At 27.8% G+C, this 144,179-nt stretch overlaps 1 protein-coding gene and 2 non-coding genes across 3 annotated transcripts; 2 read left to right on the top strand and 1 right to left on the bottom strand.

Moving 5' to 3' along the window:
- Nucleotides 1–27,491: 27,491 nt before the first annotated feature.
- On the top strand, nt 27,492–99,634 carry LOC123305938 (NK1 transcription factor-related protein 1). Its single transcript, XM_044887777.1, has 3 exons — nt 27,492–28,257; nt 96,236–96,420; nt 99,096–99,634. Exons 1-3 carry the CDS (start codon nt 27,606–27,608, stop codon nt 99,495–99,497), a joined length of 1,239 nt encoding a protein of 412 aa, XP_044743712.1. The 5' UTR covers nt 27,492–27,605; the 3' UTR covers nt 99,498–99,634.
- Nucleotides 99,635–118,747: 19,113 nt separating this feature from the next.
- Trnar-ucu lies at nt 118,748–118,820 on the bottom strand. The gene has a single exon. It is a non-coding gene; the product is annotated as a tRNA-Arg (tRNA).
- A 23,925-nt stretch (nt 118,821–142,745) lies between these two features.
- Nucleotides 142,746–142,829, top strand: Trnal-uaa. The gene has a single exon. It is a non-coding gene; the product is annotated as a tRNA-Leu (tRNA).
- The last annotated feature ends 1,350 nt before the right edge of the window (nt 142,830–144,179 follow it).

Genomic DNA, 144,179 nt, shown 5'->3' with positions numbered 1-144,179 from the left:
ATACTTTTATTTCTGGAAAACACAGCTAATTTTCCCAATTTTCATTGCTCACACCCAGGTACTTTTTCTTATTATAATGTAACTGGATGTAAACAATGAAAATTGGGAAAATTAAAAATTTTGTAAAATGAAAGTATCCAGCATGACTTCAAGGGTTTTATTTTGTAGCTCAAGCAAATTAGGAGAGCGTGGGGGAAATACGATCGATCACTTAAGGGTAAATAGGAATTATTCTTATGCTATTGCAAAAAATAAAATTCTGATTAAGGCTCTTGTCTCCGCACAGTATTTTAAAAATATTTGGGACTATACTTATACTATAGTTTGGACTTTACCTACTCTAATGTACAATGCGGAGATATTCTCGTAAAAAATAAACTATATTCTCGTAATAAAATTTCTCTTCTCTCTTCAACTATCTATATTCTAACTACAGTCGTTTCTGTTAAACATTAAAATTCATTTAGTTTGAGTAATTATATCTCAGTAATTAAACGGTGAATAATTTTGTTTCTTTTTTTTTTTTTAAACTTAGAACAAATACATCAATGTTCAGCTAGTTTTCTGAAAAAATCTTAAATCTAGTTTTTTTTTTCTAGAATTAAACAACTTGTTAAAAGCACAACCTCTAAAATGTTCTCCATCTCGAGTAAGAGAAGGTCAATCGACTTCAAATTTTCCTGGTAATTGTATTATAAAATCCTTAAGAAGTATGAAAGAAATTAGAATTTTCTGTAACAGCGACACTACTGCCTTAATAGCATTTATAAAAATCTGTGCAGTGTTACAACAACATTGTCTCTTTTCTTAACTGACGAAATAAGTTCGGTTCTTTATAGTGGTGGAAGCGCACTGCAATTAATTTGCTGATCTAGTCATTCCATAGGACTTCGTGCCGTGTTTTTGAAGATTTAAACTTGCCAATGATTTCCATATTAATTGCTTGACATCGTTTGTAATTTTTTCGTATAGTAATTGTGTTATAATATGCAACTTTTTAATGAATTTTGTTTATCTTTGGGGGACCATTGATACATCAACATTTTCCTTATATTTTTTTAAATTAAGAATTCAAAAATTGGCACAAATCGAACAAACTTCCTTTACATATGAGTTGCTCAGAGCTATTCAAAAAACCCGGCCATATCATTTGTATCTAAATGGAATAATCCAAATCGAAAAGAACTCGACTTGAATACAACGAATCATTATTATTATTATTATTATTATATCTAAAGGTAATTTAACAAAGATAACATCATTATAAAAACAATTGTAGTTAATACGAAACTAATGAGAAAGAAAACATGAAAAGAATTTAAGCATTGTTAGTAAAGAAGTATATAAGGAGGTACCTACTACCTACAACCTACTATAACTACATACATATAAAATCCCTTCTCTATGTATTATAAATGTGAAAGTTAGGATGTTTTTTTGTTTGTTACGCTTTCATGCAAAAACTACCGAATGGATATGAATGAAACTGTACAAAAATATAGATCATACATCAGAATAACACATGAGCTATAATTTTTAACAATATATTTTTAAAAAAATAAATTAAATTTAATCTGAAAATTTACTGCTCCATCAATGATCATCATTTTGAACCATAAAATAAAGATTTCTGTAAAAAAGTAAATGTAAAACAATTCATGGCTATCTTTTCTGATATACTCATTCAAGACACTTTTTAACCGACTTACAAAAACGGAGGATGTTATCAATTCGACTGTATTTTTTTTAATGCTTGTTACCTCATAACTTTCGACTGGGTGAACCGATTTTGATGATTCTTTATCTGTTTGAAAGTGGTGCTTTCCGTGTGATCCCATTTCATTTTGTTCCAGTTCTGACAACGGCATCAATGCGAAAAACGTAAAAGTCTCAAATTTGCATTAAGTACGCACAACAGGAGGACGAATAACTCAATATCGCCAACCGATTTCGATGATTCTTTTTTTAGTGACAAATTAGTTAAAGTACTTCAGATTCACTAAAAATCACAAAATAAAAAAAACTTTTAACAAAAAGAATACCGACTTCAAAAGAAAATCTTTTCCAAAATAAATTAATATGCACTAAAAAGTAAAAAAATAACGATAATATAATGGAGTTAAAATTATTGTTATTTTTGGAGTCGTTGTCAGCCAAGCTAATGTAGCAAACTGTTCTGTCAGAGTTGTTTCCTTGGCTGACACCGACTCCAAAAAGATTTTCTTTTTGTTAAAAGTTTTTTTTTTGCACTAAAAATATTGACAACTGTGTATAAATTTTGTCCGTCTAAAACAATTTCTTCGAGTGTTATGGAAGCGGGATAAGTGAGATCAATCAAGTAAGATAAAGGCTATAAAGTGTTTTTCTTTTACGCCTAGGGAAGCGGATGGGTATCAACCTAGTTAATATATAATACAACGAAACGCATTTATATTTATAAAGAAACAAGAACAACAACAATATTATATATTTATAACAATACAATACTTGTTTGTTTTATAATATGTTTGTTGCTATAGTAGAAGAAACTACCTTAACAAAATGTATTGTAAAATAAAGAAGCATGTATATGGGCTATATGTGTGTGAGAATGAGATAAGAATATGTGAAACTGAGTTTTTATAAGAGAAAATCATTGGTATTTATATGTATAAAGTGTGTACATTTGTAAATGTGTTATGTAAAAGTAATGGTTATACATAAACAGACAAGGTCTAAAGACAGTGTTGATTACGCAATATAATAGGACTGTGGTGTCACACACACATAACTGATTATATACATGTTGTGTGTAATATTATAATGTTCTTACTTAACTTGCACCTCATGGGTAAACAGTAATGTTTACGAAAAGAAGTTACAAACAAAAATTGTTTTATATTATAAGGAACATTTTTTTTACTTTTAAACTTTTGTTCTATCTCTAATGGTTTACAAGATGGATCCAACACGCGCTAAGCACGCCATAAAACTTTTTAGCTTGATATCTCTTTTCGTTTTTGAGTTATCGTGTTCACAGACGGACAGACAGACAGATGGGAAAACAGAAATGAACTGTTGTAAAACTTCCAATCGAGAAAACTACTATTACGGCACACCAAATAGCGCGTGTCATACCAGGTAATTTTAATTTACTTTTTCAAGAATTATTTCTAATTGTACTAAAACTAAGCTTGCTCAAAACGATAGGAAAGTATCAAATTGGTTACATAATACAAAAGTTATAAAATACACTTTGTAAAATACAATTCAAATGTATATTTCAATTCATTCATCGTTATAACGAGCTTTGCAAATTGGTCGTTTATGTTACAAAATATCATTTTGGAATTTAAAATGTTGTTAAATAAGTATTGGAGACAGATGGTCGTCAAATTTAGACTAGGGATTTATATATATTTATAAATCCTTCAACACATTCTAACAAAAGTTTGGTATCAAATTTTATTTTATAGTAAATATCCATTTCTAATCACAATGAGTTAAGCTTCAGTATTGAGGTAATCGACTAAGCTCTGTAGTGCCTCCACATTAATATTTAGGGTCTTTGTCTAGAATTCCAAAGTATTAATCCAGCGATTCATATTTTAGTTCGGGTAATAAGTAACTTATTTTTTTCTAAATTCGGAGAACGATATCTTACTTAGTGATTTCAATTTTATTATAATTAGCTATCTAAAATATGTACAAAATATCAAAATAATAATAAATTATCTTTGAAAATAGTTGGAATATCTGCATTCATATTCATAATTACCGCTTATTGATTCAAAAAAAATGATCGCGATTTGCCGCAAGACATTTAAATAAAAAGATTTAAGAAAAATTCCATTACAGTGAATGATTCCATTACTGTGAAAAATAGCGCCCATTAAAAACTTTCTAGAGATTCATAATTAGTAATTTTAACAATAGTAGTAACCAATTAAATAATTAGTAGGAAAATAGACTCAAAATTATTTATTGTAAAGTTGCCAAAAAAGAAGCTATGTTTTCGAATAGAAACACATCTGAAATGTTTTGCAAAAAAATAAGGAAAATCAGAAGGTTTTTTGAAAAAATTGCATGATATAAACCCCAAGACTCCGCTGTTTACCCACCGCCTGTGTTTACCTCAATTTTTTCTAAATCGTGGATAAAACTACACCATTATGGTTCTACAGCTATTTTGGAAATTAAATAATCGCATATTTATTCGAAATATAACTCTTTTAAGCTTTTCAACCCGTAATTGATGCCTATGCAGATATATTAAATGCACATCGTTGATTGAACTTTATTTACACATCCAATAAATAATTACACACTAACAACTCTCATTGAATTGTAAAATAATTAATTAAATAAAAATAATATTTTTAAAGTTAATTATTATTTATAAAAATAAATCATAAACATTGTGTACCTACACACAAATACTATTAAAAAAAACAAACATTGATTATGATTTGATAATTATGTAAAATCAGTTAATAAGTCAACATTGTAAATTTTAGCTGCGTGCGTGATCAAACCTATTACATACAATAACGTATGTTAAAATTACCTATAAACATGAAAATTTTTGCTAAAAACTTTTATTTTTTTGTATTTGTAGTTAATCAGATTGTAATGAGTTCAGTCATATTTTTATTTCTAATTTATTTTATTGTGAAAAAAATATATGGTGTAAATCTACCACATAACCTCTATATAAAGACTCAAAAGAGAGCTATTTAAAATTATTTTTTAACTTCCCGCTAAGAAAATAGGGAAGTTATTGTTTTCACCCCGTTTTGCCAAAATCGAGTTTTCATCAGATCTCGACGTTTTAAGGTGTCAGGAAGCTTCCCTGTCTACTTCCGTGAGGGTGTCTGTATGGCTGTATGTATGTATGAGTGTGTGTGTGTGTGTGTGTGTGTGTGTGGATGTATGTAAACCTCTCATAACTTTTCAACAGCTTGTCCAATTTGATCGCGGTTGGTGCCATTCGAAAGAGCTTGACCAAACTTAGATTTTGAGGCCTATTTGGACCGATTCGAGAAATCTCAAAAAAACTGCAAAAAAATTTATTTTTAAGTGGTTTTTTTTTTAATAACTTTTAAACGGCAGTATCGATCAATTCCAAAAACTAATCAGCTCTCTACATCAAAAAACCACGTCGATCACCACCAGTCCGGTCAAAATTGGTTGATTCGTTCGTGAGTTATCGTTGACGAAAGAAAACCCAAAAGAGCGTTTTTTCGGAATAACCTCAAAATTTTTTGTTCTATCAATTGAAACTTAAAGATTCTTCATGAAGCTTCAAAAACTGCGTCGAATGTCATCAACCGCGTGAAAATCGGTTTATTCATTCTAAAGTTATCGCTATTTGAAAATTTAAAAATAGTGTTTTATCAAACGTCTATGAAATTTTTGAGCTAGAAGCTCAAAAGCATCGAATATCGTCATTTTTGAGCTCAGAGAACTACCGATCGATTTCAAAAACTAATCAGCTCTCAACGTGTAAAAACTACATCTAACTTGTGTAGAAACATTGAAATACTTAGCGGGAAGTTACAGGGATGACCTGCAGGGTCAACCGTTTTCCAAATTTTTTAAAATTATGATTATTAAGGTAATTTCAGTATGGTATTTGCAGTTCCTATGCTAAAGATTAGGTAAAATTTTTTTCGAGCGAATTTAACGAGAAATTAAATTTAAGAACTTAATAGGGCTAACTATAGTCTATCTCAAAGTTTCAGAAATTTTGACAGTTTAAAACACGAGATAATTACACCTATGTAGTCAATTTTGACAAGTTGATGCAAAATTCATATTTCGAAAGCAAAAATTAATATCAAAACATTTTTTAATTTTTTTTATAAAATCATTCCTTGCAACTTCCGTACAGTTTTTTTTATTCTGTTGAGATAATTTTTTTATATCGTAAGAAATACCTGGGAGGAAAGAGAGTTTTACATGCTTCGAATTGGGAAATCGCGAACTGTGCAGGTAATTATATCACCATCTAAACTACCAAAAATTCTGCAACTTCGTGATTTCACAGCTATTATTATTCTAGTCTGTGAAAAAAGGTCAAATCTATCGACAAGGTCATTCATGCTTGGAATACCCTAAATAAATAGAGTAATTATAATTGCGACTGTAAAAAAAAATCGAAAAATATTATTTGCCAACAATTTAAATAATATAATTGATCAAAGGCATACTCTCAACTTGGAAATCCATGCAAAGTTAAAGGCGTAAATTTAAAATATTTATTTAGGTCTCACGTGTTAATGAATGTGATTTTCGTATTTTATAAGATAGAACTATTTAGGAAAATAATTTCCATTGAAATCGATAGTATAAATTTTTTCATAATTTTTGATTTCTATATTATCCATAAAAATAAATTGTCTCCAATTTTAACAAAACCATTTTTCTTGATTCATTCTGATCTAACTCGATCAATTTCGTTGGTGGAAAATCAATTTGATGTATTCTTTTTGAACTGTCAACTTCATTGTAAATATAAATTTCCAGTTTCGATAATTTTAGAAAATACTGAAGAACGTCACGTTTTTTCTAGAATTATCACGATGGGTGGCAGATTTTCAACTGTAAAAATTTTTGTTTAAGTGTTAATTCTTACAAGTTCTTAAGGGCTTGTCCTCAAAAGAGAGAAGTTTGGTAGACTCGTCAAAAGGAAGTCACTCACAAAGTTTCAAGTATGTATTCATCATTTAATAAAACCGTGGAGTCCCACGGTCTAAGAGTAATCGACGAAAAAATAGTAGCTAGCTGTCGACCATAGCATTGACTCTTATACCATATATAGAGGTTAAAGAATAATAAGTATTATTGATACCCATTGTCGAGTTTAACATGTATGTTAAAATATAATGAATGCTTTGTTAATGTTTTAACATGTTCTTGCAATTAATCTTACTCAATTTTTTTATTTATATTTATTTTATTATCGTAAATTGAATGACTTTTCTTATGCACAAATGCATTTCAAATGAGTTTTATCTGACTAGATTCGCTTTATGAACTCTTGTGGTTTTATCATAGTTTACCCTACTTTGTTATGAATGCACGAATAATGGTAAGAAAAATTAATCGCACTATTTTTTCTATTATGACATTTCGTATACCAGACTATTATGTTTTAAATTTTTTGATTTGTTCTGAAATTTTATAAAAATATCATGCCGAAACATTTTTCTTAATGTTCTTTATCAGTCGTATTACATTTTATATTTAGTTTTTTCACAAATCTAATATATCCAAAAATATCTTCTTTTGAAACGAATAAAAAGTTACGTAGGTATACAATATTACATCTTCACACTTAGAACGGTTGCGTTAACTAAAAATGGATACGTACTAGTAAAGCAATCGAATGTCTGTCTAGCAATCAAAATTACAGTCTTGAATTATAAAACTTAATCAAATTATAATTTTAAATTTTAAATTTAAAGAAAATCAGGTCTGATCGATTCTTTTATGGGCACCGTAGCTTCTTAACGAATGAATCGATATGGATTTTTTGTTTGTTTGAAAGATCGTCTCCTCTTTGCTGGTGGTTTCGGGTACTGAACCCTGAACTCGCACTTGAAACATTGCTAGGTACAGTCTTTGCTAAAAACTCTTCTAATTTATAAAAAAATAATGCAAGCACTGACATTCGACTCTTTCTATATTGTATTTACACCATTAACTCAGTCGTCAATAATTGTCATCATTAGTGAGATATATTTCCCAATATAAATCAGTTGAATCGTTTGTCTTAGATCAGGTATCTTTTAATTCTTACTTAAATTCTCGAAGATTGTTCCCTACTTTTGTTTGTCAGTATACCATTGCAAACTTTTATATAGAAAAATCATATTTTTTGAAAAGATTATCATTATTTAATATAATGATAAAGATCAGAAGACGAAACGGATGAATTGTATCAACCACAACTGAGAGAAAACATACTATAAAAATACAACAGTCAAAAGAAACAACACACACATATCAGAAAAAGAAGCCCAAACAGTCAGAACAGTAAAATCAAAAAAAACAGTAAAAAGAATTTTTGTATTGTTTAATAAAAATTTACATTTTTTAATGATTAGTTAGTTAGTTTTGTTTTGTTGAATCAAAATATAATCTTTTGGAAAAATAAACAATAAAAAACTAAAAAAAAACTACGAAATTTAACTTGTTAAAAGTAATGCAAAAAATAAAATGTTAAAAAAAAAAGTTTAACAATTTCGTTTGGCCAATTTAAAATAAAAATTTCTTTTATAATAAGATGATGATTTTTCGTTTATTTTATGTACAAAGTCTCTTACAACATGTAACAGGAACGTCTGGCAGAAAATGCCATGAATTAATAAGTGTGTTTATACGAAATTTTTTTAAAAGGGAAAGGCAATAGTACTTTTATTGACTGTTTGGAGTGATAATTAATTATATATTTTCCAATACTTTTTAAATTTTGTTGCCTAGTAACAAGGGACCTTTTTTAATTGGGATGAGGCTTGCCCTCCGACAACAATTTCGGATGATATCTCAGAAACTGTATATCTTGTGAGCAGAATTGCCCTAGAAAATAATTTTATGAAAAAATTTTTGCGATTTTTTCTACAATTTCTGTAAAGAAAAATATTACAATTCGAAAAAATCAAAAATCTATTTAGTTCCGAAATTTGCATAAGTTTTTTGTGTTTTTTGGGTCCTTATTATCCTAAATTATTCATAGTTATTCATACGAAAGTCTGGCTTATTTTGTAAATGAACGGCAAGTTTACGATATATCGGCTCAAGTAATTGCTAACGCATTCTCTCCTTCGATAGCGTAAAAAAACCAATTATTGTATTTTTAGTTAAAATTACTCTACAAAACTATTTTCATGCAAAAAGAGATGAGCAAACATTCCCAGATTTTTTAGAATTTTCTTCAGACCTTGGGAAACTTCAAAAAATGGGGAAAATCACAAAACAAAAATTTCTGCAGAAATTTGAGTAAACCTGGTATTGAGGATAATTAGAATCCAAACAAATACGAAAACGAGTTTGTTTAACAAATGGGTGATTAGTTTTTGAGATACCCACAAAATAAGTTCGTAAATGAGCAACAAAGGTCAATTGGATCTTGAGTCTGTAGGACTCATCTTGTAAACCGTTATAGATAGAACAAAAGTTTAAATGTTCCAAAAAATTTTCCTTATAAAAAAATAAACGACTTTTGTTTGAAACATTTTTTCGTAAACGTCACTGTTTATCCTTGACAAAACTTTGGTGTCCATTTTCTCCAAAACTTTAAATGATAGAAAGTTGTAAATTGGCAGGTAGCTTTAACTAGTGGTCTTCTTAAACTTGAAAAACGAAAAAAATTCTAGAAAATACTTTCGAAATCATCAAAAACCAAATAAATGGCGACCGGAAGGCCGTCACAATTGTGTTGCTTTTTTAAAAATTTATAATTTATAAAAAAAAATAATACAAACACTGAAATTCCACACATTCTATACAATGTATTTCAACAATTAACTCAGTTAATTGTTTGTTTTCACTTGCTTTTTAGATAGATTGATTAAATTTTTGTATCACATTATACGTACAATAACACACAAAGTATGTATTTGTATTGAATGATAGTTATCAATTGTAAAATATCTTTTCATAAGAATATCATTATAAAAATCAATACAATATCAATAATAATATTTTATTAATAATAAATAAATAAATAATATTGTACTCAATAATAATAATAATCGTTATTCTATAACAATCGTTGTCAATTGATTAATGATGACGTATTTATCGATGATTTTATCGCTAAAATCTATTTATATGTATGTACTACGATAGGTAGGTATATGTATACATATCAAAACCATATCGATAATCTGTTGTAAATATAAAACCATTATTGTTAAACGGTTTCTATTAATACATATCAAATAGACTTTGCTTTTATAATAGTACTACCAGATACCCGCCCGCTTTGATGGGCAACAAGATTTCCACGTTATAGTCCTCACTTATCCTCCCTCTTGTTCACAATTTTATGGATTCTAACTTTTTTGAAAATGAAGTTTCGCCCATGATACTCGCTGACATTGTAACTTTCTATAAGTGCAATCATTAAATTAATCTGATTTTTATACTTTTTGGATAAAAATTACCCCGTCCACCGAGTTTCAAAGGGGTACGCCTTAAAAAAATTGCAAAAAATCGAGAAATCTTTTTATATCTACAAATTCGATAAAACTCAGGGTACAAGGTAATTTTGACCCAAAAAGTACAAAAATCGTGTGCATTTGATGACTGGTCGAATAGTTTTTGAGATACGGACTAAAATCGATACAAATATTGCGATATCTAAGAAAATCTGCATCCAAACATTAAATTAACCTGATTTTTATACTTTTTGGATCAAAATTACTCCATCCATCAAGTTTCATCCATTTAATATAAAAAATGATGTCAATCAAATGCACCTCTCTGAGCCTTCTTCAGCGATTTATTCGTTTGAGGTAGTTTTCTATTACTTTTCTCAAGTTCTGGGGCGCTATTCTCGCCTATATTTTTGCGGATGTTAGCATTTAGGTGATTCAACGTTGCAGGTTTGTTTATATAGATTCGACTCTTAAAAAAAAAGCCACAAAACACGCTACGATGATACTCATACCTTACCCTATCTCCAAAGCTTACAAGTTGAACCTTGAACTTTTGCACAATAATGCGAACTGTTCGCTTACTAGGACTAATAAATAAATTCTTACTTTTCTGAAATACAGTTTAATAAATTTGGTGGAAGCGTAGATAATTGCATAAATGATATACTAATTTATATCCCATATAATTTATTTGCATTTCCACCATTTATTAGATTTCTTTACAGTATCTTTTTGCTGGGCCTGTATCATTTGTTGCCACTGTTTCTTTTACATTCCACAATAAATTTATGTTATTACTTAACTTAACAAGGTTAATTTCGCTTTTATAATAAATTTAACTTTTCCCTAGTGAAAAGAATAAACTTGAAAATTTCAACCGTTCAAAATAATTCTTGCAATTGGCGTTATCTCAGTTTACAAGACCCAAGTGGCTATGTTGGTCATTTACGAACTCAAACTCACTTTTTACGTCTTGATACGCTATAAAAATTTCAGCTTGAAATCTCTTTTCGTTTTTCAGTTATCTCATGTTCACTTCAACAATGATACCATAGCCCACGGATACATCGATTCTCTCACATGCTGTATCAACATTATTTACTTTAGTATGGTAATAAATTTGTTATCATGATTATAAAAAATTATAAAATATCTATTAAATATTATATAGGTAAACAATATTTTTAATTTTAATATACTTATGTAGAAAAAAGTAAGTAATTAATAAGTTTTTATTTATTTTTTATATCAAGATTAATAACTAATTAAAACATTTTAATAATGTGAGAATTATTATTAAATTTTTATTTCTATAATAATTTTTGAAGTATTTATTTATTTTATTTATATTAATAAAAATAATTACCTAATAGTATTTTTATATTATAGACGGATTTGTCAATCGTTCAAGAAATTAAATTCGTACAAGGATTCTATCAAAAGTGATTGAACTTTTTAGTTGACCTTTTACAAAGGCTAAAACCTTGTTCAAAGTGTTAGAGATTTCAAAATAGTTACCTATATAATTCTTTGCTCTTAAAAAATCACATTTTCTCCGACCATAGTTTATATGATTTTGTACATGAATTCTAAAATTTCAAAACGACTTGTTAAAAATTAACCTGAGAAAAATCAGCATGCTTTTTTCTATAGTTTTGGAGAAAATAACCACCAAAGTGTTTTTGAAGTTGCGTCCTGACGGGTAAATAGTGATGTTTAAGAAGGATGATTCAAATAAAAGTTGTTAATTTTTTTATAAGGAATAAATTTTATATTTAAATTTTTGTTCTATATCTAACGGCTTACAAACGGATACTTTTTCATTTGATTGAATGAGCAAATAAATTTTAGTTTAAAATTCACATATCTTGGTCAATTTTGAAACTAGCGAACTAGAAACTTGGTTAAAGTTGAAAAAAATAAACGAAATAGTTCACAAATGCTGCAGCTAGAACTTTAAATTTAATTTTTTTTTTTATTTGATACATATAGTTTTTTGTTATTTGTAAGAAAGTGAATAAAACCCCCAACTACCCCCAAAAAAAGGGAATTAAGTACGCCCCTGAGAGGTTGACTTTTTTGACAAAAAGTCAACCTCTGACAAAGTGAAAGTGTTTATAACCTAATAAACAACTGTGGAAAATTTCAAAGATGCATTAATTTTTTTCTTTTAAATATTTAATAGATACTTCCAAAAAAAATATTCCCCTATTTTTTTTTGTCTTAAGGGTTAGTTAAAGTTTAAAATATGTCATCTAAGCTAGCGAAACCCTTTTTTAATCATTCATTTAATCAAAAATTTAATGTTAAAGTTTAAATTTTTGCAAGGTAATATAACAATCTTTTATGAATGGTTTTGAATTCAAAGAGTGTATATAGTCTTAGATCTGCCAGCCTGTAAATGGATGCGATATGATGAATAAGAGAAAAGACTGCCAATGAGTTCTCCTGTGTCTGTCATAGAAATATGCCATAATCATATGATACATAGAGATATTGTGTCTGTTACTACATATGTTTTGTGAAAAGATATACAGTTTTGTATTATTTTTTCTGAAAGTGTAAAAGTGTTTAATATGCAGATTTGTATATTCTTCAAGATGTGGACGCAATTTGACAAGAACACAGGAGAACTCACTGTCAGTCTTCTCTCTCATTCATCATATCATTTTGGACCTTTGAATTCTCCAGTTCGCAGATTACATCATGATTCATGGCGTACGATTCCACAATGTTTTAATGTCACAAAACATTTTATTATATCAATCTTTTTTTTTTTTTTTGGTCCCTACAATCGATTCGACGTGTTTTTGATACATCGTAAAATTTACTGGAAGTGTCTCTTGTACTAATAATATTATATACAATCTCTTAGTAGGATAACATTCAAAATATTATATCAGGATATTACACTCCAATATAATAAAGATATCTTGTGATTTGAATCACAGTTTTATCGACTTACCTATAATATAGATACCTATTAACTAAAAAGGATTGTATAATGTGTTATGAAGAACAACGATGTATGTATTGTAGGTATAGAACGCTAATAGTAATCATCTCACATATGTATAGAACGTTAACGTTATATTAACTAACATCAATACACACATAATATAATACAATACACAAAATGAATTGTTTACATAAGTTATTATACCAGATAACTGGTGTTAAGTGCTTCTGTATTATTAACAGCAACACAAAATGAAGATTAATTACATTTTAACTTATACAAAGTTCTTTAAATACTATGTATTATATATAAGTATTCATATACGTATATTATCACATATTATATGTGTATGGATGTGTGCGTATGTATGTACAATGTGTCCAATTGAGTTGATGTCTGCTACTAAATCCGGCTTGAACTTTTTATACCATGTATATGAAATATACTAAGTTTAGTCCCAAGATTGTAACGCTTAAAAATTTTACCTAATTAGTCCATTTCGAGTAGTCCACGATTACTCAAAAACGAAAAGAGATATCAAGCTGAAATTTTATAGCGTACTGAGGACGTAAAAAGTGAGGTCAAGTTCGTAAATGAGCAACATAGATCAATTGGGTCTTGGGTCCATAGGACCCATCTTGTAAACCGTTGGAAATAGAACAAAAGTTAAAAGTAAAAAATGTTCCTTATAAAAAAATAAACAATTTTTGTTCGAAACATTTTTTTAGTAAACATCGCTGTTTACCTGTGAGACCGCAAATTATGCGCAAATTGTATAGTATGTATTATATGGGTATATCAGTTATATATGTGTGACATGTATGTATCTGTAATGTGACAGAGTATTCATCAGTGTTTGTGCTCAATAAAACATGATAAAAAGGTACGAGTAACTTTCTTTTTATTATAATTCCGTTAAATATACATAATTTTACTCGATTACATCCAAATTTTATCCAATTTTAATAAACCAAGTATGTAATCCTACTAAATTTGGGCCATACTTTTCAAATTTGTAATCAAAATCAATCTAGCTCTAATAGGTTTCAAGAATGTGGAAACCTGACCCGAAATTAAGCACATAAGTGATAACCAGTGAAAAACTGGGATTGCAGCTGAAAAGAATGACCCGAAATTAAGGGGTTCAAAAAAATTCCACTAAGATCGGATCAAATTTGCCTGTCTTATCAAAAAATCGAATTTTTTAACTTCATGGCGTCATCCAAATCAAAAAAATTTAATTTTGCTCTATCATATCCAAATTTTAATCAATTTTGATAAACCAAGTATGCAAGCCTACTAAATTTGGGTCATACTTTTCAAATTTGTGATCAGAATTAACCGAACTCTCATAGGTTTCAAGAATGTGGAGTCCATGTCCCGAAATTAAGCATATAAGTGAATACTACCGAAAAATTGGCATCACAGCTGAAAAGAATGGCCCAAAGTTAGTGGGTTTCAAAAAAAATTCCAATAAGATCAGATTAAATTTGCCTGTGTTATCAAAAAAAATCGAATTTTTTAACTTCATGACATTATCAGAATCCAAAAAATTTAATTTCGCTCTGTCACAGCCAAATTTTAGCCAATTTTGATAAACCAAGTATGTATGTCTACTCAATTTGGGTCATACTTTTCAAATTTGTGATCAAGATTAACCTAGCTCTAATAGGTTTCCAGAATGTGAAATACTGGTTCCGAAAGTCAGCACATAAGTGATAACTAGCAAAAAACTGGCATCACAGCTAAAAAATTCCAATATAATTGGATCAAATTTGCCTGTCTTATCAAAGAAATCGAATTTTTTAAAATTGACATGTAAATTATTGGGCTTTTACAAACTTTCTTGACAAACTTTTTGTTTAACGTATAAAACATACGTTTTATTCTGCGCCCATATTTCTTATGCGCCTGTGGTGGGTGCTCCTTTGCCACGGTCTAGTTACGGACCAGTTTGTAGTTACATTGCATAGAGTGGAAAATTAATCTTATACCCAAAAACAATGATGGGGCTTAATTTAGGGTCTGTATAATTCAAGTGATATTCAATTGATTACGCAAGCATTTTTTAGCATTAAATAATAAATTTAACATAAAGTAATTTTTTTAATTACAGCCAAAGTTTAAACAATAAAAGCATTTAATGAGTGCATTTTATAACAAATTATTGATTTGGACACACTGTACAGAAGACTAAAAAACACAAAATGGAATCACTACATACTACTGTCTCTCTGATTCCAACTTTAACACACAAAAACACTAAAAAAAAGTGTATACGAACACTAGAATACTATTGTTATAGTATTAGTTTGTACAAATACTACAGTGTTTTTAATGTTTGAGACCACACAATGTGTTACCATATACACATACTTACGACACACAAGACACAAACACAGACACAACTTTAGACCGGTATCTAGCCAGCAAAAAGAGATATGAAATTTGTACGCATAGCTCTTTAGTGAGATATGACCTTTTTGCTCCTTTGAATTGAATTTAAGTCACTTTTTTTTTAAGAACAGTCGAGGGTCTAATTTACATAGAACAAGTGAAAACAAACAGTAAAGAAAGATATCCATACTTAGATAGTAACACTTACGTTACCGATATTCCCATAGAATACATAATATGTAATTTGCGTCTCATTTGCGCTCTCACGGGTAAACTGTGATGTTTACGAAAAAATGTTTCAAACAAAAGTTGATTATTTTTTTATAAGGAACATTTTTTTATAAGGAACTTTTTTACATTTAAACTTTTGTTCTATGTCTAACGGTTTATAAGATGTGAGACAAGATCTAATTTACCTATGTTGCTCATTTACGAACTTAACCTGACTTTTTATGTCTTGAGCATGCTATAATAATTTCAGCTTGATATGTTTTTTAGTTTATGAATTATCGTGTTGACAGACAGACGTTGTTGAATACTCTGTTACAGACAGACAGACGGACAGACAGACAGACGGACAGACGGACAGACAGACAGACGGACAGACGGACAGGCGGACAGGCGGACAGACAGGCGGACAGGCGGCAGACAACTGCTAATGGACTAATTAGGTGATTTTATGAACATTTATACAAAAATTTGCATAAAATCAAGTCCAGATTTCATCACTTTTGACACTTGCAAAGCTTTTCTCTTTTACCTATTGTTTCAAACAAAAACTTGTTGTAAAAAATTCAAACAACTGACTTTTATAGTGTCTCGATCCGTGTCTCAGCTTTTTTTTCGATCTGAATACCGGTCTAATATTCACTGCTTGGCTATATTGTCTGTTGTAGATTTTGAAAAACAAAAAATTCGTCCGCAGCACATATCACTACACCGTGTTTTAACACACATCGTATATACACTACGTTGAAAACAAAAAAAGAACAATTCCTGAAAAAAAGAAGATATTTTAACCAATATTCATGCTCAATTTAAGTTTTTAACTTGAAGTTGTCTGTAAATTATTATTGAATGGAATCATTAACAACTACCTACCTACTGCCGTTGATGATGACGACGTCTGAAAATCGTGTCCTGTTCAAATTGAACAACTTAAGATATTACCTTTTGCGAGAATGTAGACGTTAAATTAGTATTGTTTAATATTTGGTTTGTGCGTCTATAGTTAGAGTGAAATAAATATAAAAATGTGAATAACTTCATGTGAATAACCCAAAATTTCGTTGGGAAGTATGTTTTAATTTTAAGTCAGGTGTTAAGGATACATTAGTGTAGGTATTACTTAACTTGTTACTGAGTCGTATTAAAAATACGTGTTCTGATTACTAAGATACGACAGTTAATAGGGAATATCGATGAATTTATCTTCGCATTTCTTAATAAAATATGACAAGTGAAATTTACAAAATTTAAAAAACCCCCGGCAAATATGTTTTATTCTTTGTAAACCAATTTTTGGAAACTTTGCTATAAAATGTTCTCAATCGAGTCGGTTTGAGCGTTTAGGGGCTACGATGCCACTGAGAAACACACAGACGCACAGATAAACACTTTAAACTTGTAACACTCCTCTTCAATCAACATCAAAGTGATGGTCAAGGACACCCGATGAGATGAAAAGGATACTTAGAGAGCTATCATTTTTTGGAACAAATTTTGTGAAATATTTTAATTGAAATTGAAATATTTGAGTTGACTATGTTCTTTTGAATTATTGTTTTAAATTACGTGATTATTTTACCATTTCACTTTTCGAAATGAATTGAATCAGGTTTATTTGACTATTCATTTCCATAGTAATTATTTATATGTCATGCCTTTTCCAAACTGAATCGATTTTGAAGATAATCGGCAATTTTTTACTTTTTTCGGGTATGAGCTCCTAAGCTCACATTTTAAACTTGCTAAAAACACTTTTCGCTAAATTACCTTTCAAATGAAACCAAAAAAATTAAAAACGGTTCATCCGCTCAGGCACTATGATGCCACAGACAGACAAACACACAGACAATCACACAGACACACACACACAGCGGTCAAACTTATAACACCCTTTTTTTAAGTTCGGGGATGAAAAAAAAAAGAGAGAAACCTTTACATTTAAACTTTTTCCAAGTTCAATAAAACACAGGGAAGTAAATTTTTTACTAAAAATTCAAGAAAAATCCACCTATATAGAAGAAAATAATTTCTAAATATTTACTGTAAATTCTGTTTCTTCATTATAAGCACATATAATCTTTTTCAACCCAATTCTTCTACAAAATCGTAATATTATTGGACAGTAAACATTTCAAGTAAGTTAAACTTGAAGGGTGTTTCACATTTCACATTTTATTTCCCCATTTAATCATCCCCTTGTTATTCCGTACGTAATCTTCATTGCCATATCTTTGTGCACATTTAATACAAGGGGTTGAAATATATATTATGTATTTTCACGGATATAAATTACAGTCATAAACTTCACATGGTTTTCTCTCTTGATATAGTCATAAAGTCAATTTGATAATGATTTTTGCTCCAAAAAAATTTTTATCAACAGAAATTAAGTGTAATTAAATATTAAATTACTGTTTTTACTAATTCATTGTTTATTTTAAGCTAATTGGGGCTAAATGCAAAATAATATCGAAGAATGTGAATTTTTGTATTTCTTATTCAGAGTTTATTCTTCTTCTATTTCACTTTCTCTGATTACTGATGGGACGAATGTTGAATTTTGTACATTCGTGAATGCGAATGAGAATGTGAATGATATTGATATATCAATAACATTCCAATATTCGCGAATTTTATTGATGAATTAGCATTACTAAGTAAATAATTTTATCTTCAGCTATATTAGAAACAAAATAGGTTATGATTTCAAGTATATCGGAGTCAAACAAATAAAAAACTTTTTTTTCTAAATATAAATATCACTTTTGACCAAAACTTAATAGCAAATATGGGAAATTTGGATTTTTCGGAACTTCTTGCACTATTTCTGCCACTTCCTTGTACATAGTAGTATCGAAATGTTCGAATTTGAGAGTTCAATAGAAATATTCAAATTAAAGATAACCTTGATCCTCAAAGAAATTATTTTTTGCCTTTTAGTTCAGCTAATTACAAAAGCGTGATTTTTAGTATTTTTAAATTATTATTTATTTTGTGTTTTTTAGTTTTTTAGACAATTATTTATTTATAAAAAATTCAGTATAAATATGGTGGAAGCGCAAATAAATGTATATATTTTCAAATATGAAAATCATTAATTCTGAAAATTCTGATCAAGATAATCATATAAATTATTTAAATTCTTGTATTGCTATCGGTTCTTGATAAGTGTGCCAACTTTCGAGTTAATCCGACGTTTTGAAGGGGGTCAAAATTATGTTCAAAATTACTGTTAGATGCTAACATACTAACATATTAACATACGTATGAAGCTAGTAAAAGCGTGTTAAAAAGACGCAAAAGGTAATATAAGCTTAGTTTTATTTTTATTAATCTATTATACTTGATTTATCTTAAATATATGCATTTAATATGAAAAATAATGACTACAAAATGGCCGTCCCTGACCTTTTGCAGCAGTTTACTTGTTGGAAGTAATTTGATATTTCGCAAGTTTCAGAGAATTGTTTCGGCTAAAACTTTGTGAATGTTAGCTATTAGTTACTCCATCGTTACAAGTTTGTTTACATAGATAGACACGGCTCTTAAGAAAGAAAGCCCTACAAAATGAAATCCAGTGGCGTATTCTTGGCTAAACAATGATACATTGTGAAAATCTTCCCATTAAAGTCTATACACTGCAGTTCTTACAGAATTGTTATTTCTGTAGAACAAGTGAACAATTTTAGCGTTGAGCGTTGTTAAACCTTAGTTATTCGATTCATATCATAAATGGAATGTTTAAGAGGAAACGGAAATTGGATCACCCTTTATTTATTCTTGAAATTTAATCATAAAATAAAATAAGACTTCTATAAATTCATTACACTCGGCACACTTTTACCCATTCAAAATTTTGTTAGGCATAATGATTTGGTTAATTAATACTTAGCGTTTTTTTATGTGACAAAATTTGTTTGTCCAGAAACAATTTTCTGCATCATTCTTGAGTCCAAATGTAACAAATACCAATATTTTATGTTCACTTGTATTTAAGTTTTACAATACATTTTTTTGGCATCCCTGTATTTCCCGTATTTCCTCTACTAATTAACTTTATTCAATTAAATAAATTTTAAATAAAAAAAAACCAAAATTAATTAATTTTAACTGTATAAATAAATATTTTATTTCAAATGTCATCTTATCATAAATATTAGTTCGTTGCTTATGTTGTAAATAATTGTGTATGTAATGATAAGACATATAATAAAAACCTAATTTAAATTGTATTTTCGTAATAAATTAATAAATTTTTTTTTAAATTAATAATTTTTAATACTTTATTGTAAATTATTGTATTCATCCCGTAAATCAAAAATTAAAGTGTAAAATAGCTACTATAGAATATTTGCAGATAGCTTCAACTAGTGGTCTTGTGAAACATTGACGAAAAAAGAATAAAAATTTTAGAGAATACTTTCAAAAATTTTCGTAATTTTCGAAAAGCAAATAAATATGGCCATAAATGTGTCGGTTTTTTAAACTATTCTAATTAATAAAAAAAAAAAAAAAAAAAAATAATGCAAATACTGATGTTCAACACTTTCTATACAGAATATTTCAATAATTAACTCAAAAATTTTTTGTTTTCACTTGTTATTGGTTTTATAAATACGTAGAGAGTTTCCAAAGTCAAACTTTTGCAACGTATTGGTATTATTTTTTCTAAATTATTGAAATTAATCAGTATAGTTATAAAAAGTGAAATTTACAAAATTTAAAAAACCTCCGACAAATGCGATTTAATTCTTGTAAACCGATTTTTGAAAGCTATAAAATGTTCACAATCAAGTCGGTTCTATCGTTTAGGGTCTACGATGCCACTGAGAAACACACAGACGCACAGATAAGCACTTTTAATATTAATTTACTTTAAACTTATAATACTTCGTCTTAAATCGATATCAATGTGATGGTCAAGGACATCAGATGGGATGAAAAGGATAACTTAGAGAACTCATTTTTTGGGACCAATTTTTGGAAATATTTTAATTAAAATTGAAATACTTGAGTTGATTTTGTTCTTTTGAATTACCTAATTATTTTACCATTTCAATTTTCGAACTGAATTGAACCAGGTTTATTTGACCGAATCCATCTCCACAATAATTATTTATACGTTAAAATTATATATCATGCCTTTTGCAAACTGAATTGATTTTGAAAATCATCTCGCACTTGAAACATAGCTAAGAACACTCTTCGTTAAATTATCTTTCATATGAAACCAAAAAAATTATAATCGGTTCACTCGTTTAGGCGCAACGTTGCCACAGACAGACAAACACACAAACACACACACACACACATAGCGGTCGAACTTATAACACCCCTTTTTTTAGTTCGGGGATGAAAAATGGAAACATTTATCCTAAGCATAAATGCAAAGAAAATAGATTTTACTACAACTCGTAACTTGATCAAGTTTTTTTTGTAGATGTTTCATTATATAATTAAATAATAATTGGGTTTAACCCCGTTTCTCTGACATATACGCCTATAACAGAGGCCACCCACATCATTATTTGTTAATTTTTATTTATTTAATCACAAAATATTTACAATTACATTTTGATGTGGGTGGAGTCGGTTACTTCGTTCTTATTCAAGCGACGACAATGTTATCAATTCTGCACTCCCATTAATTATAAATTGTTGACACTGCCCCTGCCTGGATTCGAACCCGCAACCTATGGCTAAATGGACAAACAGTCAAAAGCAAACGGCCTTAGACCGCTCGGCCACTTAGGCTCAATTTCATTTTATTTCATTGTCATTCAAATATTTACGATTTAACATTTCTTATTTAATCAGCAAATAGTTGGTCTTATTAACAAGAGTCACGCCAACCTCTATTGCTTTTGTATGTATGTTGTATTTTCTGTTTTAATTGTGAATAACATCATGTAATATGAAGATAGATAAAACATTAATATTTTAATAATAATAACATTAATTAATTAAAATTTTTATTTAATTATAATTTTTTTTTTTTTTTATACAAAAAAAAAGGTCAGATATTTTGTTTTAGTAATTTTTATGGAACCTAATTAAAAAATTTAATTTTTTTTAATGTTTAATATTCTAGTTTGAACTGATTGTTTGTCTTATATTTATAGTGTCTACGTCAGTGGAAAATTTGCAAAATTTCATCCCGCCAAAAACATTTAACTACAGCTAAAATGTCTTTTTGTGGACTTGCACATATATAAATTTTTTTAAATTTATCAAAGACGCTTTAGTCTCACATGGCCTACAAAATACAAAGTAATTGTTATGGTGATATAAAATTCAATTCAAGCTTATGGGATGGTTTCTACATATATTCAAATAATTAGTCTATTTAATAGATTTGAAGCATTCCACGCTTGATAACATTGAATTTTACATTATCCTATAATATATTTTGTACTTTTTAGTCGAATTCTTCAAATTTGGATTTGTATTTATAAATTATTTCTAAGGCCTGTTTTTTCCTGTCTACGTTATTTTTTCCTTATTCTTTTATCTAAATCCATCAGTTATCTCTCATTTTCAAGCTTATCGAGCTGGTTATTAACGAAAATTGACTTACAATCTGAAATTTTATCACTTTTCAATAGGAAAAATAGACTAAAGAAATAATATTAACATTTAATTTTGTTCATTATGAAATTTTTATATCATATATGTAACAAAATTGCCTACAAATAAAAATTAAGTAAAATACTGTGTATATTTGTCACTGTTTTTAGCCAAGGGTACCGCATTGCGGAATTTCGGACGGGTCGAGCTAGATTTTGAAATTAGTGTTCTCCATTAGAATAATAGCAACAGACAAATTTTGGGACGCGGAATGCCAGTAGATAACATTTCATTCGGAGATAATTATATATTAAACAATAATAAACGAAAATTTTCGATTTATGTTTTTAATTATATGAGAAAGTCCATTAACAGAGTGAAATTTTATAAACATAATTATAAGAATAAACTTCCCAATAAATCAATCAATAATTTTTTTTTTATTAAAATTCAAAATAAAATTATTATTGACCCAATAATAATTCACAGACGTCATTGTATTCCACGCACAAGTTTTTACTAAGCAGTATAAAAAGTAATCGTCGTTAATGAGTATGGAAGAGATTCGTTATGGTTTTTGAGTCAGCAATATCCTTGAAAATTACGGAAACGTTAATATATAATATGAGTTTCGAGTCTATATCAGTACTTTAATTGAATAGGGTATTAGAAGTTTTCCCGAATATCTATATGATTCAAATATCACGAATACACGTTCTACTTTTCGAGTTATTTAAATGAACAACTTGTAGTAATTGCCAACTCATTTGGTCATGACATCTGGTGGTTAAAATTCTAACTATAATAGAATTGCATATACTGTAAATACATAGGAATTCATTCTATAATTATTGATAAAAACTATTTATTATTATCAAATTAAAATGAAAATAGTTCGTCAGACTGCTCAAACTAATTCTACAAATGGTTCTCTTCGAGAAAAATATCATTCTTATCTACTGATGAGTGGGTAAAGTATTGAATATTTTTATACCGCTCATTTGATGCCGCTAGAAAATTTTGAAAATTGCTATTGGTCAAATAGGCCAATTATTGGAGTTCATTGCTCAGGTGATAAGCCTGAAAAGTATACTCAGTGATTTTCGTGAACGCTGATCACGCTTCCGTAGTCAGAATTTCAGTATACTACACCCTCCTGCGGTAATTTGCCGTCTGCTGGTCCAAACTAGCAACATTATGTAAATATTCGACAAATGGATCAAAAAGGTATACTCGGAGGTTTTGGGGTCGCTCCATGACAGAAATATTCTCTATATATTCAACAAAATGAGCCAAAAAGTATATTCTGGACCTTTTCGGGATCAGCGACCTCAAAAACTCTCGACTATACTTTTTTGCCCTATTTTGTTAAATATTTTAAAAATTTTTTGGTAAACAAAATAAGTTAACCCGGATTTTCCATTTTCTGCAACTTTTTCACAATTTTTTTTATTATATTCTTTAAAGATTTAAGTAAATAGCAACTCACTGGCTTTCATATACTCAAAAACGACTATTATCGATTCTCTATTGAACTAAAATGTCTGTATTAATAATTAATATTTTTGAATCAATATATCATTTTAATCAGAGCTGAATATTATTGATTGTAATTAAATAAATTAATAACAAAAATTGAAATATATGCATAATTATTAATTAATAATGGAATTAAATGGAAATTTCTCTTAAAATGTAATTAATTTAATTGACAATAAATCAATAAATTATTATTGAAAATTATTTTATAATAATGTCAAAAATAATTATTATTATTTATAATGTTAATTTTAATATTAATCGTATTAATTTTATTAGTTATTACTTACCTACAAATATATATTTTTATGAAATATATATTTTATTCTTATAAATATTTAATTATTAGAGGTTTAGTAGAAAACGACGTATGATTTTAAAATCAATTTTAAGAAAATTGGAAAGTTGACAATTTGAAATTTTTTCATCATTTTAAGCGAAGAATTGTCTCTAACTGAAAAATTAAAGACGTTTAAAACTTCTAAAATAACACAGACGGAGATTCTTTAAAGGTGAGGTCATTATTGAATGTCGCTATAGAGATTTCTAACTTCTTCCTGTCAATTTTTTCTTTAACTTTCAAATAATCCCGTAAGTTTAGATAGAAAAATGACTTTCTGTGAAAATTTTTAAATCCACCCTAAAATGTTTTTCGGATCATTCTGATCAATAGCTCTGACAGTCACTAAAATTTTTAACGGGTAGTTTTCAAGCTACGGCCTATATAGCTACCATGTAGCTCAAAAAACTATCCCTTAAAAATTTTGTGGCTGTGAAAGCTTTTGATCAGAATGATTCAAAGAACATTTTAGGGTAGATTAAAAAAAGGGTATGTTAAAAGTTTCACAGAGAGTCATTTTTCTTTCTTATCTGCGGGGACCGCGCCGAATATTAGGTATTCTTTTAATTGATAAATGGTAAGTAATCAATTGGTCTAAATTGGAACTACTAAAAAGCGGTACGGTACACTTCCTGTTTAATAGTACAAAGCTTTTTCGCCATTTGGCGGGATTTATGTGATTTTAATTTGAATATTTTTAGAATTTTTTTAAGTACAAGTAGTGCCATCTGGAAGTCGAAATTGTAACAACTGAATTCGGGTCTTCTTCTGATTTTAATTAGTAAGAATTGTTATCACCAGTTGGCTGTAATTTTATTTTAATTTTCCGGATAAAAATTCGGTTACTTTAATAGCAGGCATTCAAAGCTGGTTAACGCAAGCTGGTAACACATTACGTGGCGTACTTCATCCCTACTTAAACTCCATAAGGAAATAACTATCCGAAATTCAGTCTTCTTAAAATTAACTCGTTGCCAATTTTCGTACCAATTTTCAAATATTATTTCTCTCACAAGTTTATTTTTTTTGACATTTCAATGCGAAAATCAACTCCGAGAATGTTTATATTTGCATGAAGAACATCTATAATAATTGAAAACTCCACTGCAAAAAAAAATACAGAAACTAATTGGAAATTCCACCAATAGATTCCATTCACTTAAAAACTGAAGTAATAAAGTCATTCCTGTAGAGAGTATAGGTACTTATATGCAAAAATATAATTAAGACATTAAAAACGAAACAAAAAACCAGCAAACATATTGACTTGCAACGAGCGAGCCACAAAGTTATTACTCTATAAAACTACCTTTAAATGGCATTATAGGTATAGAAGGTTTCCCTATTAACTCTTACAACAGAAACAATCAGCAGAGAAAACGAGCAAAAAAACATTGTAAATTATTCCACATAAACTTCTATCTGCATTTTATAACTTTTTGTTAAGGGTGTTATATTTTATTTAATTCCCAAAAGCTTTTATATAACTTCATTGGAAACTTTTATTTAACTTCACTAAAATTAATAAGGAAAGGCGACCTTCCACTTGAATTGAAAAGTAAAGTGTTCAACTCAATTGTATCATCCCGGTTCTGACCTACGAACTGCATAGCAGTGCACTTACCGTACGTCAAAAGAAAAAGTCAGCTAAAGCACAGAGTTCGTTGTGTGGACATAAGACAAAAAAACAAAAGTAAGAGACGTTGTGGCGAGTGTTCGAGCTTTAAAGCGGCGTTGGGTAGGACAGATTTTTAGACAAACCGCGAAAAAATGGGCTAATCGCGGTACAAATTTGGATGCCGTATAATTGTATCAGGAAAAAATGTCCACAGTACAAACGTTGGAGCGACAATCTTTTCAGAGGCATCTGGTCAAGGCTTAATAAAACTGAACAAAATAGAGCAGAGTGGTCTCAAAAGGGGGACCCTTTTGCCCAATTATTCTGACAATAATAAGCTTATAAAATTTAACTTCACTGAAGGTATCTTATATTAGTATTCTCGTGACAATGGTAAGTATATGGTATATATGACCTGATTTTCAAGTCGCTTCCACCATATTTGACATACATATGTATTTTAGTTTTCAATTAGAAATTTAAATAACAAATATTTCTTTAAAGACAAGTTTTTACTGTACTAAACAGTAGAAAATAATTTATCTTATGGGTCAATCATACATGATTATTTGTAAAAGCTTGAGGTGCTAAGAATTATTTTTGATATTTTAAATTGAGCTCTTCCATCTTTTACAAATAGTCATGCATGAGTGACCCATCATAACAATTATGTTATACTTTTTAGTACAATAAAAGCTTATCCCTAAAAAAGTATTTTTTACTGAAATTTTTTTTTATGTTTGTGTTCTAAAGCGAATTTTAAGGCATACTATTTTTTAATACTATAAATTTTCCAGAGAACCCACTTATTTGACCCCCTTAAAACTATCGGGTCAAATCAACCGGCCTACTCTATAAATATGCATTTTATTTTTCAAAACTATATCTTTTAAGATTTCGTAAAAATATCTTTGGAAACTAAACTTTCAAAATTCACCACCTTAATATTATTACAGGGCTTGTTAAAAAGTCATACCCAATATAGAGCCAAATTAGTGTCCGATTGATAGGTAGGTTAATGTTATTATGCCTATTTTTGTACCAATCCGACCTCGATAATATTGAGAGATGAAAAAGGGATCAATGTGTTTCTAAGAAATCGATTTTTCTAAGAATGCGTATGGCGGATAAGCATTTTTTGCCTTTTAGAAATCTTGACTCGATTACAATAACTTCTATTTTTTAATTTTTCACAAGAATGGAATTATAAGTTAAAAAACATACACCCAACATTAACAATAATCATGTTCCACAAAAAAGCAAAAACGTAAATAAGCAAAAAAAAAAAACAAGAACGAACAAAACAGTAATCCAACTGAATAACATTAACAAAAACAATCTAATTCATATGGAAAAGTAATTATAAACTTAATATGTCTGAATGGAATAACAAATATTGGCTTCTTATTGGATGAAATAGAAAATTATATGTAATCAAAATGGGTGGCGCTTATTACTTCCAATATAATATATAGATATGGAAACATACTTGGATTCAAATAACAACTTCAAATACACGCCTATACAAGTTTTATAATACGACGCCCTTCATCGTTCTTGTACAGCTTGTGTGGAGTGCGTCAACATAGCTTGAATTGTATACTCATAGAAACACCATGTTCAGTCGTCTATAGTTTATACACACGATTACACGATTGTTATAGTATCAAAACCATACGGCCGGTGAAAATAGTGGAAGTGAATTTATTTGGGTGCTTTTAAAGTGAACGATTATGTGCGTTAAGAATGTGATGATTGATTTGAATCGTGTTTAAAATTAACTTGCTCGAAAACGCGTATTCACGATAATTCATGCTTAAAAAACATATATTTAACGATTTAACAAAAACTACTATGACTATCCAAAATATTGATTGTTTTAATCGTGACACAACTGAACAACAAAAAGTGATGCATTCACCACAACAATCGAGTGAACGGGTTCCGGTTGGTTCGTCGGATCAACAGAAAATTAATAAAAATAGTCATCATATTAGTAATTTTAGTGTTGCCTCATTATTAGCGGATACACGGCCACCACGACCGACAACAATAACATCCTCGGAATCATCGACACAACAAACGTTACATTCATCGTCGGATGATGAATATGATTCGAATCCGGAAGAGGATTCAATTGTTGATGTTGAGGATTTAAATGATGAGGATGAGGAAGCAGCGGCTGTTCGGAATGGTTCAACGGCGGATGATGAAGAAGAAGCGGCAGCGCTTAAAGAACATCAACGTGAATTATTTTTAGCTCGTGAGCGTGCTTTTGAAAGAGACAGTTTAATGGCACAAGGTCCTATACGACCGACACCATTTAGCGCGCTAGCTGCAGCTGTTTATCAGGCAGCACATCCACAATGGGCGGCGGCGCAAGGTTTAGTTGGGCCGTTTGGTGGACCTGGTCCAATATTTGGGCAAGGGCATGGAGCATTCGGAATGCCTGGATTAACAACAGGTAAATTTTTATTTCTTTGCCATTTTTCAGTAATATTGTACAAAGTTTAATTTATAAAAGGTTCAAAAAAATCCCAGTAAAAATTATTTTCCGGTAAATACTAAAAACGGTAAAAATTAGTATTTTTAAAACAAAATAACTTGCCAAAAAATAAAAATTACGCTTATTTAGCATTGACTCTATATTTGCAAGAATTTATGGATTCCAAATTGATAATGACTATTTATCAAGAAAGCAAGATTATCTTATTTAGTACCGCTGCGATTTTGAATACTTTCCCCTAAATATATTCAACATTGGCTTCAGACTGGCTCAAATGCGTTTCAATATAAGTGAAAATCACCATTTGGCGATCGAAATACACTTTACTGATATTAAAAATATCCTGATCTTCAATTTCAATCATTTTGAGATTGAAATTTTGATAAACACAAAGATTGCCTCAATATTAGCACAAATTTATCTAAATCAAACTAAAAATGACTTTTTAGCAGTCGAAATACAGTTTTTTGATTCGAAATGACTTCATTTTCATATATCTTGAATACATTCAGTTTCTTGTAAATATATTTTGGCTCAAATAAGCATGGTCACTATGCAATCGAAATACACTATATTAAAACAAAAAAAAAAGGAAAAAAATGGCCATAATGCTGATTTTTGTGATGAAACAGAGGAAAAATATAGTTTTTAAACCAGCCAATGAATTCAAACTCCAATTCGTTAAAAAGAAGAAATTTTTATGGCCCGAAGAAAAACTTTTTAAAAAATCTTTTGGCTTAATCTTTCCATAACGAACGCATTAATTTAAATTTATGGCCATGTGTTTTTTCATCTATTTTGATTGTTTTTCTATCTTCAAATTTCCCAAGTATGTAAAATATAACCAAATATTTCAATAAAATTATGTGCTTTCTACATTGAAACTGAACTATTTTGAATTAAACTTACAAGATTTTTACTAAAAGTAATTTTTTGACCCAATCCGAAACCCACCAGTTAAGAACCGAGAATTTTTAAATTATTTAAAAAAATAAATAAATAATACAATTTTTATAAGGTTTTCGTCGCTGCATAATTGAGTTGTTATGGCGCATAAATACATATTTTATTTATCTTAATTACTATGAATGAGCGTCGGACGCGCATTGAACCATATTATTTATCAATTTTATTACTTAAATTATCAACATTTACTTATAATATGTGTTAAATTTATTAATTTTATTAAATCAAAAAAATTATGAAATTTAATTAGCTTTATAATTATTTATTTTTTAAGACAATTTTCTCTTATAAGGAAAATAAGCTATTGATTTTGTATTGATGATGGAATTTTCCAAAAAAAATATCATTAATCTATCCCACATTGTTTCATTAAAATTCAGTCAGTTTAATATACTTTGCCAATTTTTTAAAGATAATCGTTTTATAATTAGAGGGAATTTTCTTGATTTACTCAATTTCTGCGCTACGGATTATTATTGTGATATTTTGAGTAAAATCAATGATCATATGATCATATGAAAGGAAAAATACCTCTACTTCAGAAAATTTTCAATAATTTTGCGAAGTCATATTTTGCAAATTGTATTTATGAATTGATTTTGCTAAATAAGCTGTTATATTTTTTTAATTTGCATGTTGGTTGTCCGTTATTTAAATTAAATATTTGAACTTTTTACATGATAATATTCTGCTCAACTAATCGAATCTCTACAACAAAACAACAACATTAAACTCTTAACCCTACAATAATTATGCCTTAGCTGGTGTTCTGGCATAATAATTGCAAATATTAAATATAGGATAATATATTGTCACGAAAAAATTGATTTCAAGACAGGTAACTGAATTTTTGAGTATTCTTTTCATATTGAAATTAGGTAATTGTATTTACTGCGCTTATTAAAATCAGTCTAAGATAATTTTCTACATTTCCACGCATTTTAAGCAATAATAACTAATTGCCAGACAATTCTACCATCGCGCACCAATTTTACCATATTTTAATAATTAAAAAAGCACATTTTTCAATCATTTTAGACCAGACCAAGAAAGAATTAAGGTTGCTTTAGTAAATGCAACCGCTTTGTATTGACGTATTTCACTCTCCCCTAAATTCAATAAGGACAGAAATATCCGAAATTCAGCCATCTTAAATAAATCTCTCGAAAACGTTGCCAGTACTCGTCTTTACAGAATAAAGACAAAAATTTGTTGGCGAATTTCTTAGATAATGCAATATAAATTATAAGTTAGGATTAAGTGATCTATTTTTTTGTGATTTGATCTTTGCAAAAACGATAGTAAAATATATTTTCTTAAACTTCGCTCTGAATAAATATTTCGATTTAATTTAACATTGAAAAATTACAAATCTTGTATTGAAATTATAAAATAAAATAAAAATTTATTAGATCTCTGCCACCGAATTTTCCATTTCAAAATTATAAAACCTTTTTATTAAGTTGGGAAATTATGAATTTGTAGTTTCCGAAGCTTCCAATCCATCACAAAATATCTTCACCCAACTCATTTTACGAACTTCCCAGAGCCTCCACCATTAGTTTTTAAAATTGAATACGAATTAAATATTTTTTTAGACCATATTTTCTATATACTATTCGATGCGGGGAATAACTGAATTAATCGCAGTGCTGCTGTCTTTTGAAATTTGAAATAAATGTCACGTTTTATTTAACATAGGATTATTTTTCAATGGTTTACATGTAATTGGTATAGTAAAATAAAAACTCTTGGATAATAACAATTTATTAAAGAAGTTACATTATAGAAAATTTTGTTAGAAAATAGTATTAAATTTTCAATGTAAAGCATATATACAATATATAAATAAACTTATTGGTCTCTTTCAAAAAACAGATTAATAAAGTAGTGGCATTACCATGAAAACTCTTTAAGTAGAACTCGTGCACGATGCAAATATTCTATGATGAATACCTATACTTAATTAAATATTATTTTTACGATTCGAATTTCTAACCGTTTCAAATATTGAACTAAGCTATGGCTGCAAAACAGGTCTCAGAATAAAATTCTTCAGAAACCAAATCCAAAATTCCCTTGTTTTTGCATGTCAAGAAAACTCGATTTTAATCGGCTATAGGTAACTTATGTTCCACAGTATAAATGACGTATTAAAAATGGCGTTCTTCATTTTGCGCATGCACTAACACGCAAACGTATTTATACCGATAAACTCTTTTCTCGCAATCCGAACGCTATAATCGAACGCTAAGTTTCCATGATTTTTTTTCGTTTTTCTTAACAAAATATGAAAATACTATAAAAAAGATGACAAAACTGAAATTAAAATTAAAATCGACTAAGAAAAACGCACGATGATAAAAGGATTTTAAACTACTAATTAGACAGAGAGGTCGGATATAGTATTTGACGTCATAGACTACGTTTGTCATACGAACTTACTCTACTAAATTCTGTTTTGCTAGAAAAAGATAGTAACAATTCTTGGATGGATTTTATCTTTGATATTTTTATTCGTTAAAAAATTGTTGATAATTTCTATCAATACATTTTTTTCGATATAAACATTCATCAAAATTTTTGATAATAAAAAAATCAAAATATTAGGATCTATGAAAACAGTGGAACAAAAAATCTTTTTACTATAGGAATACCAATTTTCTGAATATCAAAAACAGTAAATCATTTTCTCCGAATTATACATAATTAATTTTTCTCAGTGCTATTAATTATTAATTCAATTAATTATGCTGCACAAGCTTTTAATTGGAAAATTCTATCCTTTACAAAACACATATATACAAAACGTGAATTTATTCCTGTTTTTAAAAAGAGATTTTATCTAAGACACCCAATATCTATTTATAATAGAATTGAAATAAATAATATTAATTATTTTAATAAATTTGTTTTTAATTATGATTATTTAAATATGAAATAAATAACAAATTTAAATATGAAATACACAACAAACATAAATTGAATTATTAATAAAGTAAAATTAGCATTTTATTTATAATGAAAAAAAAAGCTAAGAAATAAAAGAGCAAAAACTGAAATGATTAAACTGGTAGCTAATATGTTAAAAATAAATACCTGTGTACTTAATAAAGTCTATTACAAAAACTAGTAAATCTAATGTTCAATACTGGGTGATTTATTTGATGTGAGTGTAGCTGTTCTTTACACTACACTTAATCTATTTGCAATGTTCAAGTTTTATTTGAGGAGTTTTCATATTAATGACACAGTACTTTGTGAAAATAATTTTATGGATGGACATATAAGTCTATAGTGTGTTAATATAGTTTATCTGGAACATAGACATATAAGTAAGTCTATGGTCTATTTAAAAAATATAATTTATACAATTTCGACTTTTATTTTCAAAATTTTTAATGGAACAAGTTTAGTTAATTGATATTATTCAAAAATTTTCATTTCTCATTTACTATATCAATTACATGTAAACAATTGAAAAATTTTAATTGAAACGTGTGATTTATTGCAAACGTAATAGAGTGGTGCTACGATCAATTCAGTCCACCCCACCTTCTTTGCATACACAATTACCACTTGGATTTAACTTCGAAAAACAAACAAAATTTTTTTTGTTAAGGTTAATTGATTGCTTTAGTACCTACATATAAATTTATTTTCTAAGAACTTTGCTTATGATAAATATTTTCATTTTACAACAAAGAGTGAGAAGTTCTTTTGTTTTGGAATACATTAAAATCGTAAATATTCTTTGTTAATATTTTAATTGCAGAAAACATAATCAGAGGATTAATTAAGGTAAAATTTATTTTCCTTAAGCTTTACAAATAAAAGTCACTACAGCCACTGAGAAATTTACAGTTTCTATCAGTCAGACACTTAGACATTTCAGTGCCTTTCCCTACCGGACTTGATAGATCTAATTTGATAAGGTCTAAATATCAAATTGATTGCAAAATGTAAATTGAATTATACCTTAGACTGCGAATAAAATGATTTTTTCCAGTTTTCTCTGTTCAGTAGGGACATAACAATTCTAAAAATTTTTTATCATTTTCAAAAAAAATTTCTAAATTTGATTTAATATTTTACCTGTTGTTTTAACAGTTTTATTGTCTAACCGTTACTGTTATGGGGTCTTAGCTACTTAAACTAGTTACTTGCAATTGTATACGGGCCTGAATCACCCTGTATGATTAATTCATAAATGATGCATTTAAATGTATATTTATATTCATAATAAGCTAGTTAAAATAGTGGCTTATAATAATTATACATGCGAACTATAAATTATAATTTTCTATTAAATAAATAAATAAATAAATAATTTTTTTTTAATTAAAAGATTACTTACTTAAAACAATATTCTTATTATTATTATTCTGTTTTTTTCTATATTTTATATTTATTTAAAGTTAATTATTATTATTCTTAGATACAAGATATTAAACTTGTATTATGAATTGTAATAGTTAATTATTAATATTTTTTATTTGAATATTTAAAATTTTTTTAAATCTCTAATTGCATAATTTTTATTAAGAGTAGTTTTTATAATTAATATTCTTGGTAATCTTTCGAGAATAATTTGAATATGAAATTGAAATGGTATCCTTCCCACAAAAAATTTGTGCTTGTTAAGGCTAAGGCTAAAACCATGGACATTTTCAGTTCTGCATTTTTTATTCACCATCAACTTCTGTCTATTACCAGAATCCAATAAGAAAAATCCTTTCAAAGTTCTTATTTGCGTTTTGTGAATAAAATTATGTATTATTTCTATTTAGTAACGCTGAAGAACTAATATGGCATTATCGTTTTTATGGCAAAAATTAATTTAAATAATAAAATAATTTCACTTATAAAACTTGAAATACCAATTTCAGTTTTGTTTTAATTTATTTTTAATTTTTCCCCCATTTTGTAATTAATAACCTCCACATATCGATTGCAATTGTCTTTTATAGATCGCAGCTTTTTTTTCATCTTTAAGGCCCAGCTCTTTATAATAATGTACGAGCACCAATATAATTTCAAATAAAAAGCTTGATTTTCTGTATAGATGAAGTTGAACCTTATCAATTATGATAACCATTTTTGGAAATTCTTCTGGTCTAAGTATTTTAATCTTTCCCAGAACGAAAAGCTGTGTATGGAGATTATGTGGCGTTAGTTCCATTTTTCTTATTTTATTTATTAGTATAAAATTTGTCATGTAATAGATAAATTGATTTGAAAATGAAGCGATTTTCTCTTCTATCAGATAACTTCTTTTTATGTGGTGAATAAAATGTAGGTAATATCAAGGTAAACTAGTTTCTTAATTATTTCACTCTTGTCTAGAACCAAAAATAGAATTTGAAATATGTATCGATTATAGAAAATAATCAATTAATTAATTTTATTGATTAGATATTTTAATTTTATTATTATTATTATGATTATTATTAAATTGTTGTGAAATGTAATTAATGGCACATATATGGTAATAAAAATTAATTAAACAAATTATTAGCGTCAACTAATAAACAAGTATAAAAGTAATTAATTTGTGTATGAGTTTTTTTTTTTTTTTTTTAAATAAATTATTTTATTTTAATTTATTTTTTTTTATTTGTATTATACCTTTGAAGGTTATTTACTTGAATAAAAAAAGACTTGCCATTTTTATATTTATGTTTGTAAAAAAAGAATTTAGTTTTGTATATAAACGATATTTTAACCCTTAAGGTGTATCGTTAAATGTATTCTATCATAGTATGGTAAAGTTCAAAGAATTTATAAATGAAAAAAATTGATAAAATTTATGAAATAGTATGCAATTCTACATACACTATCTGAAACCTTAGAAGTTATCTCATTTATTAATTAATTCATATTTTTGATAATTTCTCTGAAATGATATCTCCACTACTCCATATTCGGCGCTATATGAATCTGTATTTTTATCTTTTACTTTTCTGTTCTGTATCCAAGTAAGATATTAGTGATATCATAAATAACTGATATTAAACTAAATGCTTTTGAAATTATTGTAAAATTTTCACCTTTTGGTAGTGGAAAAGTTAAATATTTGACTTCTTTTTATCTTTGTAGGATTAATTTTTAATTATTGCTTTTAAGGAAACCTTAATTTTTAAAAAAAAATCGAAAGGTGTCGTGAGACACCCGGTAGGAACTATATTCCTTTCGTACTTTGGTACATTATAAATGAAGCGCTTAGTTTTTTATTTAGAGGATATTTTTCTGAAAATTAAAGGTATTAATTCAAGAAGTAAAATACTTGTTTGATTCTTAAAAGCATTTAATTTTGTAGTTACTTTTAGTTTTTGCTGTATGAAATGGTTGTAGTATTATTTAAAAAAGACATACTTCTGATTTAGTAGTCAACCCAATAAGTGATTACATTACGTTTGGTTTGATTAGCATATTTATTATGACATAACATAGAAATTGCATTGCACTTACTTTAAATTATCTCTGTTTTCTTTAACTTCTGATAACTTTCACAACTCAATTTTTTTAAATGATAAATCATAAAATTTAGACAAAAAAATATAAATTGATAGTTATAAAAAGATTTTTCCGTTTTCTCAAAATTCATGGCAATCTGGTTATTTTTGGTTTTAACTCCCAACCAGCAACAAATATCGTGCAATAACGAGCATAGTTCCAATTTCTTTGGGAAAATTTTTGATATATATTTTCATTTTGTCATGATTTGGTTTTTTTTAACGTTGCTAATAAAGAGTTAAACTAATCGACATATTTAATTCACATTAAATAGTTTCACTTTTAAATTATACATTTATTTAAATTAAATTATGTTTTAACTATATGTGAGAATGATTTTATGGGTTAGGTTTTATGCATATTGGAATTTCGAAAAAAAAAAAAAAGAATTCGATTAGGAAAACACATTTTTTTTAAATGATTATAAGAACAGTTATAAACATTTATAAGAAATATTTTTTGTACCATAGACCTAACTTTTGTCACTCCCATAACTCAAGCTGGTTTTATAAAATATGTAGCTGTATTTTTTTTAAATTTTCCTTTCAGTAGATACAGTACTTTTTCCGAAAAATTATTAACTCTCTTTCAGAGAATTTTCTAGTCCTATGCAAAAATGTATACTGTGGACAAAAAATTCGATGTCGATAGTTCAAAAATCTTGCATAATTATTTCCGTATGTAATTAACATAAAATATCATTTAATTTGCATAATTTTTTTTTTTTGCATTTAATATAATTTTAAAACCTTCAGAATAATCAAATGAATTAAAACATTATCAATACTAAATTAGATAATATGTTCTGTTCTTACATAATAAATATAATTAAAGAATAATAAAATATAATTGAACAAATTATTATTATTTATAATAAAATTATAATATTATATTAAAATTGATACTGGGGAGTGTGTAGTACCAAGGATAAAATGCACCTGTATGTATTTTTGAAAGCTATACATTCAAATATAGGTAAAAGTCTGTGTGCTTACAGCACAGTCTAAGTAATCATGAAAGGATTGTTCTGTTAACTGAATTTTTCCGATTACTTGAATTGTATGAAAAAATTTATTATAGACTGGATGATCCAGTGAACTTCGTTTTACTTACAATTTATTTGATTGTAACTATTAATCGCGCGATTATTAATCTTATATAACCTACAGTTCAAATTCATTAATAGCTATATTATGGTTAGTCCGCCCGCTAAGTCCGTTAAGCTGAGCCGCAAGCCCGCCCGCTAAACACAAGCCGTCTTTCAGCCTTCACATTCGATGAGGCATTCTACAGTGGAGCTGAAGCTTTTGGCAGTAAGCTATTATACATACCTGAATAATAATAAATACACACTCACAATACCTGAATAGTAATAAATAATACCTCAATACTATTCAAATACTTGTTCACAACTCTAGATAAATATGGTGGGACACAAAGGAGAAAATATTTGCAAAATTTCTTGCGAATTTATTATCGTATATCAGATATATAGTAGTTTGATTCAAGGTATATGGCTGTAGGTCTTTTCAAACTTTACCTCCTTAACAATTTATGTTATACTTCAAACTAATTTTTGTCGAGAAAATAACTACAGAATGAATCAAGGTAAATCGTACCCAAGGCACAACACGTTACTCTGCTATACATATGCCTATACGCAGACCTATAAATTAAAAGATAAATTTTTTTTTATAATATAAAATATCCGGTCATTATATTATGTCTTTTAATATCTACTATAATATTTAATTCTAATTATGTCATTAAATATAAAGTTTTTTTATTTTTCTTGTAAATTTATTTATTTTATTAATTTAAATTACATTTTACTTAAATATTTAAAAAAAAATTTGTACTTATTACTTAATAATCTTATTTGTATTGATTTTATTTATAAATAAAAATATTAAGTTCAATTTAATGAATAGAAATGTGTATCACTTTTTATTGACAAAAAATACGCATTTTTTTACAATGTGATACAACAAGGTTCAAAATTAATAAAGTTAAATAACTGGTTTTTCCTATCCCATCTATATCTTCCTTGAAATCTTTGATTAAGAGTCAAGTTACATCTGCAGACATAAAAAACAATTTTACGAATTTAATGAAATTTTTCAACTTAACACAAATTACAAAAATTTATTGTAATATATAACACGCAACCTAGTTGGCTCTTAATTGCATGCTGAATATTGGAAGCCCGTGTGGAGGGCCTTTATTGGAACTGTTCTTGGCAAGCATAACCACTTCTTTTTTATAAGAACCAACTCAGAAATTATGCCAATATGGTACAAATTTCTCTTAACTTTTTAACGTTGTAATATTATAAATACTTTATATCAACAACTAATCATGGCTATACCTTTTTTTTTTTCAATTAATAGACAGCCAATTGCAAAAAAGTTATTTTTAAAACCTACGATATACATAATTTGTATAAAATGGCATTATGTAAGACCTATAAAAGATAATAATTTGATAAAATATTTAAACATTATTAATTTATACATAAATTAAAATATGGTCGTACGTACAGAATGTATCGATAACATTGACAAAAAATATCGGAGGTGAATCAGAGGAAAAATTGATATAAATATTGAAGAAAAATCATTTTCGAGATTTTTGATGTTAAGGTTTGGAAAATAAAAGTGTTGACAGCATAAAATGATTTTGATTAACATTTGAGAGTTCTTTTATAAAAGTAATGAGAATCATTACCTAAAGTTTTGCCAGAAAAAGTTTTTGACTATACCTACAGAATGGTCTAAGTAGTGACGCTAGAACTTCCACAAACGATTGATAACATTAACATAATGATAATTTCTCAATATACTTGCAGCCAGAAGAACCTGTTTTTCTAGAAACAGTGTGTAATTGGAAAAAATAGCATTTTTGTTAATATTACCAAAATGACTATTTAGCAAAATTTATAATTTGGTACACAGTATGAAATAAGGATCCTTAAGGATTCAAAGCGATGGTATTAATTGCGTGAGCCAGAGGTGGAGATATTTGTATTTCATATTCCAGCTTAGAAAAAACTTCTTACACCAGTGACTTCAGTATTACTTTTAAATTTAAATTTAAAAGTATTAAATTTCAACAACCTAATATAACTTGACCCACCTTGTATGATTGTATAAGCTGTTCTCTTATTTTTCTACAACGATCAACTTTGTTGCAATTTTTTACCATACATTCTGTATATAACATATATAGTACAATTTTATTTATTACAAATAAATAGATAATTTAGTTATTAACCTGTTTATAGCCGTCGGCTCTAGTAAGTATCTATAGTCATTTATATTGTAACATAAATTTATATTTGTTTAATATATAATATATAAAATATAAAGATATTATAGATTTAGATCAATAAATCTTTTTTAATAAAACATTTCATAATCTAATTACAAGGCGTAATCATATTTATTTATATTCAATAAAATCAAAATATATTTATTCAAACATCTGTTATACAAAAGAAATATTGTATATATGTTTAGGGTAATATTGGGAAAAAGTAGGGACACAGAAAGCTAGAAAAAAAAACATTTACATGAAAATAATGCCCACAACATGTAAAAATCTGATTGTACAGCAGATAGTTTTCATGCATAAACAAACAAATACATACTTGTGAAAATATTTTATATGTTTCGTGCAGAAATATATTTTTATTAATTAATTAGATTTATTATAATTATTTATCAGTTATTTTTCACATTTATTTTGTGATTGTTTTTTCATCAAAACAAGAAAGTCATTAGTATAAATTTCTTGAAAATTCTCTGATCGATAACCCATGTCATCTCATTTTTGTGTCACTTGAAATAAAGAAGTTGCTTTATTTTGCTAAACAAGATTTTTTTAATTTTAAATTAAATCAATTTGTACAAAAATAAATTTTACTCGTTGAAAAAAATCCCGTACAATACACTAACCTCAAGGTCCCTCGATTTTATCTAGATCTCAATAATTCCAAAGATCGTTATTTTAAATATATAATGAATCACTAGGTGACTCGGTGAACTTCGTTTTCCCTGGAATTTATTTAATTGTAACTATTATTAATCAGCGATACTATGCTAAGCCCGCTCGCTAAATTTGTTACGCAAACACGCAAGCCTTCCCCTTGCTTAGCCCGCCCGCTTAACACAAATTTTACTAGTAACACTTGGACCAGCCTTCGGCCATCGCCTGACTGAAGGCTTCAGCAGTGGAGCTCGCTGCGCTTGTATATAGCCCTAACAAATACCTATTCACAATACATGAATAATATTAAATAATACCACGACACTATTCAAATACCTGTTCACAATTCTAGATAAATATGGTGGAAGAACAAATAAATACATGGTACATATGAAGATGTAATGAAATGCTTTATTTATATGCGTTTCCACCATTTATTGCGTTTAATATTTTGAATATTAAATAGATTCAGGAATATGGCTTACAGGAATAAAATTGTAGTTCTTATTTCAATTTGTTTCAAATTTTGAACTGAGCGTAAAAAAAAAAATTCTCCAAACGAAAAAAAGAAATTTGCAATTTTATATTCGCCATTAATAAATATTTTTTTAACCTTTCACAAAGTTTCGTTCAAAAAAATATATTCTTGTTTTTTCAACAAGTTTCTCATCTTATATTTATAATAATTATTATAATGGATTTTTAATTAATTTCTTAATTAATGTATGGGATACATTATTTTATCGTGAATTTAATTTACGATGTAACAAGCATTTTATAAAAACGTAAAGACAAAAAAAAATTTGTATTAATTTGAAATTCATGTTTCCTGTAAGTAAAGAATAATGGTAGTTAATTGGACTTATTTGATAGATAATTCAAATAGGATGTTATGATTGTAAGCATTGAAACTATAGCGCCATCGCAGACGTTTAATTGAATTACTAATGAGTTAATCATACTCAAGTTTCTTATTTATAGTTTTTTAATATTCCTGTGTATCTGTAGTAAATTATATGAGGCGATATTATAAGTTTAGTCAAAAATCTATAGCGGTTGTATTTAAGTGCGTGGTATCCTTGACTATCAGTAGTTAAATGTATGGGGGTTTTATAGATATTCCGGATATCCGTTAAATGATGAACTATTTGATGACTATTTTATCCTCGAAAATCAAACTAATATAAAAATTAATTTCATAATTTTCCGTTTAAATTCAATTTTAAATATCCCACACAACGCGGTTTAATTTTTAATTAGCTTTTTAAATACACATTATCGGAAGTAATGAATTAAAAGGCGCCTAAATTTTAAATAAATATAAACTTTAAAAATTACATTTGGTTTTAATAACATGTAATACGCAAAGCCCGTTAAAAAAACAATGACATTTATTAATAGGCATTTATCTCTGTCCATGATTTCGACTTGAAATATTATATTTAACTTCATTTGACCTTGATCAGTAAATGATTTTAGAATTTGATCTGGGCTTGAAAGTTATTAACTCAAACGAATGACTATTGTAGTCCATGATATCTTTTCTCTAAAACATTTTTCTAAACCTAGCGTATTTTCGTTCGGTTAAATGCAATAATAACATATTTTTAAGTCGCATTTCATCTGAAAATCAACGATTTTCGAAAAAATGTTAGTTTTTTATGAAGATCAACTTTCTGATTTCAGTCTTATTTTATCTCTTACCTCTTAGGATCTAAGCCGATTATTAAAACAACCCGGAGAACTAGGTCCATTCATATATCAGAAACTGATGCCCTCCATCAAACTTTTCAACTTTTTGATTGGATAGCTACAAAACGAGCTAGCCATAATAAATTAAAATTATCCATCCTGTAATGCTTTGGCCAAAAATTAGAAATTATTCCAAACATCTAAGTTGATAAAAATCTCAAACATCCTTTATGCACGCAAAAATTCGACTTCCTAAGTCGTATAGCGTTTAAAATATGACAGAAGATGCTATCGTACAGCGGATGGCCAACCAAATCGTAAAAAATGATAAGGAAGTAAATATTAAAAACTTTTTTTTTATATACATATTTTTTTCTTTAGACTTATTTAATTAGTTTCGACAGAATAGGCGTCATCTTAAATTTCACTGCATATATATTTCGTAGAATAAAAAAAAAAAAAAAGAGTAGATTTAGTTTAACGTGTAGAAATCACATAATGATCACTATTATTACAAACCAGTTACAATTATATTGTCAGTCATTCACTTAAGTCGAGAAGACAAGTCAGTCACTAAGTCATTTGTTCTGTTAAATAAAATGACAGACAACAAATGAAGATCAGATGATGTACACAACACAATGATCATGACGACGATGATGATCATTTAAATAGTAATTAAAAACAAAAATTTAAAACAAATGTTTTTTTGAGTTTTGATTTTTTTTTTTTTTAGCTTTTTTATTTTTTTTGAAACATATATTTCCAATTAATTTACATGAAATTGGGTGGTATGTTTTTCAGAAATAAAATTAATAAATAATAGTTTTAAAAAAATTAAAAAACATCCTTTTGTAGCTAGCTCAAATAAAAAGTAGAACAAATATTTCTATATCTATATTTTTAAAAAACTTGGGTGATTAAAAAAAAATCAATGGGGTATTCCACTGAAAGTACTTCAAAATGTTGTTTTTGCTAATAAAAAGCCACAAAAAATTTATTTCGTAAAAATACACACACTTTCTTGCACCACAAATAATTTTGACAGATATATTCATAGAATCTGATTATAATATAAATATAAACACTTATCTATGTATATATTATACCCAACTGTCTACACTGAACTAACTGATGGTCTATGACTCATACCGCTATGACATCACAGCAGGGCTTACCCGCGTTTTAGGTCACGTGATATACAGTTTAAAAATTACGATTTTAAATTTTAGTATTTTAAAAGAAAAAAGTGCTTTTATGACTCGAAATCAGAATATTTAAGTATATTTTTATAATACCATATTCTTTCAACTTGCTGTATATTCTGGGATATATTAATATTACAAAAAAAATTGCACACAAAACATTTTATAAAACAATAGTGACAATTATTTTGCCATGCGACAACAGGTGTCTTAAAATAGGATGACTATAACAGGCATAAACTAGGTTTCAGCAGGCGTTACGTAAATTGGTGGATATTAACAAAACCACAGTAATTTACAACAATATTATTTTAATTGAATAAATGAACTGTCTAATATCAACTAGCCCATTCTCATTCTCCAATCATTCCACTTTTTTTCGCACATTTACCACATAATGATCAAATGGAAACGTTCTTGAACAAAACATTTTTATCTTTCGGTTTGGTTTGTTGTTTAAAAATTATCTTGAAATAAATTTTGTTCGATGCCATCATACATTGCTTAAACATTCTGTCTCAACAGAGTCAACTTTCCAATAAGAAAAATGACAATTCAAACGGCGAATTCACTTAAAAGCTACAACACCTTACTTTTTGGTTTAAATTTCATAGATTTTTGAGAACGAAATTTTATCTACAATTCGGCATCTCTAAAAACATGCAATCGAAAATTTGTTTCAACTAAACCAAACAATAACAATAATTTAAAACCGCAAAAATATATATATTGCAGATAAAATAAATCAAAATCATCATACATAAAAAACATTCCACAATACCTTTTTTTTGGAATAAATAATGATAGTCCAGCCAACAAATGCTTTTTTGTTCAACTTTTTTCCGCAGTCTCGGAAAATTATGAAAATGGTATCATTCGATTTGGAATTGCATGTAGATGATTTTTAACAACCGTTTCCAACAATTAAGTTAAAAAAAACTTGGGATTAGTTTTTTTTTGCACTTATTTCAAAAAGTAATGAAGATTTTATAAACCTAAAAAAAGATTCAAAAAGAGTAGAAAATTTCCTAAAGAAAAGTCAAAAATCCCAGATTTTTAGGACTAATATTTGTAGTTTGTCGGAGGGCTGGAAATACAGCCGAGAATTGGTACGCACAAGTCACGTCTTATTCTTGGAGTTCTTTTTAAAAAGCAATTTTTTTTCAATGAAATTATCAGCGGAAAGGTGGTAAAACACATATATGGTGTCATGATGGGCTCTATAGCCTAAGTGTGTCCTTCGTGGACAGCCAATATAACCAAACCTAACCAAACCTTGCAAGCGATACTTTTATTCCGAATCGAATGATATCTTGTACCATAATTTTCCGATACTGCTGGTTAAAGTTGAACGAAAAAGCACTTGTTGGCTAGACTACAATACCAAAGGTAGGAAGGTATTGGGGGAAACGAAGACGACGAATAAATCGACGTTCGTTTGTAGGTACCTATACCAGAATATAATAAAATATAGTGAAATGAGTGACATTGACTGATATGAAATCATAAACTACTCAGAACAATTCAATTGTTTTATTCAAAACAGACAAATCTTTGTGAATAATAATATCATATAAAATATTCGTTGTGGATTTTAGTTGAGTTCGTCCGTCTGTCTGCCTGTCCGTTGTTTAGTTTGACAAACAAGAAAGATAGTGAGCACTAAGTTATCATCATAAAACAAATATTCTCGATTATTATTCTCCAATATGTAAAAGTGCTTAAAGTTTTTTTTTTGTTGATATTCTATGATGATATGATAAATTTGTAAATAATAATAAATACCCGATGAGTCATTTTCATAGCCAATTAAAATCATCGTGGAATCTTCTATAGAAATTCATCCAATTATTAAAATTATTTATTATTTCCAAAGAAATATTCACGATTTAATGTTTTATTTGTAACTAACTAACTGTGGACTACTGGCTTTGTTGGGAAACATCCCCATTTTTACCCGACCCCCATACCCCCTTGAATAGGGTTTATAGTTTGATGATGGATATATTTGAAATATTCGGTTTTTCATTAGATACTAAAGAAATTAAAAACATCTAAAAAAATGAAATTTTATTGATCAATTAATCATCTTTTTATACGACTTTTGTGAAAAATTCTTATTGATTCTCTGAACGGTTAAGGATAAATTAACTATCAAAGTAAGTTTTCTTACCAAAAAAATGCCACATTTCTCTTAAATTGCAGAGTGATGAATTTTTCACAAAAGTTGTCAAAAAGATTAATTGATAAATAAAATTTTAAATTTTTTGTATCATCTCCATTTTTTAGTTCTTACTTTTAGTATGATTTTAAAGCTTAAAACTTGTGGAATATTGATGAAAGTTTTTTATATAAATGCTAAATCATTTTGGCTGAAAAACCAAAATTTATCACGACTTCTTCTCATAGCAGCATGTAAGAATTTTTTTCAACACTTTCGTTTTAGTGTCGAAACGTCTTAAGTAACCTTTTTTAAATTTAAAGTAAATAAACTTTAAATATGTAGTCCCGAAAAAGGTTTGAACCGTCTACTTGTTTGACTAAAAGCTTCTAGGGGACAGACCAAAACCGAGACTTAAATTTGTAATTTAGGGAAAATTTGTTTTAATTAATCATGTAATCATAAAAACATTTATTTTATAATGACTGTCGCTTATATTACCTCTTACCCAAAAATTACCCAAGTACACGTTTCAAAAACTTTGTTTTCTTACCTCAGAATATAAAACAATAAATTAATAATAATATTGGTTTTATATATTCAATAAAAACGATGTAAAAACGTATGAAATACCTATAACTATAATAGATCGACGCACGCGCATAGAAACTTCTAACAAATTAAGATATCAAAGTAAAAATTACTCAAATATAATAAATCAATATAGTGAAAACAAAAACAAAGACAAAAAACAAGAAACGCAGCAAACATAGATACATATACACACACGATAGACTTCTTTCTAAAAACCTCTCGCTTTTAAACCGATAGCACAATAAATTTTAACACATTTTGTATATAATATTTCTATAACACGAACTATAAAGCCTTGTTATTATTACAGTTATAGATGGATTGCATATTATAACAAATCGTGATACACACGGCTCTTAGAGAGCAGACATATACCTTTCGGTTTTCACTGATGAATTGATACAAAATTGATCAATTCAATTTTTGTAATAATAATCAAAAAATTTGCCAATTTTGTGTTTCTACTTCATTTTTGGGTGTTATATTAACCGAAATTAATAAGTTCGAATTTGCAAATCTAATGGAACAAACAAAAATTACGTGATTTGGTAAAATAAGAAGGGGGGCATAAACCGGCAGATCCCAATTGAGTTTTCTTAATTTAAATTTTGTCAGCCAAATAGCTGTCCCTGGAACTGGAATAGTTAATTAGCTCAACGTAATTATCTATGAATTTAGCAAGTTTTGGAGAGTAATTTCGGCGACAATGATCTGAATTGTTCGCAAACTGTGACAATTGACTCGTCAGCACTCGATAGTCTTTAGTTGCATGATGAGAGGTTTGATCACGTCTTCTACACAGCGTCAAAGATTTCGCGCGTTAAATGTTCTTTAAGTATGTAAATCATAACCTCTACATAATTTTAAATACATTTAAAGCTAGCTAATTAAAAATACTTTGATTTCGTCATTATTGAATGATGTTTTCGAGTGAAAATGTTTGAGCAGAAAATTAATCTAAATAATTAAATTCATTTTTACTAATTTCACTATATTTCTCACAGGTTTTTTTATTTTACTGAGGACTACTTATATTAAACTGTACTTATATTAAAGTACACGAAAAGTACCGACATTTTCCAAAGTTACTTTTTTATTGCTTATACCTTTACTCTCGTGATGAGAGAAATTCTCAAAATGACTTGGAAAGAATATATTTAAAAAAACTGTAGGTAGGTTGAAAAAATCTGAAAAAATCAACCAAATATAAAAACTTATTTGTGTTTTAAATTGAGCGTTACCAAAATTTTTATAACGCGAGTTCTGACGGCTCAAAATTGGCCATAATCGTTCCGTACAAGCCTATAGACAAAATAAATGATCAATTTGAGAGTTGATCGTTCATGTCATAAATGGGAAATTTCAAACTAACATTAGACGTTTGAAACAAACGAAAGTATTTACAGCATTCTATTTGGCAGAGTTACAAACATACGAAACTGAAATTCGATTATCTTTTATTATTCCTTCAAGAGTGCGTCAAAAATTTCGAGTGTGCATGTCCTTCGAGAGTACGTCTAGGGGCAGGCATTTACACATCATTTTTAAAGATATTTAAAACCCGTGTGTTAACGGAAAAATGTTTATTTCTACTGTTTCGCATACAAACAATAACTTTCTACCAGAAAGTCACTAAATATTGTGTTGTTGATATTAAATAGATACAGTTATCCCTCAATTCCTTGTCACAACACAAGTATTGGAGGTATACATGTATATATCATTATTGTTCTGTATAGTGATACACGGATACACAAATCTTGTTGCATGTCCTAGGATTCAGTATGACATCATTCCAATGATACCACCATATACAAAACAGAATATATTTGTAATATTATAAAACTTTTTTAAACAATAAACCTATATACATCAGAATATCTCTTTTGAAATAACAATTTTTTGGTTGGTATTTTTCAATATTTTATCAAAAATATTCTTATTTAAACTATATTCAAACGATTTAGTTTTTTTAGTTTCTAAATAGAAAAAATCAAGTTATTAAACTGGCCAATGTTCCAAAACGCCTCAAATGAGAAATTGGAAAATACAAGACGTTAAAAATTAATTCTATACGAGTGAAATTTGTAAAAATCTCTAAAAAATGCAAAGCAAAAACAAGAAACCGTTTAACGTCGGATGTTAAAAATAATTGAAATAATCACCTTTAAACTGTTTATAGACTTTGAGGGGAAGATTATGGCCAATTTAGTCATTCTAGCGAGCGAAAAATTCGCATCATTGTGCAAAAGTTCAATCCTACTGTAAGCAGTCAAGAATACGCCATTGGATGTAGTTTTTTAGTATCAATATCGTAAAATAGTTGCAGCCGAATTAGCCCCTCAAAACATACGAAGTCATAGATAATTACCTCAAGGTAATATACTGCTACAGAAGGTCCAGTGGTAGTCTGGAAGGTCCAGATAACTAGGATAATATTACATTTTGTGTGCTTTTTATAAGTGAAACTAGGAAACCCAATTTGGAAAAGACTTTATGTTATTTAGCTTTGGGCAAAAGTAGCGGGACTTAATTATAATAATGCTCTTTCGTTTGTATGTGGGGAGAGTTCCGAATAAGATAGAGCGCAGATAATTGGATTACTCGGCCACCATAATTATATCTATTTATGCAGTTTTTCATATTTGAAAACTTTGCTTGTTATAAATCTTTTAACCCGTTTATTGATGAACAACTTTTACGCAGTTGGTTATGGGAAGTTAGCGCAGTATTTGCTGAAATTAGAGCAATATAATCTGAGGAAACATCTTATTATCTGAGAAAAACGGTTATATTTATCAATTGTTGCATTAAATTAAAAACTCATTCATCACAATTTCTTGCGTTTTAAAAAGGGTTGCTGTTTTATGCATGAATTTTTTTTTTTTTTTTAGAAAATTTTGAACATGTAACTTTATACCGATGGTGCTAATTGATATATATTTTTACGAAATTTTATATGATTTCTCAATTCTCCATTCATATAATCGGAAAAAATAGACCGGGAAAATTAGACCCCGAAAAAATAGCCCGAAAATTTTATAGACCCGGAGTATTGTTTTAATTAAGAGATGTTTGGGTTGAGTTTGTCGACTATAGAGAGTTGGTAGAGGAGGTTTTCCTAAATCCATTTGTACAATTTTGGACCGTACAAATCAATCACAATTTGCACCAAGTGTATTATATTTTTACGAAATATATGATATTTCTCCATTCACAATCGAATTTTTATAAATTCTGAATATAATTATGTTATGTTCAAAAAATCATGATGAAATTCAAAGCGAATATTTCTTTCTGATACAGTTAGCTTATATTTTGTTGTACTTGATATTGTTGCATCTTGTTGCTGCTATAACTTTAAAACAACAACAAACCATGTGAGATTTATAGTTTGACTTCAAAACTTGACTCAAACGTCATTCAAAAACTATATAAGCATACACAAAAAATTGGACAGTTTTTTAAGTTATTCAAAAAATTCAAACATTTTTGTTGGTAACAGAAGAATTACATATTGATGAATTTCAAAAATTATTTGATATATGTACGTTTTGTTTTTTTTGAGCGATTTTATTTTTTATTATTTTTTTTTTTTTTTAGGTTGGTAATATTTCGATTAGATGTTGGATGCCGTTAGTATTTTGGTTGGTAACAATAATCGCGAAAAAAAACAATGTATTACTTCTATCAAAAAGCCTATAACAGGTGTTTTTGTTTTGAATTAAGAGATATTTTGAATATGGTGTAATTTTTGAATATTTTGTAATGTGCATAGCCATGTGCATATTTCGATTCACCGTTATTTGAGTGAGGGTTTATAGAGATATCATTCGCAAAATCAAACTCCATCAGCAACTTTAAGTCTTTAAGATTTTAAACATAAAAAAGTTTTTTTATGATTTTTTAATCAAATCAACTTTGAATTCAAGTTTTAGAAAAGTTTGTGAAGATATTGTTCTTTATTTAGTTTTGCTTTCAAATATCAACACTTCTTCGTCAGTTGAGCTAAATCTACAGACGGCAAATCAAAATCGATTTTGATCAATTTTGTTCCTGGCACTTTTGTAAACAAAATACTATCTAATATTGACTTTCATGATAATTAAGTAACGACATTCTTCTCGGGTGAAAAGAAATACTGTATTTTGATGTCGGCGAAGAGCAGTAAATATGATTTTTTTTTAAATTGCTATTAAAAATATGTTTTAGCTCCTCTGAATCTTTGTGTCTGTGTGTCTTTCTGTGGCATCATAGCTCGACTAAACGGATTAACCGATTTTAATTTTTTTATTTTTGATAGATAATTTGATCGGGAGTGTTTTTAGCTATGTTTCAAGGGTGAATTTAGGGTTTCGCATTCGAAACAACTATAAAAGAGGCGATGGTCTTCCGAAGGCTTTGTAGATTTTCTTGAAACATAGCCAAATAAAAATTTTTGGAAAACTAAAAATGCAATATTCTATTGTATGAAGAATGTGTTTTTTTTTCAATCTCTGCGGGAATTGGCTAAGCTAACACAGCTCCTGCGCTACGAATTTTTTTCAATCCTAATTTTTCATTTCAATAAGCTGGTTGAAGTTGTAATAAAACGATCAAGAGTCATTCTTCAAGAAAAAATTCCACTGTTTAGTTTTTAACGAATAGAAAAAATTTTTACGTAAAATATAAATACGATCATTCAAAATTCATCCGTCTCAAATTTTATAATTTTTTTGGTACAAAACAAAAAGAACATCGTATATTCAACACTATTAATTAAGTGTCATTATAAGCATATTTTTCTTTAAGTAGATATTATAAAAAATATTTTTACATTATCATTGAAAAATACCTAATTATTTAAAAAATAATAACAATTAACATAAAAACTAATTATATTGAAACTCTGTTATCATAAAACTTTGAAAACGCAGCTAATTAAAATTAAATAATAATAAAAATAAAAAAACTTGAACACAATTAATTAATTTAGAAATATAAAAAATTGCAATTATAATAAAAATAATTAGAAATTTTATGCAAAATTACAGTTAATATATATATATATATAATAAGATATCAAAAATAATAAAAAACTAAATTTGATTGAAAGGAACTAATAAGTAATAATACCAGTGTTTTATTTGAAAATCAATCACTACCAAAACTTGTTAAATTTTTTGAATAAATTGATCACTGAATTTTAAAATTGATTTTATGTTACCTAATGAATAAATCATAGAAATATCTTACTAGTTTTGGATCGTCTTAACCATTGATGTCTATTTAGAAACCTTAAATCGCTGATAGTTATTGAAAAATTATTTTTATTAGACTTACTAAATTTCAGCATTTTTACTAAACTGGGGGGGGGGGTACTGTAGTCTTTTTTAATGATGAATACATTCTTGAAACTTCGTGAGTGGCTTCCTTTTGTCGAGTCGTCAATTTAAGGATGTCTTAGACAAAAATATCATAGATTTAGATCTTAGATTGGCTTTCGGAGGAAATGCGACCTAAAAATGTGTCCTTATTGCATTCAATTTAAAGAAAATATGCACAAAGTTTATCGATAATTATATAGGCCAAAGTCATGGACACAGGGGAATGCCCACCATTGCCCTTGACAACTTTTGAGAAAAACATTTTTCCGTAGTTTTTCTTTTGATTCAATGCAATATTGACATGTTATTCTATTTCTTACTTATTAAAGAAACCCTAAGAACTAGATCAAATCTGATGTACATCAATTTCCATACTTTTTATCGGTGTCATTTAAGGTGGTGCCTCTGGTGACATATTCAAATGCATGGATTAAAATGGCCAACCCTGTATACATATTCATATATTTTCTGATGGACATTTCTGATGTAGTTTCATATAGTTTTCTTTTGATATGATTGAAATATTTTGTAGAATCAATTGATCTCAATTTACGTGTGATATTTTCAATTAAATATAAATTATCAATAATAATTTATAACTAACTTGTCATTTACTATCAAATATTGACGTCATCATTACTGCAATATTTAAATTAAAAATGGTTGATTCAATAAACATATTTATATGATTTGTCTTGAAAAATTCCATGATTTATAATATGATGACTTTTGTATCTTTGTACCCACGCTTATAAAGCATAAGCTAAGGTATATTTCTTCTTAATTATTACTGGACTCCGAAAATAATATAAAAGATATTCTTAGATATGCACTGTTACTGTTTTCGACAGAAAGACAAAGAAAGTGGTCGCGCAATACGGTAGCAAAAAGTTTTATATAAATCAAATGAAAATGTACACAGAAAAAAAAGTTTTTTCTAGATATATTCTTTCTTGAACTGAGAATTTTAAGCAAAGACAAAAAATTTCTTGTAGGGAGAAAAAATTTACTGGTGTAATTAAAAACACCACTTGGCACGAAAAATTTAAACTTTCGTCTTCCTGAGTTTCAAACAATCATTTTCCTGTGTCGTTACGCCAAAATGTAACACATATGGTGTGAAACATTTAGCAAAAGACGTACTCAACTCAACTTTATTTTAAGGGTATTCTTTTACCGCATCAATTTATACAAGCACACAAAAATCGTGCTACTCAGACTTGTCGACGTAAGAAAATACAAGTTAAAGTAGATATTTTCAAACATCTTGAGGTGTGTGAAACCCCACCAAGTATGCGAATAGTTCATAAACTCGTGAACATTAGTTTGATCTCGAAATTAGTAACTAATTTTTGACTCAAATTTTTGAAAACGACTATTTTCTGCGCCAAAAACCTTAGTAAGACAATAAATATAACTTTTCCTTTTTTGAGTAATATATTAAGTTTCTTATTAAAAGATTCTGTTTGTCATAATAAATATATTTTACTGAAAAAAAATTTTCTAGTTAAGAAAATTTACAATAAAAGCTCATAAACTAATAGTTTCAATTATATCTGTCAACATGCCGACATCATATTTAAATACTTTCAGTTATTTTTGAAACTATTAGTAAAAACCGTAGTGCTATATTAAACAGTTTTTTTTTTTTTTTAAATTATCACATATATTTAAACTCGACTAAAAATAATGTTTTTATTTATATTTATTTTTAAAAATGTGGTTTAAAAATTTTGAAATCGAAATCATTTAGATACAGAAAAACCTTCTAATACCAATTTCAATTGATTAACAGATCGGTGTAATTACCTATATTGACTTACCTGTTCATATGGTTAAGAAGAGATCTACATCGATCTGCCTACTAATCGAAATCGGTATTAGAAGAAAGATAATTAAATTATGAAATAAACCGTGCGTGAGTTTTATTGGAGGCGTTTCCATGGTAACGATACACTACTTTAATTATAGAATTGTATGAATGCATATATAATTGTATGGATTGCATTTTTAACTTCCATTGAAAATTTAATATTATTGTCTCATAAATTTAAATAAATAATTATGATAATTTACATTTGAAAAATAATATTTGTACAATTTGATTTCTTATTTTCACAATTTTTAATGCATTAAGCTTAATTAATTAGTGTTTTTCAATAATTTTAATTTGAAATTTTTTATAACATTAATGTGCACAAAATTGCAAATTACTCATAACAGCCTCTTTTATCGCCAAAATTTTTCACTAGAAGCGCTGGCATCGATTTTATTGTCTCTATGACTACGCACACAACGAATAGTGTCTCTTGTACTAAATGCACCAACTACCTAAAGAAACATTTCTGTTGAATATTTAACTTTTGCGGTTTTTTATAGGTCGTGAAAAACATACCGCTAATAACTTGATCCACAACTTTAAACAACGCAATTGTTCAATTTCACACGTAATAATTGTGAAAACTTAATAAATAAAATTATACATAAATCTGACAACATGACACCAGTTTACTATTTGTTTTAAAATTAAATTTTCACACGATTATAATAGCCACATTATAATAACGCAGAAGAAAAACTAAAACTAATTTTATATATTAAAATTTTTCCATGAAAAAAGTTTTGTTTAGAGTAAAACCAATTAAAAATTAGTTGTCTAAACATAAATACATGAATTAGTTTTACACGCAAGGTTTTCACATATTTTTGTTTATGAAAAATTGTTAAAAAGTCATAAACACGTGAATTTTATGTTTATTCTTACATGTGTGTGTTTGAAAACATTATAATAATTTGTTCTTAACGAGGTTTTACTAATTTTTCTTATTTGTATTTAGAATAATTTTGAAATAAAGATTTGTATCATGAAAATTCAAATTCACGTAATATTTCGAATAAAAATGAAATATTATGTTAATGTATTTTAAGCAAGGATATAAAAATAATCACTGGCCTAGGGAGTTAATCTTTAAGGATTTTAAAAAAATCACAATGGAAATAGTCTCTCTTGATAACATCATAATGGCAAATTAAAAATTTAATTATTTTTTTTTTATTTCTGGCCAATGGTATAAGACTATAATGTTCCATAGGTTTAAACAAAAATCTATATATATAAGAATGGAAGGTTCTATAAGCCTGAAATTTTGTACACACGTTCCTGTAGTAACGTCAGTGAGCACTAAGAAGGAATTTAGGAACCCAGGAATTTAGCTCAGGAATGGGCTAAAAAGGGATGTGAATTTTGTATATGGGATTTTATACCAAGGTTTTTTTAATAGGTATACAATATTTACAATATTTAAAAAATAATCATTCTTCTCCTAAGCGGTATGACATCAATGCTTCTTTATAAATCGAAAATCTGAAACTACATTTAATCGATGTTGGCAATATTTGAAGCTGTATACTTAAAGTTCTATGTTGATCCAAAAAGTATAAAAAAAGTTAATTTAATAATTGGATGCAGAGTTTCTGAGATATGGCAATATTTTGATCGATTTTAGACCATAACTCAAAAACTATTAGACCAGTCATCAAATACACCCGATTTTTGTACTTTTTGGGTTAAAATTACCTTAAAATTAAAGATAAAAAAAATTTCTCGATTTTTTGCAATTTTTTTTTTTAGAGAAAGGACCCATATTTTAATTATGTTGCATTTTAAATGGTCACATCTGCCATCTAGTGGTGAAAATAAGAACCAAAATATGTGTGCATTATGAAAATATGTCATTTTTCAATATTGGCCTTATCATTTTAAATAGTTTTAATTCATTAGATTTTTTATCATCTGTTTTGGTTTTTTTTTTTAAATTTATTGTGTAACGATAAATTTTAAAAAATGTTTTAAAAAGATTAACATTTATTTTGTATGTTGTTTTGACATTTTAGTATTAAAATGTTTGTATGCTGTGTTACGCGTTGCGCTTTTCTATAAAATAGACTATTTGTTTCTTTTTCTAACACATGTTAGTTAAGGTATACGAATGGATGTGTTTTATTTATAGGCATTTTTGAATATATGATGATATTTTTGTTAAATATATCATCTGTTTTAATATATATTTAAAACGAAAAAGTATCGGATAAGTATGCGATAAAATTATATCTTTAATGGTTCGAAATGTGTCTTGTAATCGGAGTTTGTGCTTTATCAATGAAATTCGGGATCTTTTTTTGCTTTTGGTATTTGAAAATAGCCTTTGAGGTAATAAAATGAAAAACAAGAGAGGTATCGTTGGGTACCCGGGTAGAAGCTACGTTCCTTCGTACATTTTAATTATAGCGGTCACCTACAAGATAATTTTCTGCAAGTTTATTCATTAAAGAATTTAGTCCGGTTACTTTTTATTGTATATCTAAATCAATTGTAATTTAGTTTAAAATTAGTTTAAAAAAGACATACTTTTGATTTAATAGTCAACCCAATATGAGCTTACATAGCCTACATTTGGTTTGACCAGGATATTTACTATGACATAAGGTAAAATTTTCTAGTACTTACTCTAAATTACCTCTATTATCTTTAATTTCTGATAACTAACTTTCATAGCCTAATTTTTTTTATAAAATTTTGACAAAAAATACATTTTGACAAATTATAAAAATATTTTTGCATACTCTAAAAATTCATGACAAGCTGAATTGATTGAAAAAGTTTTAAATTTCTAGATGACCTAGGCTTATATTGTCAGTTTTTGATGTAGTTTTGTTGGCTACATTTTTTTTTGGTTTTACCTCCCGCAAGCAAACCAGAACGATAACGTGCGATAAGGAACATATAGTTCGAAATATAAGAGATTTTCTTAACGGCCTGAAACAGATAAATTTTCACTTTATTATTGTATTATTTTACCTACTAGACTGTATTATTTTAAAATATCTACTTGTCAAACCCCATTCCAGCTGATGAATTCTCATATGAAGGTCGCTGACACTTTAATTTTACCCTTCCACTTATTATTAGAACACTTGTTATTAGAATAATAAGTGTTTTCGACTTTTAAACTTTTTTTAATTAGAAAAAAAACAAAAATTGAGATAGATATGGTGGGAGCGCAAATAAATAAACATTACTAATAAACTAAAACAATAATTTTGTAAACCAGTGACCGAAGGACCTGATTCACCTTGTATATATAAAAATGTAAATATAATAATTATAATTAAATAAAATTATTAATTTTTTCAAGTTTAATAATTATTACATAGATGTAGGAGTTTCATCTAATGACTTAATAAAAAATAGTTGATAACTGGGACTTATTCCACACGCTATGCATTTGAAAACATCATGTTTAGTAATATGGAAGTAATATACACGAAAACATTTAAAACTAAGTATATGAAATTAACTGGGTGTTTTGTTATGTTAAATAGATGTTAAATGATTCTTTAATATTTTTTGTATTTTTTATATTTTTTGTGTTTTGTAAACTTTTTATTTCCTTGTTTAATATAACTGATAGATAGAAGAAGACTACAAACAAAATTTAAACGACAGGAAAAGAATGTTATTTGACGGTTTAAATAGCGGACATGTGTAGAATGTTTTGTATTTAATAATGTAATGTGTGTTTGTTTGTTTGTTTGTTTGTGTATATAGATGAGACGAGACAAACAAATAAATATATTGAGGGTTTCTTTAAAAGTATAGGGGGAATTATTATTTAATTGTCAGAGAATTGCAAAATATATTTTTGAAATGGTATTTGGAATAGATGATATACAAAAAATACTTTTGAAGAATGTTTATAAATTAAAAAAAAAAAAAATACGTTTTTTGCAAAACAATATACAAAATGGGAACTTAAAAAATAAAGAAAAACGAGAAAGTGCAAAACTGCTTCAAAAATCGCCTTCCCTTCTTAACGTTTCCATTTGTTAATCATTCTTGAGATCCTTACATAATTGTTCTTCAAACGACTAATCGCAGTTTCATCTAACACACGTAAAAACAACCAGGATCAAGATTAGAGAACCTTCTAATCAGTCATCAAAAGCAGATTTATTGCATTTTTTTTTTTAAATCGGACACAATTTCTTTCAAAAAGGCATAACAGTGCACAATATTTAAATTTTTTTTTAAAGAAAATGGACACATTCACTTCCTTTTTTTGTATATGCCTCGGCATGAATTTAGCTTGAGATTGTAATATCAGCACTCTTTTTTCAATAAGGCCATTTTTAACGAGCACTTTTAAACAAATTGTGCAGTTCTATTTCCAATAGGTGCAGTTTTAAACTATTTTCTGTTCAGTTATAAAAAACTCCTAAAAAAAAGCTTTCTATCACATTTTCTTGATTTTCACAGTCAAAGTTGCACAAAATTTCTGGTAAGCTCTGTAGTACCTATTTGGTAATTTCCAAATTTCAAGATAATGCTAAAAATGTTTAAATACCTATACAAATTCCTTTTATCAAAAATTCTTCATGCATTTATCTACCAGTTCGTTAAAGTGTATCAATTATTGATTGGTCTTTGTATTGGTCTGGTATAGTGCAAATTGAATATACCAAAGAGGTGCACACAGCCTCTCAAAATAAATTATAAGCGGAAATATAGTAAATGAAAAATAGTTATCACAATGGGAATTATGATAGTATGTTCCATGCGGTGCTTAGCTTTGTATCATGAAAACCTGTGAAATCCAACATAGATTTTCAGCTTTTACCTTTGTTCGATAAGGATTCTGGTGGAAGCGCTGGGAAAACATACAGTTTTTCCTACGTTTTATACGAAACACCCTGTAAATAAATATAGTGTATATATTCGTAACAAAGATACCAAATTAAAAAATGTTTAACATTTTGATTACTAAAAGTAAAGATGTATCACATGCTTGCATGTATTGTCCATCTGTCTGTCTATCAAGAAGTAAGTCCATTTAATTCTTGGTATTGCACTTAATAAAATTAATTAACTAGGCGGAATTATTTAGTACATGATTTATTCTAATTAATTAAAGGATATGTTTTAATTCGAAAATGCAAATAAAAAGATTTACTGTAATTTATTTGGTATATACAGAAATAATAATGGTGCTGCCATATGTGATATGAGTTGGAAGTTTTGTTGTGGTGTGTTTTACGATTTTATATGGTGTGTTTTACGGGAGCTCGAATGATTAGCTTGCGATTGGTTTTAGCCATAACAATGGTTATTATACCATGTTTATATGAAATACATCAAGGTATATTAAGCTAGTTCCAAGGTGACGCTTAAAAATATTGATGCTACGAACAAAATTTTGGTAAAGGTTTTCATAAAATAATCTAAGTCCATTTCCAGTTTTCCGTCTGTCTGCCCGTCTGTCTGTGATCACGATAACTAAAAAACAAAAAGAAATATCAAGTTGAAATATTTATAGCGTGCTTAGGATATAAAAAGTGGGGTCCAGTTCGTAAATGAGCAAAATTGGCCAATTGGGTCTTGGCTCCGTAGAATCCATCTTGTCAGCCGTTAGAGATAGATCTAAAGTCTAATGTGAAAAAATGTTCCTTATAAAAAAAATATCCAACTTTTGTTTGATACATTTTTTCTGTAAACATCACTGTCTAACCGTGAGAGCGCAAATTAAATTCGTTTTTATACGCTACATATATTATGTATGTGTTTATGTGTTATATCATGCAATATCCACTGAGGAAGTGAGAAGAAAGATACTTTTACTACTTTGTGTGTGTGAGTGGATGTCTTTCTTTACTTTCATAACGTAAAAGACAATCGAATGCATACTCAACAGTGTCTACATGGTATTTCAACAATTAATTCAGTCAAATCTTTGTTTTCACTTGTTTTTGGTTTAGTTTTTAAAACAAGCTTTTCAAGGAACGAGGACTTAGTTAATTCGAATTTTCCATCATTTTTGATTACTTTTTTGGTATCCTTAATCGCATTTTTAATAAAACTGAAAATTTAAAAAAAGAATATTCAATGAATTTTAGATTTAGCCCAGTTGAATTACAATGGACAAAAATACACCCCGTTTAGTCTACGTACCAACCATAGACAAATTATTTAATCAAGACACGAACCAGATATTTAATCATAGACTAAGAAAATATAATTTTTATAAACAAAAATTTGCTTGGCGCATCTATTCTAAAACATTTGAACGTTTGAATAGTGCCTATAAGAATTTGATTAAGAAAAATAAATTCATTCAAAGTCGTATTAAGTAGATATAATCTCAAGATTGAAAATAAAGAATGTATATTTATGGTTTTCTAATGAGTTAAAATTCATGAAATGTTAAATAATTGTATTTAAAACTTTTTAATAGCACAGACATACCAAAAACAAAACATATAAACACACAAACACGCACATACACACATACATACATTTTTTTTTTTAAAAGTGTATATTATATAGTTTTGTTGATAGATGTGTTGTACACATAAGTGAAATATATTAATTCGAGTAGCACTAAATCGCCGACAAGTTTTCTACTTATTATTATATGCACTAACCAGTAAGTTCAAACTCAAATTAACTAACAAAATGTCTCTGATGTTCATTTATTGTATGGTTTTTTTTTCTTATGTTGTTATTTGTATAAAACATCTGAGAATATTATAACGGGTGTCTCTGAAAAAAGAAAAGGGGTGAACCCATTTCATTTTTCTTTGTTTGTAACTTTGTAAATTGTTAGTTTCAACAACACTCAAACGCTCGTTTTACAGAAATAACAATTTTTTAGGAACTTTGTGTAAACTTTTACGGGAAGATTATGGCAGATTTAATCGTCCTAGTGGCAAAGGTCGAATTTGTGCAATTGTGCAAAAGTTCGAAGAATCTGTAAGCATTGGAGATAAGGTAAGGCTTGTATACTCGCTTTTTGTGGGGTTTTCTTAAGAGTTGCCTCGTAGAAAATTACGTGTAACGTGTAAACTGCTGCCACAGATCCTTATGACCCTAACCTGGGTCATAAGGATCGATCCCAATCTTCGCACTTTGATGACATTGTCTCTTTAGTGGATTAATTACACTAAAAAAACCCATTATATCCATAAAACAATTTTTTTGAGCGGTTTTTGAAATATTAACGGCTTTTCATTATACATATCTTATTCGACGATACCATCATTCAATCGTCGAATGAAGCAAATTTGTTTATTTTTTAAGGAACACCAAAGGAAGTCTTTTTTAATTTGGCATATGGTTGAAACTCGAAAAATAACTTTTATCGATAAAAATGCTTCAAGCGAAAAATGCCGGATGTGTAGTCGCATATCTTACGCGAACATTAAAATTGAACTAGGTTTTCAAGCTCAATGGAAAGGTCACTCTACTTCATAACTGATAATCTATAGATGAACACTTTAAATTAAAAAGTTGTTATTGATTAAAAAAGAAACATTTTTCCGCAAACCATACTGTTTCGACAAAAACGGACTGAAAAAATTTACCTAAATATTGTTTTTCGTATATCTACTGCGGTAATAAGGCACTCTTTTCCATTTCCATTTAAATTTTCCAATAAAAGTGTTTGTCTACAAAGGGTATTAAGAATAAGGTATTTTGGCTCTCAGTAAAAGAAAAACTTTCTAATTTAAAGAATTCAACCAATGTTTGCCAGTTATGAGTTAAAGGGAGATTTTAATTGAACCCGAAGTCTGAAAAAATTTACCTAAATGTTGTTTTTCGCATGTCTACTGCGGAAATAAGGTACTCTTCGAAAAAATTTTTAAATAAAAGTGTTTTTCTCCAAAGGGTATTAAGAGTAAGGTATTTTAGCTCTTAGTAAGAGTTCGTCCAATGTTTGCCATTTATGAGTTAAAGGGAGATTTTAATTGAACCCGAAACCTTGGATTGAATTTAATACCCGTATAAGAAGTGTGCCTTTGAAATTAACATTTCTCCTTTTGAAGCATTTTCCTCGATTACAATTTTCCCGCATATATCAAGTTAAAGAAGACAACTTGTATTTTTTTGGTAAAACAATCTTTATGGAGTGTATGTTTATATCATACACAAACATAAAGGCTAATTTCCCGGGATGGAAAATTTAATGGGTTGTCAGTCTTTAAAAATTGATGTCAACGAAGTAATTTTAATGAGATTAATAGTTATATGTGTTCTTCAAAATTTGCCTTTCAAAAGTCTTTTTTTAACATTTGTTTTAAAAGTATGAAGTTGCCGTAAATTTTCGGATACATTTTCAACACGTCAATAATTTGTATGGTTTTAAAAGTGAGATAAAAATATTATTAATAGGCAGATAGTTATAAAAGTCAGACAAAATTATTCTTAAGAACAGACATTTTCCATCACTTCTTCCAGTTTTCAAAAGTAGAAAAGATTAGTAACTACAATTAGAGTGCTATAAGATTAACTTTTATTACTTCTTATATTCTTCTTAATTTTTCTAAAGAAAGTGTTTAGAATTGCACGGAAAATAATTAAGACTGCATAATTTATGTACAACTATCCATTTAAAAAGTCTAAATAAAGCATATTAATAAAAGCATGCCACAACAAATTAATACCTTATATCAAAAAAAGTCCAATTAAATCAAACACAGCAAAATAAATCTCATTAAAATTAGTTCATTTAAATTTTATTTACTATTTTTAAATATTAAAATCGAAAAAAAAAATTATCCGACACATTAAATAAATGATTGTTTGTGGCAAGAATTAACTACACTATTAAAAATGAAGATTTTTCAAAGAGATTTTTTTTTTTTTTGCTTTTGTACAAAAATATTTTTCAACAAAATTTACATTAATTTATATATTAAATAAAGATAGAAGAAGAACTATTAAAATATACATATATCTATCAATTGAAGAATGTTATTAAAAGTGACAGGAGAACACATAACTGGGATAATAAATATTCACATACAAACGAACTATTTAACTAAACGTTTTGTACATGGCGTTTACAAAAAAGAAATTAAATCTTGTGGAAAAACGTCAAGCGGCCTCTGTATATACACACTGTGTGGGAGGTATTTGACATTAATGTACTAGGTAGTAAACTTAAGTAAACTTAAGAATTCGATAAATCAGTTATATTCCAGTAATATGGCGTCATAAAACTAGCAAAATGTTTAATATGAGATTCTTTTTGCAAATAATGTAGAAATAGCTCGACCCGCGTGGAATTCCACTTCACAGTACCTGTGGCTATAGGCAGGCCTAGGGACATGACATTTAAATGATAAATATTAACACTTTTATTTATAGGCAATTTTATTACAAATATGATATACAAATTACATACTGAACAAAATTAAATCTTAATATTAATTTGTTTTGACTGTTTTTACCTAAGCGGAACCTACATTTTTAGACCGTGAGTCTTATTTTTGTTTGTCATTTTTGGGAAACTATGGTTTTTAACGAAAGAAGAAATAATTTTTATTGAATGAATATTAGATTTCTTCCGCAGAAATTAGAAAAAATCAGATAAGCAAATGATAAAACACATTTATTTTTCGAGAGAAAACACGAGAATGAATTTTTAAACAAAGTTTGCCTCCAACTCACGACTATAGATAAGTTTTATTTCATGCACCTTAAAAGAAAAGTTTGCCCACAAAATTTTTAATCATTGAAATTTTCTGTTTTGAGTAATCATGTTAATAGTTAAAAATTGTCTAGATAAAAAATTCATTTAACTTTACCAATTTTTTCATTTTTTTTAAACAAAATTTGTCATTAGAACTCATCCCAGAATCATAGAATGCTGCTACAGGTAGCAAAACTTGTAAATCGTGGAAACGTTTTTAACAATTAGTTTCAAATTTCTGGAACTCAAACTGAATTTTTAAAAAAATTTATCAGATTCGTCTTGGTATGTCACGAGGTAGTAAAATTACCAAGTTGACCTATTTCACTTTTTCAACCTATTTCGCATTCAAGTGGTCCAAATTACTGAAACTGTACCTACGCTAAAATTGATATATTCTTGAAAATTAACGTCCACATTTCTTAACGCTCGCATGTCTCATGGAATTATTTATGGAATATAATTACTTTAAACCACAGATTCTATAAAAATTATATATATTTACGAAAGATGCAACACAAATTCTTCATTACTTTACTGGAATTTGTACATGGAGGAAAAAATAGCTATCAGTCAAGTCAAGCTACTAACTCGTGGTCTGGCTGTTACATTTAATAGAGAGTTCAAAAAAATGATATATTAGGCATTTGGTTTAAATGTTTGTTTACTGCAAAAAAAAATTAATGTATGTCTAAACACCTTTCTAATGTAATGGGAAGATGTTTAAATTTTTTTTTTCACTTTTAAGTTTAACGAGACTAATAATTTATGTGTATTTTTTGAGAATACCGTACCACGTAAAATTGAGAATATAGACAGGAATTTTCTTAGATATAACAAATTTAACTTTTTGTGTTGATTTAAACTCTGATTCTGAGTTCGCGGTATCGAGAATTTTATTGTAACTTTAACTAAATATACCAAAAATATAAGAGCATTATAAGATACGCACCAGGTCACTACCAGAATCACCAAGTCGTTTCATACGTTAAAAGTACGTTATCGCACGTTTATCGTTCAAAACTTTTATTAAATATTTTACGAAAACCAGAACATTAAAAATCTTACTATCGTAACTTGTTATTAGTTTAAATTTTGACAGTAATTTGGCTAATTTGATTGATTCAAAATGCGTGAGGTAATGAACATACGCGCGGTAATAAACTATTAAACCCACTCAAAATGCTTGGACCAAGTATTCCTATCTCATGAGTGTAGAAAAAACATATTTTAAAATTGTATGTTTATTCAATGAGGTAGTTTTCTGAAGTTCAATATGCCATATTACTCATAAAATGTAAAACTAGACTTGATACCATAACAAAATTTGAAAGTGAAATTCAAATTGATTAAAAAACGAAGAAGCTATAAGCATTCAAAGATTGTTGCTCATCTCCTTTTAGAAAAACAAAGTTTTATATGTATCTGTATGGTGATATCGGACAATGACGTCACTAACCTACATCTTCCTCTTTGTTTAGTTAGGAATTTTAAAAATTCATTTTTTTGGCGTACTTCTAAAGATTTTCAAAAACCACTTTTCTGCCCGTTCAGTGAGATTTCTTCACCTGAAGTGATAAAAAACAACAAGCTTATTAAATGTTTATTCAAAACTTCCATATAAGTTTTGATTTTTATACTTTTTAATTTATGGAATCAAGTTTCTTGAGCAAATTCATCGCAAATATGTCAAATAACAGTTTTATTGATCCATACATCAAATTCAAAGGTTATGAATGAAATTATTCAAAAAAATAATTTGAAACATAATTTCATTTAAAAGAAAAAAACACCCACGTCTTATTCAGACTTAAATTCTAGAAAAATAAAAATGATTTTTTTAAATAATAAATTTGACATGAGTTTAAATAAATACTTACTAAAAGTGTGGTGCTCCATGCGCCCGTGGTCAATATGGGGTCACAATTCTTTTCCATTAAACATGATATTAATCCTTCAAATTGAATATCTCTAAGTGGATATCAGTCAGTCAGATTTATATGAAAGTGGCCCCCGTTTACATATAGGCAAGTCACTAAGTATAGACAACAACACAACAGGGTCATATTTGATCGGGGGCGCCGCCGACTTGAATATATTTGGCATTTATTTCCTCACCGGGTTGTCTAAGACCGCTGTGATCTTTCAGGTTTGTTTCTTATTTCATAAGTATTATTATTATTATCTCTGAACAAGATGAATAATAGCTCGTAGACTTTTAACATAACGACATATAAGCTATTTTGAATAATATAAGTTTTGTGTCTTTTGTAATTTTTTTATTGTTTTTTTATTTTTTGTGGGACGGTTTTGTTGTAATAAATTTTCGAAAACATATTTGTTGAAATTATGTTATTAATATTTTTTAGAGTAATATACAATGGCGTAGACTTTTTTGAAAACAATTTTAATTTCTGTGTGAAATACTTAAAGTAGATGTGTTAAGCCAACAAAATCTTAAGAAATATTCAAAACTTATAATAAGTCATTAAAAGCCTAATATACACACAGTTAAAATTTAAAGAAAATTTACAGCGCCTAACATGAGATATTTGCAATTAAAAATGGTATCATAGGAAAAGCGTGTGAAAATTACAATTTTTTTAATTTTTTGAAGTACTTTTGGCAGGAGCCCGTTGAGAAAGAGCCAAAGTATATCCAATTGCTTAAATCTTCGCTCAATTCTCAAGGTACAAACTCCCTTAATAGAGATTTGAATGACTTTTGTGAAAGTCATGTGCAAACAATTTTTCCCTCTAAGAAAGTTCTCTAGGCCAGGATGAAGCGATTTTTACATACCCAATTTCAGTTTAATTCTGCTCTCCAAGGCTATTCACGAATATTTTAGTGCGGCAAAGTGATTAAAATTTGTGGATCTCCTTGAATGAAACAATCTCCAGGAATTTTAGTAGGCGCAAGTTTCTGTACTTGACAAATGGAGTTTCTTTACTGCACTTTGGTTCTTGACCTACTAAAGAAAACTGATGGGTATTCTATCTATGGACATCGAAGTTAACAAAGTTAATATTTATATACAATCAAATTCCTTTTTTCATTTTGTTTCCCTGAAACTGCTGCCCTATAACGATTTAACAAAAATATTTAATAAATATTAGCTCCTTGCCGTCTCATACTGGACTAATAGGAAATGATCTAAATTTTAGTTGAATTTTTTTAAATATTTAATTCTGCCCCAAAATATAATAGAGTTCTCTAAGAAAAAACAGGTAACAAATTCCAAAAAATAAAAACTAAATTTGGAAAAAACACTCTAATTAACAAAATTCTCGATAAATTATAATGAATACAAATGGTAAAAAGTTTTTTAAGAGAAACAAAAAAGAAATTAATTCTTTTATAATTTGCCGAGATGGTAATTAACACTTCAGGGGCTTAATAACTTATTAAATTAATAAAAATAAATTTTCAAATATATTATTATGAAGAAACAAGATATTAATAAAATAAATATATTTATATGGAAATTATAATTTATTTAAACTAATAAAAATTATAATTTAAATTTAGTTTTTTTTTTTAAAATATGCTTGCTCCAGCTATAGCCATAATATTTGTACAAAATGTTTCAGAGACCACGTTTATTTGTCATGAATTATAGGCTAAGCTAGGCTTGTTTGAAGTTTGTGTTTATTTTAAATGTGTAGTGTGTTTATTTTAAATGTGTAGTCCTTTATTTATTTTATATTAGTTACTTTTATTAATTTTATTTTAAATGTTTTTAAATTTGTACTACACTTTTTCGATTATTTCCTGTATTTTTCAAATTTTACCTATGTATCTTTTAAAGATTATTTATATATGGACCTTAGAGCCCATTGTAATACCCGAAAGAAGCCGCCCTGAAATATATCAAGGTATACTAAGTTTAGTCCCAAGTTTGTAACACTTAAAAATGTTGATCCCACAGTCAAAACTTTGCTATAGATGATCATAAAATAATTTAATTAGTCCATTTCCTGCTGCCTGTCTGTCTGTTCGTCTGCCCCCCTGCAAACACTCGAAAACGAAAAGAGATATCAAGCTGAAATTTTAAAAGGAGGCTAAGGGCTTAAAAAGTGAGGTAGAGTTCGAAAATGAGCAACATAGGTCAATTGGATGTTGTGTTCGTGGGACCCATCTTGTAAACCGTTAAAGACAGAACAAAATTAAAGAGAATTGAAAAAAATACACTCGAACCAGCGCCCTACCAATTAGGCTATTCGAGTTCTAGACACGAATGCAATTTTTTCAACTCAATGAATTTTTTTAATTTGTTTATCCTCTTATTTATTATTATTACTTATTGTTGTTGTTTACATTTAATTAGTTTTAGTTTAAAAAATGTTCCTTTTAAAAAAAATAAACAACTTTTGTTTGAAACATTTTTTTGTCAAAACCACTGTTTACCCGCGAGAGCGCAAATTGTACGTTATTTTTGTTAAAAAATTGGTAATTATAGCATAAATGTAGCTGAAATATTCTAATTATTCATGAAGTTAAGGTTTACGTTATTTCTGTTACATTTTGTATTGCCACACATAATTTTACAGATACAAACGTTTCAGTTAAAATTTTATTAAAAAAAATAAAACTTTATAATATTATAATATAAATAAAATAATATGCCATAAATAATTTTTGTAAAAATTACTAATTTACATTTTTGATTAGATAAAATTCTTCAATTTTGGTTGTTGTTTTTAGTATAGTGCCACTTGCTTTTTCTCTATTCCATTTAGAAAAACAAATAATTGATACCAAATAATGGAATACCATGTAATATTATAGTAAGCGTCAAATAAAAAAATCTTGGCATAATCGCTAATGCAAAATATCGTTGAGACATTGTCTTTTATTTATAACGATCGATTCACTGCCTAACAATAAATAGGCAGATGAACTCAAAATACGGGAGAATCCTGACGTCGACTTGGCCATATTACCAATAAAAATCTAAAATAAGACTTGATACCATGACAAAATTTGAAAGTGAAATTAATATTGATTAAAAAACGAAGAAGTTATAAGAATTCAAAGATTGCATTCAAAGGTTGCCCATCTCCTTTTAGCAAAACAAAGTTTTATATATAATCCCTACCGCGGTACCCACGATTGACGTCACTAGTTGGTATCTTCCTCTTTGTTTAAGTAGGAATTTTAAACGTCCATACCTTGCATAGGTACTAGTAAAGATTTTTAAAAAATAACTTCAGTTTTCTATTCGTCAAGTGAGAAATCTACATCAGAAGTGATAAAAAAAATTTAGTCCGATCCCCTATTGTACTACAATTTCGGCGGAAGCACAATGAGTAATCAATTTTATCCGCTCCTCCTTCTCAAAATGATTCTTAATAGTGCAAATTTTTGTTACTTATTCTATTGCGGCTAGAAACTTGGGGTATCCATAAATTACTTTGGTCGCAAAAACCAGACCTCGTCTTTGACACAGATTCTTACAGTTGTGAACTACCCCCCCCTGCTGGTGTGACGTCACATATTCTTCAATTTCGTATTTAGAAAAAATTAAAGTCGCATGCATAAAACGTATCAATTTGTAAAAAACGAAGAAATTTCGCGTTTTAATATTTTTTTTTTTGGCATGTGACGTCGCAATAGCATTTTTCTAAGGTTTTTAAAAAAGTTTTTTAATCTAAAATTATAAATAAATCTATTCTTATCAATAACAAGCATATTAGATGGAACAATAAATTTTGAACACTAGTGTAAAATAAAAAGGAATATTAATCGTTTATAACAAAAATTTAAAACAAATATTACAAAATTATCTAAAAACTGTTCACTAATTTCTATATAATATATTTAAAAAAATTAAAATAATTAGTTAAGATTCATTAAAATATTTTATATAAATTTTTATTTAAATTTTCTGGCTATTAAGATAGCGTTAAACCAGTAAACTCGTTGTTAATTACTTTAAGTCACACACATGCTAAATAGGTAATAAAAAACATAAGCTAATAAAACCGTAACGGCATCTAACCTAATCTTATGTGTTTGAATTTTTGGTAAAAACAAAGAAACACTCCAAAATAGATTTTTTTAATCAAATAAATAAATTATTTTTTATTTAAATGAACTTTTAATCTAAATTTTGATTAAAAATATTTTTTTAACAAATTAAATTTTAATTGTAATCCAGAATGTGATAATTTTGAAAATTATTTTGATAAAATTTCCACGCATCAACGAAATTGTCAAAAAAGCTTTGATAATAAGTAGTTTTAAGTTTAGAAATTGAATTAAATAAATAAACTGGGATGTCGTTGAACTTTCTTAAGATAAATTTTTATCACAATGATTCCGAAGGAATATGAACTGTTAAGTAAAGATAAAAGACACTGTATTCCATAAGATCAGTGACAGTGGCTTCCACAATATTATTTGTCCACTTGCTTTCTAATATTTTTGAAGGAAAGTCAAATAGCTTCGGTGTTCATCGGCCAATCCCGGTGTTGTCTGATAAAACTTGAGACCCATTTTCCAAACCCTTGAAAATTGTTTTATGATCGAATCTACTAAATCCTATTTCATTGATTTGTGCATTTTAAAATCAATTATCTTCTTTTATAGTATGACTTAAAACGAATATCCGTAAATTTTTTACTTTTTCATTAGAAAAAAAAGTTTCTGGGCCCAAAAAACCAGTCAAGAGCTTTATTTATACAGGGCGTTCTGTTATTAACTGCAGATCGTAGGCCTACAGAAGTAGCCCATAAAGACGAAGGAAAAAGTTATTTACCAGTTTTGGATCTGAGCCCTAATTTGGGCGCTACAGGTATGACAAAAATTGATAAATTGGTAAATTCAGTGACTATCATTCGATAACCAGTAGCCAATGATAATCAGTAGATATTAGTAAATTTCATTTAATAATATTCAACTAAAGAAGGGATATGAACCGATTTCCATTGGATTGTATTATTTTGAAAAAAAAAAAAAACAAAAAAAAAAAACATTTAAAAAAAACTACTATATTATTTCATTGGTTTGGTCAAATCCCACTTTTTTTTTTATTATTAAATTTTTTCGCAAGAAAACATTAGATTATTAGTAAAAAACAAATTACAAGCGTGTTAATTATATAACACACTTCGCCTCATAAATTTGCCTATTCCTAAAACGCAGAAGTTAATTATTCTATAAAAAATTTTGTTTTTCTTATTGCGTAAAACCTGAGTGCTTGAAGAATAGTTACGTAAAGTATACTCTTTTCGATAATCTTATAACGTATTACACTGAACTAAGAAAAGTAATTGAAATGATATTTTTTGATAAATTATATTAAAAATTTAATTTGATAAAAAAATACACGAATAAATTTTTTATTACGTGTGCAAAAAAAGTACAGATAATTAATTTTGTTTAATTCGAAACCGGTTACAATAAAATAAATACTTTAATTTATTGAACAAACAGTCATTAGTGATGCAAATTTGACTACCAATGTTTATCACATAAATCTGTTTAATCTTAATTGGCGTAGGAGGATCAAAAAAGTCATTAATTGTCTTTACAATAACAAAAAAATTAAATTTACAGAAAATAGTAATAAATTTCCACTTTATATGTAAGAAGAAGGTAAACGAACTTTGAATAAAAAACCATTTAAAATCAGATATTTATGACAATAATCAAATGTATAAAAAAAAATTATGAAAAAATGAATGTAAGCTCGAACTCATAAAAAATTTAACCAAGAGTTAGAAAATAATCAAAAGATAAAAAAGTTCAGAGTTATTTATTTTTGCCTAAATGTACATAACTAGGCTTTGATAGTTTGCTTAAATTTTATCGACAAAGTCAAATTTTTTTAGTATTTACGGTCATTAATTAGGGCGACATTTCTCGTGCTATATAAATACAATATTTTACAAGTAGTTTCTTCTAAACAGATTTTGTCTTTATTTCATTTTCAAGCAGCGACATTTCGAAAATCAAGCTAAGTGCCCAAGTTAACATTCAATTGTTACCTCATTCAGAGTCCAAAACATGTCAGAACATATTACAAAAGTGGAAAAAAAGCAAATAGAATTATTCTTGAAATTAAAGTGCAATATTTCCACAAATTTACTATTAATAATAAATTAAAAACTAGCCGTGGAGTGGGTCTGGTGCGGTCCCTGAGGTCCCTGAGGTCCACATGAATTACTTACTATTCAGTAAGAGTTATAAACCGAATCGACCGTACGTAAATTTAATTCGAATCATATTGCCGTTAATACGCTTCGATCGACACCTCAACAAAGTCGATACCATTTGTTGTTTGCGAGATATCGATCAGGAAAAAGATCCTAACGTACTTACGTTCGCACACACATAGACTTCCCCAAATTGGTGTTAATGCCCTGCCCTGTTCATGAAACGTAATGATATGTTGAAAATTTCGATTTCGAAAATCGAATCATTACAATAACTTTCTATTCTGGGCAACTAAAAAAGAATATAACACGCCTCAACACTTGCAAAAGTAAATAAAATAGTTTTTCTGAAAATGGAAAAAATCAATGTTAAAGTGCGTGGAGGGTTCGATGTCTGAAAGATCAATCAGAAAAGAGGTGATTATTTTCAAACGGCTGAGCAGATTTTCATGAAACATAGGTAAGAACACTCTCAATAAAATTATCTTTCAAAGAAAAAACAAAAAATAAAATCAGTTTATCCGATAGGAGCTACGATCTCACAAACGAATCGGTCACACTTGATTTTGTGTTGGGGCTTTCTTTAAATTTTTAATTTAAGTATTATTTAGAACATACTTGAATTGATTTTGCATCCAATTTTTTTGAACCTTTTTGTACAAATTATTTTAGCATGAAATAAAATTTCTTTTAAATATTAAAAACGCAATATTCGATATTAAGAAAAATGTGTTTTTTTCAATCTCTGAGGGAATTCGCTTAAGTAACGCAGCTTCTGCACTATGAATTTTTTATTTAGTAATAGACTTGCTGTTTTGATTTGTGTTCAATTTTTTTGAACTTTTTTGTACAAATTATTTTAGCATGAACAAAATAATTTAAATTTAAATTACTTAAACAGGCAAAAAAAAAAAACTATATACACAGAGAAACAAATGGTAAAAATTTATTTGAGTTTAATTAATAAATTACAGGTGAAATGTTTCTGTATCTTTTTTTTTTTGTATACCAGACAAAGATAGATGTTTGTTTGTAAGATAAAGACATGTATATAAAGATTGAAACAATTTAAAGTAGTTTTGAAATTAAGATGCAATTTAATTTGTTTTATTGCCAATTTAAAAAGAAAATATCTTAATTGTATAAGTAGTGTATTTAATACCAACCATACGAACATATTATATTTTTGTTAAAAAAAGCTGCAGCAGTTTGTTATGTTATGCCACTTAAAAAGAGATACCTTAATGAATAAGCATGAACATATACGCAACTTTAAAGGATTCTGTACGTAAAATTGAAGAAAAACTGATAAGATACTCTACTCGAACACTCTATATAGTAGAGTGAAATTACGCCTTGTGTATGGATTAAAAGTTCGAGCAACGAAACTTTGGGGTTTTTCCTTTCACATCAAAATAAGTATTTTTTGAAATTTTTTACTTTCCCGGAGTGGTGCAACATGTTTAAAAAACAAAATGGCGTCAAAAATGAAATTTTTTTCAGAAATTTTATCATTTTTATTTTATATTCGCAAAAGGAGGCATCGGTGCATATCCAAATTTGGTAGGTTTGTAGTCCATGTTAAGAACTACTCCTCATAATTTTTTGGTGGGGTTTCGTCCCTTCCCCTCCCAGTTATATATATATGTATACATACATATGGTAAAACAGTTCATTTGACTATAACTTGAAAAATATTCGATTGATTTTAATGAAACTAATATCAATAGTAGGTTTTATTACTTACAACTTTCGGTTAAAATTTTAGCGAAATCCGTTAAATAGTTCGGCCAAAATTTCCAATTTAGGAAATTGTTTAAAATGGCTGCCATTTTATGCCATTTTGTCCTACGAGGTTAAATTTTTTTTTAAATTGTGGCATTTTTTATTATCTTTCGATTTTATAATAAGTGGCTTAACCGTAAAATGACTCCTTGATCCATATTTTTGCGAAAAACGGAAAATTTAGCACTTTTTGGAAATAATTGTTTGGGGGGTGTATGGACTGGTTTTGGGGGGTGTTTTTTGCTTTGACATTAGAAAACTATTTTTAAAAGAGGTCTATATGGTTTAAAGCAAAATTTTTAAGTTTTAACCCCCGCGCTGTAAGGGGAAGGGGTGTATGAAATAAATGTGTCTTAAAAGATTTTAAAAAGAGGTCAAAATAGTTTAAAATGCTCTAAAGTAACCCAAAATTTTAGATGCTTTTATTGATATAGCACTTTTTACAACATCCTCCCCATCCCCTCCCGCTTTCATATTTTTTGCAAATTCAAAATTGTTATGACGTATAAAGGAGTTTTTGGGGTCGCTGATCTCGCATGCACCACTCCGGGAAAGTAAAAAATTTCAAAAAATACTTATTTTGATGTGAAAAGAAAAACCCCAAAGTTTCGTTGCTCGAACTTTTAATCCATATAACAGCCTTTTTTTGCTTAGATTTACTCCAGTAATATATTCAAGTGAAATATCTTTTAGAATAAATTTAGTTTAAAATAGTGACGAATGAATTTTATGGCGGCTAATAATCAATAAGTATATTTTTAAGAAATTTTTATAAATTATGGCTTTAAAAATCCAAGCTTTATTATCAAATAGACTAAAAAGTAGAAAAAAATTTTAATTATTATTTAATATTTATTGTTGTAAAAATTTATTGTGGTCTTCTCTCAACAATCAGTCTTGTGATGAATTTATTTTGCCGGTATCGCCCACCTCAAGCTTTATAACGTTGGAAACAGTATATAAACAATAATTTTGTACTTTTTAGCACATGTTAATAAAGCGTGTTTTTTCTTTGTTTTTCACCACTATATTTCAAACCGCGGCTTGCGTTTACTACAATTCAAATTCCCAATCGGGTTCGTAATTTCGAATTTCAATATCATTACCTACAGGTTGATGATCCATTTGGTATTCGGTTCTTTAAACGTCGGCATAAACTTCGATCAATCAGACTTTGAGAAATAGTTGAAAACTCAATTGAAAAATTGAATTTTTTAATTCATCCCGATCAAGCTAGTAAAAATTCCTGGCACAAATATCTGAAATTAAACACAAATCTAAACGGAAATATGGCCAGTGTTTTTGAATCAGCCGCTTTTGGTACGGATTCTTTCAAAAAGTCAAATAACAAATCGGTATTTAAAATACACAACATTTTTACAAATACTCTTTATAAATCGAATTTTGTTTTGGTAAAAAAAATAATTTTTTCAGTCGAGGTCCGACAAAATTCAAGGGTTAAAATTTACTTTTATAGTTTTGAACCCTATTATTTGGCGGGGCCTTACATAGAAATTACTTTACTATTTGTCTGAATTACTTTAATACAATTTATGTTGATTGCAATTATACAAAATAAGAATTTGTAAAAAAAAAAGGTTTAATTTGAAGTGGATATTAATGTTCCAAACTGGATGGCACTATTCGAACTCGTCGAGCATTGGATACCCATTTCTGAGTACCCAATGCTCGAAAATTTTTATGTTTTTTCAAGTAACTTTTTTGGTAAAACACTTTTTTTTTATCTAGGTACTCAATCACGGATATTCGAAGCCTTTAATATATCTTGCGGAAATTGTACAAACGAACTTTACCTTTTTCAACGAATCAACAGTTGACAAAAACATGACATAGAATATTATAAACATTAAATTCCCGACTCTTCCACCAAAATATTCTTGTCTATTTTCATGAGAACAAAATTTGTTCTTTGAAAAATAAAGGTTTTCCCCAGAAAAGAAAAACATGTTATTTCTAAAAGGTTTTTAGAGAAATAAATGTCGACCATATACTTAGGCTTTTAATCATTATACTCTTTTTAATTCCAATATCAAAAGTTGAAAATAAGGTACAAATAATTTCACCGGCAAGTCTAAACCTGCCGGGTGCTCGTATTACTTTAATCAATAAAGAATAAATTAATAAGAATAATAAATAAATTTCAGTAAAACAAAAGTATTAAGAACTCAGTAAGATCGTCTAATGTAATGTAAAGTAAGCTACTAGTTAACAAGTCTGAAATTAATTAATTTACATCAAATGAATTAAAATATACCATAGTTCATAACATAATTAAACAGATGGGGCAACAGTAACACAGCAACTTACATACCACAATCAATAATTAATTATAGGATCTATCCAAGTTATATGCTTTTATTACGTCACGAATATAGCACACTGTGTCTGTAACACCTTTGTACATCACACTGCCCGTATAAGCGCCATTTAAAGAATTTACGTGAAATTTTCTTTGTACTTTGTATTCAACAACCCAATTTCATGTTTGCTTTTATGTCACAAAATCAAAGACATATCAAATACGCTCCTGTTACAATAAATCAAGAATAAACAAAAAACCAAATATGCATTAAACATACTGTCTACGCTCGTCTTTATGAATCCTCGTGTATTTAAGTAGATAATAATATATATAAAAGTAATGTTGTTAAACAAAACTAAAATTAATTAAATACATCAAATGAATTAAAATATGCCATTTATTAGTTTATAATACAACAAAACATTAAAAAAAATATAAAACATTGAACAGACGGTAACAGGCGCTGTGATTATTAGACGAACGAGCGTTGTGGACGACACAGTCGATAATAATATGGCTTCTTTTACATTTTATAAAGAAGTTTGGTGCTAGGCTTTGAAGTAGTTGTTTTTGTTTTTTACAAACGTTTGATAGATACATCGTGTAACAGTCCTGAAAATCGAAAGTTTAAGCAAATATTTTAGGACCTTAAGATCACTGTTAATAATTTTTTAACAACGTTTAAAGACATTCGTATGTTGGTGTTGTATTATCTGTAAAATAAGTTTGTAATAATCCCTGTGTATTGAGAATTTTCAATAAAAGGAACCTTGGAAAGTTCGATGAAAGATTTTCTGTCAAATTGCGATGTAAGACTGAGAGATTTCTGGTGAGCTGGAATGACTTAATCAAAATTATAACATTATTCCCTGATGTGAAATACTTGATAGATTACAATGATCCTGATACTTAGCCAATTACAAACAGCATAGCCAATAACTTAGGTAATAACAATTACACTTACTGGAAGATATTAAAAGAATTTCAGCCAGAATGAATCACAAGACAACGGAATTATTTGTTTAAGTTTATGAACTTATTTTAAGGATGGACGGCACAAGGCTGTCGTACGTCCTTAAATGAGCTGACGGAACAAATGTTTATAAATCTGGTATCGGTACCGGGACACAGAGACATTCCAGAAAATTGTGAAGTTGGCGAGCTTGCTAGAGAAATAGCACCATGCTACAGAATACAAGTATTAATAGGCACCCGGGAGTTTCATTTGCGAACTGCAAGTTGCTCCTCATAGAAGGTACCCTAAAAAAGGCCAATCTTAGATGGAGGGAGAAACGTACTTGTGGTACTAAAAGACAGATATGGTCTGAGTACGACTGTGGGCGTTTCGAAGATCTTATATATCCCTTGCAATCTTTATTTGCAAGATTGAAGCGGCTATTACAGGACACAGGCTAGAGAACATGTCTCATCTTCTCTGTCACTATTCAGCTCTTTCCAGGAGGAAATGAACATACTTCAGGCAGCCTTTCTTTGACGACCTCTCTGACCACAATAGACCCAATGGTCTAAGTGTGTCCTATCTCAGGACAATCACTCTAACCCAACGTATCCTATTTCCCTCCGTTTACAGCAGCAATTTTTAAAAATGACTTTTCCAAAAATTATAAAAATTTTCTATAACTTAATAGGTAAAAGTTTCTACCTACCTTTTGTGCAGTATTACATTAATTTGCATATTTAGGAATATATTGATCTAACCTTCTACAAGTTATTGCCACCACATCTAGTGATACTCATTTCTTGTGTGTAACGTATGGACTATGTGCAGTTAATATTATAACGTTCAAACATTCCAAAATAACAAATATTTTAACTGTCTTAATTAATCACGCTGTTGGTGATCGCTTTAATCGCAGATGAAAATAGTCGTCATTTGTATTTGAAAAGAAACAAAAAAAATTATATGAAAGAAACAGAAAAAAAAAAAAACAATAATATTGAATATATGAGTTGTGTCTAGTTTTATTTATTTATTTTTTTTACTTTTTTGTTTCAAGTCTAAAAACCATTTCTCATTCCATGTAATTTTATTGCTTAATCTGTTTTGTATAATAATTTGGTCTATTAGTTATAGATATTTAAATACTGACTGTCACACAAATGGTTCCAAATCAAATATTATGTATCAATGTGGTCTGTCTAATGGTTAAAGTGTTTGAAGCAAAAGTAAGAGATCGCGGGTTCGAGTCTTAGCGGTTGTTCAAATTTTTTTTTTGTCTAATTATGTGTAAAGTTGTTTCAGCTAGTGTTCAATAATTAATTTGATAGTAATAGGAACTAATCTTTGACAATAAATAAACCCAACACAAAAACTCAAATTGTTACTCAACTTTGTTAACCTCATGATAACCAGTCATTTAGTTCATTTTTACATCACTTGATAACTTTTGTCCTAATATGAGACATTCATTTTTAATTTCAAATGACAAAAAATCACAAACTATGATATTTTATGTGCCATGTACGGGAAATTTTGAAAAACTAATAGGTTGTTAATTTTATTTTTAAACTTTCAAACTATCTGATTGTAAAATATTTTTGTCCCATATACGAGACAAAAGTTATTATGAGGTTAATATTTTTCCACGTCGCTTCCACCAAAATTCATCAGAATAGGCAAAAACTACTTTCTTTAACATTCGTTTCAGAATACGGTAGTTGCTCGATGTCCAATTTGGCATATTATCTCTTAAAATGTAAAATTAGACTTCATACCATTAAAAAATTTGAAAGTGAAATCAAAATTGATTAAAAAACGAAGACGTTAAAAGCATTCAAAGATTGATGCCTGATTATCTCCTTTCAGCAACTCACTTTTAGCGTCACTAAACTATATCTTTCTCTTTGTACAATAAGAAATTTTAAACGTTCATATTTTGCGTACTCCTAAAGTTTTTCAAAAACAAACTTCAGTTCTCTGTCCGTCCAATGAGAATACTTCACCTGAAATGATAAAGTCAACGTCCCTATTGCAAACGAGTTCAATAATTTCTTTTGGGATCTTAATCTCAATAAAATTAGTCATTTACAGATATTATCTCAATTTTTGTTGTTGGTATTACGAAATTCACGTTCATATTTACGATTGGTATAAACTTTCAAAATCTCGCAAATTGCTATGTTTGCTTACAAAATCATAAATTTACGTTAACCCTTTTGTCAGTTTCAACATTCACGTAATTAATTTTCCCATGCTAGATTCTAGATTGACGAACTTTCGGATTGACGAAAGTTTTTTCTGTCCATGTCAAAACTGTTACAATTAAAAGGTCAGGTGGACACACTGTATATTCAATTAATCCAATATTGTTTGAGCTACTAACTTATTATATATTATCATATAAAATATAAACCAATTATATTTATTACTATCTCTTTTATAATCAATATAAAATTGATATCTATCTCATTCTACCATAAACTGATCTACCTATTATTTATTTATAAATAATATTTTAATAATTATTAATGTATCTATTTGTTGAAAAAGATATTGATTGATTTATTTTTAAATAATTGTGATGTTTAAAATATTCTTCTTTTAATGTTTGTTTTTTTTTTTTTTTTATAATTATTTTTTTTATTTTTAAATATATATATTTTCATTGTAACTGACTGAAAAGTTTCTTTGAATCAGTTCAATCATTTTTTATTTTTATTTAGATCAAATTTTATACTATTAAATTTATTTAATTAAACTATTTTGGTAAACTATTACCTCCTCCGAAAGTATGAATTGTTTTTTCTGCAAAGAATAATTACCAAAGGCGGATCGTAGTCAGGCCTATTCGTTGTGTGCGTAGTCATGGTAGGGACAAAAAAAACGATGCCAGCGCTTCCAGTGACAAATTTTGGCGTTAAAGCATGTTAACATGTTAATCATATAGAAAAAATCAAATTAAAATTATTGAAAAACACTAATTAATTAAACTTAATGCATTAAAAATTGTGAAAATATGAAATCAAATTGAACAAATATTAATTTTCAAATGTAAATTATCATAATTATTTATTTAAGTTTGTGAGACAATAATATTAAATTTTCAATGTAAGTCATAACTGTAATCCATACAATTATATTATGCATCCATACAATTCTATAATTAAAGTAGTGTATCGTTGTCATGGAAACGAAACTCGCGCACAGTGCGAATAATAAGCAACTTAAGCTTCTTGAAATGAAAATATATTTGTTATTGCAAGATAGTTCTAAATCGATTTTCGCCCCAATTTCCTAGATCAATTTTTTGTATTATATAAACACGTATTTCCACTACCAAGTAGTCATCATCAGTTGCCAATTTGGTGGCGAACTGCCATAGATAATTCTACCAAAGTCTTGAAAATTGGCAACTTCCTTTGAAAATGTGTTAACAATTCTTCACATAATATCTCCAAGAAAGTGGGAATGTTACCCAGCGAATGAATTCTATTGTTTTCAGGAAGAATTTTTACTACGTTCTCTTACTATTCCAGCAAACATTTGCAGATTGAGAGACTTCCAATGACTGATTATAAGCCCAAAGGACAAAATCTATAAAAAAGCTTTTTTTCATTTAGTCTTCTTAACCTAAGTACTTCCTTTGTTGTGCGCTTTCATGCATAATTCTCCTTTTTTATAGTCTTCGCTTATGCACATTGTGCCCTTTTTGAGGTACCCTTTCTTACAAATATATCGTTTATTCCCTTTTCTTCCCTCTCGTACAAATTTTTTTTCCTACTTTTAATTTTTTTAGTCTTCGTAAAAGCACTTTGGGTCTACTTATGGTGCCTCGTTTCGAGGGCTCAGCTGGGAACAACTCATTTGCCACTTCTTTAATCCGCTACTGGAGATTTCTTTCTTAAATTGTAATTAAACAACTTGTAAATAATTAAAGTAAAAAAATAAATAAAAAATAAAAAAACAAATAAAACAAATAAAACTAAGAAAAACAAATTATAATTTTTTTTCTCTAATTATTTGTTATTTTTATAAAAACACAATCATATTAATATTTTAAACGTAATATTATGAAAAATGATTATGCAAGCTGATTGATATATAGGAGGTAATTAATTGATATTTTCATAACAATAATAAACAATAATTAATAAATTTAATTGTAAAAAAAAAAACAAACATAAAAATAATAATAACAAATACACAATGAATTATAAATATCATGCATCACGGAGCTCTCCATATTATTATTATTATATCTATAAAAACGTGAAGATATTATTCATTCATGCATCACCGACATTATACCTATACTTTACTTTCGCCATTTTTTAATTTTTCTTGTTTATATTTTTGTAAAATTCAATTTAGTAAGAAATTAATAATAACGAATTTACAATATGAGAAATAAATTTTTGAATTTGTATAATTACATTTTGTAAATGTTATAGATTGATACGAAATTACGAAATTACATCGGTAAAAGCTATTTTAAAAACAATCATGGTCGGGGTACAGGTGGAAACAACTTTTAGTCTTTGAAAGAAATAGCTTTTTGTATGTCAATTTTCATAAATTAGATTTAACCTTCCTTCCTCAGACATACATCTATAACAAAGGCTAACCACATTTTCAATTTTTATTTATTTAAACTACATCTGAATACATGCAATTGAATTTTTAAGATGTGGGTGGAGTCGGTTACTTCGTTTTTATCTAAACGACGACAGTGTGATCAATTTAAAGCTCCGTTAATTCTTATTGATCAGACTGCCATTGCCTGAATTTGAACCCGCATCCTTCCAGTTAAAATAGCCAAACGGTTAAAGGTGATCATATCGTTACTCGCTCGACCACTTAGCCGGAAATTTTCTTATTAGCTTTCTTTGTTCCTCGAGCACCTAAAAAGCACCCCAGGTCAACTAGTGATCTACTATATATCACAATCGATTGCAAATTCTCAAGCAGAACGAAAAATGATAAATAGAATCAATTAAAAGTGAATTTGCTCGGATACACAGTATCCTATTCAAACACTCCAATTTTTCAATACTTTTTGAGTCTTTGATAGATTTGTCTATGAATGAATAGCATAACCGCAAATAATAGTTCATCGAATCGAATAATATTTTTGCAATGCTACGATCTTAATATTGTGATAAAATAAATTTTGGTGGTGTAAATGTAATATTTAGCATTTCAATACTTTCAATTTCAAATTTTCAATATTTTCCTACTGAATTTTTTGCACTTGAAAGGCCACATTAATGCTTATAGTGGTGAAATAACCATTAGTTCAAAAACAAACTAAAATATGTCTCGCCCCATAGTGCATTGTGAGCTCTTTGGCTTAGAATTAAAACTTCTTTTTTTCTGCCCTTTTCAATTTGAGTAGGTTGTCATCTTAACCAATGGCTTATTTCTCCGAATTTGCATTCCATCAGAAGATAGCAGAAAAAAAATTATATTTCGAGTTATAAAAAGAACTAAGAGAAAAACCATCAAAAATTTGTTTGTACCTCTTTCTAGTAAAACAGAATGGAGTTATTAAGGCAAACATAGTATATGACTTCAAATACTATGTTCGATCTCTCTGTCTAATATCTGTTTAATTAGTAATTAAAAATTATTCTATCATGCGTATTTCTGGGCCGATTTTAATTTTTAATTCACTTTATATTTACTCTTTTACGGTATTTCATATTTTCCTATGAAAAGCGAACAAAATTTCATGAATATACTTTTCATGAAGACCTAATTTCTAGTTTATACTTATCCAAGTTTTTATTGTAGACCCTGTATAATGTACACACAATACCGTGGCATATATAACATTAAATAGATAATTTATAATACAATAAAATTAAATAAATATAACACACAGGTATAAAGATTTCTTTTTCGGATTCAGTTATGTTGTATACATATATGTTTTAACTGTTCTGTGTTGTTGGTATGTAAAATATTTTTTAAATATATTTTAATATTACAGTAGAATCTCGATAACTTAAACCTTGGTAACATAAAAACCTCTGTTACTTCAAAAAATACTATGTTCCCTTCCCATCAGAGTCCAAAACCTCTATAACTTAAAAGACGCAACCTCTATAACTTAAATAAATAATCTCTATATAGGCCCCCAGTAACTACATAGAAACATGTACATACCTCTATATTAACTAGGGTACATAGAAACATGTACATACCTCTATATTAACCTTTACCTAACATAGACACTTGATAACTTAAAACCTCTATAACTTAAAATATTTTGTGTTTCCCTTGGACTTTAACTTATCGAGATTCTACTGTATTATTATTATTAATAATAATAAAAAGTATAATTAATTGTTATAAAATGTCAGTTGATTAAAATTTATTTTTATTTAATAGTGAATTAAATTATATGTTGTACATTATTATGATTATGATTATGATTATTATAAATGTTGTCGCTATCAAAGCTGATGAACACTATTATTAAAGTCTTTAAAGGTACCTATACCTATACAGTGTATGTAGCTTGCTTGTGGTTCTTTTTTTGTATGATTGTGTGTTGAAACTTAAATTAACCATGGTGGTTCTTCAATTTAAGTGTTGATCTGTTAAATGTATTGTTAAATACAAATATACACCTCTGGAAAAAATGATCTAAAAAGTTTGAAATTTTATTTATCAACTAGCTGTTAAACCCGCTTCGCTGGGTTGTTTTTGCACATTTAAATATCAAAATTGTTAAATGAAAGACTTTTTTTTAAATTCTCTCTGTGTGAACGGAACAGTAAGATTTTTTTGGCCGATCCCAATATTATGTCTACACTCTCTGTGTGTACGGAAAAGTAAGGGAGAGATCGATAGAAACCCATGGAACATTCCAGAATATTCGAGAAAGTTCTAGAAAATTTGATAGAAATCCATAGAACATTCCAGAATGTTCGAGAAAATTCGATAGAAATCCATAGAACATTCCAGAATGTTCGAGAAAATTCTAGAAAATTCGACAGAAACCCATGGAACATTCCAGATTGTTCGAGAAAGTTTGATAAAATTTAATAAAAATCCATACAACATTCGAGAATATTCGAGAAAATTCTAGAAAATTCGATAGAAATTCATAGAACATTCCAGAATGTTCGAGAAAATTATAGAAAATTCGACAGAAACCCATGGAACATTCCAGATTGTTCGAGAAAGTTTGATAAAATTTAATAAAAATCCATACAACATTCGAGAATATTCGAGAAAATTCTAGAAAATTCGATAGAAATTCATAGAACATTCCAGAATGTTCGAGAAAATTATAGAAAATTCGATAGAAATCCATGGAACATTCCAGAATTTTCGAGAAAAATCGAAAGACATTTGCGCCAGTAGCGCCATCTAGTGAAAATTGTACTATTGACAGTGGGGCCTATTGTACTATTAGAACTATTTTTTAAATCTATTTTCTATGAATTCCTAGATCATTTTTAATTCCACCCCCACCAAACTCCCTTATTCACAATGGGAGCCTAAGGGCTACCCAATGACATAATCCCCTACCGAAGGTCAATGGTTAGGTTTAGGGAAAATCGGGGACATACAAACAAACACTCTCTTTTTATATATATAGATTAATCCATCTGTTATATGTCTTTTGTGAAAAATGTATATCGATTCTTTGAACGGTTTAGGAGAAATTAACTATCAAAGTCAGTGTTTTTGCCAAAAACAGTTTTTAATTTTTATGTACAGTTCTTAATTTTGGTATGCTTTGAAAGCTTCAAATTTGAGGAATATTTATAAAAGTTTTTATGTAAATGGTAAATCATTTTTAAAAGCACTTATTGACTAAAATCCAGTTAATATTGGTTGAAATACGCCTTCTGTATAGTTATTGACTATACAGAAGGCGTATTAATACACTGAAAGCGTAAAAATTGACACACAAAACTTCACTTTTATGGTAGCCCCTTCGTTTTGGTATCAAAATGCCTTAATACGTCTTGTGTTAAAATTTCAAATCGTTTCTCGGTACAGTTTACGAGAAATTAATTATTAAAAACATACTTTTTACATGCTAGTATAGCGAGTATGGTATTAAATGCTGGTTTAAAGCCAATAAGTGCATTTCAGAACCTTGTCATCTAATCAACAAATTATAACCAGATATTCAAAAATGTGTAAAAAGAGCTTATAACAAATAAATTACAAAATAATTTTTACTATAAATGAATCAATTAAGTATCAATTTGTATAGATCATCCAGTATTATTTAATAAATAAATGGTTGTTCACCTTGATAGATAAATTGTAGATCGTTATTAATATTATTAAATTAAATTAAATATTATATTCCTAATGAATGATATACATACATACAGTATGATTATTCTGAATTATGAATCATTTCAACATATAAATCTTTTAATATATTTATTATGTATCCAGTAACAATAAACATTCAGACTGAGTATATGATTTATTCGAGTATCATATATGTATAAATTAACAGATTATTATTGTTCATATTATAAATACCGGGTTTTCAACCTTTTACTAACTAAATTTTATTTATAATCTATACGGGGTGTTCGAGAATTATTCCTGAAAAACTATACTAAAAGGTTAAACTCACCGAGACGAACGAAAAAGCTCTTTATTAAATTTAGATCCGATGCGTACTTCCCGAGATATTGTTATTTGAAAAATCAAGAAATCGTTCTTAGAGTCAAGAGGTAATGCATCTGATAGTGCAATGAGAAGTTTACTTAGCTGCCCACTATTTCTTATTGCTTCCATCTGATGCTCCACTTGATGATATTGATTATTTTGATGGTATTCGAGAGTTTACTTTAAGACCAATGGATTTTTTATATTTCTTTCCTTATCGAACTTAAGTAGAAAAGTGTATATTGCATCTGATTTGATGAAGGCAGTCGAATTTCTTTCTGCTAAAAATACATTCTTAAACTATTTTGATACAAAATCACATAAAAATTACAGCCACACAAAAGTGGTCTGATAATTATTTTTTTTAAATTATTAGAATAACTTCTGAAGCGGTAAAATTGTTATAACTTGAATGAAAATGAATTTAAAATCAGAAATTTTCCATTAACAATCAATTACTATAATAATATAAAAAATATTAATGAAAATTTAATATGTTCTAATATATGTTCTCAAATAATAAATTTGCAAAAATTTCCTACATGTGAACAACTGGACATTTTCCTAATATCTTGGGCCAAAAACCCAATTTATGACTGCCATACTTTGTTAGACTTTTGAACCGATTTAGCTGAAAATTGGCAGGGAGGTAGTTTAGAGCCAGGAGAAGGACATAGGATACTTTTTATCCCGTTCGACAGCATTCCCGTGGGACTTGATAACTGGGTCTTTCATTTACAAAAAAATTTATTACCCGATGAAAAAAAAATCTATTTTAGGTATTAAAAAAACTTTATATACTATTATAGTGTACAGGGAAACATAAATATTATTGTTTCTTAATCTATATCTATAAAGGTTAACTTAGTTAGATCAGTAGCGCGATTCACAAACATTCGTGATAATTACCACAGAAATGATACTTATCATTTTTTGGCGTTTGCACTAACGTCATGGTGATTCACAAACACTCTATGTTAGTGAAAAAAACGTTAAATTTCTTATCGACTTTATTCACAGACTTCTATATGTATTAAAAAATTATTAAATAAAAGTTAGTTACTTTTTGTTACAAACCAACAAAAATTACTAAAACTAAATTCACATGTAAATAAACTAAATGTGTCAAATAAAAATAATAATAATGATAATTTTTAAAATATACTATTTTTATTTTTGATAATCATTTAATTTCGTGTTTTTGTGCGTATGTGTGTTTTGTTTTATTCGTTTTAGTTAAGTTTTGAAATTAATTAGAAAAAAGAACATAATTTTCACCAACTCATCGAGGAAAAAATAATTTAGAAAAGAATTAGATAAAAAAGAATGTTGAATTAATATATATTGAAATGTAAATATTTTTATTAATAAAGTTTTGAAATAAAATGAATTTTTTAAATTTAGTTGTAACCTAAATACCGGTATTATCATCGTCATTTCAAAAACCTAATTTTACGAATCGATTATTTATATCTATCAATTAGATTAAGACATAATCGTCTGTGATATTTTGAAAATGAAATATAATTTATTAACCACGAGTTAAACTTAAACATCCGAAAACTTTTAACATTAAGGGCAATTAGTTTTTAGCTCGATGTATTTGTAAGTATTCTATAATCATCAAAACAAAGGTAATCTAATTGGTTGTGGGTTGATTAAAAAAAAAACAATAGTTAGAAAAATATGAATATTTATTATATGTATTAAAAAATATTATAAATATAATGCATCCTACATCTCTCCCATAATCAAACGATTTTGAACTGACACTGCCACATCATGAGGGTTGTTATATTATACCATCATCTTCGTCATTATCAATTAAAATGTATCCTGACTCTTATTATGGAAATCGAGGAGGTCCGCTGCAGCTTCTGTGTAAGCCATTGCTATAAAGATCAAAAAATTTATATCAAAGAAACTTTAAATATCAAAACTTTTTTAAATAAAACAATTAGTCTGCAAATATCATCTGCAAAAACCATCTTGCAAATATCAGTAACATTTTTTATAAACAATGCTTGAAATAACTTTAAGAAATTTTTTTGTTAATTCTGAGATAACAATATACATTGTTACTGAAATAACAATATCATTTTAAGAATACGAATAGAATATAACGAAAGAAAATTACTTACCTAAAATCTAACTATCAAATAAGAACACCACACAGCACAGAAATAAATAAAGACCTTATGCTAAACTAATTAATTAAAGTATCTTTTTAATATTAATTAAATTTAAATTTGAGAAATTTTATTATGCACTTTGCAATTTTAATAGAAAAAAATAAATAAATAAATAAATAAAATCAATTAGTATGCATATGACATTTATTTTGTAATCAAATTTGACATTTGTTTAATTAAAATCTTGTCATTGCCCAAGCGACAGAGACGTTACATACTTACCACGAGAATAAAATTTGTTGTTAAGTTAACGCCTAGAGACGATAAGTATCACACCGCCACCGTCGGTAAAAAATGTTTGTGAATCGCATTTGACGATAAGTACCGCTCTTTGTGATAATTACCACGAAAACGATAGATATGAATGTTTGTGAATCGCCCTACAGACACTAATAAAACTATTTTAATAATATTTTATTTCATTAAAACTATTTTAGTTATTTGTTATAAAAATCAAAGTAGATAATAATTCATTTAATAGGACCACCACAATTCATCAGTTTCTGTTCTTTTTATCTCAGTGTAACACACTTAGTTTATTTGGAAAAAGATAGTCTAGCTATAGTGGCATAATATTGTCTTTTTCTACACACACTTAGCGTTTAAATTTAAAAAGAACATTCAATTTCAACATTCGTTGAAAGACAAATTCTAATATTAAGTCTAATTAATAGTTTTGTTTGAAAACTAGTAAATGTTAGTATTTACAAGTATGTTTATTAATATCCAGGTGTTTTTGTGTGTACTATTAATAATTTATTAGGTTTAATAAATAATTAATACTTATTAAATTTAAAGAAACTGTATTTTTTTTAAAACACTGCATGATCTCAAATATGTCTAATAAAAAAAACTTTTAACAAAAAGAAAACCGACTTCAAAAGAAAAACTTTTCCCAAACAAATTAAGATGCACTAAAAAGTAAAAAAATAACGATAATATAATGTAGTTAAAATTATTGTTATTTTTGGAGTCGGTGTCAGCCAAAGAAACGACTCTGACAGAACAGTTTGCAACATTAGCTTGGTTGACACCGACTCCAAAAATAACAATAATTCTAACTACATTATATTATCGTTATTTTTTTACTTTTTAGTGCATTTTAATTTGTTTTGGAAAAATTTTTCTTTTGAAGTCGGTTTTCTTTTTGTTTTGTTTTTGTTTGTTTTTTTTATTTTGTGATTTTTAGTGAACCTGAAGTGCACTAACTAATTTATCACTAAAAAAAGAATCGTCGAAATCAGTTGGCGTGATATTGAGTTATTCATCCTCTTGTCGTGCATACTTAATGCAAATTTAAGACTTTTATGATTTTCTGATGGATACCGTTATCAGAACTCGACCAAAATAAAATGGGACCACACGGGAAGCACTAGCTTTCAAATAGATAAAGAATTATCAAAATTTGTTCACCCAGTCAAAAGTTCTGAGGTAACAAATATAAAAAAATAAAAATTAAAAAAATACAGTCGAATTGATAACCTCCTCCTGTTTTGTTTGAAGTCGGTTAAAAATACCATAAACGTAAAAACAAACAATTAACTGCGTTAGCTGTTGAAATACCATGTATGGACAGTGTTGACAACGCAATAGTTTTTTTTTTTTACGTCATGTAAGTAAAGAAAGATGGCCACTCTTAATACATACTATTTAATTTGCAGCTAATTTCCGATTTAATGAGAAAACAGTGATATTTACCAAAAAATGTTTCAAACAAAAGTTGTTCATATTTTTATAAGGAACATTTTTTACATTTAAACTCCAGACCCAATGATGCTCATTTACGAACTGGCCTTCACTTTTTACGTCCTGAATTCACTTTAAAATATATTTCACCTTGATATCTCTTTTTTTGAGTTATCGTGTACACAGACAGACAGACGGGCGGACAGACGAAAGGACAGTCAAAATGGATTTTATGAACACCTATACAAAAATTTTGTTCGTAGTATCAAGAATTTTAAGCCTTACAAACTTGGGACTAAACTTAGTATAGGTACCTTGATATATTTCATATAATATGTATACATGGTATAATAAATTAATGTCCTGAGTATAGCCTTTAAGTTTCAGTGTCCATCAGCAGCCATTAAGCTATTTTTATCTACCATCAAAATAAACTTTTATTGTCAATTAATTTTCGATTTTTATACTTTTAACAATAAAAATATTTCATTTATAGATGTCTGTACCTATACATTTATTACTTTTAATTACTAGAACATTTATAACATTACATGTGAAAGTAATTTTAATTTGTAGAAATAGTTGCTACATTTTTAATAATAACTGGTATTTACAAATGCATAAATTTATCTATATTGCAACTTTATCTAACTTAAATGTGCTGTTAAACGGAAACGATCAACGTTTTTGTTGAAAGACCAGTCGGTACGTTTAATTAAACTATATATCTTCAACAGCGATAAAAAATTAATATCTAATACTTAAGGTTGTTGTTTCGCTATGAGCATAGTGTCAGAAAAGTCTCGTTTTTGCGCAATATCGGGCTGTAAAAAACTCTAAATGAGCATAATTTGAATGTCTGGTTTTAATACATTCTTAGCAACTCTGTATTGGTACTATTTAGAAAACATTATAATTAGAAAAAAAAAATATCAATGACTTCTAAAATTATTATAAAACACCGCTTCACTTGATTTAAAAGTACAGGTTGGTAAAAACCCCCGTGTTAAAGCCTTCACCTCTCTTGCTCTCACATATCCCCCTTCAATAACACTCGAAATAGAGGTAGGGATTGTTTTACACAGGTAAAATATATGTACAGTTTAAAATTTTTTATTAAATGTAAATTTGCCATAATTTATTGAATGTATGAGAACAGATAGCTATGAATTGTATTTATACCATTTTTGCTTTTTAATGTTTAACATTTTTGCAGAAATCTTTAGTTTTTGGTTCAAAACGACTCTAAATGACTCATAGATGGAATGTCAAACTAAATTTAATTAATTTTTATTTTTAAATGTATCTTTATAAATTTTAGCTCATGTGTTAGTTGTATGTATGAGCTATATATTATTGTAGAGTTTCAATCAAATCCATTCGGTAGTTTTTACATGAAAGCGTCACAAACAAACAAACAAACAACCTGTCTTTCACAATTTTTAATATTTAGGGATAGGTATTGTATGAAATTGGGTGTTTTCAGTTCTTGCACGAAAACCACCAACTTTGAGACTAGCCCCAGGTAAAAAGTGTTGCTTCAAAATATTTTCCTGAGTAATGATTAAATTAAATTAAATATTCATATAAGTAGTATCAATTTTCACGAACATGTAAATAATTGAATTTTTATAAATTCAAATATTGAATTTGAAAACTAAATTAAAAATAAATAAATTAAAATTAAATAATAGTAAATTTGATATATATATATATATATATTTTTTTTTTTAATTCTATTAGCTAATTAGCTTTTCTACAATAATAAAAATGCAGCTGCAGTTATATATTTATCAAAACAAAACAAAAAAAATGAAGTATCCTTCAATAAATTATTATAATAATACGTTTATATAATTAATTAATTAAAATTTATGAATATAAGATAGAGAATGAAATTTAAATATATTTTTATCTTTATTTAAAATGGAATTATTTTATATCAATTATAAATATATATAATCATATTATATTTATATATTGAATATACATAAAACTAATTACCTCATAATTATTCATTAATTACCGACGACAATTATTTATATATAATTAACTATAAATTAGGAATTAAGCAATAAATATATATATATATATATATATATATATATATATATATATATATATATATATATATATATATATATATATATATGTTGTTAATTTATTCAATGTTAAACATAATTAGAAGGAATTTAAATGGGAATATTTAGATATTACGGTTTTTTTTATTAGAAAACAAAAAAATTGAATATTTTCTTAGTAGAATTCAAAATATTATATTTTAATTTATTATTCACATATGTATATACATTTTTTAATCATGGGAATCCACTATGGTGGCCTCTCTTCAGATATATCTGCGAAAATAAAAAGAACACCAACATGAATTTTACCCATTTACCACAATGTCGGGTTTTATAATTAAAAAAAATTGAAAGCGAAAAAATATTGAAGAGCAGAAAAACAACTCGCTGCCCATATTTTGCGAATCATTATTGAGAAATATCGCTGTTGTGAGAAATATTAAGTGTATAAATGAAGTAAAAGGTCTAGAGGCTTGTTTTGCCATTTTTGCCATAAAAAGTTTTTCCAAAAAAAAACAGATGAACAACTTTCCTAATGTTATTAATAAAGTTTTCTATCTAAAATAATTTCCAAAATTCACTGAGAGGAAAGGGGTGGGTTTGTTTAAAGCGCATCCAAAAATATTCGCTTTTTGTATCGTTAGGTGTACTCAGATGTAAATACTGGCATTAGATTCAATTTTCAAAGGTCAATGAAAGCTCCGGATCCAAATCTTTAAAATATTACCTGCAATAAGCTGAGAAATAACGAGCTGATATTTTACCCGGCTGAGCAACGCAAATGAGTGGTAGTGTGTTTATCGGTCTATGTCTGTTCTTATGTGGCACACCTAGGCCAAATGCGTCGACCGATTTCGATGATTCTTACGTCAATCGTTTTTCCTTTAACTTGCAAGTGCTACTAAAGATATGGCAGTAATGAAAATTCAATATGGCGACCGCCAGACGCCATAATGTGAAAAGAAGATATGCGTGTTTCTATTTGGCACATTAGAGACCAACCGAGTCGGCTGATTTTGATGATTCTGATGTCAATTGATTTTTCTTAACCTTGAGAGTGCTACCGATTGAATGGCAATAGTGAAAATTTAATATGGCGACCATAAGGCGCCATATTTAAAAAGTCGGGTTTTGTGATTTTTTAAATAGTTTTTGTTTTATTTTAAAATTAAATTATTTACAGTTTTAATATTTTATAAAATCTAACTTGTTCTCGTTATCGGAGGAAACATTACCTTTAATAAATTATGTTATTATCGAGAATGAATTACGATAGCTGATTTCCGAAAAAAAAAGACGGGAAATTAAACACCTTTCTGTAATAATTTTCTATGTGTTTTTTGTCAGAATTTATAGAATGATTCACCTTTATAATACAGTAATCGAAAGACTATATCAATCAGCATAAATTAGAAGTAAAAACGTTTAAAAACAAGACTTCCTCTTTAAGTAATATAATATAAGAACGCGTACTTGAAGTAGCTTGAAAAAATTAGTTTAAAATATAATGATAATTGGTGTTATTATTTTAATATTTATTATATCCTTTTTTATTAACTATCTAGAAAAAAATTATTATTTTCACCCCGAAAAACGAAATTCTCATGCTTTGAGGTTACTGAAAAAATAAAATTGTAAAATGTATGTGTGCAAATGTAAAAAATTGGAATGCATGGTAGTCGAAAAGAAGAGCTTTTAGTGACAAAAACAAAATTTGGAATTCAAACTCCGAGAAATTCAATTTTTCTGTAATTGATGATCAAATCTAGATGTAGATCTGGTATATACCAAAATTGTTGCTATAAATTTTGTTTTCTTAGCAGAACTAAAATTATTGAATACAAAATAATTGTTTTTAATCTAAAAATCAAAATTAAGGATTTTTTGAAATTCCCGGCGTTTTCATTTGAAGAAATTATTGGATCTGACCGCTAAAGGCCATACCAACACGACTTATTTGCAAGCTAATTTATTTGCTTGTGACATTTTTATTTAAAATTTATTATTTTCCTATAGAAAAAAACTTTTATTTAATTGTACTGCGTATAAAGATTGAAAGAAATGGGAAAAAAAAAACTTGAATTGCGCATAGTACGCTTTTAGCCGAGGTGGGTATGATTCTTAGAGACCAACAATTTTCTGTTGAAGTAAATTACCTTATTATTAATTGTATTTTAAAGTTTATTTTTAATTTTATTTTGCTTAAGAAAATCTTTTTGTAATGTTCGGACCGTGCATGAGTTTAATAATCCAGGAGTTTACATGGTAATGACACACTAATTTATTAATATAATGTTATGGATGAACATATAAGTCTATGGATTGTATATTCGGCTTAAATTGAAAATTTTAAATTATTTTCTTACCAATTTAAATAAGTTGTTATGTTTATTTACATTTTAAAAATATTATTTTTGTCTTTAATTTTCACAATTATTCAATAATTTTTAGTTGACATTTACTGTATCAATTACATGTAAATAATTGAAAAATAGTCATAATTTAAGTAAAACATGAAATTATTACAAATTTTGAAAAGGAGCAGCGATGCCATCAATTCAGTGGTCCCCTCCACTTACTTTGGACACAACAAATTAGTAGAAACCGAGAAAAGAAAATATCTCTGACGTTAACAGAATTGGGGCTCCCGTCTAGCACGCACATCACATAACTAACCAATAAAATCAAAAAAACTCACCAACTTTTGGAGAATTAGAAACAAATTTTGCAAGAATACATATAAACACTGTCATGGGTTTTCCACAAATTTAAGTTTATATCATTTTATTATACCGAAAATATGTGGAATTTACTTGCTGCCAACATTATACGAAAGTGAATAAATTTTTATTACATCCGGCTTCTAGTAAGAATAATAAAACATATATAGAGACACATTTTTTACATTACTAACTACAATGTATAGCTAATATGTATAATTATATGTGTACGCAAAAAATATCATACATAATTGTTGCAAAAATCGATCTAAGAATTATAATAATTCTATGAATAATGTTAACTATAAGTGCTAATTATTTCTAATTTATTACTAATGCGTTGTTGTTATAATTAAATTTTATAGAGTGATCAAAACTATGTATGTTTATTTTGCTAAATGTTTTGCAAAAGCTGTACGTTTATTTTGCAAACTCTTAATTAAATTTTGTTTAAAAATCGATGAAATAAACTGTCAAAACTACTGTCTCTTTCTTGAGAAACGGAGTCTCTATGAAGTCTCTATGGCAATTCATAAAATTGATGATACAAAATATATAGGTACTGAAATGATTTTAAAAAATTGAGTCCGATTTTGATTTATATTAAGGTAGTACTAGCGCCAAGGCAAGTTTAGACTTGTGGTTGAAATTATTTGTATATTATTTTCAACTTAGATGATAAATTTTGTTATAACTTCTTGAATGTAGACGAAAAATAATAAGAAAATTTTCAGATATTCTTGGTTTTCCAAATATCGAAAGCTATAAATAAAAAAACAAAATTTTCAATTTTCGATATTTTGAAAACTACTTCTGATATCGAAAAATGTTATTCTTACTTTTCGTCTTATATTGTCAAGTTATAGCATAATTCACCATCAAAATTTAAAAAAATATTTTTTTTAAAATTTGTGATCCTACTAGCAATCGGTTTTTTAACGGCTAGTTTTGAAGAAATCTATGAAAACATCATCCATCTACCGTTTTTCCATAGGACCAACAATGTTAAATATGCCTACTTTTGAAGTCATTTATTTATTTTTATAATCGGGAAACCTCTCCTTAAATATACAGAATGAAATTAAACTTCATATAAAAAAGTTAAGCCCTTTATCCAAAACTGCTCCGACACCCGTACATCCTTCGGAATCAAAATAAGTTTATTCTACAGAAACGCCATTACTAAATCGATCGTTATCCCATACATATTTTTGTTATCATTAATTTTTCTACGCTTTACTAAACACAATTTTTTTTATTGACCTAAACCAATCAACCTGTATACATAGTGGATAGACATACAACTAAACTTGATTGGTACCATAGTGGATAGAATTACAAAATTTTAAGTAGACGGTTGAACCAACTTATTTTCGACTGGTGGTCTGTTTAAGAATGCAGCTTAAATAATTAATAATATTATTATTTTGCACTTTATATACGGGTTTCTCGTTTAATTAACATCAAAACAAACAAAAAATTTAGCTAACAAAAATGTACATCAAAAAATATATTATATCGCAAAATTTTTTACACACAAAAAGTCGATAATATACATATAGCAGATGCGAATGACTTTATATAGTACCGATATCTTAACATTGCTTTGAAAAAAAATTTTAATTATAAAATTTTAATAAATACTATCTCTATATATTATAAATGCGAAAGTAAGCATGTTTGTTTGTTTGTTACGCTTTCACGCTAAAACTAGCTAATGGTTTTTAATAAACTGTACGGCAATATAGCTCATACTTCAGAATAACACATGAGATATAATTTATAAAGATATTTAAATAAAAAATAAAAAAAATAAAAATTAATTTAATTTGACATTACCATAAATTACAGATTTCTGTAAAAGCAGTCATTTGACATTACCATAAATTACAGATTTCTGTAAAAATAGTCAATATAAAACATTTCACGACCATCTTCTCTAATATACTCAATGAAAAATTACGACTAGTATACATTTAAAAAAATAGAAAACCATACATATATTTTACCTGTGTAAAACAATCCTTACCATTATTTCGAGTGTTATAGAAAGGGGAAAAGCGATAGCAATCTTTATCAAACTGTACTTTTAAACTCAGCGAAGCGGGTGGGTATCACTCTAGTATTGATATACAAAAACGACACTATATAACTACAGTTTTAGAATAAATTAATTGAATTTTAATGGCCCGCATTTTCAGATAATTATAATAGCTAAAAACAAAAATTTTAATCGCCTAACACAACTTATAGTAGGCTCGACTGTCACCTATAAATCATACTTTTTTTTATATATTTAATTAAAATAATAAGAATAATATATAACGGAAACAAATGTGTTTTGAAAATTAAAAAAAAAAAAAAAGATTTTTATGTTGTAATATAAGGGTTAAATAATATACATATATGCGGTACTTAGGTGACGGACATTTTGGTTTGTTTTTAATATTTATTTAACTGAAATTTATAAATTGTTTTTTAATTCCGCAATAGCGATTTTTATTAACAAATGGAGGATATTATATTTACTTTTTTTTTTTTTTTTGCAAATGTCAAGTTAAAGACAATACCCCATATTTGCTTCGCATGACAGTCCGATCTTTTAACGACTACGTTATTGTTAGAATCGAAGTTACAGATGGAGAAATATAGGATAATTGATGTTACAACATAAATAATAGCCGCGGGCGACAGCCTCAAAAATTTTGTCAAAACGATAAAAAATTTTCTTTGCCGTAATTCCAATCTGATATGTATCAAAAGATATAACCTTTGTTAATCGACTTTAGAAAACAAAATAAGTAAAGAATATACATTTTTAAAGAATACCTCAGCTAATTTCCACAAATGAGGTATCGTTAGAAACATAGCAATAGTTCGCTGAATATACGGTAAAAAAAATTTAATATTGTAGGCGAGAGACCTCATATTGCCCATAATATTGTTTCGCTGTGGAGGCTTAACACCCTACTCGATTTAAGCCAATAAGGTATAATTAGATACGTGGAGAAACACGGACAACATTGAATAGATAGATTCTCAAAAATTACCGTAAGTGTTCTGCTGCGAGACCTGGTGAAAATTGTAAAAAAATAAATCCAGCGATCGACCAGTTCAAAAATCTTAAAAAAAGTAAAAATCTTTAAAAAAATAATAATAATAACTTTAAATATTTCGATTCCGATGTACAATAAGTCGTGTAGTCGAAACCTTGTAAGTCTCCTTAGTGTAGACAATTCGACCTATTTACGGAAGTCGAGTTCACACAATACCAATATATTTCTTAGACTTCTTGGACTCCATAAAAAATCCTATGAAAGTTTTGTTCAGATAATAATTTTTTGTCTTTTTTGTTGCAGATTCAAATGGTGAACCACCAAAATTAAAATGTAATTTACGAAAACATAAACCAAATAGAAAACCTCGTACACCGTTTACAACACAACAGTTATTAGCATTGGAGAAGAAATTTCGTGATAAACAATATTTGAGTATTGCTGAACGTGCAGAATTTAGTAGTTCACTACGATTAACGGAAACGCAGGTGTGTATTTATTCATTAATAAAGAAATTGTTTATGTTAATAAAAATTAACGACATATACGATGAACAGACAAAAAAGTTTCAAAATTACCGAAGCTTCTTAGTCACCGCGTTCCATAAATATAACCGTTCTTTTACAAAATCGTTCAAATACACTTTTACATATCTCGGGAGTGATTTCTTGAACCGTTTCTCTTATTTTCTGTTCAATATGTTCCACATTTCCAAACGACCATTAACATTCCCATCGAACTTTCTCATTTTGTGGACAACCGGAGATTTTTATAAAGAATAAATGTGAGTACTGCTGTCCTAATAACAGACTTAGAACAATGAAAAACATACTCACGTTCATATTAATTCTTTATACATTTTAATTTATATTAAATGGAAAATCGATTAGTCACATCGATTAAAACCATGCAAAAATTATATTAAAGTTATATTATGCAATTATTTGCAAGAAATAAAAATTATTTACTATTTTTTTACATTGATTTATGTTAGACTTATCGGAAGTACGTTTACCAACATTTTTAAGTTTAAAAAAAAAACAAAAAAAAAAAAAAAAACATTCATTTGTAAATTGTAGTAATAAATCTTAAAAACAATTTATTTTTATTAATTTATAATAAAATTTAATTTATTTAGCACGAGCGTGCAAAAGGAAAATAATTAAAGAATTGCAATTAAAAGTGTCAAATTATTGTTTTTATATTTTATAAAAATTCAATATTTGTAATAATATTTCAAAATGTAATGCAAAGTATAGACAAAAAGCCCATAAAAGAACCTTGGGGAACCACCGTCATCTATTAAATATTTAGATTAGGAAATTCAATAATAAACATTGAATATCAAAACATATATCGTATACTATACCAAGTTTTTATTAATTCAAAATTTTAGTAAATGTAAAATAAATTACTTTCTTTTCAAGTAAATTAAATTACTCAGCTCCACTTTAATTACTTATGTAAGTAAGATTTTGGGTATATCTATACATGAGCCTTGCAGAAAAACAGTGAAACGGAATTTTTTTGTTATTGAATTATCAGATTCAATATTTTTAATACGAATAAAAAACTATTTAATAAGAATAATAAAGCAATAATATTAGTTTATGATCTGTTAATTTGAATTAAAATAATTAAAACAAACATACAAACACATAAAAAAAAATATTTTATAAATCTAATTAAAAATTAATTATTATTTAACTCTTATAATGAATTTAACTCGCAGATATTACATAGTATCATTTTATTTGTTTACAAAGTATATATATTGTAAACAATAGGAATGATATTTTTAATTACTAGAGAAAGTAAAGCAACCTGCAATAAAAATTATTTTCGTATTAATTATAACCTATGTTCGCAGAATTAAATCGTGCAATAATTTATACTCGATAAATTAAATTGTCCTGAAACTATCAAAGAAAATCTAGATTCCAAAATTTTCCATGAGAGTAGAAGGTATAGCGAAAAGTTCGTAGATGCTTTATTGTAAATTGGGGTTCCATTGTAAACACGGTTAACTTTTGCGATTCAGTTTATTTTCTTATAAAAAAATGAGGCATATCTTAAATTCCTTATTACTTCAACGCACCTTACAATTATGAAATTAACACCAACATGTAATAGAGTACGTAGTTTTGCAAATAAATTTGTTTTACCTCTGATTTTATTTTGTTACAAAGTAGCCGTAGTTTGTCCCAAAATACTGCGGTACCTGCATATATGTATGCATGAAAGCCGCCAAAAAATTCAGAAATTCCATAAAATATTTCATTAACACTAACAACATTATGTCAAAAACAGTAAATACAAATGAGAAAAAAATTACTCCACTGGTTTTTCTCGATCGCAAAATGCAAAATAGATAATTGTTCGAATTACCCTGTTTTTCAAAACTTATGAATTAGTTTTGCAACTCTCTGTAATTGGCTAATAGGACATATTTATATGCAGTCACATATGCATAAATAAGTAATAATGTTTTTATTTTTTATCTTAAAAATGTGCGATAAAAGTTGTTAGCCATATAAAAGTATAATATAAATTTAATGTTATTAATTTTTCCAGTAATTAAAACAATTAATTTATATGATATATAATTAAAATTCTTTACAAAAGTTTTTATTATTATTTTTATTATTTTAACTAAACATATTACACAAATGAGTATTATTTATATCAGAGATATTAATAACATAGAACTGGATTGTTATTTCCTTTTTTTTCCACTAGACAAAGAATCATACATTAAAGAGCTGAATTCAATTCCCACTTCATCAGAAATTGAATAAAATAAGTTATACAAGGCCTTAACTGGACACCAACTTTAACCTTGAATTTTGGAATATATTTTAACTATTCATATAAAACATCCAATAAGACGAATATTAGACAGAGAGATCAGGCATTGTCTGTATGTCAAATGCTACGTCTGTCGTAAAAACTTCATGCTAAATTATTTTTTGTTAGAAAGAGATAGAAGCAAATCTCTAATTCCTTATATCTTAGTTGTTCTTATAGTTATTCGAAAAATAATTTTTTTCAATGTTTGTCGCTTGAATGAGGTCCTATTAAAGCCAAAAAGTATCGCTATTCCCAATAGCGTAATTCCCGGAGCATAAAAAATTTTAACTAAAGAAAAACTTTTTTGTTACAGGTGAAAATATGGTTCCAAAATCGTCGTGCAAAAGCAAAACGCTTACAAGAAGCAGAAATTGAAAAATTAAAGATGGCATCACTATCACGTCATCCACATCACCCACTATACCCACATCCAGCACTACAACAGTATTTCCCCGGTGCACATCCGTTAGCGGGCTTACTTGGTAGACATCATTTGGGTGCACCATTAGGTTTATTAGGACCACCACCACCACCGCCTCCACAAGCGGTACCACCTCCACCGCCCCCTTCTCAACAACAACCACCTTCATCAAACGGTGGTGGTAATAGTAGTAGTAATAATAATAGCGGAGGCGTGACGTCATCACCAACAATAAATCATCACCAGCAACAATCATCACCCTCGTCTAGTCCACATCATGGGATGTCTTCGTAGAAGTAAAGAAAGTAAATAGAAATAATTTTTATTTAGGTAAAAACATTTTTTATTTACAATTAGTGGTGTCAAAATAGCCTTATTTGTGCCGATTCTGTTATAGGTCGACAAATTGACTTTTTAAAAAAAATATATTTCTCAACTAGACATATTCAAAAGTATTTTCTAAAAGTATCAAGTTGTTGCATCGATCTGCCTCAAAATAGTCAGATTATAACTTATTCCATCTATTTTGACATCACTAAATGTTATTCCATTTCGCGTGATATAACTCGTAAATTAATGATTCATTTTATAAATAAATGGAATGACACAGTTTAAGGACTTAAAATTTCCTTCAAAATTATTTTTTATACTAAATATTCAAATCTCTGTATGAATTTTCAATGACTGAATTTTTCAAAATAAAAAAGAGCAATTTTAGGTACTTTTTTGTTCGAATAACTTTTCAGTTTTAAGTATACATTCGTATTAGATTTTACGAGTACTTAAATCTTTTCAATTTTTAACTCACTTTAATTCTATGCAGACAGTTAAAAATATTGAAAAATTTGGTAAGACTGAAGTAAATTAATTAATTATATATTAAATTATTTCGTTCAAAAATTGCTTAATCGTCATATTTGTGTAAATATTCAAGCTTATAACCATTTTAGTATTCAACAATACTTATTATACTTATTATATAAGAATTCTCAAGCTCATAACAGAATTAATAAATTATGTTTGTTTAATAAATTTTGTATACAAATTTAAACGTTAAAGTCTTTCGAATATTATTGATGTTTTTATAATACAATGGCGTAAACTATAAAGGCATATAATTTGTCGAGTTAAACAGAATAAAATACAAGTAAAAAAAACAATTGACTGAATTAATTGTCAAAATACCCTGTATAGAAAGATTTCCCGGCGAGATATTAATTCAATGTTATTTACCACCTGAAGAAGTCCTGCTGTTATATCTTAAACCATCTTGTACATTTGCAAAATAGCAATCATAATTACGATTTTCCAGAAACTTTGAACCTCACTGACCTAATATTAAAAGAAATAAACATGCATCTCGTAAATTATATAGGCTACGTGCATTTTACAACAAAATATTAAATTTTAAACAAATTATTATGTCATGGTGCTTAATAAAAAAGGTTTCTTTTTCATTTAAATATAAAATCAAATAACCTTTAACATAATTTAAAATTATGTTATTAATAAAATTAAAAAAAAAAAAGAATTAAAATATAATATTTTTTATCACAATTTTATGATGATGATATTTTCAATGATTCGTACACGATCTTTAAACTCAATTATATACAAGTAACTTAAACTTACTATTTAATAATATTAATTAACTTTATTTACTTAATATTAATATTTCAAGATAAAACCAGTTGAAAAATTAATGATACACGTCATAAAAAAATTAAGTGGGTATTCTGGTCTAGGAGCCTAATTTGTAGGAATTTTTGAAACTAACATTATAAAAAAAGAGATTTATTGACATTTTAACACTATAATAAAAAAAATTGAAAAAAAAATTACAGGTCGGTGAAGTGGGACCTACAAAAAACATTGCATCCTGGTTAATACGATTTTAGCCCTTGTATTGGTCTAAAACAAAAAATTAGAAAAATTATTAATGTGTAGAGATGTCGGGTTTTCTTCTACAAAGAAAAGAAAATATTGCAACCGTCTGATTGAAATTAAATTCGGTATTCGGTACTGTACGTAAATTGTATCCCGTAACATTATTTCTGATTGAGAAAATCGACTAACGTTTAATCAGATTGAAAAAGATTTTTTTATTAGCACATAATGATTGGGTAAATAATCCATTTATCTGATTCAACCCGAAAGATATTTAACAAAACTATTATAAAGAAGAAATTACAATTACGTCAGAGACTATGCATATTGTATATGGAAGTAAAAGTCATCTTTTGACATCTGGCACTTTTTAACTACTATGAGGACACAACATTGTAAATGAAAGTTGAAAAAAAAATCATAAGAGTAAACATTGCTATTAATTATTATAAATTAGATTATAAATAAATTAATAAATTAAAATTTAATTTATTTTTTAACTGATTATTTTATTAATTATGTGTGTAACGTAATAATATCACTTATCATTTAAAAAAAAAATTTTATGATGCTAATTTCAAAATTAAAAACAATTATAGTCTTTTTACAATCTTGTAAAAAAAACATTTGGATTATATCCACGGTAAAAGTATATTAGCTTGTGGTGAAATAACATAGTGTGCGAAGACTTACTTAAATTTCTGTTAATATAATCACCTCTCTTCAACCACAAAACTCAAACTATAGTTGTTTCTCTTCAACGATAAAATTGATTTACTTTGCGTTATGATATCTCAACAGTGTCAGTAATTTTTGTTTTTATTATCAATGTTCAGTTAGTTTTTTAAAATTTCTGGAAGCGTTTTTTCCTAGCATTAAAAAACTTTTGCTTTCTATAATCTAAAAACACAACCTTTCCTATCCTCTCCGTTTATCTCGAGTTAGAGAAGGACGAAATTGTTATGGAAATTGAATTATAATATTCTTAAAAATTAAAAATAAATTAAGAATTTTGTGACACTATGCCCATAGCGAGACAACAACCTTAGGAGACATTGTAGTTGCTGTATGGCATAGGTAGTTGCAACACCATTAAAACTGTGCGAGTTCGTTCAAGCATTTTTAAACTGTTTTTGTAAATTACTTTGTATTCTGTTAAAACTAGTTATCATAGATCTGTTCAAAGTCAAACCAACCGTTTTATTAACATATTGATTAAAAAGTACAAGCTTATTTTAATTTTAATGTAAATGGCAGAGTTATAAAGCTGCCTACATTCATTCCTACACACCAACAACATTTTTCTACCATGATAGAGAACGCCCCATTATCCAAATATTTTCTAATGTTAGAAATTATCCAACAAGCAGTACATCAAGCTAGGCTATAAAGCGTCAAATATTGGCTTCCAAGTGCTCAACTGTCTCATGCTACTGTTTCCGGATCCATTTCGTGAATTATTAATCATTCGGACTAATTTCGGCAAATGTTTGTTTCAGCTATGAACGCGCCAAATTGATTGACCAATTACACGGCAAATAAAAAATTGCTGCCATTTATGTTAATTTAGTGTCAAGTTCTCCGCCTTTAAAAGTTACCTATATTACAAAATCTCAACGATGATGTTTTTTAAGCTTGGGACTTCGGACTATAGTTAAATTCATAATACAGGTCAAACCAATAAAATCGTATTAACTAAACAACACTGAAGCAATTAAACTGCAACAAAATCATAAAAACTTTTCCACGGTAATTAACAAATTACAATATTTTTATCGCTATAAATTTTCTAATTTGAAAATTAATACGTATTCGCACCGTGTGTGAGTTTTATTGGAGGCATTTCCATGGTAACAATACACTACTTTGATTATAGAATTGTATGGATACATATATAATTGTATGGATTGCATTTATGACTTACATTGAAAATTGTCTCACAAATTTAAATAAATAATTATGATAATTTACATTTGAAAAATAAGATTTGTGCAAAATTTGTTTTCATATTTTCACAATTTTTAATGCATTAAGTTTAATTAATTAGTGTTTTTCAATAATTTAAATTTGACATTTTCTATAACATTAACGTGTAAAGAACTGCAAATTAGTCATAACAGCCTCCTTTTAACACCAAAATTTTTCACTGGAAGCGCTGGCATCAATTTTTTTGTCCCTACCATGACTACGCACACAACGAATACACTTTCTGTAAAATAATTCGAAAAATGAGTTTATTTATAGAAAAGTATATTGGTCTGATATTTAAACATGGCCTTCATAGTGTGTCAACTTGGAAAATTAGAGCACTATAAACTAATTTATCAAAATTTTTTTATTAAATTTTTAGTTTTGATAATTAATTATGAGATATATAATGATTTAATTTATGACATTAATAACGTATGTAGAATAATTATAATTAATCATTTTTATTTTGATATGTTTATTAAATTTTAATAGAGCTGATAAAAATATTTACAATTTTTTTAAAATCAATAAGTGATTTTTAATTTATTTTAGGAAAAAAAAACCTGGAAATTTACAAAGTTTTTTTAACGTACAGTCCTTCTTCTGATTTGTGCAGTTATAAATTGTTTTTGGTGCAGTTTTAAAAAATCATTGCATATTTGGCATTTCTTTGCTTTTGAATTGATTCAGATCTCCAAGTCTATTTAATTCAAAAAAAGCTGCGTGCTAATAAAAGCCTCGGGGGTTAAAATTATTCTGCTTTTTGATCAGTATATATGCAGTAAGTAAAGAGCATCGCTGAGAAAAAGACAAATTTCTAAATTCAGGCCTATAAAAAAGCGTTGGTGTGCAGCTCAAAATATTGCTTGGAAAAAATTTGTTTTTGTTTTTAATTTCTCATTACTTTTATATCTCTACTCTAAAAAAGGTTAGATTAATTCTCTATCCCACGGGAAAACAATGATGTTTACGAAAAAATTTTTCCCACAAAAGTTTTTAATTTCTTATAAGAAATATTTTTTTCCTTTAAACTTTTACACCATTTCTAATTCAAGCTTGATATCTCTTTCCGATTTTGAGTTATCGTGATTTTGGAGCAACAGAGTAATGGGCAAACAGAAATGTACTCTTTAGATGATTTTATGAACACCGGTATTAATAAGTTGATTTTTTTAAGACCTATACCAAAATTTTGTTCGTATCATCAATATTTCTAAGCGTAACAAATTTGGGACTAAAATTACCATACCTTCATATATATTTCATATATACAGTGTACAAAAACTTCTTCTTGCTTTATTTATTTATTATTTCGAAAGTTAATATTCTAAAATTAAAGCGCCATTTCAAACGATTGCTATAAAATACAAATCAGCCTTCTCATATCTAATATAATTACTTTAAATATGGCCTTGTATAATGAATAAATGATTTAATTTATTAGCCATTTGTTCTATTTATAAAAAAAAAAATAAACAAATTATTTAAATTTTAAAATATTACAAATCGAAAACAATAGCTTGTATTGTTTTCTTAAATAATTCTGTTTTTTTTTTATTATAAAATAATTAATAGCAATTAATTAGAAATTAAATACTTTATTCATTGTATTGATATATTATTTTTAAATTCAACCCGGATGTTTTTTTCTTCTCTAAAAAATTATAATTATTTTAATCGTATTTAATAATTTATTAAGGAATTTTTATTAATGAGGCATGCAAATTACACAAGTTTAATTTTATCTCTGTACTAGAGTGATACCCACCCGCTTCGCTGGGTTTAAAAGTAAAGATTGATTAATTGCTCTCGCTTATCCCCTTTCTATAACACTCGAAATAATAGTAAGGATTGTGTAACACAAGTAAAATATATGTATAAGTTTCTATTTTTTTAAATGTATAATAGTCGTAATTATTCATTGAGTATATCAGAAAAGACGGCCGTGAAATATTTTATATTGATTATTTTTACAGAAATCTGTAATTTATGGTAATGTCCATTGATTACTTTTACAGAAATCTGTAATTTATTGTAATGTCAAATTTAATTAATTTTTAATTTTTTTTTTTTTTTTTTTTTAATAATATATCTTTATAAATTATATCTCATGTGTTTTTCTGAGGCATGAGCTATATTGCTGTACAGTTTCATTAAAAACCATTCGCTAGTTTTAACGTGAAAGCGTAACAAACAAACAAAGAAACAAACAAACATGCTTACTTTCTCATTTATAATATATAGAGATGTATGCTATTTAAAGTAAGTTATTCTATAGCTTTTTTGTCATTCAAGAATACTTTGTTTACTTACAAATAAGCTTCAATAACAAATTAAATTATGCTTTTAATAAAAATAAAAACTTACTTTTATTAATACCCGTTTGATAAACAAGTATTTGCAATAGTTGTAAAATAGTAGGACACTTTTACACAAGCAAAAAAAATTCGTGGCGTAGGGGCTGTGTAGGCTAGGCGAATTCCCTCAGAGATTGAAAAAAAAACCACATTTTTCTTAAAATTATTAAATTTTTTTTCAATATTGCATTTTTAGTTTTTCAAAAATTTTTAATTCGAAAACTAAGCGTCTAGAGAAAAAATCACAAGAGTACTTTGCGCACCCCCATCCCTTGTTTATCAGTCGATTTTTTTCATTAACGAACTTGACGTTTCAAAAACCCTTCTTGATATCAAATTTTATTCAGATCGGATTTAAATTGCGACCGCCAGAGAGGGTACTAACACATATAAAAACATAAATACATATAACGCTGGTCTTTTTTGACATCTATTAGGTAGGATTGATGAACATTTGAAGAATTTTTTTCGAAATTTCATCATCAGTATAAAAGTAATAAGTCCATATCTTCGGAAATTTGCTATTAGACTTCAATTTGAAATACTAGGTATAAGCTTGAATTTTGTCAAATATATTTTAATTATTTTATTTTCCAACAGATGACAGTAAAATTAATTATTTAAATAAATATAATGCATTTAGGCACTATCACGCAATTTTTTTTTTATATGTATAAGAAAATATAATTTTTCCATGTAAATAATTTTTCAAACAAGAAAAACCTGTGTATAAATAAATGATGTAAATAATTTAAAAATGTTTTTGTTTCCATTTCTTTTTGTAAATATTATTGTGTAAATTATTTAACATTGTAAATATTTTTTAAGAAATATCAATTTTCAAAATGGATTTACAATAAAAAATCACATCCAAAAGATAAAAAAAAATTTACTTAGGTACAAATGGTAAGATATCATCTTTAATAATTTGACTTTATTAAGAACAAAATTCAGAACATCAGTCACTTTTTTCTATTAAAACAAAGACTTTTGAATGTAAATCCTTTTTTAAAATAATATATAGTTTAAAAAAACTTAAAAATTAAAAAAAATGTACTTCTTGATGTGAAAAGTATAATTAAAAATTGTGTATGTATTAATTATTAATTTATTTATAAAAAAAATAATAATAAAATAACAAATTAAATTAAAAAAAAAAAAAAAAAACAATTTTATTTTGTTTAAAATTACCATCTTTATAATAAAAATTGTGTAATTAAAAAAAAAATATTGCTTAATTATTGTAAAAGAAAAATTATTATTATTATTATTAGAATAAATATATATTTAAAAAAATTATAAAAAATAAATACTTTCAAATAGAAAAATAAAAAAAATTATTATTAATTTATTTTAATTTGTTTCATTTAATTTACACTTCTTCTTAAAAATTTTTCAGAGATGTATTTTTTTAGATCATGGTAAGTAAAAAATAATATCTTTATTTCATAATAGCCAAACGCTTAAATTATTAAAAAAATTTTAATAGAAAATACTTTTTAAGAGACAAGCTTTTACTGTAGAAAAATAATTTTATCTATGAATCCCTCATACCCGACTATTAGTAAAAGCCTGAGGCACTCAATTTAAAATATCAAAACTAAATCGAATCGCCTCATCTACTCCACATGCCTAATTATTTTTCGATTCATTCTAATATTAAGCGCCTCACGCTTTTACAAATAGTCGGGTATGAGTGACTCATCGATAAAATTATTTTCTACTTTTTAGTATAATAAAAGCTTGCTCCTTAAAAAGTATTTTTATTAAAATTTTTAATCTAAGACTACAAAAAAAGTATATATATATATTAAATATGGTGAAAGCGATCAGAAAATCAGGATACCACAGGCTTACCATGCATTGTCAAACAAACTAAATGTGGATGCAAAATTGTAGCTCAATCGGGACAGGTGAAACTAAATAAAAGCTTGTAATAAGCAAGAACTGAAACGACAAAAGTCTAAAGACAACATTCAGTCAATAATCGTGCACGAGATATGCACATGATGACTCAGAATTGACCTACATTCTGGTAGAAAATTTATTTTCTAGTTTTAAAGTTATTTATTATATATTGACATGAAAAAATACCTACTTGATATTGCCATCCATGTTAGTAAAGCATTTGGAAAATTTGACGAATTTGCTGAGCATATTTTCTTATAGCTTTCAAAATTATGAACATTAGATTTTTCTGTGGCATTTTCTTCAGAGCCGCGTCTATATCAACAAACGTGCAACGTCGGAACACCTAAGAGCTTATATCCGCCCTGTTATAGCCGAAATAATCCCCCAAAACTTGTGAAAAGTAATAGAAAACTACCTAGAACGAATAAACTTCTGAGAAAAGTCCAGTGATGACCAATTGGTTGGCATCATTTTTCATATTAAATAGTACAGTCAAACTTGGTTAAGAGACAGTTGAAGGGGCCGTGAATTTTTTTTCGCTTATATAGGTTCCTCACTAGTTCGAGTTTCCACCTTATACATTTACAGGAGAGGTCTGTTTCACTTAGAGAGATTTTCGAACTACAAAAACAAAATAACACAGAATAAGAAAAACAAAAATACACGCAGTTCCTGAAAAATAAAGAATGAATCAATACAAACCAAATAATGTATACTTAATATTCGATTATTAAAAATATAACTCAGATAATATGACTCTAGAGATGGGAAACTAAATATGGACCCAACTTTACTTTGTGGTAACAATGTTTACAAAGTAATTAAAACTTGAGATATTTCAAAATCCAATTCAATCCAAATCAAGATAAAGTAATTAATGATTTTGCCAAAAGCCTGAAAAATAAAGACTTTGAAGAATAGAAAATATATTAAAATATGTTATCGCAAAACGGTCGATCTTTTGATTTCAATTTATTACTTCTGACACATATAAAGCGCTGTTCATCTTAATTTAATAAAAACTATAATATTAAGGTATTTGTTTCCCTACAGTATTGTAAAAAAGTTTTGGTTTATTTGCACGGTACATAAAAAACCAAATACATGCTTTGTAGTCAAGTAATGTATTATTTTTAGCTTTACAATACCACGCAACTACAAAAATATATAATATATTGTGTGCAAGTGCTGCTTATAAATTTGATTATATAGATATCGCTCTTGAAACATCAATACTCTAACTGTAGTCGTCTCTATTCATCAAATGACAGATCTTCGATGAACTCATAATTAAATTAAAATTTTGTTTTTATATCATCAACAACCTAATATTTTTATGGTATTATTATAAACTACAAGATTGTCTATGTATTTTAGATAGTTTTTTATCACACTCTCTAGATTTCTTGATATACAAATATCAACTTGAAAAGGATAACCTATATGATTCAACATTTCTTGTTGATCAAAAAATATATTTAAAAATCTCTAGTATTATTCAATCCTTGCAAATCTCCTTAACCCGAATTTAAACTGAAGTGTTATTAGGGAGAAGTTACTCAATTTGCTCTCCTACCAAAATTCCAGACAACTTTTTTTCTTTAGACAAAACGATTAACAAGAATACATGACAATCTGATATATTCATTGCAACTGTTGCAACATGCGAAATCATTGAATAAAAGTAACGTAATTTTTATGAAAGAAATATGTCCTGGGTATTTTTAAACCGAAAAAATAAAAATCTAGATACATTTTTATACACTAAAGATCTCTTACAGAGCTTTACAAAAAAAAAAAATCCTTAAATACACTTACATACAAACTTTTAATAATGAATACACAGACCACGTTCATATGACAGCTGCGTAAAGAGTGTTGAGGGCTGTAAAGGCACCCTGGGGCAACCAATGGGGACTTAATTGGACTCCCGTGATTTTCTAGACCCCCCATATCATATTATATTATATAGTATTTATATTATATGTAATAAAAGTTATATTATATTTTTATTATATTTGTAATCAATTATCAAGTATTATACGTCAACTGATGAAAAGGTATAATCGATTTTATTTAATTTGATTTCTGTATTTATTATTTTAATTCGATGTTTAAATACATGATCTTATGGCTTATATATATACTCTTAGAAATTTTGGTATTAAGGTAGTATAAGCCTCCAGGTGAATTAAGACTTAGGGTTGAAATTATTTGTGCCTTATTTTCAACTTTTATAATGAATTTTGCTATAACTTCATGAATGTATACGAAAAATATGCATTAAATTTTTCGATGTCTGCCTTGGTCTTCTATTGTGAAGTTGTAACATAATTTACCTTAAAAATTGAATATATATCTTTTTTAAATTTGTGTCCCCACTTCCGTGCTCATACATCCTTAATTAATCGGGAACAACTTTTTTTTTCAATAATTTATTAAGGTTTTAACTTTAATTTAAATAGTTTTTTTCTTAATTTCTACCTACTAGTTATGGAGAAATCTATGAAAACATATCATCGGTCTACCTTTTTCCCAAAAGGCCAATGTTAAATATGCATAATTTTGAAGCCATTTATTTATTTAAATAATCGGACATCGTCCCTTTAAACTTGATTGAATTGATTTAGACTTAGTACAATTTCATTTTTTTTTTAATTAATCCTTTTAATTAATGGAAAAGTTGTATTTTTTCACAAGAGCTGAGCTGTTCAAAAGCTGAGAATAGTTTCTTGCAAAAAACAAGTACACTGCTTGAACTCATTTCACCGTAGTTCTGTTCCCTTGAAACTTTTGAAAATAATGACGCAACAGTATTAAAAAACAATTTCAACTATATATATTTTTATATGACTTGTTCACAATATAAATAATTTCTCTACTGATACGTTCAAAATAAGGTAGTTAAAAAGGACTTTATAACTCGGTATGTTGTTGAGTTCATTTGCACTTATTTAATATAATATGAAAGTAATACCCCACCTTCTGAATCACATCCACTATATATTCCATGAAAAGAGTGTTGTACCTTAGACTTGGAACCATGACAAAATGTGATAGAGAAATTATAATTTATTAAAAAAACGATGAAGTTATAAGCAATTAAAGATTGCATTCAATTTATTTAGCGATACCCACGTATGACGTCACTAGTGGTTATCTTCCTCTTTGTCTAGTTAGGAATTTTAAACGATCATATCTTGCATACTAGTAGAGATTTTTTAAAACCAACTTCACTTTTCTATTCGTGAAGTGAGAACTCTTCATCTGGAATATAACAATGTAAATAGTTTCTTGTTATAGCACCATTATTCCATCATAGTATGCGTAGCATTAATATACTATATCATTATATTGAGTTAATTAACATGTGATTCATGATACAATATCATAATGTACTATGAATCTACTCACCGCGTACCTTGAATCATCCATACCGATTGTACTTGGAGATAATTTTTATAGATGGCTTTAAGAAACTGCACTGATGGAAGTATATGGTTGATACGTTGAAAACACTACAATTCACATTTTAAGTATACAAATTTTCAATGATCTAGCTCAATATCAGTTGTGATTTGTTTTAAAAAGTCGAAAAAAGCGGTTTCCCTAGAAATATCTTCAAATTGAAAAACACTCTCGATTAAGTCACTCTTCAAATCAAAAAAGTGAATCAAAATTGATTTTTCCATTTAGAAGCTACGTTGTTCCAGCTCGAAACACAGGCAGACAGGTTAAATTTTTAACATCTGTCGTTTTTCATTATCAGGAGCTTAAAGCGAGGGATATGCAATACTAGGCCAGGCAAGGTACCTACATGATCATCAAGGTATAAGACACTACCCTACATATGTGTATTAATAGTGAATGACATTTTTTTTTGTTCACCACAGTCATATTTTTCTATAAGTTAGTTAATTGACTGCATTGTTAATAATAATTTTATTTTTATTGATATAGTAATTTTATAATAATAAAAATAAAATTATTATTATTATTATTTAACGATTTTATATTGATTTTTTTTTTTTTTTTTTGTAGGTAATTGTGTTCATATTATAAAATTAATTGACGTTAATCGTATTGAGAAAGAAAAAATAACTGTTGCATAAATTAAAAAAATAAAATGGAGCAATTCTGTTTATTTTATTTACACAATAAAAAATGAAATATAAAAGGTAACTGCGTCTAGGATGGCCCACTTTTTGCATTTTATCAATATTCATGGCAAACTGAATCGATTGAAAACGTTTTAGTTTTGTGGGTAACCTAGATGAAAATATTAGGATTTTTTCGTCGTATTTTCTCTTTTTGTTGCTGCACTTTTCTAGGATTTACCTCCTAACCAGCAAACAAATCAGAACGATAACGTACGATAAGGAAAATAGTCCAAAAAATTTGTTGTGTAAAATTAGTTTGTAACGCAAATAAATATTAATGCTACGAACAAAATTTTGGTAAAGGTTTTCATAAAATCATCTAATTAGTCCATTCTATGAACAGGATAACTTAAAAACGAAAAAAGATATACAACTGAAATTTTAGCGTGCTCAAAGACGTAAAAAGTCAGGTTGAGTTAAATGAGTAACATAGGTCAACTGGGTCTCGATTTTTTACAATTTTTTTAAAATAGCTTCCTTTTAGAAATTATCGGGAAAAATTTTTTGTATCCGATTTCGATAAAACTCTGTATATAAGGTAATTTTGACACAAAAGAAAACAAAAATCGGGTTTATGTATCGATTGGATGCATAGTTTCTGAGAAAATCGCGCTGCGTGTCCAATTTTATATTATATCTCAAAAGCCACGCATCCAATCATTAAATAAACCCGATTTTTGTATCTTTTGGGACAAAATTACCTTTTATAACGAATTTTATCGATATCGAAGGCAGAAAAAATTTTTCGATTTTTTACAATTTTCTTAAGGGAAAAAATCAAAAACATTGGGAAAAATTTTTTGTTTCCGATTTCGATAAAACTCTATATATAAGGTAATTTAGACCCAAAAAATAAAAAAATCTGGTTTATTTAATGATTGAATGCGTGGCTTTTGAGATATAATCCAAAATTGGACACGAAGAGCGATTTTCTCGGGAACTATGCATCCAATCGTTACATATACCCGATTTATGAATTATTTGTTCTTAAGATGTGTAGAAGTGTTTTTACATAAATTATTTCTAATTTTTTATTTAAATCCGGCGCAATGAACCATAAAGTCCTTATATCAAAAACCATTTTAATTTTACTCCTAGAATTGTGTCAAGGTAAATAAAGAAATAATTTAATATTAAAGATTATTAGTTTTTTACTATTTTCTTTCAGGTGAAATAAAAATTTTTAATTTAAGATTTAATGTTTCCCACATGGAGTAACACCAGATAGCATGTAATTTAAACAAGTGAAAACAAACGAATGACTGAGTTAATTGTTGAAATACTGTCACATAACACATACATACATGTCACACATATATTGCGCTCTCACGCCATAATTTGCGCTCTCACGGGTAAACGGTGAAGTTTACGAAAAAATGTTTCAAACAAAAGTTATTTATTTTATTATAGGGATCATTTGTTCTATCTGTAACCGTTTAAAAGATGGGTCCTACGGATCCAAGACCCAATTGATCTATGTTGCTCATTTATGAACTTGACCTCAGTTTTTACGTCCTTAGCACGCTATAAATACACCTTGATATCTCTTTTCATTTTTGAGTAATCGTGATGACAGACGGACAGACAGACGACAGACGACAGAAAGGCAACCGGAAATTGACTAATTAGATGATTCTATGAACACCTATACCAAAATTTTTTTCGTAGCATCAATATTTTTAAGCGTTACAAACTTGGGACTAAACATAATATACTATGATATTTCATATACATGGTATAAAAATACATGGTTTAAAAGAGTAAACTGAATCTATTCTCAAATGTAATTTATATTCGTATTAGAAAACCTAAATATTTCGTAACATAACAAAAAAAAAATTCAGGTACACCTCATATGAATTGACTTAATAAAAATGTTTATATTTATGTGGGTGTCACAAACAATACACAAAATTATAACAAAAAAAAACATAGTAAAAGAAAAAGGTCAAACCAAAAAAATTAAATTCAAATAACATTTTATATATACAAACAATATTGTTACTCAAATAAACAGCAAATTTCAAGTACCAAATAATATCACTCACTACTCAGGACAATCAATAAAGAAATTTTTGAGTACCTTTTTCAACTTTTATACAATACGTCCTTTTTTTTTCTTGCTAGTAATACAAATGTCAAAATTTATTATTATTTTCGTTTTTTTTTTCTATCGTTTCATTGATATCAAGGTTTAGGTATATAAATAGGTTGTTTTCTATGAGAAGAAGTTTCTATTTTTAAGGACATCATGAATGAATTGATGGTTTTTTTTTTTATATTTTGTTGAACAATAATTATTTACTTTTTAGGTACTTTATAACAGTATTGTTATTTTATAGTTTTTATTAACTCTTGAAGTGGTTTTGTTATAGACTGGAATAATGGAAGTAAATCATATTTAGTTTTATTAAAAAAATATGACGTTTTTATTTATGTTAGATCTCTATTAATCTTCATCGATCAAAGTTTGTTATGTTTGAAACTGTTAACGCTTTAAAAATAAAATCGATTTAAAGATTTAATATGAAAAAAATTATGGTTTTAAAATCCAAAAATTGCACATTTTTAATTCAACTTTGATGTAAAAAGTATAGAATTATAATTTTTTTGTACATACGGGAAAAGTATATTGTTTTCGCACGGTTTTTTCTTGCAATTATCTAGTATTCATTCGAAATGTATAGATATTCAGTTCAATTACGCTGCTCTTTTGCAAAATTGAATTCTAAAATGATTTTGTATCATGGAGTCCACATTTTATTGAAAATATGGTTTCTTAATCGTGTAAGTAAATTAATTTTAAAGTGATACTATGTATCTTCCCTTCCCCTCTACCAAATTTCCAAGATATTGGAATAGAATGATTGTTTAATAAGACTTTTGAACTCTAATTTAATGTCCTATCTTTATTGTCAAGTTTAAACATTCCAAAAAATCGATAGTAAAGAAAAAAAATATTTTCTTACCTCCGTTTCTTACCGCTTTTTGCTTCCGTCGGGGAGAAAAATAATATACACACTTCGGGAGCAAGTAAAGAATGTCTCAGAAATCATGTTTGTCACCCTAGAATTCGACTCGGGCGATAATGAACATGAGATCTGAGGCTTTCTTTACTTTTGCTCTCTAGATGTGTAATATACTTTTTCTTCGTTGATTTTAGGTGTTATTATGCGTGGCATTTTGGGAAAAACTCTATAAAATCAAATCATAATAAATCATTTCGATTGTTCTGGATTCTATCTAGAAATCATTGATTCAAGCATCATTGACAGACATGAAAAACCAATTCTTAAATCCCCGATTAACAAAGAGGGGTCTGTGTATCTGTTTACCTGCCTGTGGCATAATTGCTACTAAACGGATGAACTGATTTTGATTTTTGTTTAAATAATAATTTGATCGAGAGTGTTCTTAGCTAGATTTTAAGTTCGGACTGATCGGACTTGATTGTGAGCCGGGACTTCTTTGATTTTTGAATTCATTTAATATTTCATTTTTACGTTGAAGTCATCGTAGACTTTATTCGTTCAAAGTATATTTCTTTGATAGTTTTTTTCTTCTCGATAAACACAATACTGGAATTTTGAAAACAGTGTTGGATCGTCAATAATTCCGTCATAAATAACACGTTCAAAATTACAATAAGACTGTTCTAAATAAGAATTCAAATCAAATCGTTCGAACTATTGTTTTTTTCGTATTAAGATCTCATACAAATAACCAATTTAAATGAAGTCTAATAATTATTATACTTAACACAAATAAAAAAATATTAAATAAATAATAAATATAAGTTAAAATTTGAAATTAATAGATCTATTTGTCTAAATGTAATGATTTGTATAAAAACATTTTAAAGATATAAATATATACATATAACTTATTAAAATTATAATTCAACATTGTTTTAAATAATTATTTTTATATTATATATGTATATTTAATGTCTATCATTATATGAATGATTATATTATATACATACCAGATAAATATCTTACTATCTACAGACTGTTTCAAAAGTCAATTTACAATTATTTATATATATAAGAATGGAAGCTGACTGATCGATTAACGCACAACTGAGACCGTTGGGTCTAGAAGCCTAAAATATTGTATACACGTTCCTTAAGTAACGTAAGTGAACACTAAGAAAGAATTTTCGTAATGTAAATATTATTTCTGAAACTTGATATATGAGCTCATGGTTTGAGACAAAAATTTGGTTAACTTTATTCATAAAAATTCATTCTTTAAGTGGGTCAAATTGGGGGTTAAAGTTTATGTGCAATTCTGTTATTTTTTTAGATGAAAAGGGGATGATGGTTTGTTATGAATTGTATGAAACTTCGTCATTTTTGAATTAACTATTTAAACGATTTAAAAAAATATTTCACCTAGAATAAGCTACAACGCACAGTTTCTGAGATATCGTAATTGAATCAATTTTAGTCCGTATCTCAAAAACTACTCGACTAGTCAGCAAATGCATCCGATTTTTGTACTTTTTGGGTCAAAATTACCTTATATACTGAGTTTTACCTAGATTGGAGGCAAAACAAATTTCTCGATTTTCTGCAATTTTTTTAACACCCCTTTGAAAAAATCGAGAAAAGCGCAAAAATATTTTTGTTTTAGAATTTGATGAATTTCGGTGAATCCGGTAATTTTGATCCAAAAAGTATAAAAATCAGGTTAATTTAATGATTAGATGCAGATTTACTGAAATATCGCAATATTTGGATCGATTTTGGTCCGTATCTGAATAACTATTGGACCAGGCAGCAAATGCACCTAATTTTTGTACTTTTTGGGTCAAAATTACCTTATATACTGGGTTTTACCGAAATTGGAGATAAAAAAAATTTCTCTTTTTTTTACAATTTTTTTAAGTTGTAGTATCTCTTTGAAAAAATTCGAGAAAAACGCAAAAAATTTTTTTGTTTTGGAATTTGATGAAACTCGGTGGATGGGGTAATTTTTAATCCAAAAAGTATTAAAATCATGTTTATCAAATGATTGGATGCAGAGTTTTTAAGATATCAATAAGACGGCATTTTACACCGTGCCTCATGGTTGAACTTAAGGTAAATCTTGTCCTACCCGAGCCACAATTAAAATGAATAGCATACAAAACAAACCATATAAATTTCGCTTTCTTATGGAGTCACCGTTTACATAATAATAGAGACACACAAAGGATATATAAAAAGAACCCTATTTTTTAATACTAAGGAAGTATGTTCCGTATAAGTAAATTTTAGGATGGCCTGTATTTATATAAATACAAAGAGATAAATATCTTTTTGCTATATAAATATATATTTCAATATTTTAAGAGTGGTGTTATCAGATTGGAAAAAAATTTGAAGTTAATTTAATTTTATTATTTTGAAAAACAAATATGTACCCACTAAATTGGATACACACACTGAAAAATATATAAATTGAGACAGGCATTTACAAATCAACCATTTAAATACGACGATGATTACGATGGAAGTCGAAATATGTATTTATATAACACAAAAATAGATCTAGGAAATTGGGGCATAATTAAATTTCATAAAAAATGCATAAAGAATCATCTACAACAACATACGTCTGTCGAAGTGTTAAAGAATCGTTGGCAAATTAAAAAAGGAATTGTTTAACCTCTTTGTAGTTGCAAATATCCCGACTTTTCCGTAATTTTCTTAATTTTACTTCTACAAAGAAGGAAAAGCATTGTAGTTTTAAAAAGTGAATTTATCATCAAACCATTCCCTGGAAGTCGAGTAGTATATTTAAGATTTTATTGTTACTGCAATGGTAACAACTATACAGTGATGGAAAACAGTTCGACAACTATTCAATTACTTTCTAACGGTTCATGATAAAGGTCTGAAATTTGAAAGGATCATATTATATTGACTCAGATGAAAAGATTTTCAAAACGAATACATAAAGTAGTCGATTTTAGTGGATTTTTGTTACATTAAACACAACAAAAACCTACGCACACACACACCAAAGATAGTTTAATGTGGTCAATTGGTTTATTAAAACTACAAATCGGCAAATGAAACATCGATTGTAGAATTGAACTAAACTTTAACAAAGTGAAATTATTGTAGATTATAGGTTTTTCATTTATTTAAAGAAATCGTTTGATATCTGTACCAAATGCTTAACTTACTTTCTCTACTTTTCAGTGTATATAAAATTGATATACATTTTCACTAATACAATAAATGTTTTTGTTTTTAAAATGCGATTAACTAAAATGATACACGATAATATATTAATTTTTGTTAACTCAAACAACCCGTAACATTTTAACTAATGTTAAACTCAATTAACATTGTTAGTTTACTGTGTTATAATACATATTACCAAAAAAAATAAAAATAAAATAAAAATCTTATCTATAATTTAAAATACAGAGAGCATTGATTGTTTTAAGCTATAACTTGGAATATATACTTCCAAAAATATACTTCCAAAATAATAATTATCCAAATGATTTTTTTGTAGATTAAGTGTTGAGTAATTTACATTCTTGTTTTGTAAATGCAATAATTGTATTGTCAAATTGAGTGGAAATAAATATTAAATTCTGTCTTACAGTATTTTTATTTTTACGTCAACACTGGAAAAGCATCAAACGTGGGCTGGTTTTTTAAGTGAAAACTTCTATAGAAGCGTTAGACAATTTTTGCTAGGGTAAAATTTTATGAATTTACGTCAACAATACATTCGATGATATAACAGGATATATAATACCGTAACTAAGGAAACTAAAACTTTTTTCAATCAAAAAAACGACACCTATGTAATAATAATTAAAACTGTATAATTAACTATTAACTAAGTGATTCTGAACTTCTGATTCTTGTTCATGGATTTGATATGAAATTTGAAAAAATAATTATTTTATAATTTGCTTATATTTTTATAATAATTATTGTTATTATAGTTTTTCATACACTCGTTAATAATTTAAATTTTTAAATTACGAAATTTTGATTATTCATACTATTTATGAAAAAGCTCATAGTTATTCCAAAGTTTTAAGTTTGAAGTGAAAAAAGGCAAGTGTTTGGTCAATTATATTAAAATTTTCGAAAAAGAGGCGTTTTTTTTACCGAAATTTTGTAGTAAAAATAACCCAACTCGAAAAATTGTCTCAAAAACGTGTAAGACCTTTGCGTTTAGTTTGAAATAGTAAAATATTTTAAAAGCATACCCAGAACCAAATATTAAAAATTATTTGTACCATCCCTGGCGGGGATCGAACCCGCGACCTTTGGATTAGAAGTCCAACGCGCTATCCTCTGCGCCACAGGGACTAGTAAAGATTGATGAATACTAACGTTCAGTCCCCGTCGGAAACGGAAGTATATATGAGAACCATGAATATTTTGTGGTAAGAAAAAAAGTTTGTGAGAGTCAATATCAGTCTAGGATTTTACTTTGCGTACGGAGTTTTGCGTATCTTGTTTCATTCTTCAATCGATATTAAATATTTTCGTGTCATGTCACCAAAAACTCGACGCACGGCAAGAAAAAACAAAATTTACTTCTTTCTGAAAGATAAAAAAATTTGTCATTCAGCATAAGAGAGGAAAAGATCCAATAATGCACAAACTACCGGACAAAACAAGAAGAGAGCTATTCTCCTCAACTTTACCGGAACACTTAGAGGTGTATCATTTGACCATCGGACCCAAAAAATATAAAGAAACAAACAAAAAGACAAGCAATTATATACAAATTTGTTTGATTTAAATAAAGACCATCATCTTAGCAGTCATTAAAATATTATAATTTATTATTTCTCCACTAAGTGTGTTTTGTTTGTACAATACTTAAAAAACTGCATAATAATATACAAACTTACTTAAATTATATACTACCAAAGAAGTTGTCTTATCTTAAATCACAAAAATTAGTTAAAATTTTAAATGCTAATTAAGATTTATCAGCAAAACTTATAATTATTAAATTATATACACAATGTACTTAATTGTTTTTATTAATTTTTTGTTTTTATTTTTAAATAATATTGTGCGTCTTCGGCTATTTTAAGGTTGTACGACTACTGTCGAATTATTATTATGTGTAATCTAAAATGTTCTAATCATGTTTCTTGAGTGATAAATGGAATTTTTTAGACTTTTTCTGATGTATTTTAAGAAAGTTGGACAAGGTAATCGAAAAAAATAACCCCCGAAAAAAACAGACCCAGAAAAATAGACATGGAAAAAAGAGACCCGAAAAAAATCAATCCGGAAATATAAATCCCAAACATATCTGACTGATTAAAATATTTTTGATAACTATGTATTGTGATGAGTTGATTGGGTTGAGCTTGTCGACTATATAGGAGGGTTTAGTTCTGAAGTTTTTAGCTCGTACGTTAAAAAATGGGGCACTATTATAGGAAAAGAAGATTTTATCTTCGACGATATCCACCCAATATTTTCTTTCTTAAAATGAAAAATAGTCTCATTGAACGAAAATGTTAATTATTTATATGCTTATGAATAAAAATTGAATCAAAAGAAAAAATTTGCGATTTTATTAATATCGCTCATAACTATATCGAATGAATTCATTTCAGGTAAAGTCGTTGGGCACTATTTGAAATATATATTATTTCTAAAAATAAATATGCGTTTTTACGATCTTTCAACCTATCAAAATATCTTTAGAACTTTTCGTCAGAATACTTTGTCGATTTTTCCTTAATCCACAATAGTTAACAGATATTTATGTTTAAATTTTTTAATTTAAAATGGAATTATTCTGAATATTTTTCTAAATTTAATGAAAATTCAGCCTTTCAAGAACAATTTAGAATTTAATGAAAATGTCAATATAATACTTAAAGCTAAAAAACTGCCAATTGAGGAACAGGCAGAAGCTTATGAGCAATTATTTGGCTAATTATGTGGTCCTGGTCATCATTTTGACATTCAGGAAATAAGGAAGAAAATTTATTGTTTATTTTTTTGTTTCTGACAATCTATGAATCCGATGCTAGAATGGAACAGATTCGCAATCTCTTTTTGAACTATCGCCATCAAAATTCGTTATACTAGCATGATATTATTATGTTATTTGTCTTTTCATAAATAATAAAGTTTCTCCAACAACAAAAATACAAAAAAACTTAGTTTTTTGTCTAGGAAATTTAACCAGTGTGTTTTGAAGACATTTCATGTTTTTGAGGAAAGACAATAATTTTATTTCAATAAAAAGTATCTTACCAGAAAGAAACATTAACTGAGGAGAAATATGACTTTAGTAATGAAGCACTACTGTTTGAAAAAAGACAGTAATTGCATTTCAGTAATTTCATTCCAAGTATCTAACCCAGTGGTGGATTTACACTAGGGGCAGCCCAGGGCGGCAAATTTTCTAGGGCGGAAAAATTTGGAAAATGAGAAAACATTTTCTATACAATATATAATTAACTAATTCTTTTAAATAAACATTTTATCTTTCAAGATAATTTATGCATTATGTATCAAATTAAAATTTTGTATATTATAATACAGGAAATTTAAGTGAAAACTATTAAAATAGTTTAATTAATTTATTTCCATAAAGTTTGAAAAAATAAAATTTGATATTTTTATTTTCTGGAATTGATAAATTTCAGAAATATAGTTTTTTTGAAGAATTAAAAATATTTTCAAATTATGTATGTCTTTTTGATAACAGAAACTTTAATTGATGAATGAATTTTTCTAAAATTGGAGAATTATCCAATAACATTAATTAATTTTCATAGGGCGGCATTTTCTTCAGTGCCCCAGAACGACAGAAATTTAAATCCGACCCTGATCTAACCAGAAAGAAACATTAAATGAGGAGCAATATGACTTTGGTAATGCAGCCCTACTAGTCACGAGTTTTTTTTTATACACGGGATATTTTTGCATTTTCTATCATTTAGACGTAATATTAAAATGGTAATAAAAATAACACCAAGAACGTTTGTCGTATATAAAGCAAATTATCATATTAAAAGCATTTTTTAAATAATATAATAAAAATATTATAATAATATTAATTATAATGATAATAATAATAATAATAATAATAACACAATGATATCTACTATACCGACTAGGACTGACTAAACTGACTGACTATATAATATAGTTTAGTAAAATAATAAAAAAACAGTTAATTTATGACATAATAATTCTACTAATTTAGTAGAGTTGGTGGTGTATCAAACCATTGTATGTGAGTGAGTCTAATAAATTTTCCAGTTAACTAAATACCATAAACATAGTAATAATAGATATTAATTTATCTTACAGGTAGATCAAACTTTTATTTGGGTATTGGGAAAATTACTTATAACGTCAAGCAGTCAGTATAACTGACATAAGCAACTTTTAATTAAAAAAAAAACCTTCCCCTGAATGTAGTAACAAACTTTTGAATTGTTATATCTCATAAATATTATTTATCAAAATCAAAACTCTACAATTTGCTTTGCACAAACCAACCAACTAATTATAACAATACAGTGTTATCAAAAATCAATATCAGATGTGTTTGGGACTTATATTTCTGCTATTTTTCCTGGTTCCATTTTATTTTCTCCGGCTGTTTTTTTGGATTACAAGTTGGATGAGTAACTCTAGATAAATCGCTTAAAATTCTTCGAGGAAAAGGAAGGATTTTTAATAACAGTCAAATAAGTTGAATTTTTGTTATACTAATAACCCTAAATAAATCAAAGTGATAAAATCAAAATCCTGGTGATTTTGCAACAGGCTTCTGGCGTATTGACCAAAAAACTTTCTTCGAATTTTCATCCGTTTTTAAAGAATTACAAAAAAAGAAGCAACTATTTAAGATATTAGCATAATATAGTTAAGTATGCTTTTCTAGAGGTGTTTTTAACCCCCGAATAAAAAGAGGGCTGTTATATGTTCAACGTGCTTGTGTATGTGTGTATCTCCGTGCCAGTCTATAGCTTCGTAGCTCCTACACGGATGAACAGATTATGAATTTATTATCATTTAAGGTAAACAGATTTTGAAACATTGAAAACACTCTCAATCAAATTACTTTTCAAACAAACAAACAAATATCAAAATCAGTTAATCCATTTAGAAGATACAATGCCACAAACGAATCGATTTGACATGATTTTTTGTCGGGGGTTTCTATAAATTTTAATATTATAAGTACCTATCATTCTTCATAACAGCATACGGCGGGTATCAATGTAAATTCAAACGTTACGTTGGATTTAAGAATAGTTTGAAAACAATAGACCAGGAAAAATAGACAAAAATTTTTGTAATAGTGTGCTATTTTTGAAAGCAAAGGCTAAGAGCTTCAGCATTTATTTCAAATTTGTTGTATACTTTAAGGTCAAAGTCTTTTATACATGATACTTTTAATAACTTTTGTTATATTAACACATTATACCACTTAACATATGAGAGTGACACTGTAGATTTCAATGGAAAACGTCATTACGTATTCTCATTTGAACACAAACATACAAATAGAATAGACACGAAGGAAGAGGTTTCTAGGACGACCTCGAGGGTCGTTTCTAGATGATTCGAGTCCCGCCTTCTGTGTAATATTTTCGTTTCTTTCTATTTGTTCAAAGAAAAACTTCTCTATAGTCGACAAACCCTACCCAACCAACATGTAATTACAAGAAAACTACGGCCTATACAATTTTCAGTCTATTTACTCCGATTACTCGTTGAATTTACTTATCCTTAATTATAATTTTGATCCACCTGTACTGCAGTGATATAACTCCGTATATAAATGTTATATGAACAATATAATAGTACAATATAACTGTATAATGTATATATATATATCTAACTAAATAGTAGTAATTTAATTTCAGGTAATAACATTTAATACTGATTAATAAATCATCTAATATTATATACGTGTATACGTTTAAATACGTGTGTTTTTAGAACAAAAGTTTATTATTTGAATTTAACCACAGTATAATTACTATTTGAAAGCGTATTACGTATAGTTTACGACAGACAGATAGACAAAACAAACGTAAACATTTATTATATTCTAAAGCGTAAAGATATATATTTGGTATATAATTCTGATAATATTTTATTTATTATACAGTTTGGGGTAAAGAAGTGTACGATTTTGAAAATGGTAAAAAGAATAATATATAAGCTTTTCGGTGTTCGACCGTTGCAAGTTTGAAACAACAATTTCTTGAAATTTCCCAAATGCTTCCCTAACATTACATCTCAAATAAGTATTTGATAAGTTGTCAATATACAATAAATAACGTCAAAACTAGAAAATAAATAAATTTTCCGTCTGGATATACGTCAATTATGAAAAAAAACATGATGACCTTTGTACGATAATCGACTGAGTGTTGTCTTTACACAGCAAGCTTCTTCTGACGTACCAACTTTGGAAGTACTAAAGATAATTCATTGCGTTTTTAATAAAATTTTCAAAATTATTAATTAAGTAAATTGCATCGAAAATCATTAGGTGATGTTTTTCATTTTCATCTGTCTCGTTTTTCTGTAATTAAGTCACAATGCAACAAAGGTGGACTGCAATTGAATTATTCCATCCCCACTGAAAGAGTGGGGATGGAATATACTGAGTTCTATCGACATTGGAGATAAAAAAAAATTTCTATATTTTTTTAAATTTTTTTAACGGGCACCTCTTTGAGAAAATCGCAAAAAAAATTGTTGTTTTGGAATTTGATGAAACTCAGTGGATGGGGTAATTTTGATTCAAAAAGTATAAAAATCAATTTAATGATTGGATGCAGAGTTTCTAGGATATCGCAATATTTGGATCGATTTTAGTCCGTATCTCGAAAACTATTCGACCAGTCATCAAATGCACTCGATTTTTGTACTTCTTGGGTCAAAATTACCTTATATACTGAGTTTTATCCAAATGGGAGATAAAGAAAATTTCTAGATTTTTTCTATTTTTTTTAAGGGGGATGCCTTTGTAAAAATCGAGAAAAACTCAAAAAAATTGTTGTTTTGGAATTTGGTGAAACTTGGTGGATGGGGTAATTTTGATCCAAAAAATATATATTTCAGGTTAATTTAATGATTGGATGCAGAGTTTATGAGATATCGCAATATTTTGATCGATTTTAGTCCGTATCTCAAAAACTATTCGACCAGTCATCAAATACACCCGATTTTTGTACTTTTTGGGTCAAAATTACTTTATATACTAAGTTTTATCAAATTTGGAGAAGAAAAAAATTTTTCGTATTTTTTAATTTTTTTAAGGGGTACCCCTTTGAAAAAATCGAGGAAAACGCAAAAAAAAATTTTGTTTTGAACTACTGGACATTTACAATTATCGAGACTCTACTGTATACAAAGGGTAATAGTTTATTGTCTCCAGTAATTTTGATACAACGATAATAATATAATAATTATCCAATGAGCGTATTTTGTACTAGGGTATAAAAAGATAAATCTCTAGGTGAATATTTAAACGTAGATTCATATTATCCACTAACAGTGCAGCGTAGTAACAGACCAGTTGTATAAAATCAACTAGATACTATATTTTAAAACAATGAATGATTCTAATCCGCTGTAGATATGTTTACTGAGCCAAAGATACGTAGTATATAAAAAGTTCGAGATCCCCCGTGAGTTTTAGAAATTAATAATTGAAAAAAGAAAATGATCAGGACAAAAGTTGTTGAATTTTTACGACTTTCTTAAACGAGTTAATGATTGAAACGAGTTAATGGTTTTCATAACACAAAATTTTCAAGCCCCTGTTCGTATCGATCTTTTGTTGTTTTCTACGTATTAATTTCATGCAGAAGTCTTTTAATGAAGATAAGCATAAATAGTCATTTTTAAAAAACCACTTGACCTTGAAGTGATCATTATGGTCAAGGTTTAGGTCAAGCCCAAGGTCATTAGATTGTATGAGAGAAATTCTACAACTTTTATCTTAATCATTATTTTCTCAATTTCAGATTGGGTCCCGAACTTTTTGAACACGTGTGTTATGCTATCTCCAATGGCAATTATAGGGGTAATTACTATATATATATATCAGTGAATACTAAATAAAACAATTTAACTGGTTACTGGTTAGTACGTTAGGGTATTAGTTGCTAGGTACGTCTTTTAAATTGTTATCATACATACACTTCATATTAGAATCATTTTTAAGGGTTGTTTTACATTACCATACTTTCCCGCATCATGAGAAAATGTTTTGTAAAAAATGACGGTTGCCTTGAGAAAATCATTTTGCCAACTCCTACGTTAATGAATACAAAGTGGGCTTTAGCAGGCGTTGAATTAATAAATGGATGTCAAAAAATCAGTCTAATTTACAACAAAGCTGTTCCAATAAATGTAAACTGTATAATGAAACATAGTAGACTACTTTTTCAAAAGCCTTAGTCCTGCTATATTAACTGACAGATGTCATTAGTGATTTTCCCAATAATGAGTTTCTTACTTTTATTATTGGCACAATTCAATATTCATGAAGGAACAACAATAAATAATCCCTTTTGAACTTATTTGAAACAGTGTTTATGAAAACAAATTATCACTTCTGTACTTATTTATGTATTGGATATACTTACTAAGGTATTGGCGGGTTTCCGATTAAACCGCTTGAATAATATTCATTCGTTTTCTACATTTTAGGCCCTTAATCTTGCAAAGCCATTCTCAGAGTATGCAAATTATTTTTGTAAAACGCTTAACTCTTTTCAGAGATCAGAAAATTCTCGGACTTAAGCAGCATTCTATTTATGATTTATGGCTCAGCTATTCTATTTTTGGTCTCAGAATATTAAAATCACAATAAAGGAAAAAATTTATTTTATACTGTTTTCAGTTCATTTGAATTTACTTTTTAGTCAAACAGTGTTAAATAAAAGCTTACCTTCAAATTTATTTTTTTTCTTTTCTAAAATAAATATTTCTGAAATAAAATAATGAAAAACATTCAATTTCTAGACCAAATTATCAATAAAATAGGGTAAGATGTTGACTCTTGTATGTTGAAAGTGAGAACTGACTATAGGCAGAGACCATTTCCATTTAGACCAGAGTAGATAATTTTTGAAACCAAAAAAAATTACAGTAGGATCAAACCCATTAGAAAAGCAGGGGAATATGATCAAAATGAGAGGAAACATAAATTACGGTCGATCCGAGTTCGGGAAGTGGGAGGGGGTGAGCTTTTAAGGGTAAAAAATGGTTTATCTTGATTTCCGGCAAAACTACAAGTCCTATGGAAAAAAGTTAAATAGCAAAGTTGTAGGCAATAAAAAGATCTACAACTTTTGTATTTGCAATTTTTTCACATAACCTCAAAATTTAGATGAAAAATTCAAAAAACTAAGTTTTTGGTTTTTTATTTATATCTTTTTCAAAAAAATTTTTTTTTCTACGAAATTTTGTGAAAACTTACCTTATTATGTCCCAAATACACTGTAATTTATTTGATTAAAAATATTTATTTTTTCGCTTCATTTTAACTTAATATCAAAAAAGCACCCTAATTTTCAATCGAAAATTCTGACGTCAAAATATCAGCTTTTTTCAAAAAGTTTGGGGGCTTTTTGTTCCTTTAAATATCTACTTTCTGATGGTGTAAAAAAAAATATACATTACTATAGGAAATATTCTTAGAAAATGCAAAAAATTGAAAAAACAAATTCGAAATTTTTTTTTTAATTACTATGTACAATTTCATCAAAAAATGTGATTGCTGCAATTTTTTTTAGTTAAAAAGTTTATTTATTTTACTCAAATTACATTCATGTCATAGAAAATCTCATACAAAATAAATATACATGTAAATCGTACTATTGAATTTAGAAACTGAATTCTGATTACGTTATTCATTAAATTTTTTTTTAAAAACGTTAAATTTGTTATTTATAAATACCTTATCTGAAATTCTAATCAGTTATTCATTAGTTTTTGTCTCGTTGGAGGCATTTCTTCATCGTCAGATTCGACAAATCTTTCCAACTCTAGTTGATCGTCGAAATCTTCAAGACCATCATCTTCGTCTCCAATGTTATTTCCAGTCTGCATTGGTTCTTCATCCATAATTTCCTCTGAATCATTTACTTCCTCGTAGATTCTTTCTTCCATATTGGAGCAATTTTCAGAACCATGACAATTAGTGCATAAATTTGTGCATTTTAAACCATGTTTTCGGCAGCCATATTTTAAACTGTTACACCCAGTTTCACAGCTGCAGCAAATAGTTTTGAGCAATACTTCCGGAATTAAATCCTTTTCTGTAAATTTGGGCATAATGCCACGCTGATGTTGCTTCCAGCCCCAATCTGTTGCTGTCAATTCGTTACCCAACCAAGTTTGAAGTTGATAATATGCTCTGTAATAATGTTGTTCTGCTGCTCCTTCTGTGGGTGGGAGGTTTGCCAAAATGAAGAATGATTTAATTTTTGCCAATTGATATTTTTGAAACCTTAATTGATTCAGTGTTATTTTTTCTTTTTTACATTTATAAATAGATTTGATTAATTGTAATCCATTTTTTTTTATATTTTCTTTACTTTCATCTTTTTTGTAAAAAACATTGGCCAAATTTGACAAATTTTTCGCGTCTAATATAGAATTAACGATACTTTTCTTTCCTTTTCCGGCAATTATCTTGAAACAGCAATAAATGGGCATCTACAAATATTATTTAAAGAAGATTCTACAACTTTTTCAAAATATTGTAGATGTCTTATTAAATATTAACTTTATTAACTTTTTTGTTTGTTAATTATAGAAGTATATTTTAATTTGCAATTTTTTCGTTTATCAATAAAACATGAAATCTTACGTTTTTTGAGTAATTAAAGTGTAAATTTTAATAAATACCTCAAAATTGTACATAATGATTTTTAAAAAATTTTCGAATTTGTTTTTTCAATTTTTTTCATTTTCTAAGAATATTTCCTATAGTAATGTATATTTTTTTTTACACCATCAGAAAGTAGATATTTCAAGGAACAAAAAGCCCCCAAACTTTTTGAAAAAAGCTGATATTTTGACGTCAGAATTTTCGATTAAAAATTAGGGTGCTTTTTTGATATTAAGTTAAAATGAAGCGAAAAAATAAATATTTTTAATCAAATAAATTACAGTGTATTTGGGACATAATAAGGTAAGTTTTCACAAAATTTCGTAGAAAAAAAAATTTTTTTGAAAAAGATATAAATAAAAAACCAAAAACTTAGTTTTTTGAATTTTTCATCTAAATTTTGAGGTTATGTGAAAAAATTGCAAATACAAAAGTTGTAGATCTTTTTATTGCCTACAACTTTGCCATTTAACTTTTTTCCATAGGACTTGTAGTTTTGCCGGAAATCAAGATAAACCATTTTTTACCCTTAAAAGCTCACCCCCTCCCACTTCCCGAACTCGGATCGACCGTAATTTATGTTTCCTCTCATTTTGATCATATTCCCCTGCTTTTCTAATGGGTTTCATCCTACTGTAATTTTTTTTTTCATTTTCTACTATCTTTGAATGCTTCGGCACTGGTCTAATTGTAATATTTAAATGCATGGCTTTTAAAGACAGAAATTTAAGTTTTGATTCTAGGCACTTCACCTTTCCCTAGTAATTAAAATAGTAATCAAATAATATTTAAATTATTATTCTTTTTTGTAAAATTTTAAAAATGTTTAAGTTGATATACACATTATAATATTTTAATAATATACTTATTAAAGTAGAGACATAATTTTATAATTATATCATATTTATTTATATTTTTACTATATTTAATTATATATATGTATTTATGTATTTTATAAAATTATGAAATTATCATAAAAACAACAAATTAATTATTTATTGGACATAAATTAACGATGATAGTATTATTATTAATCTTATTTTATTAATATGACTCATTTATTAATTATAAATTAAGAAATTATTATTTTATTTAATGATAACAGAAATTATTCTATTTTTTTTTATACCATGTATATATGAAATATACATAGTATATTAAGTTTAGTCCCAAGTTTGTAACGCTTAAAAATAGTGATGCTAGGAAAAAAATTTTGTCATAGGTTTTCATGAAATCACCTAATTAGTCCATTTCCGGTCGTCCGTCCGTCTGTGAACACGATAACTCAAAAACGGAAAAAGATATCGAGCTGAAATTTTTACAGCGTACTCAGGACGTAAAAAGTGAGGTCAAGTTCGTAAATGAGCATCATATGTCAATTGGGTCTTGGGTCCGTAGGACCCATCTTGTAAATCGTTAGAGATAGAACAAAAGTTTAAATTAAAAAATTCCTTATCAAAAATTAAACAACTTTTATTTGAAACATTTTTTCGTAAACATCACTGTTTACCCGTGAGGGCGCCAATTAGGCGGAAATTTTATAATATGTACTATACTTGATTATCAGTTATGTATGTGTCACATGTTTGTATGTGTTATGTGATAAAGAAATCAACAGTGACTATGCATGGTATTTCAACAATTAACTCAGTCAATTGTTTGTTTTCACTTGTTTTTTTATACATTCATTAAAATATTAAGAGATGATTTTTAACTCTGTTTATAATTTTTTATGAAGTTTTTACTGTCAAATACCAAGAAAAATTTTCTGTACGTAAGTTATCTTTCCGTACTTTCTTAATTGAAGCTGTTATGTACAAATTTTAAACATTTTTTGATTTGCGTAATATTCATTGGTTGATAATAAAATTCAAAAGGAAAGCGGTTTTCCAGATAAGAATGGTAAAAGTTGCAATTGAATTTTAAGCATTTCGATTATACCCTTTACTCTGTCGATTTGTAATTTGGATTTGCTATTGATATTCATTCATACTCTTCTTGCCATAGGAGCTTTTATTTTTCGAAAAACCTCTTAATTTTCCCAATTTTGATTTCTCACAAGCAGGAACAGTGAAATAAGAAAAAATTCTAAAAAGAAACTAGGCTCCAACGAAAGAAATTTTTAGCAATTTTTCTTTCCCCGTTGTTGCCCTATTAGCTCAGTTGGTTAAGGCGTAACCAATTCCGTCCGTGGTATGCTTAGAGTAGCGGGTTTGATTCCCGCCGCCGCAACAAAATTAAGTAAAATAATTAGTTGTGATAGGCTGGTGTAGTGCATGGTATATGCATGAAGGAGGTGCACTCAGCCTGTGGAAATGAGGAGCTGATAAATGAAATTATCAGCGGAAAGGTGGTTAAAAACATATATGGTATCACAATGGACTCAATAGCCTAAGTGTGTCCTTCGTCGACAGCCAATATAACCTTAACTAACCTAACCTTCTTTCCCCGTTTAATGGGAGTGTATATATACCTATCCTGGGACTAAAGAAAGTTTTCTTATTCCAATATACCTGGATGTGAAAAATTAAAATTGGGAAAATTAACAGGGTTTGCGAAATTTCTTTTCTGGAACGTTAGAATATACATAATGATTCAATAATACGTTGACAAATTCCTGAGGCTATAAATCGTAAGCAATTTGCAACGTGTCTGACAAACTGTCAACCACTACAAAGATGTGGCTCCCTACCTTTGATATAAACTTGTAGTTTTATCTATGGCGTCAACCGAACATGATCACGAAATTTAAACTTTTTCTAATGCTTAAAAGTGTTGGATTTTTAAAGTTATAACCATAATTTCCTATTTAGAAAATATAAATCACCCATGTAATTGGACACACCAATACATACTAACGTAAAGGGACCTTAAAACACCATATACAGATGAAAACGTAAATAAAAAAAAGTTATATCACGTTATTATTTATATCGATTTTTGGAATTAAAACATTAACTTCTTATTTAGAAATTAAAAATCACCCGTATAAAATTATGATATAATTAGTTTTTTGTTTTTTTTTTTTTAAATATGACTTATTTTAAAATTTTCTTTATGGTTGAAATCAATACGAAATAAATTAAATGTGAAAATTAGATTAGAAAATAATTACTATGTCCTACAAAAATTAATATTTTATTATGTTATGCGCCAATTTTCCTTTTTACATAAAATTTGACGCCTCTGACGAATTTCTCAGTAATTATTTTAACTTGACCTTTCTCAATAACATTTTGATCTTTTTATCACTAGTAATTAATAACAATAAATTTCCTTGTTAACTATCATTAATTATTAATATGATTAACATGGTTTTCCATATTTTTTGTTAATTAGAAAAATCGTTTGATGTGAACGCTATTTTGTAATTGTAGTTTTCTAAAAATTATATTTTTTAACCACCGAATAAAAAAAAAGAAGTTATAAGTTAAACGTATCAGTGTATCTGTTATATTGTAACGTAGTTCCTAAAGAGAGGAACCGATTTCGATTTTTGTTTTCGTTGGAAATATATTTTAATCGAGAGTATTTCGGGTGAGAATTCAAGTGCAATTTTAGGGTTCAATATCCGAAATTACTAGAAAAAAGACGGTTCTCTTCAATTGAATGAGTAAATCATGAAATAGAATACTTTTCTCGATTTTTTTCGATTTTTCAAAGGAGTATATTGTGATTTTTATGAATATTGATATTTAAAGATATTTATCAACATGAATCGAAAGACTTTTGACATTTATTGTTCATAAAGTTTAGTAGCTAAACTAAAAACATTTTTTTTTAAATAACAAATATTCTTTTGCATGTAAACCAGGCATTACATTTATATAATAATAATAATATAGCTAAAGATAAAATAATAATATTGTAGAATGTTCGAATTTAATTTGAACATTAACAAACACCACCCTCATCATTCCGATCGTAGCACAACATCCAGAATATTCTCTCGTCGCGTCGAATCAACCCTCCAGTTAGAACTAGCACATCCACGCAAACAATTTATCTGTATAGGTATGTGTAAATGTATGTAGGGAGAAATGTAGTACCTGTGACCAAATTCAAAAATATAATAAATATCTTTTTTTATTAACAGAAATTCGAGAACAATTTAAATACTGAAAATATGAATAAGAACATAGTGTCCATGAGAAGGAAAGAAAAAATTTCGTAGATAATTTATACAACCTTAATTATTAGTAGTTCTGTATCAAATATTCTGTGATATTTGATTTTGTAAGAAAATCTTTAATACTGTATTTCCTTTAGAAATCTGTAAGAAAAATTTTCAAATTTCTAACTTCAATTTATTTTTCCTCGACATTTTCTGTCGACATTTATGAATATGACCACTATTCCAGACATTTCGTACAACGATAAAATACTGTTTCAAATTTTCGATTAAAAAGATAACATTTTCAACATACTGCTTGTGAAAATAAAAATTGGAATTATCTTTTGTAAATGTAAATCACATGAAATTAAAAACAAACCTAGTAACAATGACCTTTTAGCAAACGTTGATCTGTATTTGGTGTCTATTCGTTGTGTGCTTAGTCATGGTAAGGACAATAAAATCGATGCCAGCGCTTCCAGTGAAAAATTTTGGCGTTAAAGGAGGTTGTTCTGACTAATTTGCAGTTCTTTACATGTTAATGTTAAAGAAAATGTCAAATTAAAATTATTGAAAAACATTAATTAATTAAACATAATGCATTAAAAATTGTGAAAGTAAGAAATCAAATTGCACAAATATTATTTTAAAAAAGTAAACTATCATAATTATTTATTTTAATTTATTTGACAATAATATTCAATTTAGGCATCCATACAATTCTATAATAGGGCTTTTCATTTTAAAATCACGATTCACATTTGTTTCGTACTAAATGATTTATAACCAATGTGATAAAATGAATAACAAATATCTTCTATCTTAGTCCTACTTATTGCTGTCAGTACGAAAAAATAAACTCTGCACTTGCGCTTATGACATGATGAAAAGGCCTATTAAAGTAGTGTATCGTTACCATGGAAATGCCTCCAAAAAAACTCACGCCCGGTGCGAATAAATTTATTTACATAGGGTTTTCATACATAAAATTTTATCCTTTAGGAGTTAAATTTCCAAAAATTTGTTTTTTGTGAGCGTCATTGGTCTTTCGCTTATATATATTTAGATTGATACAAAGTACAAAAGATCAAGGGTACTGTAGTTTCTCCTATCTACTATATATATACTAAAATTAATACCCTGATAATATGGGGAAAGGCAGTACAAAATTAATTAATGCCATTATCGCCTATCATCTGTTTTAATTGCTTTACTGGTGTGGTAGTAGGTTATTGTGAATAGAAAAGATTATATTATTATTATTTTATATAACATAACAAACGTACGTACATACATAGTGGTGCTATACGACAACACATGACGCCATGTTGTTTTTATATTAAATTTGTGTAAAATTATAGAATATAAAAAAGACGATTAAGTGTGTAGAGGCATAAGGCCTTATATTGTCATTTTCGAAATTGAAATTCATTTTATTTTATCTATATAAGGCATATTGAAATGAAATACGGAGTTGAGTAATCATTGATTTAATCGAGTGCCAGACAATATAGAATTTTGATATATGATCCAACTTTCTTTCAATTTGACAACAAAACAATCCGAAATAGATTATAAGTCAGCATGAAAGAGAACGTGGGCTAAAACAGTGGTGGTTTTAGGAACGGCAAATCTGGGCCTACATCCAGGGCCTCGCGCTTAGAAAGGCCTATTTACATACAAGAGGTGAGGAATTTAAATGATCTAGAGTATTCAAAATTACGTTAAAATGAGTGCGTTTTAATTGATTAAAAACTAATTAACTATGGCCCGGGATAAAAAGCTCCTAAGGTTAACTTTTATGCCCAAAAGGGGCTGGCAAAAGTGTATAAATTAAATTAAATAGTATTTCTATTAACTGTCGCAGTAAAAATTAGTTCGTGAATCTGAGTTGAAGAAAGAGCGCAAGAAACTTCGTTCCTGAAGGTATTTTTCATGGGCATAAGTGTACGCATGCTTTTATTTACCCGCGCACGCTTTTTCTACGTAGCCAACATCCAAATTAATGTTGAAACTGCTCCCGGCAACAAACATAACCTCATAACTATTTCTCATATACTTACAAAAATATGTCCATAATCCGAGAAAACACGATTTACCAGTATCATATCCGAAACGTGGCCGTGACAGAATTTTCCAAAATGCTAAAATTTACCTACGAAAAAAGTAAATTTCATTTCTTGCGAACAAAATGTTAACAAAATGTTATAAGACGCAGTATCAGATATAAACTATTTCACCACTCCAGCGTCTTTGTGAATTCCCCTAAATGAACCCGCCTCCCGTCATCCACACTTCGTTCGAAAGATATACAAATGATTCTTAATAAAAATGTTTTTTATAGACTTTTCACACCAGGTGTAAGTTGAAAGTAGTGATCTTTCTCTACTAGAGTGCAAAAATAGAGTGCAAAAACTGTACGAAAAGAGAAAATCTGTCAAGTTATAACATAATACACAATCAAAATTGAAAAGATATATATTTTTTTATTTGTGTCAATTTTTTTTTTTTTTTTAATTTTCCACGATTAATTTTGGAGAAATCAATGAAAACATACCATCCATCGTCCGTTTTCCCATAAGACCAATGTTTGCCTTCTTTTGAAGTCATTTATTTATTTAAATAATCGGGAAACTCCCCCAAAAATTTCAGGATTGATTAAGACCTAGCCCAATTTCATATAAACAAAAAGTCAAGTCTATTATCTAAAATCGCTTGGCACTTGAACACCCTTAAAATAATCTTTGTAATATAATTTCTTACTGTTTTCCTTGCGCTTCCACCAAAATTGTAGCAATTTGGATTTGCACGAATATTAATAAAATTATACAATTTTTGCTCGTTTAATTTGCCCGAAGTTTCTTAAATTTTGTCAACCAGTATAGACACGGATTGCTAAAAAATTAGGTCGAATTATTTAACGAAAAATAAATTCTGAATATAAACTGTTTGTTATATATTATTATATTATTAAACGTTAACTATACTAAATACATGAATATAAAATAAAATGACGTTTTAATATTATTATTTATTAACAGAATATTCATATTGCAGGTAGGTTAGTTATTATAGGTATATGTATGTAGAAATTGACTATACACACACCAAACAAAGTTACTAAATTATAATGAATTAAATTTTAACTGTTTTGTGATGATGATATAATTAAAATTTTCATGTTGTTATTATACTATTATTGTTCGATTAAAATCGGTTATAAATAACTTCATATATATTCGTATTGTACTATAAATTATTTTTTAAGAAGATATGAAATTCTGTGAAATGTTCATTATAGATTGGAACTTGTGATTTAATATCTATTATAGTGGTTGTTAATGAATATGGGTATGGGTATGGAGGTTAGCGGGCCATGCTCGAGCATCGGGCCTCGAAGCAATGGTTCAGAGCACCTAGCCAAATAGACCCTTGTTCTCTATCCCCGCTACGCTTTTCAGTGGCTATTATAACCAACTGATGTACTGAAACCCAGGATCTGCCTAGCTCTGAGTTTCCTAATTTCTTCTGGTTCGACTATGGCCGGTCCCAACCATTTCCTTCGCTGTTGTATGAGCGCCGGGCAGTAACAGAGAAAGTGGATCGATGTTTCTTCTGAATTTTCTCCGCATCTGTCACGAGCGGGAGATTGTCTTTTTCCAATCTGATGTTGGAACTTGTTCAGGTTATCATGCCCTGTGAGTAACTCTACGATGACTTTAATATCGGCCCTGTTTAGTTTCAAGATCTCCTCGGCTCTGTTACCGAGCGAGTTTCCTTCACCCAACAGGCTTTTGGCGATTCACCCTCCCTCGTAGCTGGTCCATGCCTTTAATTGTTGGTTTTTCCGATTATCTCCTAATCTGTTAAGACCTTCTTGGTATGGCATCCTCGCAAGCTTTTCTTGAGTGAGAGCCATGGTGGGTTCCAGTTTGGCCAGCTTGTCTGCTCTCTCATTACCGTTCCAACCAGAGTGTCCGGAGATCCACGTTCGATTAAAATCGGTTATGAATAATATATATTCATATATATTCGTAAAATTCTATAAATTATTTTTTTTAGAAGATATGAAATTCTTTGAAATGTTCATTAGAGATTCGAACTTGTGATTTAATATCTATTATAGTGGTTGTTAATGAATATATGACGATGAACAAATGAAAAAGTATGTAAATGACATAAATCATATTAATTAGGTCATTAATATTTGTGATAATCATTTAAAAAAAAATTATAATTATAATTAATAAAAAATAACAAATTTTCATTTTAAAATTAGCGATATACAGACATGATCATCATTTCAATCCCTATTTGACATCTTAAATTAATAAATTTTCATGAAAAAAACTTAACTTCAAAAATGACAAAGTTTCATTTAAACTTTCTCCCCCTAATAAACCCCGTTGAAGAATTAATTTTTCGAAAATAGTCATACAAGAAACTTTTGTTTAGAACCATGATTTATTTTTACATTTCTAATTTCAAAGTTGATCAAATTTTATACAAATTTCAATCCTTGAGTTATTTCTTTAGGGGATGAATTTTAAAAAATCCCCTCTTAGTGCACACTTACGTCATTATATTAAGATTATTCAAAATTTCATTCTTCAGAATTTCAATTAGCTGCGCGTTGATCGATCAGTTTTTGAATCAGTCAGTCAATTTCTTTATATATATATATATACATATATATATATATATATAGATAAAGTTTTATCGAAATCACAAAAAGTTCTATCGAAAGAAACCCCTTAAGAACATCGGAAACATTAATTTATTTCTCACTTCCACGAAACTCAAGAAAATCATTCCAATGAATCATATTAGATGTATGTATATGCAAACAAACACTATCATTTTTTCTATTAATTAATAGAGAGCCTAAATAGCCGAGCGGTCTAAGGCTTTAGACTTTGACCGGTCGTCTATTTAGACTTGGGTTGCGGGTTCGAATGCGGCAGTATGATCAATTAAAAAAATAATAATAATGTGAGCGGTAGAATTGATCACATTGTCGTCGCTTGGATAAGAACGAAGTAACCGAATCCACCCACATCAAATTGTAATTGTAAACATGTTTGAAGTTATAAGTAATAAAGATTGACAAATAATGATGTGGGTGGCCTCTGTTATAGGTGCATATGGCAGAGAAACGGAGGTTAAACCCCATTATTATTATTTTTTTTATTAATTGATAGAGAGAGGTGTGGAAAATGCCAGCGAACGTAAAGTATTTTGAATACGGGACGTTTTTTTTATTAAAGGTAAAACTTGGATGTATTGATTATTACGAAGTATCCGATATCCAAAAGAGCTTTTATATTGAAAAATAATCGTTGAAAATATTGATCCAAAAAATAATTATATAAACCAGATAAAAATTATGTTTTAAAACGGTATAACAAATCGTTATAATGTAGTATGAATAAATAATGTCAGGATAAAATCATATTATTATAATTCAGCAGGACATTAGCCAAAAATTATAATATTATTGTATTATTTTTGATATATATATACATACCGTACAGACATATTTTATTGTACAAAACATACGTAATATGTACATATATATTACATGATGTGGACCGGAGCTAATACAAGCAATTGAAAATCAGTAACAAAATTACCGGTTCGGATACTGTTTACACAGGTAAACATGTTTTAATATTCATAGTAATATTGTATAGGTAATATCATTATAATACCCGATGTCATATTTCTATGGGTACAGTAATGTAGAGTTGCGTTATAAAAACTGCTAAAGTTTTTGCGTTGAATGTTAAAATAGTTATTTACGATACGGGATAAAATAATTATTAACGTTCGCCTGGGAAATTTGCACAACCAGTTGGAAAATCGCAGAAGTACGTTAATAATACGTTATCACCGTATATCGTACAAAACTTTATCAACGCATCTAAAATGTGAAAATAAACGATTATTATTATTTAAAATTTTTAACGGTTTATTGAGAAAAAAAGAAACATTATCCATGATAATACATGTCATGCTATTACAACCTTATATTGTGTATATTCGTTGTGTGCGTAGTCCTGGTAGGGACAATAAAATCGATGCCAGCGCTTTAAGTGAAAAATTTTGGAGTTAAAGGGGGCTGGTATGACTAATTTGCAATTCTTTACATGTTAATGTAATAGAAATGTCAAATTAAAATTATTGAAAAACACGAATTAATTAAACTTAATGCATTAAAAATTGTGAAAATAAGAAATCAAATTGTACAAATATTATTTTTCAAATGTAAATTATCATAATTATTTATTTAAATTTGTGGGACAATTATATTAAATTTTCAATGTATGTCATAAATGCAATCCATACAATTATATATGCATCCATACAATTCTATAATTAAAGTAGTGTATCGTTACCATGGAAACGAAACTCACGCACGGAGCGAATAAGTAAAAATTATACTGATACCCTGTCAAATGTGTCCACCTCTCTGAATCCTACAGTTTTTACAGAACATATGTTTAATGCTTGTTATAATCGAATTGTGATATTCGATCATTTAATATTGGTTTTATTAGTTATAAAATGCACGCGAAAATGTTCATACTTCACATATTTATTGATACCTACACAATAATGAAAACAAACGTCACTTTACACGAGCAGAAATATAATTATGTAATGTTTTAATATGATTGGACAATATTTCTAAGGTGGCAAATTTAATCCGATCTTATAGGAATTTTTTTTTAAAACCCATTAATTTTGAGTCATTCCATATTCTTGAAACCTATAAGAGGTAGGTTAATTTTGATCACAAATTTGAAAAGTACGACCCAAATTGAGTAGGATTACATACTTGATTTATCAAAATTGGATAAAATTTGGATGTGATAGAGCAAAATTAAATTTTTTGGTTTTTGATGACGTCATAAAGTTAAAAAAAATATTTTGTTGATAACACAGGCAAATTTGAAGCGATCTTATTGGAATATTTTTTTGAAATTTTGGGCCATTCTTTTCAGCTGTGATGCCATGAATTTTTCGTAAGCAATTACTTTTGTGCTTAATTCCGGAACTAAGACTACACATTAGGGAATACCCATTAGAGCTAGGTTAATTTTGATCACAAATTTGAAAAGAATGGCCCCAATTTAGTAGGATTACATACTAAGTTTATCAAAATACGGTAAAATTTGGATGTGATAGAGCAAAATTAAATTTTTTTGTTTTTGATGACGTCATAACGTTTAAAAATTTGATTTTTTTGATAACACTGGCAAATTTGTTCCGATCTTATTAAAATTTTTTTTGAAACCCACTAATTTTGGGTTATTTTTTTCAGCTGTGATGCCAGTTTTTCGCTAGTTATCACTCATGTTCTTAATTCCGGGAGCAGGGATCCATATTCTTGAAAACTATTAAAGCTAGGATAATTTTCTAATTTTTAATAATAAAATGACATGACATGATTATGGCAATTTTCCTATTTCGCCTTTATTCTTATGTTATGCCTCTATTTTGCTTTTACTCTTATGTTAAATACTATCAATATAAAAATTTTCATCAAAATCGTTAGAGCCGATTCTTGCCACCACCACAATATACCCTCGTGGTGGTGGCAAAATTCGATTAATCTGTTTAGAAGCTACGATGCCACATACGAAAAAATTACACCTGCTTTTAATTTGGTATTTTTAAATTTTTAATTTAATTTTGTTCAGTTTTATGAATGAATTACTTAAAATAATAAAACAATGTAAATTAGACTTTAGAATTAATGTTATTAAAGGTAAAACAATATTAAAATAGAACTACATACACCAATAAAAGCCATATCAAATTGTATGATCAAATTAATTTCACACGAATTGAAATTTTGACCGGACCAGAAGTTTTGATGATCGCTTCACCGGTAATGATTGATTAATATACTTCATACATACCAATAGTACAGTACACTGCTTATATACTTTGGCAGCATTTAATAATAATAAATATTTGTTTTCCGAATTCATTTTCATATAATAATATTTATTATAACATTATTTTATGACTGTTTATCAGGTAATAAAATCAATATTATGTTTACATTTTATATTAAATCATAAAGTTATTGTTATTTTATTTTTTAAAGAATTTATTAAATCACTAGTTTATAAATAAAATTCGATTGGTAGATGCTTCCTTCGTAAACTATAGGAAGTTCTATCGAAGAATATTTTTATAAAATTATAAAAATTAATTATTAAATTTGTAGGATGCAAAAGTGAAGTAGAAAATTTATAATTTACATGAAAAAAAATCCTCTGTTATTAATAAAAATATAGGCAGTATTATTGCATAAGTAAAACTTTTGTGTAGACACTAAAAATATCTAGGGAAAACGAAAATAACTTTTTTTCACGCCTAGTAATAATAAATATACGAATTTTGGAAAAACTTCTTGAGAACCTCATTAAATTACTCAACTGTTAGGTAACAGAATATTACTTATCCTTTTTAACACGCTTTTATTTTGCACATTGAATTGAAATTTTACACACTGATCAAGGACCGATGACAATACAATAATTAAATAAGTTTGTCCGATTATTCTGATTAGGATCTTGAAAATTAACGATTAACTTAAAAATCCTTGATGGTGGAAGCGCAGATACCATTCCATAATATTAACGAATAATTGTTTAAAAAATTGAAAAGCACATTAAAAAAAAAAAAAAAGAAAGTTGATTAAGAAAATAATCATTTCATCGTAAAAACGTGGGGTGCTTTTTAAAATACTTTGACTGTACTTTTACCAATATCTGTCAATATAATATTTACTATAATTGAAATCTAGCACTGCTTTTTTACGATAAAATGATTTCTTTCTTTTTTTTTAACTTAAAGAAATAGTTTTCTACTTTTTAGTTCAGCTAGTTATACAAAAGTGTGTTTTTTAGTATTTTTAAACTATTATTTATATTATAATATGTCATGTCTGAATACTTCTGCGAGGTGGCACTTATTTTGGTTCTATACTAGGCGAATAACTAACGAGTGCGTGGATCAGACATTCTAAAAGTTAAAATTTTTAATTTCGAAAAATCACCGTAATTAAGGTACATCTAATCGGAAATATAGATGATATGTTGTAGAAAAATTTATAAATTCAATTTTACTAAGATCAATAGAGATATTACAAAAATTATGTTTCGTTCGTTTTCAAACCGAATGGACTGAAATTATAGCCGCTAGAATAGCTACAGTCATCTACCAGATAAGATCGGTAAGTACACATGTTAAGTAATTTTTTCAAAATTCTATGACAAGTGCAAAACAAATAGCACGTATTTTCTTTGAAAAAGCAATCCGCCAATTTTAAAAACAATCACTTCAAATATTTAACTTAAAATGAAAGGCAAGCTTTCAAGTAATATGATAGAGTAGAAAGTAATTTGGATAAACCTATAATTTGGAAAATTTTTATTTTCTACCTAAATTTCCGTGAGGCTACTATAAAATACAAAATAGTTTTAAGCCCTCAAACAATTTAACATAAAAAAAAACTTTTAACAAAAAGAAAACTGACTTCAAAAGAAAATCTTTTCCAAAACAAATTAATATGCACTAAAAAGTAAAAAAATATCGATATTATAATGCAGTTAAAATTATTGTTATTTTTGGAGTCGGTATCAGCCAAAGAAATAGCTCTGACAGAACAGTTTGCTACATTAGCTTGGCTGACACCGACTCCAAAAATAACAATAATTTTAACTGCATTATAATATCGTTATTTTTTTACTTTTTAGTGCATATTAATTTGTTTTGGAAAAGATTTTCTTTTGAAGTCAGTTTTCTTTTTGTTAAAAGTTTTTTTTATTTCGTGATTTTTAGTGAATCTGAAGTACACTAACTAATCTTTCACTAAAAAAGAATCATCGAAATCGGTTGACGTGATATTGAGTTATTCGTCCTCTTGTCGTGCATAATGAATGCAAATTTAAGACTTTTATGGTTTTCTCACTGGTAGCGTTGTCAGAACTAGACTAAAATAAAATGGGACCACACGGGAAGCACCAGCTTTCAAATAGATAAAGAATCATCAAAATCGGTTCACCCAGTAAAAAGTTCTGAGGTAACAAACAAACAAAAAATACAGTCGAATTGAGAACCTCCTTTTTTTTGGTTTGAAGTCGGTTAAAAATATTCACAGATATCTAAAAAAAAGAATCAAATTATAACCTTTTTAGGCTGCTACTTGGTCTGATTAAAAATTGTTAATGATTTACAACAAGTCAGGTTGGCCGAGCGGTCTAAGGCGCCAGATTTAAGCTCTGGTTCCCAAACGGGAGCGTGGGTTCGAACCCCACACCTGACAAAATAAAATTTTATATTTTTACCCTTACTTTATCTTATATAATTTATTAAGGATATAAATTTTAATAAACAAAAAAATATTTACATTATAATTAAAAATAAATATGACAAATTATATTTTTCATTTAAGAAATTCTTCTGTAATTAAAAACTGTACGGCATACACACACACACAGGACGAAACTGAGATAGCGATAAAAGAATATGGTTAAATACCACCTTCTAACAACAACAAACACTCACGTAGTTAGAACCATTTTTGATACCTACCCAGAGATAATATGGAAGGCGACCTCATAACAAACAATATTAACTTCTATATAAGTGGAACATTTTCTAACGAGTAAAAATTATGAATATTTTTAATATACATAAGCTGTATAATGAAAATTATAATCTACAGTATGATTATTAGAAATGAATATTTTAAATTTTCGAAATCTAGATAATGACTGATATATCTAGTTTTGATTATTGATTTGTCGGTATGCTCCAAGCGGGCAAATATCCACTCGAAATTCAATCGAAAATCAAAATATCATCGATCAGTGGACAACCAAAGCAAAATTTCGGCCTCTGCCAGAGCATTATGGGTAGTTTTGAGTGTGTTTTCACATATGATGATTGAAATTTTCGATTGCATAGAAATATTGAACACAGAACTGTAGAAGTCGAACCTCTGTCTCATTTAATTGCATGAGAAAGTGAACGCAGTTTTGGGAGAAAAGTATCAAATCTATTATCTAGCTCAAACTGGAAGTAGAGTTCTATCAAAACTAAGTGGCACTGAACAAGAGAGAGTATAGATACGAGTACACATACATATACATCATACACTCTCTCTTGCTCGGTGCCACTTTGGTTTGATTGAAGTCTACCTCAAATTCCGCGTTTGTTTAAAATTCCCAAACGATTCTATTCTGGTTTAGCCGAAACTTTGAACTTCAAGACCTTCTTTTTCTGAAATTCAAGATTTTTTGAGATATTTGCTATCGATCAGATCGGTGATGCCCCTTTCAGCCTGGGCATGATCTTTCACTCTTGACCAGTATTGAACATCCAGTTTTTTAGAATAAAAATATGGAGAGGTATTGAGGGACACCCGGTAGAAACCCTTTCTTACCTTGGTACATTATAAATGCAGCGCTTACTTTTTTTCAAATACTTGTTTGATCCTTTAAAGAATTTAATTTTATAGCTACTTTAAGTTTTAACTGTATGAAATAATTGTAGCATTAGTTTAAAAAAAGCATACTTCTGATTTAATAGTCAACCCAATATGTGAATACACTACGTTTGGTTTGATTAGGATATTTATTATGACATAACATAAAAATTGCATTGTATACTT

This window comes from Chrysoperla carnea, chromosome 1, assembly GCF_905475395.1.
Source record: "Chrysoperla carnea chromosome 1, inChrCarn1.1, whole genome shotgun sequence".
NCBI classification, from domain to species: Eukaryota; Metazoa; Arthropoda; class Insecta; order Neuroptera; family Chrysopidae; genus Chrysoperla; species Chrysoperla carnea.
The sequence above is the reverse complement of the archived record's forward strand: the minus strand, read 5'-3'. Positions and strand labels throughout refer to the sequence as shown.

What these genes read in the sequence shown, in the direction of transcription:
- LOC123305938 (XM_044887777.1), top strand. Translation starts at nt 27,606, where the DNA reads ATGCTTAAAAAACATATATTTAACGATTTAACAAAAACTACTATGACT. An exon ending in AATGCCTGGATTAACAACAG is followed by an intron (nt 28,258 to 96,235) that starts GTAAATTTTTAT and finishes TTTTTGTTGCAG; the next exon opens with ATTCAAATGGTGAACCACCA. An exon ending in TACGATTAACGGAAACGCAG is followed by an intron (nt 96,421 to 99,095) that starts GTGTGTATTTAT and finishes TTTTTGTTACAG; the next exon opens with GTGAAAATATGGTTCCAAAA.